Raw genomic sequence first — 144179 nt, 5'->3', positions numbered from 1 at the left:
TTGGGTAGTATGGCCATTTTAACAATATCAATTCTTCTAACCCAAGAACATGGGATATCTTTCCATTTCTTTATATCATTTTCAAATTCCTTCATTAATCTTCTATAGTTTTCAGAATATAGGTCATTCACCTCTTTGGGTAAGTTTATTCCTAGGTATTTTATTCTTTTTGATGTGATTTTAGTGTTGTTTTATTTTATTTTATTTTATTTTTTTGCAGTACATGGGCCTCTCACTGTTGTGGTCTCTCCCATTGTGGAGTACAGGCTCCGGACATGCAGGCTCAGCGGCCATGGCTCACGGGCCTAGCCACTCTGTGGCATGTGGGATCTTCCCGGACCGGGGCACGAACCCGCGTCCCCTGCATTCGCAGGCGGACTCTCAACCACTGCGCCACCAGGGAAGCCCCAGTGTTGTTTTATTTTAAGAAATAGCCACAGCCACCCCAAACTTTACCAGCCACCACCCTTATCAGTCAGCAGCCATCAACATCCAGGCAAGACCCTCCATCAGCAAAAAGATTTTGACTCACTGAAGTCTCAGATGATGGTTACTATTTCTTATCAGTAAAGTATTTTTAATTAAGTTATGCATATTTTTTAGACATAATGCTATTATGTACTTAATAAACTGCAGTATAGTGTAAACATAGCTTTTATATGCACTGGGAAACCAAAAAATTTGTGTGGTTCACTTTATTGCAATATTTGCTTTGTTGTGGTAGTCTGGAACCAAACCCATAATATCTCCAAGATATGCCTGTATTCATGGGGTCCAATTCATATAAGTAACCCCTTCTCTGAAGAGGGAGAAGAAAAAAGTCACTTCTCAAATTATATGAGGTTATGTTTGTTTCTAGGCTAGTATTTGTGTTGTTTAATCCTTATAAGTAAATGCTAATCTGAGAGAGGAGGGGATCAAATTCTAATACCAAAATTAATTCTGGTGATATAGGATCCTGGGCAAGTTAGTTATAGGGCTTGATCAATTGTAAGTAAGTGCTGATTTGAAGGAAGAGAAGAAAAAGTGTCATCCCAAATGAATTGCAGTGGCATTTGTTTCTAGACTAGTTATTAATGTTGTCTGATCCATATGAGTAAATGCTTATCTGAAGAAAGGGGGGGAATACATGGCCAGCTAAGCTGTATTATATACAACTAGCTTATCAAGAAAAACTTTGTGGATGTGACTGGCATTGGTTTTTGTCCCCAAGTGCAAATTTGGTGAAGAAAAATAATTAAGGGCATGAGAGATTCTCCTAGTATGAGGAAAATACCGGAGTGTGGTAGAAGCAAGCTATAATAGAAGTAGTGGTAGTCTTGCCTCAGAGTCAGCAGGAAACTCTAGAATCCTGACAATAGGTTATCCTGTGTCATGGTGGAAAAGAAAATGGACAGCTATAGTGGGCCAGAAACTCCAGCTACAATGGTAGTAGACAAAAAATCTGTCAGTGGATAGGAAATTCCAACTATAATAGCAATCAAATCTGGTTTCTTAGTGGAAAGGAAAGTGTGCAACTGCATACCCATGGCATCTTGATTATGGATGAGCAGCCAGAAATCTTACTGTGGAAAGGAATGTGGGCAACTAGTAGAGGGCAAAGAATTCCAGGTAGTCCGGAATCATTGATCTTCAAATGAGTAGGTCTTCAAGTGAGTAGAAATGTGTGCAGAGAGTGGCCAGCCAACCACAATCCACAAGGTCAACAACATAGAGGCAGAGATCTTGACGACTGGACCACTGGAATTTTGAGAGAAGTGCCAGTGAGCGGCAGAACCCTCCACCTCCGTTCCCAGTTAAGAGCAGCAACAGAAGGATCAGAACCTGAATTGCAATCTGAAGGCTTTCTTCAGATGGGTAAGACATTGAAAAGGAAGTTGAATTTATTATACTAATTTTAGTGAGCATTTGGAGGGAATTAGGAATTGTGTTTTGTTTTGAGTGATATACTCCCATGATATGGCAGTTGCCATTAACTAAAGGAGGGTATTCAGAGTGTGGCCCATCATGCCACGCTCTGGACTTCTCTCATGGTGGTAGGTGGATGGGTTTGGAACGCTATTAATGCCAATTAGTGGTTAATAAGCATTTTCAATCCAGAGATTTTTCTTATTAGGAGCAGTTTTACATCCCATACTTTTCTAGAAATGACAATGCTAAGCGTAATTTGAACGTAAACAATTATTACCGGAGGTTAAGAAGAGGGTAAAAATCTGGCCCTGAAATTTATCTGAAACAGAATTCTGGTTTAACATGTTTTTCCCTCCCCACTCCTACTTCTTAGGTGAGTATTTCAGTATATAGCAAATCAACGCTTTTCCAGCTCTTTAGAGAACAATCTATCTCCAAAACTGTGCTAGAAAAACAATCTTAGAAATAGCAGCTCCTTGGAACACCTGTAATTGTATATTTAGCTAAAACTTGTATTGAAAGTATTTCTTAAAGTGCTAATATATTATTTCTTATTTCTCTTGAAGCATTTTTCAACTACAGTTAACTCGTTGTGAAGAGATTTTAAGCTTTGTCGTCTAACTCCATAGAGAGATAATACTACTCAAAATCAATTTATTAAAAACTTAGAGATATAGAGCTTCAAGAAAATTTTGGTATCACTCATCTTCTGAAGAGACAGGCTCAAAGTTTTAAGTGATGCAATTTAATGTGTAGCTGGGGCTACCCCAAATCTTGCTTCCAGGTAAATACTCCTCCCTTTATCCATATGGTTGAACTTTAAAGTACAGCTATAACACTGCAAACCTAAAATTTCGTAAGATATTATAAAACTTCCAGACACAGTTGTTGATTTTGTTAGCTTTGGTCTTCTGCAAGCAATTGTGTTAATTGGCAGTATTTGGCTGAGTCCTTGTGCACACTGTTTTCTTAAACAGTTCTCTGTTGCTCGTTTGTTGCAAACATGGGGAAACCCCACTTACAACAGAAATAATGGAAGTGATGAGACTTCTCATAGACAAGAGCAGGAGAATGTGTTTTATGGTGTTCTCCTTTTCCCTATCCCTCCCGCTCTCCTTTCCTTTTCCCTTCTTCCCTCCTTTCCTCCCTCCCGTTCCCTCCTCCTTCTCCTCCTCTTCCTCTTCCTCTTTCTCCTATTTTTTGCTGCAAGAGTCTGCATAAACCCTAAGTTTTTCTTTATCTCCTAAGCAACTAGACCATTCTAGACCTGCCCTGCTGTTGAAAATTCTCTGTATTTGGACTGGCTATTAATGCTTTAATGCTGTAACATAAAATCTATATGAAGCAATATATAGTATATTTTTAAAAATAGTTTTTTAGTATAAAATCTAACAGATATAATAAACTCCATAAAATAAATGTATAGGTCAACCAGTTTTTATGAGGCAAACAACATTATAACCACCACCACTAGGTTAAAAAATAGAATTTTGCCATCTACCTACCCTACCCACAACCCCTTTCCTCTTCTCAAAGGTAATCACGGTCCTGACCTTTATACTAATCATTTCTTTATTTTCTTTATAAGTTTATCAGACAAATGTTCATTCCTAAGCACTAGTTTAGTTATGTTTCCCACTCTCCCATAAGTCTCCTTTAATCTAGAGACTGTCCTCCTTTTTCTTTGTAATTTGTTTGTTGAAGAAATGGTGTTCTTTTTCTCCAGAGTTTCCCACAGTCTTGATTTCACTTGATGACATTCTCTGTTGCAGTTTAATATGTTTCTCAGTCCTGAATTTCCTGTAGATTAGTGGTTGGTTCTACAGGATGGATCAGATTTGGGTTTATTTATTTTTTTCTTTTGACTTCTTAGGTGGTGGTGTGTTCTGTTTGGAGGTACATAATGTTGGTTTCCTCTCTTTCCTGTCATTTTAGCTGCCACTAATGATCAATGCCATCAGGCTTTAGGTTGATCATATTTCTAGATGTTTTGGTTGTCAGAAGCTCATTCTCTAAAATAAGGAGAGAATTGTGGGGACAATATTCCCTGAATTCTCACATGTGGAAACATTTGTTTGTAGCCTTTCTTTTTTTTTTTTCTTTTTGCTGTACGCAGGCCTCTCACTGTTGTGGCCTCTCCCGTTGCGGAGCATGGGCTCCGGACACGCAGGCTCAGCGGCCATGGCTCACGGGCCCAGCCGTTCCACAGCATGTGGGATCTTCCTGGACTGGGGCACGAACCCGTGTCCCCTGCATCGGCAGGTGGACTCTCAACCACTGTGCCACCAGGGAAGCCCCTATAGCCTTTCTATTTGAAACTCAGACTGGGTATAAAATCTTTGGCTCATCTTTTCTTTTCTTGAGTATATTAACTATGCTATTCTCTTTCCTGCTGGCATAATGATTTGTTGTCAAAGTCTGACAACAATCTGGCTTTCTCTCCTTTATGAGCAATTTTGTTCTTTTACTGACTTTTTTCTCCTTAGAGTCTAGTAATTTTACTTGAATATGTCTCATTGCTTTGACTGGGTCAATTTCCTTTTTTACTATGAAGTTTCAAATCCTATTTCAGATACATTTTCATGAATTATACTTTTTTGAAATTGTTCTGTTTCCTTCCTTTGATTTTCTTCTTTGAGGATTGAGAGCCTGTGAAAAGTGAAACAATTTTGAACAGCTGCTTGAGGGGCATCAACACAGGGATGAGCAGAATAAGAAATGCCAATCAGTATTTAGGGCTGAACTGAGATTAAATGGCATTCATTTGTAGTGGAGCCAACTTTGTATTGCAGAACTCAGCAGATACAAACAAAACAGATGTTTGGGTATGGTGACAAGGCAGTTAGCATGGAAAGGTAAGGGACTGAGGGATTCTAGGATGCTACTTAAAGTATAGCTGAAATAGTTATCAACAAATTCATTGCACAAATAAGTAAAAAAAGTGCAAGTATTTCTGGAAGAGTTTCAATTTGTTACTATTTTATTTTAAATAAAGGGAAAGTAAATGTATAGCTAAGTGTGGGTTAATTCTTACTTACTTGTAAGAATGTTCATAATACATTAGCAAGTCAGAAAAAGAAATCTTGATAAACCATCTGTCATGATTTCTGGTTTGAAAAAAAATAGTCCATATCTGTATGTTATCAGCCAGGCCACAAAAATAGTCACACATGGATTTTTGTATCACAGTAATAATGTCAATGAAAACAGTGCCTGGAAGTGAGGACTTTTTAGTTGGAAATTCCTTCTTCTCAGTCACATTGGCAGATGTCTTAAAAACATTATTTCTATTAAATTTTAGGTCTGTGGCACTGAAAGTATCACTTACTTAGAAAATGAGCAAAGTTGATCTTTGTTCATAGGCTACATTTCTGAAGTGGGGATCCTTCAGTTTCTGGGTATTTTCTACTCTTACACTCAGCTTGAGGTAATACTAGACAAAGTTGTAATGTTAGAAAAGTGTATTGGATTTTGGCCTCTCTTTTCCTCACAGAGTGGTAAAAGGGCCCCTTGGTCAAATACCTTTTTACTCTCCTTTAAGATTCCCAGTGTTCCTCTTGTCACATCTGACACCACTGATGCCTATTGATTGATTGGCTTTCTTCGTCACTTTCCACTAGGTGCCTGTTAAATAAGAGCAATGTAAGGAGTTAAGATGCTGATGTCATCTCAGATAAAAATGTTTATGTCCACATGGTCTTGCTCTGAATGTCAGAGGAGGGAGGAGGAAGCTAGATATACATCAAATCTCATCCATATATCCAAAGGAATTCTGCAGTCAACTTCAGAATCTCACATGAAGTTTTATTACTTCCAGCCACCCACTCTTGTTCTTTCTGTTACTACAAAGTCCATTTTTTCTTGAGCCTCTCCCTTGCAATTGTCCAGGCAGTAGTTATTTCTTGCTTACCTTGATGAGGATGGTGAAATGGATTTGGGATGCTCTGCGGTGAGCCAAGTAGGATCGTAAAGTGAGCTTCTTTTTTTTTTTTTTTTTTTACATCTTTATTGGAGTATAATTGCCTTACAATGGTGTGCTAGTTTCTGTTTTATAACAAAGTGAATCAGCTATATGTATACATATATCCCCATATATCCTCACTCTTGCATCTCCCTCCCCCCAACTCTCCCTATCCCACCCCTCTAGGTGGTCACAAAGCCCCGAGCTGATCTCCTTGTGCTATGCGGCTGCTTCCCACTAGCTATCTATTTTACGTTTGGTAGTGTATATATGTCCATGCTGCTCTTTCACTTTGTCCGAGTTTACCCTTCCCCCTCCCTGCGTCCTCAAGTCCATTCTCTAGTAGGTCTGTGTCTATTCCTGTCTTACCCCTAGGGTCTTCATGACATTTTTTTTCTTAAATTCCATATATATGTATTAGCATACGGTATTTGTCTTTCTCTTTCTGACTTACTTCACTCTGTATGACAGACTCTAGGTCCATCCACCTCATTACAAATAGCTCAATTTCGTTTCTTTTTATGGCTGAGTAATATTCCATTGTATATATGTGCCACATCTTCTTTATCCATTCATCTAATGATGGACACTTAGGTTGCTTCCATCTCCTGGCTATTGTAAATAGAGCTGCAATGAACATTTTGGTACATGACTCTTTTTGAATTATGGTTTTCTCAGGGTATATGCCCAGTAGTGGGATTGCTGGGTCATATGGTAGTTCTATTTGTAGTTTTTTAAGGAACCTCCATACTGTTCTCCATAGCGGCTGTATCAATTTACATTCCCACCAACAGTGCAAGAGGGTTCCCTTTTCTCCACACCCTCTCCAGCATTTATGGTTTCTAGATTCTTGACTAATTTGCCCAGCTTGCAACAATCTCCTTCTAAAGGTTATCAACCCATTTCTTTCCCTATCTATTTTTAAGATGTATTTTGCTGCTACTCTCCACAGATGGCTCCAGGATAATGATGCTTTCACCAGGAACACCAATGTCCATACTCTTTGTTGGACCAAGGTAACATTGCAGATGCTGAATCCCTCATTGTGACAATGCTGCAGATGCCTGCACTTAGACTACTGACACTGTATCAGAGGTCATGCCTCATATTGCTGCCAAAGCTGTTGGCACCCATGCTGCTGATTCTTTGGTTTTCAATATCCTATGGAGATTTACTCTGTTTACTGCAGCCTCCTTGCTAAAGGATTTGGACTTAAGTCTCTGAGGCCTGACCTAAAATACAATCTGATATACACCATGCTATAATTAAAGTCTACCTCCCCTCATCCTCAGATACTAATTTATTTCCATTGAATCACATTTGCTCATTTGCCCATATAACTCTTTCCCAGAAGTAATCTTAGGTCCTAGAGTAATATCCTTTCCAGCCTCACCAATTATCCTGACAATGCCCAAATTGTACCTGGAGCCCCTGCTACATTCTTCACTTTCCCATTAACCCCAGTAAAAAGTGTGCTGTCTTTATTAAGAGTCTAACCCCACTCAACAATCAGCCTGAGTAATTGACACTTCTTTCAGTGAGAGCTTACACAATACTAAGGCACTGAGAAGAGAGAAAAGTGGAGCCATCTGGTCTTGTCTATTAGTTCACACAAGTTGCCACGGTCCTGTTGCTACTCTCCCTGTCTGATGACTCATGGGGCCTAGCAGGAAGCTGCTGTTCAATGCCTGCTTGGGACATGGCAATCTTTCTGTTGGGACATTGGTATATTTTATGAGATTTCTTATGGTCCTATCTTAGACACACATCCCATAGCCATTTCCTTTCTGGAGTCATGAGACCTCGCTATTCACACTGCCAAGAATCAGGACACAGGCCTTTGTTTTTGATATCCACATACTTCTTGCTTTCCATTTCCCCTGTCTCTTAGCTCAGGGAACTATCCAAACTGTGGGGGGAAAGCCCCATCACCCCATCATTCACAACACTTATGAATTAACTTAATTCAACATACTTCTCCCATCTAGCTCAGCCGGGGTGGGGGTAGGGTAAGGTTTACAGGAACATTTAAAATAGCTGTTAGAAAGCCTTGGAGTGGGTTTCTAGCAGCTGTTTGTTGCTTTTTTTGGAATTTGTATATGTGGAGAGGTAGTTCACTTACTATCTTCAGCTTTGGGATTTTTAACTGAAATTGTGACCAAAAAATCCCACTTGTAAGTCTGTAAATCTTCACCAGTAAATGTCAATCTTCCCCTTAGGTATAGCAAAAGTGCACGTACTTCCCTAACTCTTACCTGTTCTCTTAGGAACAGTCCTCTTCCAAGGCTGGAGAGGTCCCTCTCTAGCATCCTGAAATACAGGCAATGCATAATGTGATCTGGAATGGATGGCACTGTGGGACTACCCCAAGGAGAGTGCTGGTCAGAGATAATGAGAAAAATAAAATAAGGAAGCATTTTAGTCATTGTATAGTAGGACAAACCAAGGCTATGTGATTAAATTGCTCTCATTGATGTAGTCACTAATTAGTGTAAATAAGTCAGTTGTTAACACAGAATTCCAGGGGAGATAGCAAGCTCCTATGGCCCAGGGATAAGAACAGCTTGATGTCTCGCTAGGGATAGGTAAAGAAGGGCAGGAGATTGGCACTGTGGAGAATACAGGCAATAGAGTGCTTTGCAAATAGCAGGTTACTGCAGTAGGCTAACTTGCTCCTTAGGATACTATGTTACTAGATAGAGACCATGCTCAGTTCAACTTTGGGATGCTATGAAGCACAAAGTTCATAGAAAACATGGGAATTAAAAGATTTGAAATGTGTGCAACAGACCTTATGAGTAAGCTCCAATGACTGGGGTGTACATGTGTATATGGCAATACTGCAAATTTTTGAAATTTTGCAAGAAGACAGGGATGTCTGAAAAACCATTCAGAGAGAAGATAGTGTCAAATGTAACGTGACCATCTTATCGATCACTTTATTGATTGATCGATTGGTAGACTTTCCTTTTCTCTAGCATTGCCTGGCGTTGTGTGGTAACCCACGGTGGCGACTCCCTGACCAATGTCTACCTGTGCTGCAATCTTTTAATGACAGTGCCCTGCAGCCCTTGGGCTCAGTTGACTGACTCTCCTTTGGACAGTCTCCACAGTTTTTGGAGTGATGCCAGAGGAAGCAAACCCCAGGGTTTCAAGGGAACTCTTTGGGTACCTTTCAACTGGGAAAGCCCCGCATCAGGACAGCCTCCAGGTGTCACATTTGTGATAATGGTCACAGCACTCAGCACAAGGCTAAGCACACATTTAACCAGAAGAACAAGCGGGGCAAGGGTTCAGTGAAAGGAGTAAGCCAAGACACCGGAATAAGGATGCAGAGTACGCATCCATCAGTGAGGAAACATTTAAACCTTCTTCTTCTTCTTCTTCTTCTTTTTAACTCTATTTTATATTGGAGTATAGCCGATTAGCAATATTGTGATAGTTTCAGGTGCACAGCAAAGCGATTCAGCCATACATATACATGTATCTAAACCTTCTAATGATGCATGATGGTTGTTTGGTCTAATTAACTAAAAGACATTATCCTCTGTTAAACAATAGGAATTCTTTCCACTTATCACAAAAAAAAGAGGAAAATAAAAAGAAGCTTCCACATGGATCACTCCCAGCTGCATATGGTGCCTTGTCAGTGACTAGTTAAGATAGTTCCCTGAAGATCCATGGGTTTTTTTTTTCCATTTAAGATGAGATCTTCTTAATTAGGCAGCCCAAGAGTGTGAAGGCTGCCAGGAGAAGAGTCAGTTGTCTTGACCAAGGGCATTATAGGACAGATAATGGAAAAGAAGTTTCTGACTTTTCAGGATCCACAGGGGATAGATCACCTTGGCTGATACCATGACATGTGCTGATGTCCGAATTGAAGAAACAAACAAGCAAAAAATAACTGTGAAAGCTAAATAACAGGCTAATGTTGGCAAAAATGGCAAAGGACATTTCAAAATTCTCTCCTCCACAAAAGCAATGAGAAAACAGTTAAAATGTATCAGAATCAATGTTTTCAGAGCTCTGGAAATTAACAAAAAGCTTATGACAAGTTTGGAAATGTTTATTCAAGAAAAACAGCTGTATCTTGATTAGAATAGTGAGCTGTGGTGTTTTATTTATTTATTTATTTATTTATTTATTTATTTTTTGGCTGGCCATCCGGATTTAATAATCACAATATTTTGCCCTATTTGCTTCCATTTTCTGAAAGAAATGAAAGCATTGTGATTACAGCTGAAGCCTCCTGTCCCCGGACCTCTTTATTTCCACCCGTCCTGAGATGCAGCTGCGATGCTGTAGTTTGTTTTATCCTCAGTCATGTTTTTATATCTTGCCTAGATGTTGATGCTCTGTCAGCAGTCATTACGTACATGGTCTGTGGTACCCTGCAACTTCATCTTTTTGTCCAAATATGTTTTTTTTTTTTTTCAGTGGGGGATTTTAACCATACTATCTTATTATTTTTTTCTTTTTTTTTTGGGTTTTTTTTTTTAATTTTTTGCCTTATAACAAATTTAATCAGTTATACATATACATATGTTTCCATATCCCCTCCCTTTTGCGTCTCCCTCCCACCCTCCCTATCCCACCCCTCCAGGCGGTCACAAGGCACCAAACTGATCTCCCTGTGCTATGCGGCTGCTTCCCACTAGCTATCTACCTTACGTTTGGTAGTGTATATATGTCCATGCCGCTCTTTCACTTTGTCACAGCTTACCCTTCCCCCTCCCCATATCCTCAAGTCCATTCTCTAGTAGGTCTGTGTCTTTATTCCTGTCTTACCCCTATGTTCTTCATGACATTTTTTTTTCTTAAATTCCATAGATATGTGTTAGCATACAGTATTTGTCTTTCTCTTTCTGACTTACTTCACTCTGTATGACAGACTCTAGGTCTATCCACCTCATTACAAATAGCTCAATTTCATTTCCTTTTATGGCTGAGTAATATTCCATTGTATATATGTGCCACATCTTCTTTATCCATTCATCCAATGATGGACACTTAGGTTGTTTCCATCTCCGGGCTATTGTAAATAGGGCTGCTATGAATATTTTGGTACATGTCTCTTTTTGAATTATGGTTTTCTCAGGGTATATGCCCAGTAGTGGGATTGCTGGGTCATATGGTAGTTCTATTTGTAGTTTTTTAAGGAACCTCCATACCGTTCTCCATAGCGGCTGTACCAATTCACATTCCCACCAGCAGTGCAAGAGTGTTCCCTTTTTTCCACACCCTCTCCAGCATTTATTGTTTCTAGATTTTTTGATGATGGCCATTCTGACTGGTGTGAGATGATATCTCATTGTAGTTTTGATTTGCATTTCTCTAATGAGTAAAGATGTTGAGCATCCTTTCATGTGTTTGTTGGCAGTCTGTATATCTTCTTTGGAGAAATGTCTATTTAGGTCTTCTGCCCATTTTTGGATTGGGTTGTTTGTTTTTTTGTTATTGAGCTGCATGAGCTGCTTATAAATTTTGGAGATTAACCCTTTGTCAGTTGCTTCATTTGCAAATATTCTCTCCCATTCTGAGGGTTGTCTTTTGGTCTTGTTTATGGTTTCCTTTGCTGTGCAAAAGCTTTTAAGTTTCATTAGGTCCCATGTGTTTATTTTTGTCTTTATTTCCATTTCTCTAGGAGGTGGGTCAAAAAGGATCTTGCTGTGATTTATGTCATAGAGTGTTCTGCCTATGTTTTCCTCTAAGAGTTTGATAGTTTCTGGCCTTACATTTAGGTCTTTAATCCATTTTGAGCTTATTTTTGTGTATGGTGTTAGGGAGTGATCTAATCTCATACTTTTACATGTCCCTATCCAGTTTTCCCAGCACCACTTATTGAAGAGACTGTCCTTTCTCCACTGTACATTCCTGCCTCCTTTATCAAAGATAAGGTGACCATATGTCCGTGGGTTTAACTCTGGGCTTTCTATCCTGTTCCATTGATCTATCTTTCTGTTTTTGTGCCAGTACCATACTGTCTTGATTACTGTAGCTTTGTAGTATAGTCTGAAGTCAGGGAGCCTGATTCCTCCAGCTCCATTTTTCGTTCTCAAGATTGCTTTGGCTATTCGGGGTCTTTTGTGTTTCCATACAAATTGTGAAATTTTTTGTTCTAGTTCTGTGAAAAATGCCAGTGGTAGTTTGATAGGGATTGCATTGAATCTGTAGATTGCTTTGGGTAGTAGAGTCATTTTCACAATGTTGATTCTTCCAATCCAAGAACATGGTACATCTCTCCATCTATTTGTATCATCTTTAATTTCTTTCATCAGTGTCTTATAATTTTCTGCATACAGGTCTTTTGTCTCCTTAGGTAGGTTTATTCCTAGATATTTTATTCTTTTTGTTGCAATGGTAAATGGGAGTGTTTCCTTGATTTCACTTTCAGATTTTTCATCATTAGTATATAGGAATGCCAGAGATTTCTGTGCATTAATTTTGTATCCTGCAACTTGACCAAATTCATTGATTAACTCTAGTAGTTTTCTGGTAGCATCTTTAGGATTCTCTATGTATAGTATCATGTCATCTGCAAACAGTGACAGCTTTACTTCTTCTTTTCCGATTTGGATTCCTTTTATTTCCTTTTCTTCTCTGATTGCTGTGGCTAAAACTTCCAAAACTAGGTTGAATAAGAGTGGTGAGAGTGGGCAGCCTTGTCTTGTTCCTGATCTTAGTGGAAATGGTTTCAGTTTTTCACCATTGAGGACGATGCTGGCTGTGGGTTTGTCATATATGGCCTTTATTATGTTGAGGAAAGTTCCCTCTATGCCTACTTTCTGCAGGGTTTTTATCATAAATGGGTGTTGAATTTTGTCAAAAGCTTTCTCTGCATCTATTGAGATGATCATATGGTTTTTCTCCTTCAATTTGTTAATATGGTGTATCACATTGATTGATTTGCGTATATTGAAGAATCCTTGCATTCCTGGAATAAACCCCACTTGATCATGGTGTATGATCCTTTTAATGTGCTGTTGGATTCTGTTTGCTAGTATTTTGTTGAGGATTTTTGCATCTATGTTCATCAGTGATATTGGCCTGTAGTTTTCTTTCTTTGTGACATCCTTGTCTGGTTTTGGTATCAAGGTGATGGTGGCCTCGTAGAATGAGTTTGGGAGTGTTCCTCCCTCTGCTATATTTTGGAAGAGTTTCAGAAGGATAGGTGTTAGCTCTTCTCTAAATGCTTGATAGAATTCGCCTGTGAAGCCATCTGGTCCTGGGCTTTTGTTTGTTGGAAGATTTTTTATCACAGTCTCAATTTCAGTGCTTGTGATTGGTCTGTTCATATTTTCTATTTCTTCCTGATTCAGTCTCGGCAGGTTGTGCATTTCTAAGAATTTGTCCATTTCTTCCAGGTTGTCCATTTTATTGGCATAGAGTTGTTTATAGTAATCTCTCATGATCTTTTGTATTTCTGCAGTGTCAGTTGTTACTTCTCCTTTTTCATTTCTAATTCTATTGATTTGAGTCTTCTCCCTTTTTTTCTTGATGAGTCTGGCTAATGGTTTATCAATTTTGTTTATCTCCTCAAAGAACCAGCTTTTAGTTTTATTGATCTTTGCTATCGTTTCCTTCATTTCTTTTTCATTTATTTCTGATCTGATCTTTATGATTTCTTTCCTTCTGCTAACTTTGGGATGTTTTTGTTCTTCTTTCTCTAATTGCTTTAGGTGCAAGGTTAGGTTGTTTATTCGAGATGTTTCCTGTTTCTTAAGGTGGGATTGTATTGCTATAAACTTCCCTCTTAGAACTGCTTTTGCTGCATCCCATAGGTTGTGGGTCGTCGTGTCTCCATTGTCATTTGTTTCTAGGTATTTTTTAATTTCCTCTTTGATTTCTTCAGTGATCACTTCGTTATTAAGTAGTGTATTGTTTAGCCTCCATGTGTTTGTATTTTTTACAGATCTTTTCCTGTAATTGATATCTAGTCTCATAGCATTGTGGTCGGAAAAGATACTTGATACAATTTCAATTTTCTTAAATTTACCAAGGCTTGATTTGTGACCCAAGATATGATCTATCCTGGAGAATGTTCCATGAGCACTTGAGAAAAATGTGTATTCTGTTGTTTTTGGATGGAATGTCCTATAAATATCAATTAAGTCCATCTTGTTTAATGTATCATTTAAAGCTTGTGTTTCCTTATTTATTTTCATTTTGGATGATCTGTCCATTGGTGAAAGTGGGGTGTTAAAGTCCCCTACTATGAGTGTGTTACTGTCGATTTCTCCTTTTATGGCTGTTAGTATTTGCCTTATGTATTGAGGTGCTCCTATGTTGGGTGCATAAATATTTACAATTGTTATATCTTCTTCTTGGATCGATCCCTTGATCATTAGGTAGTGTCCTTCTTTGTCTCTTCTAGTAGTCTTTACTTTAAAGTCTATTTTGTCTGATATGAGAATTGCTACTCCAGCTTTCTTTTGGTTTCCATTTGCATGGAATATCTTTTTCCATCCCCTTACTTTCAGTCTGTATGTTTCTCTAGGTCTGAAGTGGGTCTCTTGTAGACAGCATATAGATGGGTCTTGTTTTTGTATCCATTCAGCCAATCTGTGTCTTTTGGTGGGAGCATTTAGTCCATTTACATTTAAGGTAATTATTGATATGTATGTTCCTGTTCCCATTTTCTTAATTGTTTTAGGTTCGTTATTGTAGGTATATTCCTTCTGTTGTGTTTCTTGCCTAGAGAAGTTCCTTTATCATTTGTTGTAAAGCTGGTTTGGTGGTGCTGAACTCTCTCAGCCTTTGCTTGTCTGTAAACGTTTTAATTTCTCCATCAAATCTGAATGAGATCCTTGCTGGGTAGAGTAATCTTGGTTGCAGGTTTTTCTCCTTCATCACTTTAATTATGTCCTGCCACTCCCTTCTGGCTTGTAGAGTTTCTGCTGAGAGATCAGCTGTTATCCTGATGGGGATTCCCTTGTGTGTTATTTGTTGTTTTTGCCTTGCTGCTTTTAATATGATTTCTTTGTGTTTAATTTTTGACAGTTTGATTAATATGTGTCTTGGCGTATTTCTCCTTGGATTTATTCTGTATGGGACTCTCTGTGCCTCCTGGACTTGATTAACTATCTCCTTTCCCATATTAGGGATGTTTTCAACTATAATCTCTTCAAATATTTTCTCAGTCCCTTTCTTTTTCTCTTCTTCTTCTGGAACCCCTATAATTCGAATGTTGGTGCGTTTAATGTTGTCCCAGAGGTCTCTGAGACTGTCCTCTGTTCTTTTCATTCTTTTTTCTTTATTTTGCTCTGCAGCAGTTATTTCCACTATTTTATCTTCCACCTCACTTATCCGTTCTTCTGCCTCAGTTATTCTGCTATTGATCCCATCTAGAGTATTTTTTATTTCATGTATTGTGTTTTTAATCGATGCTTGATTCATCTTTAGTTCTTCTAGGTCCTTGTTAACTGTTTCTTGCATTTTGTCTATTCTATTTCCAAGATTTTGGATCTGGGAAATAGAATCTTGGATCATCTTTACCATCATTATTCTGAATTCTTTTTCAGGTAGACTGCCTATTACCTCTTCATTTGTTAGATCTGGTGGGTTTTTATCTTGCTCCTTCTCCTGCTGTGTGTTTTTCTGTCTTCTCATTTTGCTTATGTTACTGTGTTTGGGGTCTCCTTTTTGCAGGCTGCCGGTTAGTAGTTCCCGTTGTTTTTGGTGTCTGTCCCCAGTGGCTAAGGTTGGTTTAGTGGGTTGTGTAGGCTTCCTGGTGGAGGGGACTAGTGCCTGTGTTCTGGTGGATGAGGCTGGATCTTGTCTTTCTGGTGGGCAGGTCCACGTCTGGTGGTGTGTTTTGGGGTGTCTGCAGACTTTTTATGAGTTTAGGCCACCTCTCTGCTAATGGGTGGCGTTGTGTTCCTGTCTTGCTAGTTGTTTGGCTTAGGGTGTCCAGCACTGTAGCTTGCTGGTCGTTGAGTGAAGCTGGGTGCTGGTGTTGAGATGGAGATCTCTGGAAGATTTTTGCCGTTTGATATTATGTGGAGCTGGGAGGTCTCTTGTGGACCAGTGTCCTGAAGTTGGCTCTCCCACCTCAGAGGCACAGCACTGACTCCGGGCTCCTCAATTTGGGATGATGTGTTGTCTATTCATGTATTCCACAGATGCAGGGTACATCAAGTTGATTGTGGAGCTTTAATCCGCTGCTTCTGAGGCTGCTGGGAGAGGTTTCCCTTTCTCTTCTTTGTTCTCACAGCTCCTGGGTCTCAGCTTTGGATTTGGCCCCGCCTCTGCGTGTAGGTCGCCGGAGGGCGTCTGTTCTTCGCTCAGGCAGGACAGGGTTAAAGGAGCAGCCTCTTCGGGGACTCTGGCTCACTCAGGCTGGGCGGGAGGGAGGGGCACGGAGTGCGGGGCGAGCCTTTTGGGAGGTCTGGGGTCTTCTGCCAGCGTTCAGTAGGTGTTCTGTAGGAGTTGTTCCACGTGTAGCTGTATTTCTGGTGTATCCGTGGGGAGGAAGGTGATCTCCGCGTCTTCGAGCTGTGGTGTTTTAACATCTCTTATTTACACTGCATTCTTTCCAGCTCTGTGGTAGTCATAATCACAATAAAAACCAACATAATGGGAGCACTGGAGGGAGTAGGACAGTTCTGGAGTTCCTTCAAAGCCTCACTCCCAGAGAACTGCTATTATTTGACTGATCCTGGAATGTCCCTACTTGCAAGAATGTACTCAGAACTCACATAGTCCTAAAAACCCTTTTCTTGGGGGTATTTGTCAAAAATATTTACAAGCATTGTTTAACCTCAGGATTGCCTTAAATAGTGGATAATAGTTGGGGCAAAAAAAAAAAAAAAAAAAAAACAGAAAAACAGGCTAACCAAAAACTTAAAATGAAAAGCTGGAGAATGAGATGTCCAAATGGACTTTTAAAAGCTCTTATGTATTCCTGGGAGTCTAGATGGCCACACAAATGCCCAGGCTGTGTGCAGCTCATCAAAAATTTGAGAAAGGGCTTCCCTGGTGGCGCAGTGGTTGAGAGTCCGCCTGCCGATGCAGGGGACATGGGTTCGTGCCCCGGTCCGGGAAGATCCCACATGCCGTGGAGCGGCTGGGCCCGTGAGCCATGGCCGCTGAGCCTGTGTGTCTGGAGCCTGTGCTCCGCAAGGGGAGAGGCCACAACAGTGAGAGGCCCGCGTACCACAAAAAACAAAAAACAAAACAAACAAACAAACAAACAAAAAATTGAGAAAGCCCTAAGTACTGAGTAAGGTAACTGTATAGATAAATATAACATATAATTAAATGTATTTTTGTTTATAATTTTTTTCTATTTAAAAGACAAGTGTTTTCTATTTAAGAAACCAAAATAAAGAATTTGGACCCCTGCCTCACCTCACACCATATACAAAAATTAACTAGAAAAATTAACTCAAAATGGATCAAAGACCTAAGTGTAATAGGTAAAACTACAAAAACAGACTCACAGACATAGAAAACAAACCTATGGTTACCCTAGGGAAGGGAGGAGGGACATTAGGGGTATTGGCTTAACAGATACAAACTACTATACACAAAATAGATAAGCAAAAAGGACTTACTATATAGCATGGAGAATTATACCCAATATCTTATAATAACCTATAATGTAATATAATCTACAAAAATACTGAATCACTATGCTGTATCTATCCTTGAAACTAACAAAATATTTTAAATCAACTATACTTCGATTTTTAAAAATGAAAAAAAAATCTTACAAGAAAATTAGATGTCAATCATCATGACCTTGAATTAGACAATGGTTTCTTGGATATGACACCAAAAGTACAAGTGGCAAAAGAAAAAAAAAACAGATGAGTGGCTCTTCATCAAAATTGAAAACAGTTTGTTTCAAAAGATATCATCAAGAAAATGAAAAGACAATGTATAGGATAGGGGAAAATATTTGCAAATCATGTATTTAAGGGTGTAGTATCCAGAATATAAAGAACACACAACTCATTAACAAAAAGGCAAATAACCCAACTAAAAAACAGACAAAATACACGAATATATATTTATCTGCAAAAGATCTAGAAATGGCCAATAAGTATATAAAAAATACTCACCATCACTAGCTATTAGGGAAATACAAAGCAAAACCACCATGTTATACCACTTTACACCCACGAGGATAGCTATGATAAAAAAATATGGAAAGTTACAAGTATTAGTAAGGATGTAGAGGAACTAGAATATACATTGCTATTGGAATGTAAAATGGATTAGCTGCTGTGGAAAGTATTTTGGCGGTTCCTCAAAATATTAAACATAGAGTTACCATATGACACAGTGATTTCACTCCTAGGTATATACCCAAGACAAGTGAAAACATATGTCCATACAAAAACTTGTGCATGAATGTTCATGGCAGCATTATTCATAACAGCGAAAGAGTGGAACCAACCCAAATATCTATCAACCAGTATATGGATACAACCAAATGTGGTATATCCATACAATGGAATATTATTCAGCCAGAAAAAGGAATGAGTTTCTGAGGCAAGCTACAATATGGATAAACCTAGAAAACATTATGCTAAATGATGGAAGCCAGACACAAAGTCCACATATTACATTTCATTTACATGAAATGTCCAGAATACCAATCCACAGAGAGCGAAAGTAGATTAGTGGTAGCCAGGGCTTGGACAGGACAGGGAGGAATGCATGCTAATGGTAAAAGGTTTCTTTTTGCATAGATGAAAATGCTCTGAAGTTAAATAGTGGTCATTTTTGTACAGCCTTGTGACTATACCAAAACGTGTTGAATTATACATTTTAAAAGGATGAACTTGACAGTATGTAAATTATATCTCAAAAGAATTTAGACAGCAACAAAACGTATCACATAGAGCTGAGGTATCCAATACAGAAGCCACTAGTGACATGTAACTAATTACCACTTGAAATATGGCTGGCCTGAATTGTGATATGCTGTAAGTGCAGAATACATACCAAATTTTAAATTAGGTAAACTATCTCATTAATAAATTTTAATATTTGATTACGTATTGAAATAATATTTGTATTATGGCTGTAAATAAAATACATTGTTAAAAATAAGGTTTTTTTAAAAAATGTGGGGTGCTGGAAATTTTAAACTTACATCTGTGGCTTCTCTTTTTATTCACATTGTATTTTTATAGGAGAGTGCTTCATTAGAAGGATAGTACATGAAACCCACCACAGTTTTCTTTGGTACCTGGATAGTTAACACTGGACCTTATGTTTCAAGTGGTTCCTGGAAGGAGGCTTGTGGGGTGAGTAGGGAATATTGATTCCTGTGGTGGTGGGTGGGTGCAAGAAAAGGAGAGACTGCAAACAATGCTGATTTCTAATGGTAAAAAATGAAAAAAGCCTGGGAATGCAAGATTGTTATTCGTTGGTTTATTGGTTAGAATCAAATTTGGGGAGTCAAGATTACTAGGACTAAAACATTTATGGCTGAATAATATGTAGCAATCAGTGAGGAAATCTTGAAGACTCATGTATGCATGCTGTGCTTGCACTACCTAACTATGACATACTATGCTTTGTTAAAAGAAAGCAATTCCCTCCTCTCACTGAAATAAACGGGAAAATAAATGGAAACACAGGCTACCACATTGAATCCTTTCAGCCATTTATACCTCCATGCAAATGACTTCTTTGAAAGTTTGCTGAGGAAATGTTTTTATTTCCACTATGGTCAGTGCCTCATAAATAGGAAGCCTAGGGGTGTAAAGGCTACCCAGAGGAGGGTCATGTGGCCGGACCCAACACTAAGGTGCAGTGTTATTTAAAGAGGACAAAAGAGGCAGACGTTGGTCAGTGCACCCTCAAGCTTTCAGAACCCACAGCACATCAGTTGACAGACTGCGTGATTTAATGGGCTATTGATGAAATAGAAGAAGAAAACAAAAATACATTGAAAATCTAAATTTAAAGAAAGCAGTTATTTGGACACTACATAACAGGTAGATATCAGTGATGGCATCTCTAACTTTCAAGACTCACATGGGTTAACCTTGGTTGATTACAAAACCTAGGGGCTATTGTTTACATAAAAGAAGGAAACAAAAGTAAATTCCAAAGACTTAAGAAAATGGGAAATATGTTTAAAAAGGTGAAAAAAAAGAACAAGGAAAAGTGTCTCTTAGATGGATAATAAATAACTCAGGAAAGCTATTAGTCATATGTGTGGTTCTAGGTTATACAACAAAAGATTTACAGTTCAAGTGGCTTCACAAAGCTACTGGTGGGTTGGGGTGGCAAAAAGGGGGTAAGGCAGAAAATTCACTTTTAGTGAATAGAAAGCTGACATACCAACAGCTTTTTGAAAAGGCAAGCTTTCAGTTTAGAGGCTCCTTTGGTTTGAGTCATGGTTTGGTAAGCAGTGTTCTCAGATTAAAACATTTAAGGCTGCAAAATTTGAAGCCATTGGAAAAATGGATGCTTCATTTTCTCTAGTTAACAGTAAAGCTATTTTGTTTTACAAGATAGGATTTTTTTCTTTTACCATTAAAGGAAGAAAATAAGAAAAAAAAAGGCAAGGGGCTGCCATAGGGCACCATCCCAGTCACTTATATCTCCTAAGGGAAGGTCACCTCTGCTTGACCCAGAGGGCTAACATAACTTTCTGTTGGAGAGAATCTCTAAAGAGACATGCTAGGGAAGAAAAAAAAAATCTTTTATTTAAAAAGAAAACAAAAAAACATAAAAATGGGGGGATGGTGGGGAATTATGACATTCAAACTTTCCAGTCATTTATACCTGCATCTTAATGAATTTGTGTTTTGTGGAGTCAAGTTTTTATTTTTTAAATGTTTTGGGGAAGGACTTGAAATAAAAGCCTGGTATTGAGAAGAGAAAGAATAAGATGGTCTCAATGCAGAGGAAGGTCAGCTTTGTCAGACCAAAGAGGACAGCATGTGCTGCTGTTTTAAGATGACAGAAAATGGAGACACCCATGGGGACATTTCTGAAGAGGCATAAGGAAAAAAATGAACTTACAATGAAAAAAGCAATGAACTCTCCCCCACACAACACACACATATCCTACACACAGGAAAAAACCACCCCAAAGAACTCTCATATACACCACTTTCAGTCTTGTATACCTACATGCCTGTGAGAGACTTACAAATTTCTTAAGTGTGTGTGTGTGTGTTTCTACGTGTGTGCGCACGTGTGCATGTGTTTCTTTTGGGACAGGGCTGGGAGTAGGATCCAAGCCGACAGCAAGAGAAAGAGGCAGGAAGAATGACAAAATGTTGTTGGCTAGAGGGTCACTCTGGGGACACTCTGGGAATAGCAAATCATTGTTAATCAATTATAGAACTTTGAGACATTGGACAGGGAGTCTCCAAGCTTACGTGATGACCTACCAAGATTTTACCTTGGCTAACTAAAGACTTAGGGGATCTTTTCTAAATAGGAAAAAAAACACACAAATTTCCCAAAGTGAAGACAACTAAGAAGTATCCCTTTCATGGATAATTATTGAGAACCACCACACTTTTGAGGAGTCATCAGGGACCACTGATTTCTGAGGCAGTGGTGGAGTGCAAGAACGAACAAACTAGTGGTTACCAGTGGGGAGAGGCAAGATAGGGGTAGGGGATTAAGAGGCACAAACTACCATGCATAAAATAAATAAGCTACAAGGATATATTGTACAGCACAGGGAATATAGCCACTATTTTATAACTATAAATGGAGTATAACTTTTAAAAATTGTGAATCACTGTGTTGTACTCTCTAACTTACATAATATTGTACATCAACTATATCTCAATTTAAAAAATTAAAAAAAACTAAAGATAAGAGAATAGGTAGACATTGACAAGGGAGAGCATTTTAGGACAAATGATTTCACCTTGAGAAACCACATGACTGAGGTTCTGATGTTGAAACAGAAATTTAAAAAAGTATAACATTCGAAAAATGTAGTAACTATTAGTATCCCTTTATGGGCTAACAACCTGAAGGTCATCATTCCTTTGTGAGGTGCCAGGACACTTAGAATAAGACTTTATGGCTTAAGTGGATAATGGAATGAGGATACTGAATTTTGTGGGGGTACAAGGAAGAGGTTTACCAAAATTCTGGCTTCCAGTCAATAAAAAACTAAAATGAAAAGAGCCTCCTGGAAAGGCAAACTCCTTGTTTACAGGCACCATTGGCTAGACCTGAAGTTAGAGTCCAAGAGGGAGCATAATGCTCAGATTAAAACATTTGGGACTACAGAGTGTATAATCATATGAGGAAATCTCTAGGTCTTCATGAGAAAATCTCTCCAAAACATACTACACACTTGCTGTAGCCAACTACATGGTACTATTCTCTGTTTTAAAGATAAGAAAATCCATCCCTTTGCCAAAAAGAGAAAGAATGAAGACAGGGAGTCTACCACATTGAGCCCCCCAGTTGTTCATAAATTAAATTTGCAAAGCCCAAGTGCCAAGTCTTCTCTAAGGGGAGCACCTTGGCCTGACCCAGGGGGTACAGTGTGCTATTACTTAAAGATTAAAGAATAGGTAGATACTGGTGAGAAAGTCTTTTAAGTTTTTAGGTCCCACAGGGGTTCACCTTGGCTGATGAAACAAAGGAGATATTTTTTAAATAAAAGAAAATAAACATTTTCAAAACTAAAAAGTAGCAACAAAAAGTATTGATTTCAGGGAACAAACAAGAAGGTCACCACTCCTTTGTGTAATGCCAGTATCTCTAAGAGAAAACTTTATGGCTTGAATGTCTTACATGATGAGGCCTGAGGAGTATTGATTCCTGTGCGTATATGGGAAGGAAGGGGGTTGATGAAATAAAAATTAGCCTAGAAGCCGGCAAACTTCAAGACACAGAAGGCCTCCTGGGAAGGCCAACTCCCCATTAGAGGGTCCATTGGCTAGACCCAAGGACAAGGTGAGCAGAGGACCCAGGGACTTAACCTTTCTGATCTGTCCTGAATGTTTGCTTTAGCAAAGCTGAAGTGGTCACCTTTTATTAAAAGATAATAAGAGCTTCCTCTCACTTAAAAAGGAAAATGAAAAAAATGATTGAGAAAAAACAACACACACATACGCACACACACAAACATTGCACACTAGGAAAAACTTACTAAACTGGGGGCTTCCACATTGAAACCTGCCAAAGATGTTTTTATTTCCTGATGATGTGGTTTGTTTATTTGTTTGTTTTTCTCTTGTGGCAAGACTACCAAAAGTTTGTTTTCAGTAATACAATGTTTTTATTGAGGGCTTCCTTTATTCCCAAAGGGAAACATTGGAAAGCATTCCCTTCCCCTGCCTAAAGGAAGAAAACAAAATAAATGACAGTAAGAAAAGCTAGGGGGGGAACCAGTGGTTCAATAAACTCTATAATTTGTATATACTCTACACTTTTTATACTTTGATGTATATATCGAAAGCTCAATTTTTATAGAAATTACATAGAGTAAGAAGAGGAGCACCTGGAGACTGGATATGTGGGAATTTCACAAAGGGAAGATCAGGTTACATGCATCATGTATAAGTTGATTTCTTAGGAATCATGAAGAAAAGCTGATGCAAGCTTCAGTTAAAGGTACAGTCCATCTGTGAGTCAAAAATTTGATTGTCATCTCTTATTCTGGGCTAAAATGGAAGCTCTGAAGAGGCAGCTGTTGCTTTGTGTAACAACCCACATTTTAATGATTTCTAGCCAAGCTCGGACCAGATGACCTTCAGGACAATTGGCCCATTAATCAGCAGGATGCCTCATGATTATTTGATGTCATTCAACTCTTTATTTTCACACAAAACTCTATTATTAGCCTTGTTTCTATCAAAGAGCCACAGGCACAAAGCCAGCTATGGTCAACCTGAATATTTGCATTTATAGGAAGATGTTGTTCTGCAAAGGATGGAAGTCAGTGAGAACTAAAGCTGGCTATGGTATGGGGGATAAAATTGGAAGTGCATGTCATTGGTAGACTGATAGCTGCAGCAGCTAGTTTTCCTGCCACTGCCCTGGCTTGTAAGTGGTCTTCCCTATAGGCAGTGCTCTCAGAGATTACCTTGAAGGGTCCCACTCGATAGAAGGGCTCAGGAAGCAGCCTTGGAAGCTAAGTACTCAGATGTGGGTAACGAGGTTCACTCTGAAAACAGAGTGTTATGTCAGTTCAGAGGACTTGAGTTTCAGAAGAGTTGATTACAGATCTAGCAAGAATTCTCATTTTATACTTTTCATTTTTCCTCACAGGGAAAACTTAAAAGACCTCCACAAGCCTTGACCACAGCCGACTCTGGATTTTAAGGTCACAGAGCACTCTTGGCAAAAGATGAGATAAAGGAGGCTCAAAGGGTTGAGAGTCCTTTATGCTCCATTCTGTTTCAGTGGTAAGAAATATCAGAGACCCTTACAAAAGGACTTGAGTTGTTGAAGCACCATCTCATTGGTCAGAGCAGAGGAGCAGTGAGAGGTTTTAGAGAAATGGCCTTATGAATGTACAGACAAGACACTCTGATAATCTACCGACCTCCTTCTCTGATGGGGGCTAACCAGACCCCTGGACAACTATATAGAACTTGCTCTTTAGTTCACTAATTTATGGGAAAAAAATTTTTTAAAGTCTTAGTAGCACACACCGAACTTCTAGAAGGAACTCAAGTCACCCATTCTCACTCCATAGGAGGATGCCTGAAGGGAGATAGTGCAATGTGGGTGGCTAAAAGTAAGGGCTATGATGCAAATGGTAGGCAAAAGAGAGCAAGGATGACCATAATAATATCAGACAAAATAGACTTTAAGTCAAGAGCTGTACCAAGAGACAAAGAAGGACATTGTATAATGATAAATGGGTCAATTCAGCAAGAAAATATAGTAATTATAAATATTTATGTACCAACTTCAGAGCTTCTAAATATATGAAGTAAATTTTGACAGAATTGAAGATAGAAATAGATAACAGTACAATATTAGTAGATTTGAATACCCACTTTCAATAATGTATAAAAAAATCAGAAGATGAATAAAGAAACAGAGGACTTGAACAACACCATAGACCAGTTAGATCTAATAAACATATACAGAACATTTCATCCAACAATAGCAGAATATACATTCGCCTCAGGTACACGTGGAACATACTCCAGGATAGACATATGTTAGGCCACAAAACAAGTCTTAATCAAAAAGATTGAAATCGTACAAAGTATCTTTTCTGATGACAATGGAATGAAACTAGAAATCAAGAGTAGAAGGAAAACTGGAAAATCCACAAATATGTGGAAATTAAACAATACATTCTTAAACAAAAAATAGGTCAAAGAAGAAGTCACAGGAGATATTAGAAAATACCTGGAGACAACTGAAATGAAAACACAACATACCAAAATTTATATGATGCAACAAAAGCAATGATTAGAGGGAAGTTTATAGCTGTAAATGTGTACATAAAAAAATATCTCAAATCAACAATCTAACTTTGCATATCAAGAAATTGGGATAGATTGGGAGTTTGGGATTGACATATACACACTGCGATGTTTAAAATAGATAACCAACAAGGAACTACTGTAAAAATAAATAAATAAATGAAAACATGTTGACCCTAAAGGGATATAAAAAATAAATAAATTGAGAAAAAACAAACAAACAAAAAAAGAAATTATAAGAAGGATAACAAAATAAATCCAAAGCTAGCAGAAGGAAGAAAATAATAAAGATTAGCACAGAGACAAATAAAATAGAGAACAGAAAAATAATAGAACAAGTCAATTAAATGAAGAGTTTGCTTTTTCAAAAGATCAACAAAATTGACTAACCTTTAGCTAGCTTAACTTAGAAACAAAGAAGATTTAACTAACTAAAATCAGAAATAAGAGAGGAGATATTACAAGTGATGGTAGAGATAAAAGCTTATAAAATAATACTCTGAACAATTATGTACCAAAAAAATTGGATAACCTAGAAAAAAAGATAAATTCCTAGAAACACACAACCTACCAAGACTGAATCATGAAGAAATAACAAATCTGAACTTACTGATAACAAGTTAGAAAATACAATCAGTAATTAAAAACTTCCTAACCAACAAAGCCGAAGACCAGATGGCTTCACTGCAAATTTCTACCAAATATTTAAAGAAGAATTAATACCAATCTTCCTGAAACTCTTCTGAAAAACAGAAATAGAAAGAACACTTCTAAGGTCATTCTATGAGGTCAGTATTACCTTGATATCAAAGCCAGACAAAGACATTACAAGAAAAAAAATAGACCAACATCTCTGATGAATATTGATGCAAGAATTCTCAACAAAATAGTAGCAAACCAAATTCTACAGCACATTAAAAGGATTATACATCATGATCAAGTGGAATTTATTCCTTGAATGCAAAGATGGTTCAACATACACAAATCAATAAATGTCATACAACACATTAGCATTATGAGTGACAACACATATATGATTATCTCAATGCAGAAAAAGCATTTGACAAGAACCAATATCCTCTTATGATAAAAGCACTCAATAAACCAGGAATAGAAGTAAACTACCTCAACATAATAAAGACTATATATGAAAAGCTCACAGCTAACATCATACTTAATCGTGAAAACTGAAAGCTTTTCCTCTAAGATCAGCAATAAGGCATGGATGCCCACTCTCACCACTTCTATCCAACATAGTACTGGAAGTTCTAGTCAAAACAATTAAGCAATAAGTGTAAGTGAAAGGCATCCAAATCAGAAGGGTGAAGTAAAATAATCCCTGTTTGTAGATGACATGATTTTAAATGTAGAAAACCCTAAAGATTCCACACACAAAAAACTGTTAGAAATAATAAACTATTTCAGCAAAGTTGTTGGATACAAAATCAACATGCAAAAATATGTTGCATTTTTATACACTAACAAACAATCCATAAATGCAACTAAGAAAACAATTCCATTTACAATAGCATCAAAAATAATAAAATACTTAAGAATAAACCTAACCATGGAGTTGAAAGACTTACACACTGAAAACTACAAAACAGTGTGAAAGAAATTTTAAAAGGCAAAAGTAAATGGAAAGACAGCCATGTTCATGGATTGTAAGACTTAATATTGTTAAGATGTCCACATTACCCACAGCAATCTACAGATTCAATGCAATTTTTATCAAAATCGCCATAGCAATTTTGCAGAAAAGGAGTCAAAGAAGTTCATTATATATTGTAGTTATTAACCTTTTATCAGATGTATGATGTGCAAATATTTTTCCCCTTCCATAGGTAGCATTTTCACCCTGTTGTTTGTGTCCTTTGATGTACAAAAGTTGCTAAGTTTGATGTAGTCCCATTTGTCTATTTTTGCAGAAAAAATTATCCTAAAATTCATACAGAATTTCAAGGGATCCCAAATAGCAAAACAATTTTGAAAAAGTATGAAGTTGGAGGCCTCACACTTCCTGATTTTAAAACATAATACAAAGCCACAGCAACCAAAACAGTGTGTTATTGACATAAAGACAGGCATATAGACAGATGGAATAGAATATAGAGCCTAGAAATAAACCCTCATGTGTATGGTGAAATGATCTTTGACAAGGGTCCCAACACCACTCAATGGGGACAGGATAGTCTCTTCAACAACTGATTTGGAAAACTGAGTAACCACATGAAAAAGAATGAAGTTATACACTTATCTTACACTATATACAAAAATTAATTAAAAATGGATTAAAGACCTAAGCATAAGACCCCAAACTATAAAAGTGCTAGAATAAAACATAGGGGAAATCTTCATGACATTGGATTTGGTGATGATTTATTATATATGACACTAAGGGCAAAACAGTCAAATGGGACTACACCAAACTTAACAACTTTTGTACATTGAAGGACACAATCAAAACAGAGTGAAAAATCAAATTTTAGAATGGGAGAAAATATTTTCAAATCATATGTCTGCTAAGGGGTTAATATCAATAATATATAATTAACTCCTAAAACTCAAAAATATCAAATAACCCAATTTTAAAAATGAGCAAAGTACCTGAATAGACACTCTTCCAATGATGACATACAAGTGGCCAACAAGCATATAAAAAGTCGGTAAACATTTCTAATTATCAGAGAATTGCAAATCAAAACCATAATGAGATATTACCTCACACTCATTAGGATGGCTACTATTAAAAAACACAAACAGAAAGTAACAAGTGTTGGTAAGGAAGTGAAGAAATCCAGACCATTGTGCACCATTGGTGGGACTGTAAAATGTTACAACCACTATAAAAAACATTATGGAGCTTCCTCAAAAAATTAAAAATAGAATTACTATATGATTTAACAATCTTCTAGGAATATATCCAAAAGAATTGAAAGCAGGGTCTTGAAGAGATACTTTCATACCTGTGTTCATAGCACTATTCACAATAGCCAGGAGGTGCAAGCAGCCCAAATGTCCTTCAACAGAAAAATGGATAAACAAAATGTGGTATATACATTGCTATAGACTGAATGTTTGTGTCCCCACCCACCAAATTCTTATGCTAAATCCTAACTCCCAATGTGATGGTATTTGGAGGTGGAGGCTTTGGGGAGTGATTAGGTCATAGGTGGAACTCTTATGAATGGGATTAGTGCCTTTATATAAGACACCCTAAATACCTTCATTGCCCTTTCTTTCAAGTGAAGACACAGCAAGAAGATGGCCATCTATGAACCAAGAAGTAGACCCTCACCAGAGACTAAATCTGCTAGCACCTTAATCTTGGACTTCTTAGCCTCCAGAACTGTGAGAAATAAAAATCTTTTGTTTAAGCCACCCAGTTTATGGTACTGTATTTCGTTATAGCAGCTTTAACAGACTAAGACATACATATAGTGGAATATTATTCAGCCTTAAAAAGGAAGGAAATCTTGTCACATGATACAACATGAATGAACCTTGAAAGCAGCATGCTCAGTGAAATAAGCCAGTAACAAAAACAGACATATTGTAGAAATACACTTACATAAGCTATCTAAGCTAATCAAATTTATAGAAATAGAAAGTAGAGCAATGATTAATAGGGGCTTTGGAGAGGAGAAAGGGAAGTTTTTGTTTAACTGGTATAGAGCTTCAGTTTTGCAAAATGAAAAAGTTCTGGAGATCTTTTGCACAGCAATGTGAAAATACTTAACACTGTTAAACTGTACACTTGAAAATGGTTAAGATGGAAATTGTTACTTATGTGTTTTTACCATAATTTTTTTAAAAAGCCTTTAAAAAGTCAAGGGCCCTGGGCTTCCTTGGTGGCGCAGTGGTTGAGAGTCCGCCTGCCGATGCAGGGGACATGGGTTCGTGCCCCGGTCCGGGAAGATCCCACATGCCATGGAGCGGCTGGGCCCGTGAGCCATGGCCACTGAGCCTGTGTGTCTGGAGCCTGTGCTCTGCAACGGGAGAGGCCACAACAGTGAGAGGTCCGCGTACCGCAAAAAAAAAAAAAAAAAAAGTCAAGGGCCCTGAGATCTGACTGACTGAAAGTGGATATTGGCTTCAGTATTTTCACGAGCTGAGAGATCTAGGACAAGTTTGTTCTAGCTATGTTTCAGTACTTCCAATTATAAAAAAGAGGATAACACAGTATATCCTACACAAGGTTGCTGCCAGGATCTAATGAGATAAACTATGTAAAAGCACTTACCACAGTGCTTACTAGATAGTAAGTGCTTAGTATTTTTTGCAATGATTGCTATCTAAGGACACCTTTAAGCTACAGTTCTAGAGTAAAGTTCTTTATGTGATGAGGGAAACAAAGCCTGAACTCTGATGACCAACATACTCTTCTCTTTTCTCACAGACCTTAAAGGGTCACAGAAGCAGCACCATGAATGTGTACAGACAGGTCGTTTCTAATAACTCTGCCTATCTCCTTTAAAGCAGCCAGCTACACCTCTGGTTGACCAAAATGTTGTCTATTTAGCCCACTAAAATTACCAGAGAAAGAATAAAAGGTGTTAGGAGCATACCCCTAACTTCTAGAAGGATCTCAATGCCCCCTCTTCTAACACCACAAAGAGGAGCACTCCTGGGGGTCAGAGGAGGCAGGGTAGTATGATGTGGAGCTTAAGAGCAAGTTTAGATTGACAGAGCTTTGGTACTCTTTCTTACTTATGAAAACTTAGGCAAGGATTTCACCCAGCTATGCCTCAGTTTCCTCAGTTGTCAAATCGGGGATACAAATGTGTAAAATCCTCACTGGATTGTTGTGTTGATCAAATGAGATAACTATATGAATTTATCTAACATAATGCTGGCACAGAGTAAACATTTAATAAAATGTAGCTGTTAATGTTAGCAAGGGGATCCTTGAGCCACAGTTCCGGACAGTAGAGCTTTTGATGTTATGCAGTTGGAACCATTAAACTTCCATGTCCTTGGAACAAGCATACTGTATCCTCTCTCCACTACTTTCAAGTGGGGAAAGTATTCTCTTTCCCCGACTTAGAGGGTTCTCTGATCTTTGATTTTAGAGACCTTGGGTCTAACACAGAGAGGCCAAAGAAGCTGCTCAGCATACATTTATCATTATAAGCCTTAGATCTTCATGAAACCGTAGGAGGATAGTATCCTCAGGTAATTTACATCTCTGCCCCTTCTATCACTTTCCCTCACTATTGTCCTATAGCAGCCTGCTTTTTTGTGATTACAGCATTTTGGTATATAATTCACATACCATTCAATTCACTCATTTAAAATGGTTTTCAGTATAAACACAGAGCTGTGACACTGACACCTTCACCATTACCTAGTTTTGGAATATTTCATCATTCCTAAAAGAAACAATGCATATTGAGTAATCAGTCCTCCATCCCCTCCCCCCAGCCCCTAGCAAACAATAATCTTCTTTCTGTCTCTATAAATTTGCCTATTCTGGACATCTCATATAAATGAAATCATATTATATATGATCTTTTGTGTCTGGCTTATGTCATTTAGCATAATGTTTTCAGGGTTCATCCACGTGTCAGAATTTCATTCCTTTTATAGGTGATTAATATTCCATTGACGGCTATACCACAATTTGCTTATCTATTCATCAATTGATGGATAGTTGGGTTGTTTAAACCTTTTGGCAACTATGAAAATTGCTCCTGTGAATATTCAGGCACAATTTTTTTTTTTTTTTTTTTGCAGTACGCGGGCCTCTCACTGTTGTGGCCTCTCCTATTGCAGAGCACAGGCTCCCGACGCACAGGCTCAGTGGCCATGGCTCATGGGCCCAGCCGCTCCGCGGCATGTGGGATCTTCCCGGACCGGGGCATGAACCTGTGTCCCCTGCATCGGCAGGCAGACTCTCAACTACTGCGCCACGAGGGAAGTCCCTCATGCACAGTTTTTTAATACTTGTTTTAATTTTTTGGGGGGGCATATAGGTAGGAGTAGAATTGCTGGATTATATGGTGACTATGTGTTTAACTTTTTTGAGGAATTGCCAGCTGTTTTCCATGGCAGCTGCATGATTTTACATTCACACCAGCTTATTGACCATTTACATATTTTCTTTGGAGAAATATTTACTCAAGTTCTTTGCCCATTTTAAAATTAGGTTGTTTGTCTTTTTGTTGTTGAGTTGTAAGTGTTCTTTATATATTCTGGATACTAGGCCCTTACTAGATATATGATTTGTAAACATTTCCCTCCATTCCGTGGGTTGTCTTCTCACTTTCTTTTTCTTTCTTTCTTCTTCATTTTTTTTTTTTTTGGCAGCACTGAATGGCTGGCGGAATCTTAGTTCCCTGATCAGATATCGAACCCAGGCCCTCTGCAGTGGAAGCACAGAGTCCTAACCACTGGAGAGCCAGGGAATTCCCTCTTCTCACTAACTTGAGAGTATCCTTTGATGTACAAAAGTTTTTAATTCTGATGAAGTCCAGTTTATTTTTTCCTTTGTTGCTTGTGTTTTTGGTGTCATATCTAAGATACAGTGCATAATCCAAGGTCAAGAAGGTTTATGTTTAAGTATTCTTCTATGAATTTTATGTTCTTTGCTCTTATATTTAGATATTTAATCCATTTTGGGTTCATTTTTGTTTATGGTGTGAAGTGAAGTAGGGGTTCAACTTCTCTCTTCTGCATATGGACATCCAGTTGTCCTTAACCTGCTTTCAATTCCTTAAACACTCCGAGCATTTTTATGACTTAAAGCCTCTTAATTTTCTGTGTCCTCTGCCTCTACTTTCCCTCTGGGGAAGATTTTTACCTTGGCTCTTTGCATGCCTGGCTCCTTCTGATCTTTCATGTCTTGTCAAATACCAGCTCAGAGCCTCTCCCAACTACTTCATCTAAACTAAAGTTGCCCTTATTCCCACCCCAACACCCTATCTTATGATCAAATTTAATTTTGCTTTAGACCTTATCATTCTACTTCATTAGTTGTTCACTTTTATAAAAATTTCTTCCTCGCTAGAATGTGAGCTTGGTGAGAGCAAGGGCCTTCTCTGTCTGATACAATTTATCACCGTATTTCCAGTGCCTGATACATAACAAATGGTCAACAGTTCATTGTAGAATGAACAGAATGGTTCCATCTGTAGTATAATACTGACAACAGTGTCCATCAGTAGTATAATACTGACGACAATGTCCTCCAAGTCATTTTGGAACTTAATAAATGATCTGTTCCCACTGTGGATGAGGCTGGTTTTTAATTTTCTAAAATCTTTCCCTAGATAGGAAAACTAAGTTCTGGGAAGGATATAAATGACTCCTCAAGATCAAACAGAGAGTCTTTGATTTGTGGAGTGATTCCCACAGCATTAATTTAGCTTGTGGTATCCCACAAGAGTAAAGGAGAAAGGCACAGGAGACTGTTCAAGGTCAAATCCAAGGTGCTTGAACCTGCTTTCAGCCTCCCTGCCATTCCTCGAAATTTCTCTAAACTCAAGAAAGAAAACCAGGTGGTACCAGAGTTGATGGCTCTTTGCCAAGCACAGCAAGCATCAGCTACTGAGTGGCCCCTTAAAACTCATTAAAAATGAAAGAGACTTGTTAAACAAGCTGGAAATACTGTCGCATTTGAGTGAGATTGGCTTCTCACAGCTCATCCCTGGTTACCTCCAGACAATGGTTGGTCGATAAAGCACTTAACACTGAAGGATTTTTAACCACTGCCGGCCTCAACCTCCATATCCCCACATCCTTCCTGAGCCAGTTCTTCCTGAGCCAGCTCTTGTTCTTGAGAGGTTGTGGTGTGTGGGGAACAGGATGGTAAGGGGAGGACTGAGCAATTTGTGTTTCCTTCATAGGTCCTTGTCTCTTTACCCATCCTTTAAATGTGGGGATAACCTTTATCAGGGTTATTCATGTCCTTGGCCATAATGTTTGAAAAACACCTTGGTCTTGTAATCTACTCTTAGGGCTTGTGTCTTCCACACTTGAACTCTCAGTCCAGAACTTCCCTCTGAGCTCCAGACTCATATAACTATTTACTATGTACTAAGATGTTCCAGAGATGCTTCTAACCTAATAGCCAAACTGAACTCAATTATTCCCTGCTCTTCACTGTCCATCACCAAAGAGAAGGGGTGTAGGGAGGTCACACTGCAATTTGCCTTTATTCTTATTTTAATAAAGGCTATCTGCATGTACCCAGTTTCTCAAAGTAGAAATGTAGGGTTCATGCCATATTTCTTCTTTTCCCTCATACCCCTTTTGGCCCCTCCCCTCTTTTCCCATGCAACCTGTCTTCTGTCTCCAAGTGTTTTCCTGAATATGTCATCTAAGAGCTCTGTGGCTTTGGGAAAATCATTTAACATTTCTAAGCCCCAGTTTTATGCCCTTAAAATGGAGGTAATGTCTACTTCATAAGGCTGTTGTGAGGATCAACTTCACTATTCAAATTTAAGGGTCAGTTACTAAGTAAAAGGCAAGTCCTGCTTGCAAAGATTAGGCAATGTTTGCTCCAAATGTCCAGCAAGTATTCATGACGACAGCCTCTTCTAGATAGAAGTCATTTTAGAATCACAGATGTGCCTATGATGTCTCCAGAAAGCAGAATTACATCCCAGGAAGAGAATGAACAAAGTTTATTTGGCTGCCAATTGTATTTTACCCACAGCTGCCAAGAAAGCACGGTATATACTGAAGGTCACTAGGCAAATGCTCAGATATGTCCTGGGGTGGTTTTACCCCAGTACCCAAATACTTACCCAGAGAACAAAGCCGAGGTTCATAGAGAAGGGCCTTTCTTATTGTGTGGTCCTTCCTTCCTGCAGCTGTTGCTTCATGGGATTTTGTGGGCAAGTAGTCTGGCTCGTAGCACTGTCTCCACTGGCCAGCCACTAGCCCTATCAGATTACCCCTGTGGAAAAGGCTGTTGTGTATTTCCTGAGCTCTACATCTCATTTCCTGAGCATTTTTTGGTTATACTGTAACCCTCAGTTTTCCTTCAGCCTCTAAGCCAGCACTGAACTGGCAGGAGGTACACTCATCCTTTCAGCTCTTTTAATGTCCTTCTGTAGTGTGATTGCTCAGGTGTTTTGGGGCAGCCTGGCTGGCTACACAATTCAGCAAAGCCAGGAAAGGGTAGTAATGCTGTGATAACCAATTGAATGCCCAGAAACAAATCTTTGTGAGTGAGGTCCCCAAACTGACAAAACTCTGTGACTTGCTTCAGGAATCAGAGGCAAGGATAACAAGGATTTCTTGGTTCTAGAATGCTGCTTCTTGTTTCACTGAAACTCATAACCCAGTTAGATTATCCTTTGGGAAATGAATCAGGGTGGTTTAGAAAATCAGTTATGCTACCAGAGGCCACTCTCCCACATGGTTTGGCCAACTGTGAAGATAGGTGTCCTAGTGCTAGGAAGGCTTCAAAAGACACTGATGGCTTTGTGGTAAGAGAGGTGAGGTGGAGAAGGACAGAGGAAATACTGTTGAGAGACTTGGGAGGAGACCGTTTGTTCTTTCAGCTGTGTGGACCATCATTTAGGACACTGCCCTAGGAATAGAATTCTAGTCAAACTTTGATTAACTGGAGCATGAGAGAGTGGACCTTCTGTTCCTAGGCAAATCAATCTCATAATTAGTCAGCACTGGGGTACCTTGAATGCAGGAGCCAAAAGGGAAATGAAAAGTGAAGTTTGGCTGTTGTAAATGCAAGATGATCTCCGAAAGAAGATGAAAGCTTTGAGGAAGATCTGGGGCCTGGAAACGCTAATATTACAAATTTTTATACTTTAAAAGGAGACAGTTTTCAAATATGAATCAGATAATCCTTTAAACCACACAGTGTCTTCCCATTGCTGTGAGCTGGGCAGATCAGAAAGGCGGGTCAAGGGTCAAAGACTGGTGAGGATAATGACTTAGACTAGGTCAAGGCAGCTTAAATGATAAAGTAGTAAATCTCAGGCCTAAGTAATAAACCTCAGTTTACTACTAACAAATCTGTGAACAATAGTACGTCAGAAACCCTGAGATAAAAATAGAAGATGATGGTTACTGTTTCCTTGTAGCTGCTCCTGTTTTCATAGAAGTACATATGAAGTTGTGTGGTCTTAGCCATGGTACTTAAAAAGAAATCCTATAAATCCCTGCATGATCTGCCCTCTGCTTACCTCTCCAGCCTTACCTGGTACCACTCCTGCTTGGTTCACCATGTTCCAGCCCCATTGGACTTTCTGTTCCTTAACATGCCAAGATCCTCCCCTCCTCAGAGCCTTTGAATTTACAATCTTCACCCAACTTCTTCCAGCTCTTCTCTTGCTTCTCATCCTTCAGCTTTTAAGCTCCAAGCCTCACCAGAGAAGCTTTCCCTAATTCCTCTATTTAAGGTAGGTCTCCCTCAACCTCATTACTCTATCAATATCACTATTTTTAAATTACTCAATATTCATCACTGTCCATTATTATCATGTTTGTTTGTTTGTTTAATCTTTTGCATCTCTTTGAGTAGAATGTAAAAATCATAAGGGATCCTGTCTATCTTCTTAACTCTTGTGTTGCCAGCATCTAACACAGAGCCTGGCACATGTTAGCAATTAATAAGTAATTGTTGGCAGGTTGCCCTTCTCCAAGAGGGAAACAATCAGCATGGGTGATGGATCCTCCCCACCTAATATATAGGACTTTTGAAAATAAAAGTAAGACTCAAAAGAATTTCATTTAATATGTTGACAAATTTTCTCCATATTTTTTCTTTTTGAAAGTTAATTTCAATATAAATATGCTTACAGAAAGATGCTCATAGTGGTTAATATAATGTAATTTAGTTTAATTTACACTGCACAATTTGGACTAAAAATATGGTACATTTTAAAGTTTTTTTTAAAAAAGGGATTGTGACTTGTTTTTTTAATCTATTATAAATATAATAAAGATACTATCTCAAAAGTTGTTAAAGCAGGGGGCTTCCCTGGTGGCACAGTGGTTGAGAGTCCACCTGCCGATGCAGGGGACACGGGTTCGTGCCCCAGTCCGGGAAGATCCCACATGCCGCGGAGTGGCTGGGCCCATGAGCCATGGCCACTGAGCCTGCGTGTCTGGAGCCTGTGCTCCGCAACGGGAGAGGACACAACAGTGAGAGGCCCGTGTACTGCAAAAAAAAAAAAAAAAGTTGTTAAAGCAGGCAACAAGATCTATGAACAATTTATCTTTGGTTTACTTCTTAATAATACACACATTGCACTCTAAAGGCTTTAAGTTGGGGCAGCAAAATATTTTTGAAATGTTTCAGTGCCAGCTAACATAGTGTATAGAGAGTGGGGAGAAGTCTGTGTGCAACACATAAACAACTATGATAGTATTTTGGTTAGTATTGTTTATAGCTTATAAATCTACACAAACCAAGACTGAAGTAATTCCTTGAATCTGAGTTCCAGTAGTGTGCTGGAATTGGATTGTACCAGCTCACGAGAGTAGACTGTGTGTATGTCTTCCCAACTCCACTTTCACTGACTTCAAGTTGGTAGCTTGAAATTGGCCATGGTGGGAGTATTTACAACACAGTGATCAGCAAATGCCACCAATCAGGGCTCACTTGCTCCCCTGCCATGTGAAGCCAGTTATTAAATATTTACCTACACACCACATCACAACACTAATAAGGTCATCCTCTGAGCTGAATAAGGACATTCACCAAAAGAGTTGTCAGTTCTAAGTTTTATACAAAAAAGAAATATATAAGTTTCATCTCTAGGTTTTCAGTCTAGAACTGAAACTATAGTATAAGAAAGGTGTACCTTCCATATTCAACCTGCATGGGTGACAGGTCATGGAGTCTATGTGGTTTTAAATTTGTAAGCACATAGTGCAAATTCTCCAAAGTTCAAGGGCAATGGGACTCTGGAAATAAATGGTCCCTTCCTGTAAGACTAGAACAAACATAGAGCCATATTAATAAGAAAGTTTAAAAACAAACAAACAAACAAGTAGCCCCCAAAGGAGAAGCAGCTCTGACAAAAGAGGAATAAATAAATTAAGTTATATGCTAATAAGTATGAGGTTTGTTTTGGGGGTGATGAGAATGTTCTGGAATTAGATAGTGGTGATGGAGTGTACAACTTTGTGAATATACTAAGAAAACCATATTCTATACTTTAAAAGGGTGAACCTCATGATATGTGACTTATATCTCAATAAAATGGTCAGTTAAAAAACTTAAGGCATGTTGGAGAACCACATAAACACAGGTTCAAAGGATAGTTAACAGAGAAATACATTTTCACAAGCTTACCGAATATTTGGCTTATACTGATCTCTAGTGCGTTGTTAACTTCACAGATTCTAAAGGACTGGCAAGGGTTGACTGGCACCTTAACAAAGCTGAAAGCAAGCAGCACTTCTCTTTATTTCACTTTCCCTTCCTCCTTTTTCAATGCCTTTCTCATAACAATTAACTTAATGTCTCTACTATAATCTATCGGTGTGGGTCTAAACCAGTGGTCAGCATTTTTTTTTGTAAATAGCTAAAGAGTAAATATTTTAGGCTTTGTGGAGCATAAGATCTTTGTCACAACTATTCAACTTTGCAGTTGTAGCATGAAAACAGCCATAGATGATACATAAATGAATAAGTTGTGGCTCTATGCCAATAAAACTATAAAAACAGGCAGCCTATTGGATTTGGTGCATAGCACAGGCTCTGGCTTGCTGACCCCTTGTCTAGACTGCAAAATGTCGTGGGAGTGTTGATTTTGCTTGGGAAATTCTATTGTATAGAGCAGTGTTTTGTGAACTAGGAATGGGGGTTGGGGATATGTATCAGAATCACCTATCACCATATCTTGTCTTTGCAGGATCTCTTATTCCATACTGATCAAAGGCAGAATGTAGGTATTCCCTGGGTCCCTGACCAATGCCCATTTTAGCATTATTAAAATATTACATATCATCCTATCCCCTAAATAAATAACAAGAAGTGTTCCCTTCTCAATCCTTCCCATATGATCTTCTGGAAGCAGGGCTGAAAAGCATTTTTAGATGAAAATATATCAAGAGCCACAAGATACCAGCAATTTTTTTTCTGAGACCACTATCAACTGTTAAATTAACAACAGAAAGCAAAACTTTACCCAATAAATTTGATCATTATTTAGCATACATTTAAGTTTCCATAGTATTTACTTAAGGAAACTGGAGGCACAGGGAAAAGAGGATAAAAAGACGTAAGTAAAAATGAGCTCTTAGAGTTGCAAATAGGGATCAGTTACCCAAATGTCAGGTGTAGCCACTAAGCAAAAGGCAATGTTTATCAGTGCATAGAGTGGAATCACTATCTTTCTGATGACAAAATTATCATCCATGTCTCACACACAGTTATTATGTGTCTGTTAATACTGACTTTTATTTATTTATTTATTTATTTTTTGCAGCACGTGGGCCTCCCACTGTTGTGGCCTCTCCCACTGCGGAGCCCAGGCTCCGGACGTGCAGGCCCAGCGGCCTATGGCTCACAGGCCCAGCCACTCCGCTGGCTGGGATCCTCCAGGGACCAGGACACGAACCCGCGTCCCCTGCATCGGCAGGTGGACTCTCAACAACTGTGCCACCAGGGAAGCCCAATACTGACTATTTTCAATGAGAGAGGGTCTAGCATTTCTTTTTATATAGCCCTATATCTGAAGCCGTCGTTCTTAAGGGGACACGATCAGGGAGATTATAAAACTTATCTCGGGAGCTTATATTGCTGAAAGTCTGACATTCCACCTATGGGGTCATCTCTTGCTCCCCCAGAAACTGACATAGTAAGCCATTATTACAGATGGGAATGTGGTTTATCAGTGTGTTGGGGCAGAAAAAATGGTTAGGAACTACTGATGGAAAGTAGCAAGATAGACAAAAGCAGGCATAGAAGAATGTAAGCCTTTATCACTGATAAAAGAGAGGATGCCTGCAGGAAAACCTTCAGCAACTACATAAAATTATCAGCGCACAATGAATGTGCTAAACTGCTGGTTCATTTACTCTCATATTTTGAATTGTTACAACAAAATGCTAGATAACAAACTTGATAACTTCATTGCATTCTGAGAAGGCAAGTGGACCATTATGGAAGCGAAGATGTTTTGGATCAGTCTAGTATGCTCTGTTAAGTTAAGCTAGCTACCATTCCTTCTTCTAACTCATTTTGTTCAGCAAAGTTCCCTGTTCACAAGGCAACTCAGAGGTGAAATGAGACATATATGCAAAAAAACTAATACAAGGTAGAAGGTAATAAGTTTACCAAAATAAATATGGAGTGCCAGGGACATTATAGGTGGGAGAGATGACATCAGGTTGGAGCAGAGTGTTAGGCAAAGCTCCATTAATCTCCAGTCTTCTCAGCTCTTTTCTCAATCACAAAAACGGTTATTGGTGCTTTGGGATAAGTTAGACACTGACTTTTGGCAGTACTGTTATTTTTTTAAAAGGTATTGTTAAGCTCTTTCAATGTGTGATTTTAAGTTTCTGAAATGTAATCTTGTCATATCTTTGAGCCATAGGTTGCTCTGTGGGAGCGCCTTCCCTATCACATAGTGGAAATCAGTTTGGGAAAAAGAGGTTATTCTGTCTTACTCCCTTCAGGCATGTGTCTTCTGAGTTGTTTCCAGCCACATTAGGTGCTACCTAATATACATGGTGAGATTATTTAGGGCTTTGGAAGTTAGGGAGAACCTCTATTCCTCAGCAGGCATTTGGGTAACAGGTGAGGAAGTGAGATAGATATGCAGTTCAAGTGTGGGCACACACACACACACACTCACACACTCACACACAGCTAACTTGGCAGCTGTGAGGATGGAGGTGGGGGACTCAGTGCCCGCTAAGCTACTTCAAGTACCTGCATGTCTGAGGCTGACTTTGAAGCCTCCAGCGTGTTTGGAGTTAATTCCCATTAGGTTGGACTCCGCCCCTCTCTCCCAAAGGTAAAGCAAGATTTTCAGGCATCACTGCAAAGAGCAGCTGGGATTCCCATCCCCTTCTGACAAGCTGTAAGAAGTTGTTTCTCAGATCTGAGTCCGAAGAGAGGAAACAAGTCAATCAGCCTTCGTGGTCAGAAGGTAAATTTGCAACTTGGGCCAAATGCAATTGAAACAGCTGGATAAGAAACTGTTTGCTCTCCCTTTGCTCAACCCCCCCTTCTCCCCTTCCTTTCTCAGGCTTCCTGTCCTTTCATCTCACAGCTCAGAGAATCTGTTTTCTTCCCAAAGGCAGCCTGGTGCATTTTTACTTCCTCAAGTCTGTTGTTTGCACAGAGGCTAAGAGGAATCAGGGCTGAATTCCTATTTCATATTGACATGGTGTGAAGACCTAAGGGTTAAATGCTAGTTGGTTTCCCCAGGAGAGATGGTAATTTGAGGAGAGGAAGTCCATGTCTCTGGGAGTGGAGGGAAGGATTTTGTTCTGACCTGTCTATTGAAATAAAAGTGGATTGGGTTTGCTGATATGCTGGGTTGATCTCTTAGACTTGCCTAAATTGGGGTTATGGTACTGAAATGGGGTGCTGGGGTTAAACTGAAATGCAGATGTTAAAGTGAGTTGGGCTGGAAATAAAAGATTGCATTAGCTCAGTAAATATTTGAGTTCCTACTGTGTGCCAAAGTATGATGATTTCCAGAAAAACCTGAAATAGTTTAACTATAAATCCATTCTTGAAAGGAACACTGGGCCAAATGATTCTGTTTTGTGGTGGGAAACAGAAAACAGAAAGAAGTCGAGGGGTGAGGAGAAATCACTGAAATACTGGTTAGCAGAGAAAGGGGAGAGGAATGATATTCTACTTCTTGGGTGACTTTGAGTCTTCTCTTTTACTTATGGGAGAATGGAGTCTTCTCTGATAGGTGGGGGAATGAACACCTATCCTGGTGTTAGGTATACATAGCACAGATGTTACTTCACTTGAACTTTATGTTCCATCATCTCCATTTTATAGATGAAACTAAAACTCAGAGGTTTTAATTGATCCTTTCAAGTTCATATAACCTGTAAGGGGCAGACCTTAAGACCCTATCCCAGATCTGGATTCTAAAATCTGGACTCTTGTCCATTAAAAGAGTATTTCTCAATTATTAATTTCCATTAGAATCAATTGAGGATTTTTGAAAAATGAAAATCCCATAAAATTTAATTCAGTGAATCCTAAAAGGGTGTGACAGTCTGCATTTTGGAAAAGCATTGAAGGTGATTCTGATGCAGAGGCGTTAGGGACCCCATTTTGAAAAACACCCTCATATGCCAGGCTGCCTCTCATGTCTGCTGAAGTGAGAGGAGAAGCCTTCAGCCCACCTTCTGCCTACACTGGCCAGATTCACTGAATGGGGGAGGTTGACTATGGTGGCATTTTATTCACTATTGAGGCCATGGGTAGAGGGACTCCTGGGCAACAATAGCAGGCCTGGGGCTATGAACCTAAGGGTGTGAGGAAATGCTTTACCAGTTAGTCCATTGTTGATAGGACTTAACAGTGTCTTGCCAGAGCAGGCTGGTTGGAGTAGTGAGATAGGACTCCTAGCCAATCAATTGATCACTAAAGGTGGTGGCATCGTTCCAGCCAGAATAAGAACTGGGGTGAAGATCTCTAATTGATATGCCACTTTCCAAAGCAGAAGACAAGACAGAGAGCTCAGTGAGCAGTATTTTTTTTTTTTTTACAAAGAAGGGAGAAGCTCATATGAAATTTAGGGAAATCATTCCAATTCCCACCTTTCTAACCTCAGACCCGGGAGAAGGGGAATAGCCCAGGACTTGACATGGAGGTTCTTTTTATGGGCTCTCTCTGTCTCTGCCTGGCCAACTTGATTATTTAGAATTGGCCTTCTAGGTTGTTGATGACTTGGTTGGTCCTGTCTCTGCACTCACTCCCTGGCTTCCTGCCTCCTCGTGCCTTACCTGCTTGTGGACATCTTCACCTCAGGATGGAGCAATGCAAATAAATAAATAAACAAACCCAACACAGCTAGTTTTGCTAGTCTTTCTACCCCAGACTAAAAGAGGATGGAAGGAGGGAGAAGGCTTAGAAAGACAATCAGCAAGCAAGAAAGCTGAGGATTTGACAGACAAGACTTAGACTGAAAGCAAGGTCTTCTTAAGCATAGAGTAGAATGGTGGGTGCCGGGGCTGGAGGGAGGGGGAACAAGGAGTTGTTTACATTTCAATTACACTAGATGAATAACTTCTAGAGATCTTCTGTACAACTTTGTACCTATAGTTAACAATATGCGCTTCAAAATTCATTATGAGGATAGATCTCATGTTAAGTGTTCTTAGCACACACACAAACCCACAAAACAATACAAGGAACTTTTTGAAGTTTATGAATATATTTAGTACCTTGACTGTGGTGATGGTGTTACAGATGTAGGCATATGTCCAAGCTCAGAGAGATGTATACATTGAATATGTACACGTTTTCATATATCAATTATACCTCAATAAAGCGTATAAAAAGTGAGGTCTTCTTCAAGTCACTGGTATGCAAATGGGAAACAAAGTTCTGGGAGTAGATAAATCATGAGATGATTTCAGACACAGGAGAACCTGGAGACACCCCCATTGTGGAGATGTACAGAGGAGGAGAAACTTCTGGGGAACTCAGGTGGCAGAAAATAAAGAGAGAAATGTTTGGGAAGTGGTCGTAGATTCTTTTTGAGGCTGCGTCTGAAGCAGAAAGATCTAGAATGGTCAGGTTGCTTATATATCCAATTTGATACAATGGCAAGACATTTCTCTGGAGTAGGACTCTATTTACCCACTGGAACCATGTGCCTGTGCATATTGCTTATTTCCTAAAGTCTCAACACTGAGCATGATGTATCTGTAAAAGGGTTGGCAGGTAGGCTATGTGCACAGTCTAGGGGCGTGAGGAGAAAGTCCGTTCATATTCCTTTGCCAACAAAGCTGCTCTTCACAAAGCAGTCCAAAACCGGTAGTGTTGTAGTCACGTTTTCCTCAGCAGATGCAAGTCAGAGACCCCCTTTCTGACCACTTCATATTCTGGTCATTAACTGGTTGGCTTCTTTGCCTGGACCCTGTTAGCCAAGATAGCACTGTCCTTAACCCAGAAGTTGTATGACAAGCTTGAGTGGGAACAAAAGGATTTGAGTCTTTTTCTGTGGGGGCTGGGGAGGAGGTATGGTATTGGAAGAATTTGGTTTGCTTTTCTCCACCAAGAAAAATATAAGAGCAATGTTTCCAGTTTCACTGATACTAACTAAGTAAGTGCCCACATATGAGTAGGTACACATGGGAGTGAAAAGGTGAGAACAAATGATTACAGTCTTGGCAATGAGACACCACAGGGTGAGGTGGAGTGCTCATTTGGGGAGAAAAAGTCTAAAGGTAAGCTACCAGCAATCTGAATTAATCTGTGTTGATGAAGGGCTCTCGTCTGGAGGACAGTGGCCAAGCTGTTCTCCATTCCCTCTGAGGCCCGGACCAAAGGAATTGGCCTTAAGTTGCACCAGAAAACGGTTTAAAATGAGACATAACAAATGATTTATTGACAGTGAGAGTTATCAAGCTACTGAGAAAAATTGTAGAGTTCTCTTCTCTAGTGTTCCTTGAAAGCAATATAGATAACTGTTTGGCATGTATGGCTTAGGTGGGTTTCCTGCATCTTACAGGTTGAAATGACCTCTATCCATGAGTCTGTGTTAGAATGACCACTGTATCTTTACCACTAGTCTTTAGTAAGAACAACAAATTTAGAACAGACCTCATACTTCTACCCTGGTCGTTATAACTTTCTAGCCACACTCACTGCATCTCATACAACTGACCCATTTAGGAGATAGAGCAACTAAGGGTGAGGGACCATGTAACCAAAGAAAGGGGGTCAATAGCAATCCTATCAATACCTGGTTACTGGACCACTTAGCAGGAGTACCAGGGTGAGTTCTTGGTTTCTGAAATCCAGTGTGGCTCTGTGGCTAGGCATTCCAGGACAGGGGAAAAAAGCGATTGCTACATGAAATACACAAGAGGGATAAAGATAGAGTGAAGTATAGCGTTGTGTGTGACTTTTATTAATGTGAATGTAAAGAGACTTGGATAGCCCCTGGGAATGAACTTGGATTGCTTTGGAGGGCTGTCATGAAGGGAGGTTACTCCATTGCAGGTGGTGCAGTAACTCAAAGCATTTGCTTGAATGCACTTCCCTGTCTGTACATGTGAACATGTAGCAATGTACATGCAGACTCCACGTGGCCCATTGCCTCCTTATCTGGCCATAGGAGAAGCTGGGCTGGGGCTTATTTTGTGAACAGAAAATATTGAGCAACTGGATTCCTGACCTCTCTTTCTTGACTACATGAAGTCAAGCTTATGATTCAGAAAGGTTTACCTTCAAAATATAAAGATTTCATCTCTCCATTATTTAATTCCATGGTCACTTTTGACTTCATATCGTTTAGGTCCTGGAGAGAGAACATGAGAAAATTATCTGTGGCAGTGATTCTCAACTTGCTGTCCGTGGATAGTGCTGACTCACCACACTTCTAGTCCTAAAGAGAATGACTAACCCATCCAAGTTTGGGACTTTCCTAGTTTCATCCTTGACAATCCCACATCCTTCAGTCCCAAGTGAACTAGCATGGTTGGACATCCTCATTCTAAATGAAGTAAGGACAATGAGTTTTTCCTGAAGTTGAAAGTATTTAAATTCTGAAGGCCAATGATTTTTTCTAAAGCTAAACCTATTTTATTTAAAAGGAATTTTGTAATTCTGCCTTCCTACCTCTTGGCTTCGAAATGCCATTTTTTAAAAATGAAATTATGGTAACAGTGGTTGGCAGTCTTGTAGTTTTTTAAACATCCTGCTTTGCCACGGATGGTGATAACCTTATGTCAGAAGCCCTCCTCCTATTTTAGTATAGTTGTAGGTACCACTCACTGATATGGTCCCTTTCTCTGCCTTAAGCTCTCTGCCCTTCTACTGGCTGTCATACCGGTACTTCTGATCTCAAGGTGATGACATTTGTGGGGGACATATGGGGTTAGTTTTGACTACAAACTTGAAACAGTGAATACCCGGGTCCTAACGGTTCCATGCTGCTTAGAGAAAGTGGCCTTCCCCCTACCTTCCCTGTCCTTCCCCTCTAATTCTTTTGCCATCCTTAAACAGTTTTGGCATCATGGGTGGGAAACCATGGAGGCTTTTCATTGAAACAGTTTTGGGGTGATGAGGAAGAATATGGGGGAAAATTGCAGGTGAAGGAGAAGTGGGAAATTATGGCTCTGCCATTGTATCACTGTGTAACCTTGGGCAAGTCACTTAGCTTTCTGACCCTCAATTTGCTCATTTGTAAACTGGGGGTACTATTCATACCTTTCTTACCAACCTAAGAAGATTGTTGGGCAGAGCACATGAAATAATGGACTTGGAAGGGAATACGATGCTACAGCCAGCAGCTGTTTATCAGCTTGTTTCCTCTCATCCTCTGGCCTGGGCTTCTTCACCAAGAAGTAAGTTCATAAAAGAGGGCTGCTTGCATTTTCCATAATCTTACATGCTCTAATATAGCAAGCAGAGGCATTACCTCATTGCGTCCAAGCGTACCTGCTTTCTAACAGCAATTACTCAAAACTAGTTCCACTTCTCCTCCTGTTGGCTTTCAATCCCTCATCACATCTTTCTCTCATTCCCTCCACTCCCAGGCACAAAGCCTTATTCCCTGGGGCCCAGCTCAGGGCACTCTCTTCCCGAAGCCCTAACATTCCAAAGTAAGCACCTGCAATTTATGATCTCTGCTCCCTTCCTGCGCAAAACACATAGCACACAATACGTATGTATCAGGAGGGGAATTGTGGTGGAGTGAAAAAAGAGCATTATACTAAGAATCAAATAACTGGGCTCTAGTCCGGCCAGTGTACTTCACTAGTTCTTTACCCTTGGGTAAATCATTTCCTCTCCATATTTCCATCTGTAAAGTGATAGGGCAGGGGGGTGATTAGCACTGTGTAGTACAAAAGTACTGACCTAGGAATCTGCAGATTGGGTTTCTTATTCCAGTGTGGCTGCTTGCTAACTTACTCTGTGACTTGGGGAAAATTATTTCCCCCTTTACAAGGCTGTACTCCCCCATATGTAAAACAAGAAGGTTGAATTAGGTGATTCATTAAGATCCCTGCCAGCCTGGAAATTGGATGTTTCTATAAAATGGGTTTCATTAAACAAATATGGATTGCAGTGCCAGCTCTGTGCCAGGTACTGTTTGATGATGGTTATGACAGAGCTCATGGCTGGGCAAGGTCCTTGAGACCCTGAGTACAACTGCTGCTTGCTCCTGACAATGTCCCAAACTGGCAATATAGCCAGTTCCCGTAATTCCCGTGCATTCAGTCCCCCACCGATGAACCCCTCTCCCACCACCTGTAACTTTAAGCAGTGGTGATGAATCATGGAGAAGTTTCTGAAACAAACTCCACCGTCTGCTTGCTGGAGATGTTCACAGTGCTGTCAGCAAGCTTCAGTGTGGTCTCTGGCTGCCCTCATTGAGAAACAGGCCAGAAAGCAATGGCAGATTAATGGAGTTGGGAGGGAAGTGGTTGATTTTTGACAGAGGGGTCTGTGAAAACCATCTGTGAGCTGGGCTGAGGAGATTAGATCTAAAAAGACTCTCACTGTCTTGAATCTGAGATGACTTGTTCCAAAAGGCACCTTGAAAGGCTCTTACAGCTATAGATCTATGTTCCTGCTGCCAGGCAGGGGGTACCTGATCCAATTCAGAGAGATGAGATGCTTTCTTAACTTTATTCAGCAAAGGACCAGACAGGTTTTCTTGGTAGACAGCCTAGTGTTAGACAACTGTCACTGGTTGGGAAGGTGCCTCCCATTTTGATTTTGGGAAAAAGTGACTGAACAGTGCTCACTCAGTGATAAGCAAAGGGTATGAGACTAGGCACCCCTTATTTTATTTACCCATTTTAACCTAGCTGATGTAGTACTGTGAAAGCCCACATTAATGCTCTCCTGGACATCCTACCAAGGTCAAATGGGCACATCCTCTAACTCCATGGTGAGCTCTCCTTCCCTCTTCTCCCTTGGAGCAGAGGCAGGCCCTGTGAGTTATCTTCCTTCTTTCTTAACTCTCTGAAAACAACTTGGTTCCTGGCCCTCCTGAGACACTGCCTCCTTCCAGGCCTTCAGGTCAACAAGGCCATCCCACCAGAAGTTGGGGTCTCTCCAGAGAGCCTTGGTTTGATTCAGACTTCCGTCCTGTCACTTGTTCCAAGCTGTATGTCAAGAGCTAAAAGCTGTCTGCTCAGGCTGCCTTGGAGTGGGCAAAACAGTCACTAATTCAGTTCTACACTTCTTCCATGGCAGCCTAGAGACCATAGAACTCTGAATCAGGCGGAAGGAAGGGAAGATGGGAAAAGTGCTGCAGAGCAGAATCCCATAGGGACCCAAATGGTCCTTGAGACAAGAATCTTATCCAGAAGTAAGGGCCAAGAAGCACATGACTGAGCCCCAGGACTGGCCAGGCAGATGAAAACTAGGCCAATGAAGCCTACATGATAACTTTCTACATTTGGTGCTGTGACCCAACTCATCTCCCCATCCCCGCAGAGAAACCTGGGACCATGCGGAGCAGCCTGACCCTGGCGGGGACCCTCTGGGCCTTCCTGTCCCTTGTTACCGCTGTGGCCAGTTCTACCAGTTACTTCCTGCCTTACTGGCTCTTTGGATCCCAGCTGGGGAAGCCAGTGTCATTCAGCACATTCCGGAGGTGCAACTACCCTGTGAGGGGAGAGGGGCAGAGTCTGATCATGGTGGAAGAGTGTGGGCGCTATGCCAGCTTCAGTGCCATCCCAAGCCTGGCCTGGCAGATGTGCACAGTGGTGACAGGTGCTGGCTGTGCTCTGCTGCTCCTGGTGGCAATGGCTGCTGTCCTAGGCTGCTGCATGGAGGAACTCATCTCCAGAATGATGGGACGTTGCATGGGAGCCGCACAGTTCGTGGGAGGTAAGACGGTGTTGCTGGGATTGGGTAGGTTGGGGAGCTTTGCAGGGGTGTGGGTAGTGGGGATGTTGTCTCATGGGGAAATCCACTCAGCTTCTCCCCTTTGTCCATCTCTAGGGCTATGAATGGGGACTCGTTTGAAACACCTAGCCTGGGACTCCCCAAAGTGCAATCTACATCAGGGTTTTATTCTCAGCAAGATTGGCTAGTAGACAGAGTTGATATCTGGTTTTTTTAGCCCTGATTTTCATCACCTTCTTCTCCCTGCAGAGTACCCATTGAAGAATATTATCCAGGTCTGCTTTCCAGGGGCAGCAACTTATACTCTAGTATTACTGCTCCAAAATAAACTTGACCTCTAAGATCCCTGCTCTCTGAGAGTTATCTCAGAGGACAGTGATCTGATAAACACATACACACAGGTGTTAATTACTAATAAGAATTTAATGTACAGTCCTCACCAAAAAATACATCTCTAATAATGAAATGCTAGGTACCAGGCAGACTTCAGGTGACTGCTTATTTGACAACATCTAAGGCTAGCCCTGTCTAGTAGCCATTAGCAGACTATCCAGGTTTCCTATGGCCCTGATGCACCCTACTTAGCTTTTCCCTCATTCAGCCTCCCTCTAAATTTAGTGCAGGAGACCTGGATGCTGGCAGTGTGTGGATGGGCTAGGAAAGAGCAAAATGCAAAAATGGCAGACTGTGGGAAAGCAATGGGAGCAGTTTAATCTGAACGGAGAAGAAAAAGCAAGTTTAAGACAGACAGGCAAATGTGTGCGTGAATACGCATCTATTTTACACCTAGTTGGGGCAGTGGAAAAATGTGCTGGTAGAACCTATTGCTGAAGTTTGTTGCTGCTGTTCCTAAAGTTTTAGAATCATTATTCATTATCACTGTCATCTCCATTAGCAGCGCAATGTGGGTGCCTGGAGCCAGGAAACTTGGATCCCACTTCTGGCTTTCACTAAGTTGCCCTGTGGCTGTAAGCAAATGACAGTGACCTCTCTCTTGTTCACTTCCTTTCTTTCCTTAAATTTGTTCATTGGCAAGATAACCCAGATCCTAATTTTCTTTCTTCTCTCCAATGACTGCATTCATGCGGCCTTGGGGTGAGATGTTAGTGATGAGCTAAGACAGTGCCTCTCAACAGGGGCTGATTCCTTACATACATCATCCCCCACCAGGGGACATTTGGTAATGTCTTTGAGATGTTTTTGGTTATCACAAATTGGGGAGGGTGCTACTGACAATCAGTGGATAAAGGTGAGGGATGCTGTTAAATATCCCACAATGCACAAGAACAAGACAGCTGCCCACTCCCCAACACAAAGAAGTATCTGGTCCCAAATGTCAGTAGTGCCAAGGTTGAGAAACACTGAGCTAAGGTATCATAATTTCCTGGTCTTCTTAGGAAAAGCACCAGATTCTCTTTGTTGTGCCAGTTAAGGTGATGTTTTCTGTTTCCCTCTTTCCTTAGACTCATTGTGCAAAGTATTTTTTTTGTTGTTTCTTTGTTTTTTACATCTTTATTGGAGTAAAATTGCTTTACAATGGTGTGTTAGTTTCTGCTTTATAACAAAGTGAATCAGTTATACATATACATATGTTCCCATATCTCTTCCCTCTTGCATCTTCCTCCCTCCCACCCTCCCTATCCCACCCCTCTAGGTGGTCACAAAGCACGGAGCTACTAATAAAATTGTATTTATTTAAAAAAAAATAAAAGCACTGAGCTGATCTCCCTGTGCTATGTGGCTGCTTCCCACTAGCTAGCTATTTTACGTTTGGTAGTGTATATATGTCCATGTCTCTCTCTCACTTTGTCACAGCTTACCCTTCCACCTCCCCATATCCACAAGTCCATTCTCTAGTAGGTCTTTGTCTTTATTCCTGTCTTACCCTTAGGTTCTTCATGACATTTTTTTTCTTAAATTCCATATATATGTGTTAGCATACGGTATTTGTCTTTCTCTTTCTGACTTACTTCACTCTGTATCACAGATGCTAGGTCTATCCACCTCATTACAAATAGCTTTATTTCATTTCTTTTTATGGCTGAGTAATATTCCATTGTATATATGTGCCACATCTTCTTTATCCATTCATCCGATGATGGACACTTAGGTTGTTTCCATCTCTGGGCTATTGTAAATAGAGCTGCAATGAACATTTTGGTACATGACTCTTTTTGAATTATGGTTTTCTCAGGGTATATGCCCAGTAGTCGGATTGCTGGGTCATATGGTAGTTCTATTTGTAGTTTTCTAAGGAACCTCCATACTGTTCTCCATAGTGGCTGTACCAATTCACATTCCCACCAGCAGTTCAAGAGTGTTCCCTTTTCTCCACACCCTCTCCAGCATTTATTGTTTCTAGATTTTTTGATGATGGCCATTCTGACTGGTGTGAGATGATATCTCACTGTAGTTTTGATTTGCATTTCTCTAATGATTAAAGATGTTGAGCATTCTTTCATGTGTTTGTTGGCAATCTGTATACCTTCTTTGGAGAAATGTCTATTTGGGTCTTCTGCCCATTTTTGGATTGGGTTGTTTGGTTTTTTGTTATTGAGCTGCATGAGCTGCTTGTATATTTTGGAGATTAATCCTTTGTCAGTTGCTTCATTTGCAAATATATTCTCCCATTCTGAGGGTTGCCTTTTGGTCTTGTTTATGGTTTCCTTTGCTATGCAAAAGCTTTGAAGTTTCATTAGGTCCCATTTGTTTATTTTTGGTTTTATTTCCATTTCTCTAGGAGGTGGGTCAAAAAGGATCTTGCTGTGATTTATGTCATAGAGTGTTCTGCCTATGTTTTCCTCTAAGAGTTTGATAGTTTATGGCCTTACATTTAGGTCTTTAATCCATTTTGAGCTTATTTTTGTGTATGGTGTTAGGGAGTGTTCTAATCTCATACTTTTACATGTACCTGTCCAGTTTTCCCAGCACCACTTATTGAAGAGTCTGTCCTTACTCCACTGTACATTCCTGCCTCCTTTATCAAAGATAAGGTGACCATATGTGTGTGGGTTTATCTCTGGGCTTTCTATCCTGTTCCATTGCTCTACATTTCTGTTTTTGTGCCAGTACCATACTGTCTTGATTACTGTAGCTTTGTAGTATAGTCTGAATTCAGGGAGCCTGATTCCTCCAGCTCCGTTTTTTGTTCTCAAGATTGTTTTGGCTATTCAGGGTCTTTTGTGTTTCAATACAAATTGTGAAATTTTTTGTTCTAGTTCTGTGAAAAATGCCAGTGGTAGTTTGATAGGGATTACATTGAATCTGTAGATTGCTTTGGGTAGGAGAGTCATTTTCACAATGTTGATTGTTCCAATCCAAGAACATGATATATCTCTCCATCTATTTGTATCATCTTTAATTTCTTTCATCAGTGTCTTATAATTTTCTGCATACAGATCTTTTGTCTCCTTAGGTAGGTTTATTCCTAGATATTTTATTCTTTTTGTTGCAATGGTAAATGGGAGTGTTTTCTTGATTTCACTTTCAGATTTTTCATCATTAGTGTACAGGAATGCCAGAGATTTCTGTGCATTAATTTTGTATCCTGCTACTTTACCAAATTCATTGATTAGCTCTAGTAGTTTTCTGGTAGCATCCTTAGGATTCTCTATGTATATTATCATGTCATCTGCAAACAGTGACAGCCTTACTTCTTCTTTTTCGATTTGGATTCCTTTTATTTCCTTTTCTTCTCTGATTGTTGCAACTAAAACTTCCAAATCTATGTTGAATAAGAGTGGTGAGAGTGGGCAAACTTGTCTTGTTCCTGATCTTGGTGGAAATGGTTTGAGTTTTTCACCATTGAGGACGATGTTGGCTGTGGGTTTGTCATATATGGCCTTTATTATGTTGAGGAAAGTTCCCTCTATGCCTACTTTCTACAGGGTTTTTATCATAAATGGGTGTTGAATTTTGTCGAAAGCTTTCTCTGCATCTATTGAGATGATCATATGGTTTTTCTCCTATTTGAATTCACATTCTAACCTCCCTTATCTCTGAATTTTCCCACTCTTTAGCTACTAATGATTTTCTGGCTACATTGGAAAGTCGTTGGGTTAATTTCTCTCTTCTGCTTCAAAACCATGGTACAGAACCAGTTATTAAGGCTGGTTTAAGCCTATGACTTTATCCCCCTTTGGGGGCTCCACAGATATTACAAATGAACCTTAAGTAGGCTCACCTTTCACCTGTATTCTTTGGGCTTACTATGGCTAGCTCGGTAGTTCTATGGGCACATTCTTTCAGGCAGGAAGTGACACTTAGCTGGCAAGTGAAAGGGGTGCTCCTTACAACTCATATTTATAGCCCCAGAGCCCAGTTCAGTTCCTGGCACAGAGCAGGTATTCAGTAATGGTAGAAAGAATGAACGTATAGTTAAGGCAATGTTAGTGTATTTTGGGATAAGTTGGTCATGTGAAAGCTGGGTTCATTCACATCCTTTGCTTTTTTTCCAGGCTTCCATTCAAAGGTATTAGCACCCTGAGTTCTCTTCTCTTCTGACTTGAGAGTGACAACTTAGCTTCACTTGCTTTTCTAAGAATTTCCAGCAGAGGGTGAGGAGGGACTAACTGTTAGGAATTAGAACGTCAGTAGCAACAGCCTCCATCTGACTCCAAGCATTAACACCGGCTCCTACACCCACCTTGCCTCCTATCTTAGGCTTGAGTGAGACTTTCACAAAACGTTTATGGTTCTCCATATAACACATTTTGGTTGATCTCACCTTCTAGGTCCAGAAACTCAAAGGAAATTGTTGAAGGGAGATGTGGGTAGGTAATGGAGATTTAGACACTCGTGGACTGAGTGGGGAGAGTTTTAATTGAGCAGCAGATATAATACAGGGGCAATAGAAACATCAGTATCATGTTAATCTCATATGATTCTGCTATTTTATATTCCCCATCGACCATTGCTCATAGGAACATAGTCACAGTGTTTACACTTAGATGGGGGTCTTTAAAGTTCAAGAATAAAATTCCATTTGACAGTACTCATGGAAAGAATCAAGATCCAAGGTGTGCTACAAGGGTTATCCCTGGGGATATTGGACAGATTGCTAAATTTCTACAGCTTCCTCATCCATAATACCAGCCAACTAAGTGTCATTCTCATTTTCTTTTTAGAAACTGGTGCCTGTCAAAGTTGCATCAGATGTGAAGGAATGGTGAAGGCTGCTTGAATGTATCATATTTTCTAGGCACCCCTTGGCATACAATCATTATTCAAAGTTCTTCAGAGATCTTGGTGTCTCACTCCTCAGAGATGGGCTTTGCTTATGGCAGAAAGCCAAGCCTGAACAGCATTTTGAGCTCCATGGATAAAAGACATAAGAGAAAGAGCTGTGAGGGTTAAGTTTAAGCTTGTTGTTCAGCGGAGGGAAATTGATTTTGTTGCTCCAGGCCTGGCTGCTTCTCGGCAGCTAGTGCATTAACCAAAATACATCAGGGGGAGGAGCCATTTTTTTCAGGTCTGGTTTATCTCTGCCAGACCCCAAACCACTGAAGAGATGGAGGATCCATTAAGAACTACTCCCTCCCCCTGCCTGACTTTTGTTCCCCCGTTTGGCGGCTGCCCACAGAGATGAGCGGTGGGAAGTGGGAGAGACAGGAAGAAATAAAGAGCTGCTGGCCTGAGTCATACTTAGCAAGGTGACCTGATGGGACCCTTGGGTCCCATTTGCTCCACCTGCAGCTGATCCAGCTGGACAAGTGTAGGGTCCAGAGAGCCTTCCACTGGGACCTTCATGCCCTCCTCTAACCGGTGAAGGAAACATCTGGCCAGGAGATTATTTCAACCCTGGGGATGCTGAGGTTTCTAACCAGCTGGTCCCCAGTCCCTGAGAACAAGGTCATTATTTACATTCCCCTGTGTATACATATGCAAGATGCTTGTGAATTATCCTCTACCTTCAGTGAGAGCTAACCAAAGAAGAAATACGTGAGAAGTAAATATAAGGAACTCTTGGCAAGAAAAAGTGTAAGATCTTGGATCAGGTTCCTTGAGGGAGGCCAAGAATCTTTCTAGATCAGGGAATGTATCAGAATCACATGGAGTGCTTAAAAAATGTGGACCCAACTCTCCAGTCCTCTTTCCCATACTGATACACACAGCAACAGGTGGAAGGCTGCATGTTTTGGAAAATCTCTCCAGTGACTCTGATGTGTTCCCTTTCCCCAACCCAAGTGAGAACTACCACTCTGGATTTTTTTTTTTTTTTTTGGTTAAGCAGATAGAATTCAACACACCCAGACAGGCACTAATGTTTTTCTCTATGGAAAGTCCTAATGCTACATGCTTCAAGCTGAATGAAAGTTGCCACTGGAGACGGATCACTGAGAACTTGATTCAAGGAAAGAGTGCTGTTTTCTAAAAACCATTATCTTCTCTGGAAACCAAGCATTTCCTGGAAAGTCTTCCAAAGTTTCATCAGGCATAATTTAACTTATTCTTACCATGCTGAACAAGGATTATAAAAGTGGCTTTCTGTTTGGGAAATGGTATTTAAAGAAGTTAACCTACTAACAAAAACATGTAGCAAATTTGAAGCAGAGCAGAGACTGTGGTCCAGGGTTTCTGACTCTCAGCCCTGGGCTTTATGCACTGATGTCATTGATTTTTTCTTTTTCCGTTTGGAGAAGAAATTCTATCACAATGTTTTTCAGAGTGGTCCATGAAGCACTTGTATAAGAAATTTCCTGGGGTGCTTGTTAAATGCAGATACCTTAGTGCCTTTCTAAGCCTACCCAATCAGAACTGATGCCTGGCACTCTGCATTTTACACGGACTCTCATGCTGATTTATTTTTGAAAGTATAGTATGAAATATTTCAGATATGTGCACCATACAGCTTAAGAAATAGAATATTACCAATGTTGTTGAAATCTCCTTCATACCCTGATAGTATTCCCTTGTTCTCACAGCAAAGTTAACTACTGTCTTGGATTTGTTATTTATCATTTTCCAACATGATTCCAGTACACACTAACATTTGAAAACCTCTGCTCAGTTTTGTTCATAGTGTTGTTTTTTTCTGAAATTCTGTTTTCTTCCATCTCTGCCTGTAAATATCTCTCTGTCAAAGGCCAGGTCAAATGCAGCCTCTCTGTGAAGCCTCTCCTGATGTACTTTAGAAATCTCTGGCAGAGGTGAACTGTCTTATAACTCTGAGAGAGAATATTCAGTGAAATGAATAGGAGAGTTGAGTGGGAGTGTTGCCTGGGAAGGGAAAGCTGAGCTATAGCTGGACGGCAGACATAAATTTTCCACTATGTTTGAGTTGAAGTTGCTACAAGAGCAATAAATTGAACAAATTAATAACAAATTAACTCATACTAGACTTCTGCTCAGGGTAGTAAATTCAAACTACCAAATAGCCATACTTGGACAGATATTTGGTAGTGGGGTGTGAAGTGTAACAAGATGGCTGCCCACCCAACAGTTGCACTTGTGAATGGGAGGTTATGGTGGACAAAGGGGTTTGATAACACTCAGCTGAGGAGGCTTTCCCCGCCCGGAGACAAAACCTAGGCATCTACCTAATTGAGAATGTGCAGCTGGGAGGGGATTATACAGCTGTTGCGATATGGGGAAGTAGTAATTCTGGCAGCAGGGGAGGATTGAGGGCAGCTGGGATGTAGCAGCAGGGAGGGTTCTGAGGTCTGTCCGAGATTGTGCGCCCAAAGGTTTGTATTGGCGTTGAGGTTGCCACAAGGGCTGAAGACGAGCAAAGTGTCTAACTCTAGGCCTCTGTTTGGTCAGAGCAATGAATGAAAACTATAGCAACCGTGTTTTGGGAGGACACTTGGTATGTTTTGTGATAGGGGATTCTTGTGGAAGGAGCAGTTGAGGAAGGGATGGAAGATGGCAGCCCACTGGTCACCTGCACATGTTCAGTGGGGGAGTAAGGGTGGTAACACACTCTAAAGGGCTTTCCCTTTCTAGAGCCAGGCGCAGTTGGGACAGACTTCTCCAAGGGGCATGTGTGTCTGGAGGGGCAGTAAAACCTGTAGTTACGAATGGCATGTAGAAAAATAGGAGCCAGGGCTACAGCTCATACATGGCAGGGCTGGGATTTAAACTAATTTTCTCTGCCACCGGAGCTCCTGCTTTTAATATTTTTAGTGGTGTTTTTCTTAAGTGTTGGTACCAGAACCTGATGCGTCAGCATCACTAGGGTGCTTTTGAAAGGCATATTCCTGGGCTACAATTACTGAATCAAATATCTGTGGGTGAAGTTCAAGAATCTACATTTTAAATAAGCCCCCGGTCTTCCAGAAGGTGGCAGAGCCTGTCACTGGAAAATGACTTCTATGTTGCTATTTGAAACACATCTTCATATCCCAAATTCATTAGAACTGTTGGGGACAAATATAATTGAGTATAAATTATCCTATGACTTCATTTTAAAATAACACGTCTTCTAGGATATCTTTCTCCGTCTATGATCAAATGTAATGAATCTTCTGTCAGTTACCGGTCCAATGTCTCCATGAAGTATGTTTACAACCTACTGTGCTCACCTGTCTAAAAGGCAGGAGGGAGGATAGGGGATGGGAGGTGTGGTAGGGCAGGCTGGGCAGAGCATGGAGCCACATGCGCTGGGGCAAAACACATACCTGGGCAGAGATTCCTGGTCTCTGGCCTGGTGCCTGTGAAAAATTACAAGATAACAACTCCAAGCAGGCAGCTTTTAAATCAAGCCCTGTCTTCGTGGGGGGGCTGAAAAAGGTGAAAGGTTCCTCCTGCAGTGTCAGGAAAGGCACTTAGCCAGCACAAGCTCCTGCTTGAGAAGTCAGAGCTCATGCCAGTCCCAGGGATCTGAATGTGGAGGTTGGAATACAGAACTGCTGTTCTTTTATAAACTTGTGTTCTTTTCTTCCTAGTCTGTGTGGGAAAGCTCACTTTTTATTAACTCTTCTCTCAAAGGGTACACACTGAAAGCAGGAAAAGGCTGAGGTTTTGTTTCCAATTTTGTCCTTAACCCATTGTACATACTCTGGGCTTACATACTCTGGCTCATACATCCTCATATCCTATGATTTCAGTTTATCTGTGGTGAGAGAAAATAGGAGTGTTGTTCCATTGCCACTGGAAAAATTCCAGAGCCTAGAAAAGTCTTTTGAGGGACCAGTTTCATTTCCTTTAAGACTATCAGACAGATAAGAGTGTCTTCTAATTTTAAGCATTCCACTGAAGGGAATTTCGAACCTTAATTGGTCATTCTTTTCGTTTCTAAACCCTCTCTCACCGTCAGAAAGTTCTCTCTGTTTTCCTATTTAAACTTTTCTTGATTTTTCTTTAGGACCTTGTCTTTTCCTCTGGCCTCACTGACTATTGAGAACAGCTGGTTGTCATGTTGCTGACAAGCTTAGCGAGTACTTTGAGCTCTTCCAAAAGGCTGCAACTGAAGGCAAAGTGGGCTTATTAGCTTCTCAGAGTGTATATGGAGTCTTCCTCGGTGAGGAAAGAGAAACGAAGGTGAGGCTGGCAGTCCCTGGAGCAGCTTGTTTTTCACTGTCTGGAACCTTTCTGGAACCTCTAAATATGCCACCCAGTCATCATTAATCAAATACCTGCTTTGTGGAGGCTCTGTGTTATGTGTTAGGTTCTGCATCCACACTCAGGGTAGGTGACCTTCCTATGAACTTTGGTGTAGTACTCAAGTATAGCGTTCTTGTAGTTAGGCTCTCTTGGCTGTAAGCAGCAGAGACTTGCTTGAGTTCTCCAATGAAAAGGGGACTTATTATAACATAAGAAAAATGGAACTGGAAAGCCATTGGGAAGGACTAGATTCTCTAGCTCTTTCAGGAGCAGTATGGAGGTTTCCCTCATGATATATCTGCTTCCTGCCACTGTATTCTCTTCTTTTACCAATCAGTTTCCTCAGCTTACCCAGAATTGATGTCTATTCATAACTTTGGACTGAACTTGGCTTTAGCTTGACACACACTTGATTTTACTTCCTGGTGTTTTTTCCTAACTTTTGCTCCATCTGCTAACTAGCTCAGCTTCTCTATGTTTCTTTTCTTTTTAAAAAATATTTATTATTTATTTGGTTGCACTGGGTCTTAGTTGCAGCAGGCTGACTCCTTAGTTGCAGCAGGCAGGCTCCTTAGTTGTGGCATGCTGATTCTTAGTTGCGGCATGCATGTGGGATATAGTTCCCTGATCAGGGATCGAACCTGAGCCCCCTGCATTGGGAGTATGGAGTCTTAACCACTGCGCCACCAGGGAAGTCCAGTATCTGTGTTTCTTGATTAAAATTTCCAGAAACAAAAATCTGGCCCGGCTCTTCTCTTCAGAGCACGATATGGTGTCATCCATTACTGGCCAGCCAATGAATTTGATTGCTTTTGTGGCGGATGCCAATGCTTAGTTCAATCTATGGTTGCAAAGGCAAGGGAGAGGTGGCCATAGGTTATGAAATGTAAACCTAGGCAGTAAACAAGAGCTGTGGATGAGGCAGTTGTCCTTAAAAGACAGTGTCAGCAAGCAGACCCCGATTTGTATCTCTGGTCAGAAGAGTAAGGTTATCACTAAGATCACACAGATTTTCCCTGTAGTAACCAAATGACCTAAACAAAATGGAGGTGAAGGCAAGGGGCACAGTGGAAGGTTTTGGAAGCCAAAGAAAGCAGGAATGCTTAGCATGACGCTGGAATGGTTTCTCAGAAGAAGGAAGTGTTTCTGGAAGAGGGAGTCTGGTGCCCTGCTCACTGGGAGAAGCCTAGATAACGTGGATGCTTTCTGTAGATCCCAGTCTGGCAGCTGAATTCAAGCTACAGAAATCATGACCTACCTTCGACTAGTAAGGACTGACTTGACTCTTAGAAAACGATGAATTGTAGGAAAGAGTAGCAGCTCCTACCTTTTTATTCTTTGTAAATCAGACCAAGATAGAAGAGGAGTCTGGTTGGAGAGGCCAATTCAGCTTTGTAAGTCATTGGCAAAAACATTTTGGCTGTGAAAAGCATACTGGCCTGTCTCAATCCCCAATACTGTCCTTTCTTTGTGAGTTGTCCCCTCTACTGTCTACTGCAACTCACCACCTATGGCATAGCAAAGAAATCTTGTTGAGTTGGTAGTGTCATAGACATTTAGGGTAAAAGGGGAATGGTAAGCTCTGAGTGGAGGAGGGAGAATTAGAGCTGAGCTAATCCAGAGGGAATGTTGGGCTGATAGAAGACCAGTTATATTTTTTCTACCTGTGTATATGCTTTTTTTTTTTTTCCAGGATTGCTGATAAGCTCAGGCTGTGCATTATACCCCTTAGGATGGAATAGCCCGGAGATAATGCAAACATGTGGGAATGTCTCCAATCAATTTCAGTTAGGTAAGGTGGCCTGTGCAGGATGGCGGTGATGGCTCAGTGGGAATCTGTTTTTCAAAGCGCTCTTGGAGGGGCCTGTGCTTGCTCGTGGTGCTTGCCTGAGTCTCTCACTATGTGAGCTTGTGGGAAGTGGTGGCTTGGTCAGACTTATGTGGCCTTGCTAATTTACAAGGGTTGAACATAAATTCTACTTCTTTAACCATGTCTCTCCACACCCTTTATGGAATTTTACCCAGAGTCCTGCGACCGATTTGGGACAACCCTATCTATAGAGGGATTCCAAATGCTTGGAGACTGCTAATCCGTCATCCTCTGAATAAATCCTAGTCCCTGTTGTATATCCTTCTAGGCACTATTTTCCAAATACAAATCAATAGTATCTCTTCTTGCTCCCCACTGAGGTTATAACAAGAGGTAATTTGTTTTACATCATGCATTAGGAACCTGGGTTAAACACTGGGAACTGTTACTGGCATTTTTACATTGTTACTGGCATGCTAATGACAAGAGGTGTTAAATATTAAAATGGGTGACAGAAGTAGCTCTGGGCTCTTCTATGGTGACCAACTTCACTGAGAATGGCTTAAGTTCATTATTGTGAATTGGGAATAGATTGGACTCTCCCTGGAAGATTTCAAAATATTTGTCCAACCTACCATGGTGGAAGAGAATAGGAGGAGAAATGTCCAGGTCTCCTTGAGTATTCTCAGTTGTAGGAGAGGATTTTGAAACAATGAGGCCACCCATTCCCCATAGCTTATGCTCCAATACTTCCCTTTTTTCTCTGTGGCCTTAGATTGTTTTTTGAGTCTCACCTGACTCATTTTTGGAGGAAGGAGCTGTTTACTATACACACATAACATAACGGAAGGGCTATATAGAAGACATGACAAATGTAGACCCCAGCATGTTCAGTGTTCCTGGCTCAGGGCAGGGCTGACTGGTAAATATAATAATTCTGCCATAGATGAAGGAATGAATAAATACTTGGGGGCAGGTACTGGGTTGTTAGTCCTATAATTCTACTTTTCTAAAATAACAGCTTTATTGATATATAATTCACATGCCATAAAATTTGCCATTTTAAAGTGTACAATTAGTGGGTTTTAGTATATTCACAAGGTTGTGCAATCATCACCACTATCCAATTCCAGAATATTTTCATCACCCCAAAATGAAACCCCTTACCCATTAGCAGCCACTCCCCATTCCTCCTTGTACCCAGCCCCCAGAAACCACCATCAACTTAGATTTGCCTGTTCTGGACATTTCAGATAAATGCAGTCATATTATAATATGTGGCTTTTTGTGTCTGCCTCCTTTTACTTAGCATGATGTTTTCAAAGTTCATCCAGGTTGTAGCTTGTATCAGTACTTCTGCCTTTCATGGCTGAATAATTTTCCATTGTATAGATATAACATATTTTATCCACTCATCAGTTGATGGGTACTTGGGTTTTTCTACTTCGGGGATATTATGAATAATACTGCTATAAAAATTTGTGTATACATTTTTGTATGAAAATATATTTTTATTTCTCTTGGGTATGTATCTAAGTAGGTGTGGAATTGCTGGGACAAATGGTGACTCTATATTTAAGACTTCTGAGGACCCTTCAGGCTGTTTTCCAAAGTGAAAACATCACTTTGGAAACTGCATCATTTTACATTTCCATCAGCAATGTATAAGGGTTCCAATTTTCCAATATCTTCACCAATACTTATTTTACATTTATTAAATTATAGCCATCCCAATGTGTGTGAAATGATATCTCACTGTGATTTTAATTTATCTTTCCCTGATGATCAATTTTGTTGAGCATCTTTTCATTTACTTATTGGCCATTTCTATATATTCTTTGAAGAAATATCTATTCATATCTTTTGCTGATTTTTAACTGGATTATTTGCCCTTTTTGTTGAGTTGTAAGAGTTCTTAATGTATTCTGGACACTAGACCCCTTTCAGTTATATGATTTGCAAGTACTTTTTCTCATTCTGTGGGTTGTATTTTCACTTTCTTGATGACATCCTTTGAAATGCAAAATTATTTAATTTTGATGAAATCCACTTTTATCTAATTTTTCTCTTGTTGCTTGTGCTTTTGGTATCAGATCTAGGAATACAGTATTGTCAAATCTAAAGTCATGAAGACTGTTTTGGCTACTCTGGGTCCCTTGCATTTACATGTGGATTTTAGGTTCAGCTTGTCAATTTCTGCAAAAAAATCAGTTGGGATTTTGATAGAGGTTGGATCAGTTTGGAGTGTATTGCCTCTTTAGCAATATTAAGTTTTCCAGCCCATGAACACAAGATGATGTTCCAGTGAGTTAGGTTATCTTTAACCTCGTTTGATGATATTTTGTAGTTTTCATTATATAAGCCTTGCGATTTGTTGGGTGACATATATCCCTAAGTATTTTATTGTTTTGATTATATTGTAAGTGGAATTGCTTTCTTAATTTTATTTTTGGATCACTCATTGTTAGCGTATAGAAATACAAATAATTTTTCTGTATTGACCTTATATCCTGCAAACTTGCTGAACTCCTTTACTAATTCTAATGAACTTTTAGTAGATTACTTAGGATTTATTATATACAGGATCACATGATCTGAGAAGAGAGATAGTTTTACGTCTTCCTTTCCAATCTTTTCCTTGTGTAATTGCCCCGGCTAGAACCTCTAGGACAATGTTGAATAGAACTTGTCAGAGTTCTATTCAACATCCTTGTCTTATCCCTGATCTTAGGGGTAAAGCATCCAGTTCTTCACCACTAAGTAAGAAGTTGGCTAGGCTATTTTCATAGATGGCTTTTATTAGGTTTGAGAAAGTTCCTTTCTATCTATTCCTAGTGTAAGAGTATTCATCATGAAAAGGTGCTGGATTTTGTCAAATGCTTTTTCTACACCTACTGAGATGATCATATGTATTTTATTGATTTTCATATGTTAAACCAACCTTGAATTTTTTGGATAAATCACAGTTGGTCATGGTGTATAATCCATTTTATATGTTGCTGGATTCAGTTTGCCATATTTTGTTGAAAATTTTTGCATCTATATTTATTAGGAATATTAGTCTGTAGATTTCTTTCTTGTGATGTGTTGGTTGGATTTTGGTATGAGGATAATATTTTTCTAATAAAATGAGTTGCTACTTTGATTAATGTAAAATACCAGAGTGAAAAACTGCAGATGTCATTTGCATGTAGTCGTTTGGCAGTTTTCTGCACCAATCACCACCTCTAAGGACCTAGTTCCCAAATGGGCAATTTTGTATTTGGCTGCCTCTGTCCCAAGTTGATGGGCTTCAATTGTGTTTACCACAGGATCATTACTTTTCTCTTCCTTCATTTACTCAGGTTTTTTTTTCCCTTTGGTTACTGTTTCCCTCTCCACTGCATTCTTCTCCTTTATTTACCCTTCTCTCCTACACCATATATTTGCCTAAGGGCTCTAGCTCCCCTCTCTTTAGTGCACTGGACACTGTGTTGTTCTGTGAATCTGTAGAGGTGAAGGAATTGAAGAATCCTGCTTGAGTAAAGCCCTCCTAGTTCCTTTTTTGAATCACTGTCACATCCTTCCAACTCCCTGTGTCTCTTATTCCTCTGAAGGAATTTGCTGCCCACATTTGCTGCCCATATTCTCCAATTGCATGCCTGTATATTAGCACCTTTCTGGTTAGTACTGAAAAAATGAGATAACCTGTGCCATTCCTGACCCATTTCTAGTCAGCTGCCCAAACATACATGACAATGACAACTCTATTAACAGTTGTTCCCTTTCAATATAGAGGTGCTAGGAGCAGCAGTAAAACTTGTAGTAGAATTAAAAAGAAATCTTTTATGATGTGATGGGAATGCCAAGCTTGTGAATACCAAGATTTGGGAATGCCAATGCTAGAAGTACAGCCTTTCCCCTTAGACTTTTCTTTAATACCCTGGAGGTTCTGGAAGTGTGGAAGCATCCTCACACACCTTAGATATTAATAGGATATATGAATGAAATAGGAGAAAAGTACTGAGTGTCCAGTGTATAGGCCTTTGTTCCCTTTTCCTTGATAGGCAGCATGGTATACTGAAAGATCATAGTTTGGAGTAAAAGATCTCGGTTGGTATCCAGGCTCTGCCATCTTTGTAGTTGTATGGGGTAAAGTCACTTGATATCTATGTCTCAGTTTCCTTCTCTGTAAAATGGGGGATACTAATAATACCCATATCAGTGCTGTTGTTACGGTGAAATAAGAAAAAGTATATTGAAGTAGCTAACACAGGGTTTGACTTAAAATAGATGATGGGCTTCCTTAATAGACAGCAGAGTAGAATGTGCTGGGGGGTAGACTGTCAAATGATGGCATTACTTTGATTCTGCTGTAGGCTCTGTACCCTACTATATGCTCTGTATTTTGGGAAGGGAGAGACACAGAGCCAAGAAAGACATGGACCCTACCTGAGCTTCTTACCTTGAGTGGCTTGAGAGGGGTGAAGGGGATAGGGAGGACAATAGAAGAAGGCATTGCCAGTCAGGGAAGTTGATTCTTAGAGTAAGTAGATTTCTCACTCTGATACTTTGAATGGCCTCCTGCAGCCTCCAGTATGAAAGGGTTACAATCGTGTCTTCAACTCCTCTTTCCTTAGGTTTCCCAGTCAAGTTATCCTAAACTATCCACAGTTATGATTTTTAGTCCTAGCCTGAATTATCAAAGATATGACTTGTATTAAGACAGCAATCTTGATATCTGTGTTGCATTAGAGATAGCCACAAATGCTTTGATACTCTTCCCATATAGAAGCCAAGTCAATCTCTACCCTCTATCCTCCGAATCTGGGCTGGCCTACCTACAACTGCTTTAAACAATACAGTATGGCAGAAGTAACATCAAGTTTATTCTAGGCCTAACATCTAAAGAACCTGTAGTTTCCATGTTGGTTTCTTGGAGCTCTGAGCCGTCATATAAAAAAATCTGACTACTCTGCTGGACACCACATGGAAAGTCCTAGAGATAATTGGAGACAGAGAGACCCAGTTGAGTCCAAACTTCCAGCCAAGGCACCAGACATATGAGTGAAGCAGTCCTGGACCCTCCACACTAGCCATATGAATACCACTGAATGACCCTTTTTGATGCCAATTGCACTAGAAGTATTGCTCAGCTGAGCCCTGACCAAATTGTGACTGACAGATTTATGAAATATAATAAAATGATTGTTGTTTTCAGCTGCTATGTTCTGGGAGTGGTTTGTTATACAATAATAGACAACCAGAAAAATGCCAATTCATATACATACAAATTTAAGATTTTTTTTTTTTTTTTTGCGGTAGGCAGGCCTCTCACTGTTGCGGCCTCTCTCGTTGCGGAGCAAGGCTCCGGACGCGCAGGCTCAGCGGCCATGGCTCATGGGCCCAGCTGCTCCGTGGCACGTGGGATCCTCCCAGACGGGGGCATGAACTCGTGTCCCCTGCATCGGCAGGCAGACTCTCAACCACTGCGCCACCAAGGAAGCCCTCTGCCCATTATTATTATTATTATTATTTATTTATTTATTTATTTTTGCCGTACGCAGGCCTCTCACTGCTGTGGCCTCTCCCGTTGTGCAGCTCAGGCTCTGGACGCGCAGGCTCAGCGGCCATGGCTCACGGGCCCAGCCACTCTGCAACAAGTGGAATCCTCCCAGACCGGGGCACGAACCCGTGTCCCCTGCATCAGCAGGCAGACTCTCAACCACTGCGCCACCAGGGAAGCTCTAAGATTATTATTTTTAATCAAAAGTAATTTATGTATGTGATAAAATAAAACAGTACACAAAGGTTGAACATGCAAAGTCAGTCTTTTTCCTGACACCAATACCATTCCCCAAAGAGACCATTACATTCCTTTTGTATCTCTCCAGAATTTTTCATAAATGTAAAAATATGTGTTTCTATGCATATCTTTATTTTGTCCAACCAAAATCATATTATGTATCTATCTAACTATCTAGCTATCCATACTGTTCTGCACTTTGCATTTTCCACTAACCAATATCTCTTGAAGAGCTATTAACATTTATAGATCTCCACCCTGTGTTTTAGACACACCCTAATTTTTCCATTGTAGGAATAGCATAAATTCCACGAGGGCAGGGATATTTGTCTGTGAGATTAAGTAACTTGCCTAAGGTCACTCAGCTGGTAGAGTGGCAGAGCTGAGATTCAAATTCTAGAAACCTGGTCTAGGTAACACCATCCAGTAGAAGTTTCTGCAATGATGGAAATATTCTGTGTCTTGCTGTCCAACGTGTTAGCCACAAGCCACTTGTTGGTGAGTGTTTGAAATGTTAGGTTTGTGGGACTGATTTTTAATTTTATTTTATTAATCTAAATTTTAATAAATATTAATGTATTTAATTTTATGAATGTAATTTATTTTATTTTATTAATTTAAATGTCATAGTCACAATGTGACCAGTGGCTACCATTTTGGACAGCAGGGCTTGAAAGTCTGTGCTCTTAGCCACTATGCTCCTCTGTAGAGAAGAGCCTATTGAGGAGACTCAAAAGGAGTAGCCAGAGGGATGTAAAGAAAATGAAGAGTGTGGTGTCACAAAAGCCAAGAGAAAGAGAGTATGTCAAAAAAAGAAAGAGGCATGGTCATTTGTGTTTAATGCTGCTGCAAGTTGCTGGATGAGGATAGAGAAGTGGCCACTGGAGTCAGCCAGACGAAGGGACCCAGAGGAGCAGTTTGGGATTTATAGATATTAGAGGTATTGTGAGATGAGGAAATGAATTCAGTACGTGACGACAATTCTTTCAAAAAGTTTTGCTATGAAGGAGAGCAGAGAAACTGTGTAGTAACTGAAGGAGAATGTGGGATGAAGAGAGGCTTTTACTAAGTTGACCAAATAGTTGAATGATGATGGTAATGATCCTATAGTGGAGAGAGATTGATGTAGAATAGCAAGGTCCTTGACAAAGTGAAGGTGCAATGAGCAGGACCCATGAACAGAGATTTCAGTTGATTTCAACTGATTTCCTACACACATATTTCAGCTTTGCTGTGATTTTCAAAATTCTCTTAGATCTATAAAACTATTAGGGCATTCCTTCATATCCAAAGGCCTATAAGCATCGGACACACAAATGAGCTCCATTGAGAATTTAGAGAAGCTAAATACTTCTAATGGCACATAGCTGTTTTCAAGCAAGCTTATAAAACCATTGTGTTATCAGGAGCACATAATTCTAAGGTAAGGTCTCTACCTTATCAATGGATCACATTAGCAACCTGTTCTCATGAATATGATCTAATCTGATCCTTGAAAGTACATGCATAGCAGATGGTGGTGTGCCCATTTTATAATGAGGAAACCCTGAAATATGGAGAGGTACAGTGATTTGTGTAAGGTCACACAGCAAGTTAAAGGCAGAACTGTGAGTAGAGCCTTATCTCCTAATTCACTGCCGTGTGTGTGCTACAATGACTTTTTTCCTCTCTATTGGTGATGGTGTATCTTGAGTCATTTGAGAATTTTTTCCTTAAGATATGCTTTAGCTCTATTGTTTTCAGAAACAAATGTCTGAAACATCATGGAAAGTACCCAGTATTGCATCCTGTCTCCCCCCTCCCTCACCACCTGTGCTCAGCCTGAGTTCCCTGTCAATCTTTTAGTATTATCAGAATACAAATAAATAAGGCAGTGGCTGGACGTGATGGGATTCTCAAAGAGTTCCTCAGTGGAATGAATATGTGTGGGAAATTTTAAAGTGCCTCTAGATTTGACTTGCACTAATAAAGGCACCTAAATTGACCAGCAAAATTTGATCATAGAAGAAAAATATAAAGATGTGTAGAAAAGTTTTTGTGTTCCACGTTCTAAGATCATATGCAGTCTACCTAGGACCTCTCTCTGGTCTTCTGGGATATCTACTCCTTATGTGTGTCTTATCTCAGTCTCTCTTCCTGAGAGAAGGAGACTGTGTGTGTTTTTTGGGGGGAGTGTCAGATAAACAATCTGAAGGGGATGGGGAAGATACAGATCTCAAAACAAAAGCTTACAGTTATGAAAGGAATCTCAAACCCCTTGCCCTCCAAAAGTTTGAACTCTTTCTTTCCAATGCCTCTCCTGTTTCTAGGATCTCGTCTCCTGTCTCTCAGTCCATCTTCCAGGTTCCCTGCCATCCCAATCCTCCCCCAGTGCCTGCTCTACATCCGCCCACCCCAGAAATTCACTTACCTGGCTCTTACCCACAAGAGCCATCAGTTAAGTTTAGGTAATTGACTCTCTTTCTTCTTTTTCTTCAGTTAAAGAAGAAGTTAACTTGTATGGAACCACAAAATGCCCCAAATAACTAAAGTAATCTTGGGAATGAAGAACAAAGCCAGAGGCATCACACTTCCTGATTTCAAACCATATTACAAAGTTATAGTAGTCAAAACAGTATAGTATTGGGCTTAAAAACAGACACATAGATCAGTGGAAGAGAATACAGAGCTCAGAAATAAACCCACACAAATATGGTCAATTAATCTATGACAAAGGAAACAAGAATATACAATGGGAAAATGATAGTCTCTTCAATAAATGGTATTGGGGAAACTTGACGGCCACATGCAAAAAAATGAAACTGGACCACTATCTTACACCATACACAAAAATTAAAATGGGTTAAAGACTTTAACATAAAACCTGAAACCATAAAACTCCTAGCAGAAAACATAGGCAGTAAGCTCCCTGACATGAATCTTGGCAATGATTTTTTTGGATTTTAAACCAAAAACCAAGGCAACATATGCAAAAATAAACAAGTGGAGCTACATCAAACTAAACAGCTTTTGCATAGCAAAGGAAACCATCAACAAAATGAAAAGGCAACCTACCAAATGGAAAAAAAGATATGCAAATCATATATCTGATAAGGTGCTAATATCCAAAATATATACAGAAGTCATATAAATCCATAGCAAAAAATCAAACAATCTGATTTAAAAATGGTGACAGGATCCAAATAGACATTTTTTCCAAAAAAAGGCATACAGATGACAGATGTCCAACAGGTACATGAAAAGGTGCTCAACATCACTAAGTATCAAAGAAATGCAAATGAAAACCATAGTGAGATATCACCTCACACCTGTCAGAATGGCCATCATCAAAAAGACTACAAACGATAAATGCTGGAGAGGGTGTGGAGAAAAGGGAACCCTCTTGCACTGTTGGTGGGAATGTAAATTGATACAGCCACTATGGAGAACAGTATGGAGGTTCCTTAAAAAACTAAAAATAGAACTACCATACGACCCAGCAATCCCACTACTGGGCATATACCCTGAGAAAACCATAATTCAAAAAGAGTCATGTACCAAAATGTTCATTGCAGCTCTATTTACAAGAGCCAGGACATGGAAGCAACCTAAGTGTCCATCAACAGATGAATGGATAAAGAAGACGTGGCACATATATACAATGGAATATTACTCAGCCATAAAAAGAAACGAAATTGAGTTATTTGTAGTGAGGTGGATGGACCTAGAGTCGGTCATACAGAGTGAAGTAAGTCAGAAAGAGAAAAACAAATACTGTATGCTAACACATATATATGGAATATATATATTAAAAAAAGCTCATGAAGAACCTAGGGGCAAGACGGGAATAAAGACACAGACCTACTAGAGAATGGACTTGAGGATACAGGGAGGGGGAAGGGTAAGCTGGGACAAAGTGAGAGAGTGGCATGGACATATATACATTACCAAACGTAAAATAGATAGCTAGTGGGAAGCAGCCGCATAGCACAGGGAGATCAGCTCAGTGCTTTGTGACCACATAGAGGGGTTGGATAGGGAGGGTGGGAGGGAGGGAGATGCAAGAGGGGAGAGATATGGGGACATATGTATATGTATAAGTGATTCACTTTGTTATAAAGCAGAAACTAAAACACCATTGTAAAGCAATTATACTCCAATAAAGATGTTTAATATATATATATATATATATATATATATATATATATGTGTGTGTGTAAGGAATAAGAAGTGTTGGCAAGGATGTGGAGAAAAGCGAACACCTGTGCACTGCTCGTGGGAATGTAAATTGGTGCAGCCACTATGGAAAACAGTATGGAGGTTCCTCAAAAAATTAAAAATAGAACTACCAGATGATCTAGCAATTCCACTTCTGGGTATTTATCCAAGGAAAACAAAAGCATTAACTCGAAAAGATATATGCACCCCTATATTCATTGCAGAATTATTTGCAGTAGCCAAGACATAGAAACAACCTACATGTCCATTGATGAATGAATGGATAAAGAAACTGTGGATATATAGACAATGGAACATTATTCTTCCACAGAAAACAAGGAGATATTGCCATTTGCAGCAACATGGATGGACCTTGAGGGCATTATGCTAAGTGAAATAAGTCAGACAGACAAAGACAAATACTGTATGATCTGAAAAAAACAACCAACAACAAAAGAAAAAAACAAACTCACAGATACAGAGAATAGGTTGGTGGTTGCCAGAGGCAGAGAGTGGGGATTAAGTGGAATGGGTAAAAGGAGTCAAAAGGCACAAACTTCTGGTTATAAAATATATAAGTACTGGGGATGTAATGTACAGCATGGTGACTATAGTTAATAATACTGTATTGTATATTTGAAAGTTGCTAAAAGAGTAGATCTTAAAAGTTCTCATCGTAAGAAAAAAAATGTATAACTATGTGTGGTGATGGATATTAACTAGATTTATTTTCATGATCATTTCACAATATATGCATATAGTGAATCATTACATATTGTACACCTGAAATTAATATATGTCATATGTCAATTATATCTCAATAAAAATAAGAAATTAACAATCAAATATTTTAAAGAGAAAAATAAACAATAATCATGAACTTGAACTGAAACCTACCATGGGAGGGACATTGTAGTTCAATCAGTGGTCTCATTTATAGCTACTGAGACCCAATAAGCACAGTGACTATCTCAATTCCCCACTAGGGACTTGGGCCTAGCTCACTGACTCTCACGCACACTGAGATGTTGCTCAATGGCAATCCAATATCTGTTTGTTGAATGAATCACCTATTCAGTAACAAGGGGAAAGTCAGACAAAGGCTCCCAGCAATAGCCAAGTGCCAACTTTCCCACACTTTAATTTGATTGAGTAAATGAAAGATTTAAGCTGAGAAAGTTGTTTTGATGGTTGTTATTTGAACTCTAGACATCAAATGAAGATTTCATGGACTTGATCCCACACAAATGAATCTATCTCGGTTCAACATTAAATTGATGCATTTAACTCCACGTTCTAGTTACTTCACCAAGCCTTTAATTGGCCTCACCAAGAATGGGAGCCAGGGAAGAACCCATGGGAGGATTGCCTAGTGGTAAGAGTGGGCTTTATCATAGCTACACCCTTAGTTCTGTGACCTTGGGCAAGTTTTTCAGCATTTGGAGCTTATTGCTACTTCCTGGGGTGGTTGTGTGGATCAAATGACATCACACATGCAAAACCCTCAGTACAGTGTTTGGTATATAGTAACCAGTCAACATTTGTTGTCTGGTATCATCATCATTATAATGATACCGATTGTTGAAATGAAAAGGTCCCCAGTACTTTAGTTTTCAGAAAAAAGCAAGGAGCCACTTGTACATAGCATGATGAATAACAACACAGGCTAATAGTAGAAAGACCTGGGTTCAAATGTGAGCCCAGCCACTTACTATTTGTGCATCTTTGGGCACACTACTCAACCTCTCTGCATTTCCATTAATGGGGTGGATAAAAATATTTTTCTCCCTAAGGTTATTGAGAAGATTAAGTAAAGTAAAACACACCTAAAAATATTTAGCACACTAGGTTGCACTAAATGTAACCTGTTGTTAGTAGGTAATGAGCCCAGTTCTCAAGAGCCTCTTTGGAGAGGATGCCCCAGGCTTGACTTCTGGGAGGGAGGGAGGGAGGGACCCACTCAACTTGACAAAGGCCCACAACAGAGGCTACCTAAAGGCCTTGTGTATGTGCCCTGTGTTTCCTCTCTCAGAGGCCCATTTCCTTTTTTCTCCCATCATTTCCTGTCATTCTTGCCAGTTCAAAGCCTTTTATGGTGACTCGGGGTTTGGCCTTTATGAGTTCAGTTTACAGGCGTTTCCTGTTACCTTTCCTCTCTGTCAGTTTCCTTCTTTATGGACAACGTTTTCTTGTGCTCACCAGAGCATAATAAAACAGCTTAATACATTCTCATGTCCACAGAGGGGCAGCAGAGTGTGGTAGAAACAGCCCTCGCCTGGGTATCAGAACAGCTGGGTTTTAATTTTCCTAAGCTTGCTTGGGCATGTCACTTTCCCACTCTGAACCTTGGTTTCCCTGTTTTTACATAGAGAGCATTGGACTAGACTGATGAACAACTAGAGGCCACAGATACCTACCTAACTCCCTGTCGTGAGCTACCTACCTTTGTGGTGAGGCCCTGGATCTAATTTCATATTTATTTTGTTCTTAAAAACCAGAAGGATAGTGAAGAAATAAACCAGTCTTCTTAAGGCAACCCTCCTGGAGGAGAGGAGCCTTTTAGTATCACTCACCCATGGGGTGGGGCTAGGGATTGGCCAAAGGGCTTGCCAGAAGCAACTCATTCATTGGGCAACATCAGCTAGAAAGCCCTGAGCAGCCAATCCTTCTGGAAAACTTATGGCTCAGGTGTTGCTTAAGGTTTTCAGTTGCCCTCCTAGCCTAAACAGAGAGAAGTCTCCACCCAGAGGAGAAGCTGGGCTAAGCTGGAGGAGGGAATCAGTGAGTGAGAGAGTAACTTAATTCAACTGCAGATCCCTGGTGCCGGGCACACTTTTGGCACTCTCTAAATGTTGCATTGAGTGGAATGAACAAATTGTAGGGTGGCTCTATTGCCATCTTACTGTGTGACCATGGACAAGTCATTTCAGTTCTTTATTTTTTGTGTGTTTTAATTGAAATACATTTGGTATATAACACTGTATAAATATAAGCTCTACAACATGTTAGTTTGATACATTTATATATTGTAATATGATTGCCATTGTAGTGATCATTAGCACCTATATTACATTACGTAATTATAATTTCTTTGTAGTGGTTGGAATAATTATGTTCTAGTCTCTTAGCAAGTTTGGTGATTATCATACAATATTGTTTTCTATATTTACTGTACTGTGCATTAGATCTCTAGGGCTTATCTAGTACTTGTTGCAATGTTTGTATCCTTAAACATCTATTCTCTCACCCCCAGCCCCTGATAACCACCATTTTATTCTCTGTTTTTTACAAGTTTGGCTTTTGTAGATTCTACATACAGATTTCAGCTCTTTAGACATATTTCCCCATGACTAAAGTGAGGATGATTTTATCTACCTTCAGAGATTGTTTTGGCCATGAAATGACAAAGTTTACATGAATGTGCTTGATGAAAAAAATGCCCAATAGGTGTAAGGGGTAAAAAATGAGAAAGCTGATCTACCATTAACTTCCTCCTCCCTGTCATTTCAGTAGCTAAAATTCAGTGCTAGTTTTCTCACTGACCATCTCCTGTTAAAAAGAGAGAAGAACTTAGGGTTTCCCTGGTGGCGCAGTGGTTGCGAGTCTGCCTGCCCATGCAGGGGACGTGGGTTCGTGCCCCGGTCCGTGATAGATCCCACATGCCGTGGAGCGTCTGGGCCCGTGAGCCATGGCCGCTGAGCCTGCGCATCCGGAGCCTGTGCTCCACAGCGGGAGAGGCCGCGACAGTGAGAGGCCCACGTACCGCAAAAAAAAAAAAAAAAAAAGAGAGAGAACTTAAAGTAATGAGACTCTATACATCACATGGAATGCTAAACTATTTTTATTTTGAATAGAAAAAATAATGGTGCTTATAAACATTTCAGTCTTTCCTGAAATTCCCCATATGAGAGGAGGGTGCATACCCCTGGAGTAGTGGATCCCTAAGGTGACTTCCAGCTTGGTGACTCCAGAGGGAGGCAAGGCTCTAAAAAGGCCTCAAGGGCAGGTCCTCAGCTTTACTTGGCCTTATTTTCCCACCCAGTGTCCCACAGAGGGTCTAGTGGGCTCACTGACTGAAACAGTGAAGGCAGAATTGTGAACCAGTTGTTTATACATCAGACCACCACGCGATGGCAGTAAAGTCAGGCGGATTCATTCTGTTCTGTTTCTTTCTCGACCCTGCCTGGTCCTCAGGTCAAAGAACATGATTCACGCTTAATTTCCTTGCTTCCATTTCCTCCACACAATTTCCTTCTATAAACTTCATCACCAGCTTTCTTTGTTCCCCTCACCTTTAGTGAGTGAGTGTCTTTCCCTGTCTATTCTGGGATGATACTATCTCCTAAGCCTCTGTTTTAAAATCAGAAATCATTTTTTATTAATTTATTTTTTTAAAATTTTTGCTGTGTTGGGTCTTCGTTTCTGTGCGAGGGCTTTCTCTAGTTGTGGCAAGCGGGGGCCACTCTTCATCATGGTGCACGGGCCTCTCACTATCGCGGCCTCTCTTGTCGCGGAGCACAGGCTCCAGATGCACAGGCTCAGTAGTTGTGGCTCACGGGCCCAGTTGCTCCGCGGCATGTGGGATCCTCCCAGACCAGGGCTCGAACCCATGTCCCCTGCATTAGCAGGCAGATTCTCAACCACTGTGCCACCAGGGAAGCCCAGAAATCATTTTTTAATTGGAGGTGTTAATACTGCAGCAACCATTTCACAGGGCTCTTGTGAGGATAAAATGAAATTATATATACCTAAAACATTTAGTACAGGGTCTATACTCAATAAATGTTAAAAATAACTGCTATTATAATTACTGTTATTATTTTTATAGTTTAGACTGACCCAGAAGTTTCTTTTTTTAAGTAAAACGAAATGGGTTTCAAAGTCAGGAGCCAGAAAGAAAACCAGGGACAACTCCTTCACATCCTAGGAGCAATTCTCTGGCTAAATTAATGTTACAGGGGTGAAAATATATGTCTCTGTGTTGTTTCATATGACTTTTTCAAACCATCTTCACCAAGCCCCATCCAGGTGAATTGAGAAAAATTGCATCAGACATACCTTTCAAGCACTGCATCGAGCTAGGTAGGTCCCAATAAATGTTGATTCCCTTCTACTTTTCATCTAAAAGCTAGACCAGTTTGGGCTCATGATACGGTCTGATTCAGGTGGTTCCCCACTGTGCTCTGCATCAAAATCATTTGGGCCCCCTCCTCAGAGATAGTGATTATGTAGATATGGAGTAGGGCCTAGGAATCCGAACTGTAAAGTTCTCCCCAGACATTTTTGGGAACTTGTGGACTAGTTGAAAAGTGTTTAGCTGAGAGAAAAAGGAGCTGAGAAGTACTGATCATTCTAGGTGCCATGCTAAGTGCTTTATATGTGTCATCTCATTTGATCTTCACAGCTACCCTGAGAGGTAGGTGGTGTCACTTCTATTTTACCCATGGGGGACCTGAAACTCAGAAAGGTTAAATGACTTGCCTAGAGCTTTAGTCTATAAATGACAGAGCATGGTTTCAAACGCAGTTCCTTATAACCCTCATCCCAGGCCCTTCTCCCTGCACCACATGACTTACCGAGCACACATGTGCCTGGTCCTGTCTCTACCCTCTGACTAAGTGGGAACCTTGGTCAAACACTTCATCTGGCTGCTCATTTGCTTCCTAATAACAATATTTCTGTCTCTGGCTGGGAGGTGATAAATGAATAAAATAACTGAAAAAGGACTAAATGAAATAATGGATGGAAAAATTACCTTGTAAAATAGTAAAGTGCTACACACATATTGTATTATTTGTGGCATTAGTTATTGCTCAGGGAACTTGGGTCCCAGGAAAGTCTCTATGATCTAAACACGTGTTGACCAATGGAGCATGGATAGAAACAGCTGATGTTCAAGGCTGGCATTGCTGATACGGGGTAAAGTCAATGGCTGGAATGAGGGGTCAGGTCTGGCCTTTTAACACTCGTAAGTTTTTGAATAGTATGTCAAAAAGAGATAACAGTCACTCAATAAGCATATTCTGGACACTTACTATATACAAGATGCTAAATGGACAACTGTACATAATTCATAGAATTCAAGAATACAGTCTTCAAGGAGCTTGTAGTTTATTTGAGGAGACATGATATATATATACATATACATACATATATATATGTATATATATATAAAACAATGGACATCTAACAAATACAACCATAATGTCAGTCATCAGAAGGAATAAATACTGCCAGCAAAGGCATACAATGAGAACTGTATAATCTGTCTTCTTTCCCTTAGTATCAGTTATCTGGATAACAGAAAACAGTTCCTGACTCTCTCTCTCTCTCTCTCTGTTCCTCAAGTTACTGCACACTGCTGCCTTGCTCTGTGGCCTAAGTGGCTTTTCAAAAGGGCAAATCTGATGTCACTCTCATTTTTTAGCAATGGTTCCCCATGGCCTTCAGGATAAACTCCAGACTCCTTAGCATGGTCTATGGGGACCCTGGCCATCATTTCCATCACCACTCAAGCTTCTCTTGCCCAGTCACCCTGAAAATACCATGTTCCTTCAAACTTTGCAACCTTGCATGTGTTCTTCCCTTATTAGAAATACCCTTCTCCCCTTCCTCACCTACCTAACTTTTTACTTTTTCTTGAAAACTCCCTGCTCCCTTGAAACTGGGTTCGATGTCCCTCATCTGTATCCTTATATCACTCTATGCTATAACACTTGTCACACTAATACTCTGTTTAGTTGTTCCACGTCTGTCTCTGGTGCCCTTTCACTCATCTGGTTTGTTGATCTTACATATCTGAGAACAACATGTTTAAAGTACTTAACACAGTGCCTGGCACATAGATGCATTTGACCAATATTGGCTATTTCTATTCCAGTTACAGACTTAATTAGCTGAGAAAGTTCAAGTGGATGCAAGAAGAGGTCTATTGAGCAGATGTTAGAGAAGAGGGGCCAGTTTTTTGGTTTTTTCCTTTTTTTTTTGCGGTACGTGGGCCTCTCACCGTTGTGACCTCTCCCGTTGCGGAGCACAGGCTCCGGACGCACAGGCTCAGCGGCCATGGCTCACGGGCCCAGACACTCCGCGGCATGTGGGATCTTCCCGGACCGGGGCACGAACCCGTGTCCTCTGCATCGGCAGGCGGGCTCTCAACCACTGCGCCACCAGGGAAGCCCTATAGGCCAGTTTTTTAGAGGTCTAGTATCCTAGAGAGCTCATGCTGAGTCAGAGAGGTCCAATACTTGATTAGATTTTTTTTTAAACCTGTCTCTTTGGGGAGAGTATGTGACAGTCTGTTTGGGCTCCTATAGAGACACCAAAGACTGGGTAGCTTATAAACAACAGAATGTTTATCTCACAGTTCTGGATGCTGGGCAGTCCGAGATCAATGTGTCAGCAGATTCAGTGTCTGGTGAGGAAATGCTTCCTGATTTCATACAGGGCCATCTTCTCTCTGTGTCTTCACACAGCAGAAGGGGGCAAGGGAGCTCTCTGAGGTCTCTTTTATAAGGGAACTAATCCCATTCATTAAGGCTCTGCCCTCATGACCTAATCACCTCCCAAAGCCTCCACCTCCAAATACTGTCACACTGGGCATTAGCATTTCACATATGAATTGGGGGGGAACACGGACTTTTAGTCTATGGCAGTTCCCAAAGCTCTTCTGAAAAGCTGCTCCAAGTGTAGTTGATGGGCAGTATGAAGGACAAAACAGAGTGACATGGAGGTTTTTTTCAGGGGCAAGTAGGAGTCAATCTTGGGAAAGACCCAGTAGCATAATTTCAATTGGCCGGAGACATAATTCCTCCCCCTCACCCCCAGTGGAATAAAAAGATGAGCAGAGTAGCTAAACCTCAGGCTAGTTATGCAAGAAATGATATAAGTAGGAAAGGCAGGCTGGCAAAGTATGAAGTTAAGTCAGAAACAAATGCTCATTAGTGGTGAGGAAGAGTTCAGTCAAAGGATTCAATTTGTTTAGCAGAAGTTTGTGTAAGAGAGAGAACAAAATTGACCAAATTAGGGCATCTCTGTCACCATGAGGATTTGACACTTTACTGAGTGCTACCCTGACTTTCTAGCAAGTGCCCTGGTCTGCCCTTACCCTTTAGAACATTGGGTTTGACCAAGACAGAGTTGGCAACTCACAATGTCCTACCTCCCTAGCAGACCTGACTAAACCAGTGGTTACCTGAACCACTGAAGTTTTCAGAGGATTTTGTTTGTTTGTTTGTTTGGTTTGTGGTTTGTTTGTTTGTTACCTTCTTCTCTGGCAAGGGAGCCTGATAGGCTCCTGGAATCTTCAGTAGGCTCTGCGCCTCCAATCTGGGCTCTTCCTGACACTCATATCCAGCCTAGAGAGTGAGAAGAGACCCCATTCTCATGGTTTTGGCTATCTTTTTACTGGGGTCTGTGGTGGGTGTGGAGGGAAGGGTATTTGGCAATTACCTTTGAATTCATTGGCTTTGCTTTATCATTAACAATTATTCATCCGTATTGAATATAGCAGAGAAAGTTCTCTGCTCATTTAGCTTGGCCTTGGCTGCATTGAAAATGTTTTTGTGCTGCTACCTATGTAGACCTTAAAGTCAGCAGGATTTCTCAGAACAGATGGGACCACCAGCCTCTTCCAAAACCCTGCTGTCTGCTTAGCACTAAATTCAGGTCCCTGTGGCAAAAAAAATGTTGAATAACCAAATAGCAACCTGCCCTCTTCCTCACCACACCCCCCCCCACACCAACCATGCACACTAAACAGCAAGGGGTGGTGGGTTGGAGCTCTGGTTTCATAAGCTTAGATGGTGCCACAGTAATGGGAGCAGCACCTGGTTTTTCTGAGCTGGGTCTGCTTTGGAAAAAATAGGACTCTCATTAGGAAGAGGTCTGTTGAAGATCTCAGTCTCTTCAATCTCTTCACTCCTCAGTGTTCTCGAGTGTTCTAATCTTCTAATATTATCTCCACAAGCTCCCCCTGCCTTTATTCTCATCCTCTTCCACCTACTGCATTGACCCTCCTTTAGTCTCTTTCTCTCCTTTGATCTCTCTCTAGTCCTTCCCCTCTTGATCTACTCTGTAGAATTCCAGAGGAACCTTGCGTGTCTTTCTGTAGCTGAGTATCTTGCCCTCAGGGCCAGTGTGGGCAGCCTGATTTGATATGATGAAGGCCGTGAAGGCCCCCCAGGTGGCTCCCAGACAGACATCCGGCATATCTCGTATCTATCCTGTCCCTCTGCTCTGGGTGCTGAGGTTGAGGGCAATATGCTGGTTCCCACTGCAAGTCCTCCTCTGTTCATGTAGTCACTCCTTCCCTTATCTTGCCTCTAAGGCTACAGTAGTGTCTCTCAAATTCCCTGATTATTGGAGTATCTTAGATGAAAAAAACAGATGTTAATATGGTACTCTCTGCATTCTACTTCAACCACCTCCCAACATCCTGACTCCATGAGTTCCTAGAATTTGTATCTCATCTTTATATAGGAATTCAGTCTTCTCTCTACACTCCTTAAAACAGCTTTATTCCTTCTTGACCTACCCTAAGGCTTGCCTCTATCAGCCTCTCCCCTACCACACTAATATCTGTGGCTTTTACCACTGATTGAAAGTCACAAATAAGCCTTTTTCTGGAGTATTAGCTCTCAGAACTTGACTTTTGGCAACTCTTGCATCAAATCAAAACTTCATGTATCTGAAAATTCCATTACATTTCATCTAGCCATAGTCAGTTTTCAAGGTGTTAGTGGTTATTATTCTTTCTATATCCCTGCTTCTCTGTCTCCTCCTCCAACCTTTCAGGAGCCTAGAATTCCATCAGATGATTCTCTAAAATGGAAGACTTGAGAAACCCCAAAGACAGACTTACCTCATTCTTGTTTTTAATTAAGACTTTAATAAAACAGTTTAAGGTTCACAGCAAAATTGAGGGGAAAGTACAGAGATTTCCCATATGCCCCCTGCTCCCACATATGTACAATCTCCCGCATTACTGACATCCCCCACCAGAATGGTACAACTGATGAAGCTACACTGACACATAATAGTCACTCAAAGTCGATAGTCTACATTATGGCTCATTCTTGGTGTTGTACATTCTATAGGTTTGGGAAAATGTACAATGACATGCATCCATCATTACAGTATTTATCATACAGAGTATTTTCAGTGCTCTAGCAATCCTCTGTGCTCTGCCTATTCATTCCTCCCTACATACCTCCAACCACTGATCTTTTCACTCTCTACATAGTTTTTCCTTTTCCAGAATGTCATATAGTTGGAGTTGTACAGTATGTAGTCTTTTGGGAATGGCTTCTTTCCCTTAGTAATATGCATTTAAGGTTCCCCCATGTCTTTTCATGGCTTGAGAGCTCATTTCAGCACTGAATAATATTCCATTGTCTGGATGTACCACTGTTTATGTATCCATTTACCTAATGAAGGACATCTTGGTTGCTTCCAAGTCTTGGCAATGATGGATAAAGTTGCTGTAAACATCTGTGTGCAGGTTTTTGTGTGGGCATAAGTTTTCAACTCATTTGGGTAAATACCAAGTAGCATGATTGCTGGATCATATGGTATGAATATGTTTAGTTTTGTAAGAGACAGTCAAACTGTCTTCCAAAATGGGCGCACTCTCTTTTTATGCCTTTCCCCTCTTCCTCCAAGGAGGACTCTTTTCTTTGGATTACTTCTCTGGCATATATGGCTTCTGAGCTAGAACTATGACCATGCCTCCTGCAGAGAAATATTCTCTGTTGGACTCATTCTTACTCTAATTCCCAACTCTGACACCCACACCAATGTTGGACCCCACAAAAAGCATTGGCTAGTGGCTAACCCTTCACACTAATGAACCATTGACAGTTGGCCAGACACCAAGTCCCTGAAGAGCATAGGACTGGGGCTCTAGGGGGAGGGTCAGTTTAAGTAGCAGACAGTGATAATTTGTTCTCTAAACAGCAGAGCTATAATAACATAACTTAATGCTAAAGCAAAGGAAATAGAGTCAAACTCCAAGCCAATTTGATTTGCAACTTGGAATAAAAGCAACGTGTCTTGATTTAAATGTCAGGCCCACTGCTGAGTGATGATTTAATAACTTTTATGAGGGATCTTGTCACAGCAAATTCAACACTGGAATAGAATGACTCACAGATAGGGTGTTAGAAATGATACAGAAGAGCACAAAAAGGAACAGACTTATTTCAGTGCTTATCCAAAAGCTTTGCGTAAAGCTAATCTGCAGTTAGGACCTTTACTCTCTCCCTATCCCGCCACCCAATCTTTCTCTTCACAGATACCTATGCATGTATGTAGACACAATCCCCAGGTGTGATGTCAGCTCACTGAAGTATTTTCTGGGGACACAGGTTCTTGAACAATTCTAGCATGGGATTACATTCAGTGCATTCTATCTAAAAGGCAAGGCAGCAGTGAGCCTGGCTATTTCTGAAGAGGATATCAAAACCTCATCTGGTCCTATTGCTCTATCTTTACACAGGTACTTAATTATTTTCTCTCATTTTAAGGGCAAGAGAGCTGAGATCCAGTAGGGTTAAGAGATCTCTTCAAAGAAAGAAATGTCATATATCTCTTGACTCCCAGGGAATTTGTAGTTCCTTCTCAATATCTTATGAGATCTCTCTCCTTGACCTTCTCCAGCTTCCCTGGGCTAGAACACTAGAATGCTCAAGGCTGACCAGGCCCCACTTTCAGCCAGCTTCCCAGGTCAGTAAGGAAACATGCACAGCTGTTCTTAAGGGAGAAAGATCCATTCTGCTCTGGTAATCTTTCAGTCACTAAGATTCGTTTTGGAGGTAATTCAAAGTATAAACATGTGGTGTTTGCCTAAATGATGGTTGATAAACCTTGAAAATATTAACATTTTTGGCCAGATCATTTTTTGTTGTGGGAGGCTGCTTTGTATATTGTTGGATGTGTCAACAGCATCCCTGGCCTCTGGTTAACTGGTCCCTGCCTGTAGCATAAAACTACCTCCAATCCCTTTTACACAGAGCTTTTAGGTTAATCTTCCCAAACTGTACCTCCAACTCAGTGGTTCTTAATGAAAAGCAACCCACCCCCTACCCTGACCCGGCACCTCCACCCCCAGGGACATCTGTTTGGTAATGTCTGTCAATATTTTTGGTTTCCACAGTTCAGTGGTGGAGGGGTAATTTGCAGACATCTAGTAGGTGGAGGTCAGGGTGTTACAATGCACAAAACAACACTCCCCACACCACCCCATTACAACAAAGATTTTTTTGGCCTAAAATGTCAATAGTGCCAAGGTTGAGAAGCCTTGCTGTATCATATCATTCTCTGATCAGAAACTTTCCATTGTTCTCCACTCCTTGTGGGAAAGATAACAGATTTCATGGTCCTTCCTGGTCTAGATTCAGCTTATTATTTGCCATCTACAGCTTCTTTTCTGAAACATGTGATCTGCTTTCTTGCTTATATAACTTTGCTCACACCAACCTCTCCCCCTGCACAGAATGCCCACGTCCCACTATTAAAGTCTGGTTGAAATGCTGTCTCCTCTATAAAGCCCTATCTGAGCCTGAATCCTCCCAGCTACAAATAATTCTTTCCTTGGATGTTACTGGACTATTTTACTCATATGTCTCTTAAAGCATTTATCACATTCATAGTACAATGGAAAATTTGAATTAAAAGGTGCTTTTAGAAATCTCTCCAGTAAAATTCCCTTCACTTTAAGAAAAGGAAATTGAGACCAAGAAAGGTGAAGTGATTAGTTGAAGGCATCATACTGTCTCATAAAACTTGGACCATAGTAATTTGTATCCTTGACTCCACTCTCCCGGCATGGTTGAAACGGATGACCATGGACTTAATCTTGGCATTCAAATCTCAACTCTGACATTTGTAAGTTGGTAAAGTAATTTACCTTTCTGAGATTCGGTTTCCTCAGCTCTGAATGGAAATAATCATGGCTGTTGTGAGAATCAAATGAGATGTTGTATTCAAAATGTATGGCACATAGTAGGTACCTGATACATATTTGTCTGATGAATAGAAGGATCAACTATACTTCAAAGAATAGAATTTAGGGATTGGTGATTGTCCATGGGACTTCACTAAAAGGTGATTGGAGGTAAAGTGTGGTAGTTCATTGCCACTACTGCCTACATTTGCATCCTTCCATAGAAAACCTGAGTTCCTCTGTAGGCCATTAGACCAGTGTCCAAGCTTTCTGTGGAGTAGGTGAGTAATGACAGCAGCTCTCAACTTGGAAATGTAGTTCTTAAAAGGTTTGCTTTTTTTTTCCCTTTTGCAATGCTAGTCATGTAACGTCTCTGTTCCCTCAAGCAGATAACAGGTAGGGTTGTAAGGAGAGGACTGGATAGAAGATGTATTTCCTCTGTTTCTCTTTGGTTTCCTGTTTGGCAGCAGCCTTGGGCTTAGATGCTGTTCAGTGGCCTAATAGACATCTCTGTGAGAGGAAACTCTGCACTTGGGGTGGCAAAGGGGGCACTTTGGTGTTGGTTCCTAGCCCAGTGATACCTGGTTCTGACTTGACTTCAATAAGGTTTATTAAGGCCTTTCTAGCTAGCTCTTCACTCTGGAGCTGCCCACTGTGTCAGCTTTCTTCCTGCTTAGGGCTTTGGAGCAATGGCATGCTAAGCATTTATTCCTTTCATTTACAGAAACAACTCTTTCTCTGGTCCCAGGGTGCATGTACCTAATAGAAAAAACCCTGCTACTCCAGTGGGGGGATGAACTGACAGGCAACTGAGGAAACAGAATGAGACTACTGATGCCTCTCTAGACTAGACTGGGAGCATGCCAGAGAGGAGGAAGCTTCCCAACAGTGGGCCCACCCCAAGAGCTAGCTCCTGTCTACTCTGCTATGTGAGCACAGGAGAATTTTGTTGGAGGAGGCTAGGAGAGAAGCTCAGGTGAGTCTATTGCAAATTGATTTAGGAGCTCCCTCTTTAGAGCTTACAGGTTAAGTGTCCTGTAAGAGGAAAATGGCTTTTGGGAGTATGAGGAAAACAGTAGAGGGCAGAGAACCAGATTGAAAGCAAAGATACTTGGTCTGGATCCCTGCCTCTAACCTCTGCTTCTGAGAGGGTTCCTAGGGCTTTTGACTGAGCCTCACATTCTTGTCTGTGAAGTGGGTGCAATACAGCCTGTAGCCTTCCTTCCAAGGATGGTAAAAGTTGAAGGTTTGCCCATCTCTAGAATTTTCACTCTGTGATACACAAAGCATTATATAAAACCTCCTACTTTTACTGAGTGAGTGAGTCAGTGTCTAAAAGGAGGTATGACAAGGTTGGAGGGGGGGAGATCCAGATCTATTGGCTGCTTGCTTCAACATCTTATTTTTCAGTTCACTCTTCCCAGAGTTCCAATATTATTATTCACGTTGAGGTTACTTTTTAGATAGTTGGATTCCTTTCTTTAAGAGGGCTTCTCTTTCAGATTTACCCCCTCTCTCTGAAGATTGCATTGTTTCAATAGCTACTGTTGTTGCTTTCACCATGAGTTTGGGTGGGGCTATGGGACTTCAGGAAATCATATGACTGCCTAAGTCTATTGGTAAAGTACCATCTCCTCTGAAGAACTAAGATTTGACACTTGCCATGGGAGAGTATAAGGAATTCATTAATTCATTCAGGTACAGAAGGAAAGGTACACTGTACTAATGAAGACTTTTGATGGAATTTGACTTAGGGATGTCAGGCAAGGCTTCACTAAGGAATTAATGATTGAGTTGAGCTCTGAAGAATGGTTGAACTTTCACTAGGCAAAGAGAGTGGTGGGAAGTGTATGTGTACATGTGTACATGCACTAAGCATTTTAGGCAAAGGGAACAGAATGCGCATAGGCCTTATAGCACATTCCAGAAACAAATAGAATAGCTGATTTTGTAATTTTAATTCAAAATTTAAGTCATAAGTTTGGGTGCTAAGGGTTAAAAATGCAAGTGTATCCATCTTTGAAGTATTGTTAGGCTAAATCATACTGAGCACCCAGTGTTGACAGAGCATGGGAGCATTATCAAGAAAGAAACAAATGCATTCACTCTGTTGAGTCAACAATCTGGAAGGGGGTAAAGAGTAGGTGAAAAATACATGATATAAAAATCTTCCTTCCAACATTTTGCCTAACAAGTACACCTACATAAGGGGTATATAGATGAATTCCTGGAGGGCTACTTGGTTGAGGTGACTGGAGCCCACTGGGGTTAGTCAGGGAAGACTTCCTGGAGGTGCTGAGTCCTGAAGAGTATTCTGAGGAAGATATGAATTGGTGAAAAAGGGGAAAGAAGCTGTTTATGGCAGGAGAGACAGCATGAGTGGTGACTTGGTGGTAGAAATATTATTTCTGAGGTAGGAAATTTGGGATAAATTAGCCTGGCCCTAATGAAAAATCAAAGCAGCCTGACTTGGGGGCATCTTAGACTCTTTATATAACATGGCAACCAGACAATTAAAAGAAGGAAAATTAAGGTTCCCTGGGAACCCTGTGAAGAGAAATAATTGGTTATTGAAAAGTAAATTGTCATGAGGGGAAATCAATCAAGATGGTGGAGTGAGAGGACATGAGGCTCACCTCCCCCCATACAAACATCAAAAATGCATCCATATGTGGAAAAATTCTCACTGAAAATCATCTGGAAACTGGCAGAAGGACTCCTGCACAACCAAGTCTGTACGAAAGATACACATGTAATTGGGTAGGAAGGGAAGAAAAGTGATCGGGTCAGGACCTACATCCCTGGGAAGGGACTCAGAGGAAAAGGGAGAATGCAAAGATGGAGACCCAACTTGAAGATTGACCAGTGAGAGCCACAGATTGTGTGCCCCAGTCCCAGGATCCTATGCATAGGAGACAAGCCACCTTGGCTGGTTGGAAAACCAAAGGGACTAACAGGAGGGCTAGTGGGAAGCGTGGACTCTGCTTTTGAGGAGCATGTGCTTGTGTATGCACACTTGCTTGCCCCCTAAGCAGGGCAGAGAGAGGTCTGCTCTGGTGGCTGCCGAGTTTCCCACAACTGCCCCTCTGCTTCCCAGCCCAAGCTAAGCAAACACTCCAGCCCCACCCACTCCACATCATAGTGCAGCACTGGATCTGGGGCAGCCACAACCGAGGAGAAGACTTGACCATGGGATACAGAGGTGATCAGGTCTCAGGGCAGAACCTCGGTGGAACAGCAGTGGCTGGAACAGAAGTGGCTACCATTGGCGCTTACTCAAGCAGTGCATCAGAAGCAGCCTAGACCTCTGATGGTGGCCATTCCACTATAGCTCACCCCCCAGTATATGCTGAGAGTTCACATGGGCCCTGCCTGTCTTGTGGTGTGGCTCCACAACAGGGTATGGGTGGCAGCTATGAGAGACAAAGGGGACTTGCACCTGAGGCTGTGTCTGAGGAGAGAGAGGAAACAATTGCAGGTGCCTGTACAGGCAGCACATCGGAGACAGCTTGGATCTCTGTCTGTGGCTGACTTGAGCAGGGAGCCTGCACAGGGCCCCTTTGCTTCAGCACTCCCCATCTCTGGGGCGAGGGTCCTAGTTTGGGGAGAGGGGAAAACACACACATAAAGGCAACAGAGCCAGCTTGGGCTCAAACTTCAGGGCTTCTGCTCCAGCAACATGGGATCAGATCTCACCCTTGATAGGGTGGTGACAGCCACTGAGCAGAGGGGAAGTCCCACCTCACACTGGCTCCAGCTCTAGCCCCTCCATCTCCAGCCCAAACACATGGAGATGAAGCAACATGCTACTAAAAAACAATGGGTTGGGACTTCCCTGGTGGTCCAGTAGTTAAGACTCTGAACTCCCAATGGAGGGGGCACAGGTTCGATCCATGGTCAGGGAACTAAGATCCCACATGCCACACAGCTCAGCAAAAAAAAAAAAAAAAAAAAAAAAAAAAAAAAAAAAGGTCAACGAAGAAATCAAAGAGTAAATCAGAAAATACCTTGAGACAAATGAAAATGGAAACACAACACTCCAAAATCTATGAGATGCAGCAAAAGCAGTTCTAAGAGGGAAGTTTATAGCAACAAAGGCCTTCCTCAAGAAAAAAGAGAAATCTCAATTAAACAACCCAACCTACCACCTAAAGGAATTAGAAAAAGAACAAACAAACAAACAAAGCCCAAAGTCAGCAGAGGAAGGAAATAATAAAGATCAGAGAGGAAATAATTAAATAAAGATTAAAAAATAGAAAAGATCAATGAAACCAAGATCTATTTTTTGAAAAGATAAACAAAACTGATAAAATTTGTTTACCAAGAATAAAAGAGAGAAGGCCCAGGTAAACAAAATAAGAAATGAAAGAGGAGAAATAAAAACTGATACCACAGAGATACAAAAAGTAATGAGAATATTATGAATAGTTATATGCCAACAAATTAGACAGCCTAGAAGAAAGAAAATTTCTAGAAACATACAACCTGCCAAGATTGAATCAAGAAAAAACAGATAATTTGAACAGACTGATCACTAGTAGTCAAATTGAATTTGTAATTTAAAAACTCCCTGCAAACAGAAGTCCAGGACTTGATGGCTTCACATGGGAACTCTATTGTATCAAACATATAAAGAAAAGATGATACCTATCCTTCTCAAACTATTCAAAAAATTGAAGAGGAGGGAACACTCCCTGATTCATTCTATGAGGCCACCATTACCCTGATACCAAAAGCAAACAAAGATACTAAAAAAAAAAGAAAATTACAGGCCAATATCTTTATGAACATAGATGCAAAAATCCTCAACAAAATATCAGCAAACCAAATTCAACAATATATAAAAAGTATCATACACCATGATCAAGTGGGATTTATTCTAGGGATGCAAGAACGCTTCAATATTCACAAATCAATCAATGTGATACATGAATTAATAAAAGAAAGGATATATCACATGATCTTCTCAAAAGATGCAGAAAAAACGTTTGACAAAATTCAATATCCATTCATGATAAAAATTCTCATCAAAGTGGGTATAGAGTGAACGTATCTCAGTATAATAAAGATCATTTATAGCAATCCCACAATTAACGTCATACTCAACAGTAAAAAGCTGAAATCCTTCCCTTTAAATTCAGGAACAAGCCAAGGATGCCCACTCTTGTCAGTTCTATTTAACATAGTATTGGAAGTCCTAGCCACAGCAATCAGACAAGAAAAAGAAATTAAAAGCATCCAAATTGGAATGAAGAAGTAAAACTGTCACTACTTACAGATGACATGATACAACGTAGAGATAACCCTAAAGTCTCCACCAGAAAACGATTAGAACTAATAAGTGAATTCTATAAAGTTGCAGGATATGAGATTAATATACAGAAATATGTTGCTTTTCTATACATTGTTAATGAACTATCATAAAAAGAATGTAAAGAAAATCAGTTTTAAAATTGCATCAAAAAGAGTAAAATACTTAGGAATAGACTTAACCAAAGAGGTTAAAGACCTATACTCTGAAAGCTATAAAACATTGATGAAGGAAATTGAAGATGAAACAAAGAAATGGAAACCTATTTCATGCTCTTGAATTAGAAGAATTAATATTGCTAAAATGGCCATACCACAGAAAGAAAGAAATCTACAGATTTAATGCAATCCCTATTAAAATACCCATGATATTTTTCACCGAGCTAGAAAACATAATCCTAAAATTCATATGGAACTACAAAAGACTCCAAATTGCCAAAGCAATCTTGAGAAAAAAGAACAAACCTGGAGGTATAACCCTCCCAGATTTCAGACTATACTATAAAGCTACAATAATCAAAACAGCATGGTACTGGCACAAAAACAGACACATAGATCAATGGAAGAGAATAGAGTGCCCAGAAATAAACCCACACACTTATGGTCAATTAATTCATGACAAAGGAGGCAAGAATATACAACAGTTTCTTTAATAAGTGGTGCTGGGCTCTATTTACAATAGCCAGGACATGGAAGCAACCTAAGTGTCCATCAACAGATGAGTGGATAAAGAAGATGTGGCACATGTATACAATGGAATATTACTCAGCCATAAAAAGAAACGAAATTGAGTCATTTGTAGTGAGGTGGATGGACCTAGAGTCTGTCATACAGAGTGAAGTAAGTCAGAAAGAGAAAAACAAATACCATATGCTAACACATATATATGGAATCTAAGGGGAAAAAAAGGGTCATGAAGAACCTAGGGGCAAGATGGGAATAAAGACGCAGACCTACCAGAGAATGGACTTGAGGATACAGGGAGGGGGAAGGGTAAGCTGGGACAAAGTGAGAGAGTGGCATGGACATATATACACTACCAAATGTAAAATAGATAGCTAGTGGGAAGCAGCCACATAGCACAGGGAGATCAGCTCGGTGCTTTGTGACCACCTAGAAGGGTGGGATAGGGAGGGTGGGAGGGAGGGAGATGCAAGAGGGAAGAGATATGGGGATATATGTATATGTATAACTGATTCACTTTGTTATAAAGCAGAAACTAACACACCATTGTAAAGCAATTATACTCCAATAAAGATGTTTTAAAAAACTAATCTACTCAGTAACTTATAACAAATGTCTTCTGATCTTGTTTTGAGAATAAAGAGATGTAAACTGTTAAAAAAAAAAACTGGTGCTGGGAAAACTGGACCACTACATGTAAAACAATAAGATTTCCTCATACCATATACAAAAGTAAACTCAAAATGGGTTAAAGAGCTAAATGTAAGACCTGAAACCATAAAATTCATAGGAGAGAACATAGGCAGAACACTCTTTGACATAAATTGTAGCGATGTCTTTTTTGTATCTGTCTTCCAAGGCGAAAGAAATAAAAGCAAAATTAAGCAAATGGGACCTAATTAAATTTAAAAGCTTTTGCCCAACAAAGGAAACTATCAACAAAATAAAAAGACAACCTATGAAATGGAGGAAAATATTTGTAAATGATATGGCCTACATGTGGTTAATATCCAAGATATACAAATAGCTCATATAACATAATATCATAAAAAGAAACAACCCAGTCAAAATTGTACAGAAGATCTGAATAGACGTTTTCCCAAAGAAGACATACAGATGGCCAACAGGCACATGAAAAGATACTCAATATTGCTAATTATCAGAGAAATTAAAGTCAAACAAACAATGAGACATCACCTCACACCTGTCAGAATAGCTATCATCAAAAAGTCTACAATTAACAAATGTTTGTGAGGATATAGAGGAAAAGGAACACTTGTACTCTGTTGGTGGGAATATAAATTGCTGTAGACACTATGGAAAACAGTTTGGAGAGTCCTCAAAAAACTACTATATGACCCAGCAATTCCACTCCTGGGTATATATCAGGGAAAAACAAAAACACTAGTTCAAAAAGATACGTGCACCCCAATGTTCATAGCAGCACTATTTAAAATAGACAACATATGGAAGAAACCCAAATGTCCATCGACAGATAAATGGATAAAGAAGATGTGGTATATATATATATATATATATATATTATATATATATATATATATATAATATATATATATATATAATATATATATATATATACACACACGCACACACACACACACATACAGTGGAATATTACTCCATCATAAAAAAGAATGAAATTCTGCCATTTGCAGATACATGGATGGACCTAGAGAATATTATGCTTAGTGGTTTGTCAGACAGAGAAAGACAAATACTGTATGGGTATCACTTATATGTGGAATCTAAAAAAAATAATACAAATGAATATACATGCAAAACAGACTCACAGATGTGGAATACCAACTCCGTTACCAGTGGGGAGAGGAAAGGGGGGAGAGACAAGACAGGGGTATGGGATTAAGAGATACACGCTACTGTGTATAAAATAGAGAAGCAACAAGGATATATTCTATAGCACAGGGGATTATAGCCATTATCTTATAATAACTTTTAATGGAGTATAATCTGTAAAAATACTGAGTCACTACGCTGTACACCTGAAACTAATATAATCTTGTAAATCCACTATACTTCAATTAAAAAAAGTAAATTGTCATGAAGATCAGTCTTGACATCCCCACCTGACTGATTATAGTCAGGACTCACTTTCTGCAAGACTGTGAGGTAGGTGAAAGTCACTGCCCACCTTATATTTTCTCAGAATTCCTCTGCAATTTTGTATCACTGGACATCTACTCCAATTTCTGGAGTCCTATTTGCTTAAGCACTTGATTTTAACAGTTATTTATTACTCTGATCCCTTGTAATATAATAGCTCTCTTTCTTTGGGCATTGACCTTTTCTGACCGATCTCTGAAAAAACTCAAACACTTCAAAGGAAAGAATCTACCTCTGGTAGAATGAATGATAAGTTGTACGGTGGATATTTTTGAGCAGGTGACCTTTACCATTATCCTTCAAACTGAAACTACCCCTTAGAAGCTTGGCCTTGATCCCAATGCATATTTCCTCCGCGGATGTTGAAACATTAGGTTAGGATAGAGACACATGGTATGGAGCAACAGATTTGATTTTGCCTGCAAATTTCCTGATGATACAGGATATAGTTCTTTGAAAACAGTCCATGAACTGTAATATATCAGTGTGGTTAAAACTGTGTAGCTTCAGAGTCAAGATGAGCCAGGGTTTATATCCCGACCCTACCACTTTCTGTGTGATTTTTCACAATTAATTTAACCTGTGCCTTGGTTGCCTCATCTTGTATAAAACAGGAATAATAAGAGTAGCTAACTCATATAGTTACTATAATGATCAATGAAATATCTGTCTGAAGAGCTTAGCCTAGTACTTGACACTTGATCAAGTTGTTCTCGTCATCACTGTCATTAGCACCACCACCACCGCCAGGTTCCTACTGTAACAGAATAAAATTTTATAACCTCTATTTTTTTTTTTTGCGGTACCCGGGCCTCTCACTGTTGTGGCCTCTCCCACCGCAGAGCACAGGCTCCAGACGCGCAGGCCCAGTGGCCATGGCTCACGGGCCCAGCCGCTCCGCGGCATGTGGGATCCTCCCGGACCAGGGCACGAACCCGTGTCCCCTGCATCGGCAGGCGGACTCTCAACCACTGCGCCACCAGGGAGGCCCTATAACCTCTTGCTAAAGCTAATACCAGCCATCAGCAAGGGAGGAAAGAGTAAGCCCACTCGCATTCACTGTTTCCTACTCTCACTTTAACCCTAACGTCTCAAAGAGAATGTATGAGAAGACACTCTAACCCTCATGTCTCTGTCCCTGTTTCCACAGGTACCTGTCGGCTTGGCTGGGCATATTACTGTGCTGGAGGTGGAGCAGCTGCAGCTATGTTGGTCTGCACCTGGCTCTCTTGCTTTGCTGGAAGACACCCCAAGCCTGTCATGTTGGTGGAGAGCATCATAAGGAACACCAATTCTTATGCCATGGAGCTTGACCACTGCCTCAAACCTTGAGCTTTAGCAGAAGATTGGAGAGGGTGGGAAAGAGGAGGAAAGGGAGCCTTGAAAAGAGGTACTAAGACTAGGCCAGTTCCTACCCACTTGCCAGTAGTGTAACCCAGTGTTTGCATGCTTTTTAACTCCCCAGTCATTCATTTTCAGTTTCCCTTAAACCAGTGGGTCAGTGGCTATTTACAAAATTCATCAAGAACAATAATTCTCAGACTTCCCTGGCGGTCCAGTGGTTACGACTTCGTGCTTCCAAGGCAGGGGGCGCAGATTCGATGCCTGGTTGGGGAACTAAGATCCTACGGTGTGGCCAAAAAAAAGAACAATAATTCTCTCTAATGTTTACCTAGCTGGTGAGTGCCCACTAGCCCCCAACTCCCAAAGTGCTCCTTCATACAAAATAATAAGAAAGATCCTCAGTTGAAAGGTAACTGCACAGTCAAACAGCTCTTCAGAGTTCTACAGCTCCTATCATTTACCCCAAAGCTTAAAGTTTGGGTAAAAACACTTGTGCATGAAGGGGCCATGAGATAGACAGGGATGGTTCCTACCACTCCATTCCTTTGGTCATCCCCTGATACTTATTGCCATCTCCAAACATCTATGGAGTGCCACTGCCCAAATTTTTGTGACTTTCTCAGGACTATACCTTGACTCATCCTCTTTTTTCCTGTTTTTCTTCCTTGCCGGCTGTGAGCAAGCTTATGGGGAGGGTGACTCCCAATGGGGAAAACACTAATCAAGGATGCTTGCATATAGTCTAAGACCCCTTCCTCATTATGCTTTAGAATATTCATAAAAGTTCATTTTGTGTTCTGGCTGGGCGACTGGCATCAAAATAGTGGCAAGTATTCCCTAGTCCCTTACAGATACAGCAATGGTGTTCATCAAATGTTCTGAGCAGAGACTAGCATTTGTTGTGTGCTCAATAAACACAAATTCATAATGATGATGACAAGGATGTTTCTGCTGGTTCCTTATTGAAATTCCTATTAGAGTTCATTTTTATTGACAAGGAAATCCACAGTGGCCTTTTGCCCCTATAGTCATTCCTAGCATGATACACATTTCTCCACTTGTTTCAAAGACTATTCATCAAGTGCTTTCCCTTCCATCTGGGGTGAATTAGACATAAAAGAACAGAGTCCTGATGTCACCTAAGGCTGATGTATTTTTAGGTTTGGCCTCCATCCCATCTGTGCTCAAGGCTGATGGATGGTGTAGAAGAACTTGGTGTCTCTCAGGGACAGAATTTGTCTCCCCCACTACTCCCTAATTAATTCAGGCTAGCTCTATTGCTCCATAACTATAGCTTTAGGGACTAGGGAGGGCCTGTGACACAAAAGGCCAGCTCATCTCTTTCTATTCTTAGTCACTCCAGAGTGGTTTCGGTACAGCCCGGTACAGCCCTACCTGGAAGGAGAGAAATGGCAAAAAATGTTCTCATTAGTTATATGCCATCCCAAGAAGGGTCAGGGTCCATATATCGGCCTTATGCAGGTAAGTGAATTCAAGCATACTCTCCATTCATGAGCTCATTCATTCATTTAATCACTCATTCAGGACACACTTTTTGAATATCCTACTGTATGCCACATTCTATGCTAAGTACTGGGCAAAAAAAGGATACTGTTTCTCACCCTAAAAGTGACAGGGTATTGACAGACATGTAGATAAATAATTGCCAAACAGTGTGTTACATGCTACCAAGTGAAGGGCTGGGGGCTAAAGGATCACATAGAGGGGCTATTAAAACCAACTTGGGGTGAAGGGGTTCATGGGAAAGATTTCTGGAAAAGATGATGCCTAAGATGAGTCTGAGAGATGAATAGGGGGAGTTAGTCAGCAAAGGCTAAGTGTGTACCATACAAGGGAACGTGGAAAGCAGGGCATGGAGACATGAGAAAACATGGCCCCATCACAAGAATGATAAACAGAGGTGTGAAAAGGGAGGAGGCAGAAGCTGAAGCTGAAAAGGGAAATACCAATGGGATCTTCTACACTAGGGTAAGGAGTTTGGATTTTACCCTAAAGGAGGGCCATTGAAAGGGAAGTGATGTGAACATATTTGTATTTTTCAAAGATCAGTTTGACTAATGTGAGGAGAATGGATGAAAAAAGGGAGAGACTATAGATATTTCAAAAATCTAGGTATAAGAAAATCAAGTCTTGAACTAAGATGGTGACTGTGGAGCTGGAGCAAATGGATGAATTTGAAAGAAGATATTTAGAATATTTTGTTACATACCAGAATTAAAATATCTTATTAATAATTTTATACTGAGTAAATGTTGAAATGGTAATATTTTGGGTATATTGGGTTAAATAGAGCATATTAAAATTTCAAAAAGATATCTAGGAAGTAGATCCCATGGCACTTGATGTCTAATGGGTATGGTAGGTGAGGACAAGTAAAAATTTTGGTATGATCGCTCTGAGACGTGGGCTATCACCGAGATGGGGAATACCATAGGAATAACAGATAGTAAGGAACTGATGATCAGATTCATGTCAAGTATTATCTTCCCCATGGAACTGGATTAAGTGTTTAAGGTAAAGCAAGTTGAACATATCTCACTGGGAGGAAAGCAATGTAATTAGGTTTGCAGCATCCCCCCTCCCCAAGACAGATGACTAAGAACAGGTAAAACAAAAATGGAACTGGCTCAAACTTCATTTTTATTGTGTAGGCACAATAATGCAACCGTAATTTAGGAGAGCTCGATGTATGGAGAATATGTCAAGTGTTTGAGGAAATGCAGATCAGTCTCTTTCGAAAAGGCAGTTGGATCAGGTGATCTTTCTTCTCAGGCTAGGGAATCTTCTGGAATTCTGCGGGATAGGATTTTTGAAAGTGATATAAGCGTTTAAGTCAGGGTATTGGCAGGAAAGAGATGGTATACTCAAGGAGTTTACCTAACTGAGCTTAATGAAGGGGCTATTTATGGTGGTGTGGGTAAAATTCAGGGAATCTACAGTGATGGTGAGGCATACAGAGGCGATGCATGGCAGGGAGCTGTTATCACCCCAAAGACTGAAGGGACAAAGGGAAGTAACTGTGTTATTGGAATCCAGCAAGAACTGTAGCCATGCAAGAAGGGCTGCCTGATAGGAGCTGTGTCTTTAGGTAGCACAGTGTGAACTCTGCCCAAATGTAACACAGCTAGGAGGCAGACAGGGGCACAAAATCTTTATCTCCCTCTCTTCCCGCTCTCTGGTCTCCTCCCAATGCCCACCATTAGCCAGACCCAGCCAGATGCCAGCTGGCAAAAAAGGCTGTTGCTACAGTCCCTTGAGGTCAGCCTCCTTTGTCACAGAGCATGAAGTAGAAGGGCAGAGAATGGACCTTGCGGGTGTGAGCGGCAAATGGAAAATAACAGCTCAGTGAGTTCTCTCAGCTCCCGTTGCTACCATTCCCTTACACATCGCTTCCCGGGAAGTCAATGCTTTGCTGCCCTCCGTGGCCCAGATACCTGAACACACTGTAAAGTAGTTATACCCTAGAGAGGAGACTGAGCAGGAAGGGGTTAATTCAAAAGAACCATTTTAAATGACTGTCACCTTGTATAAGGTATTAGTTGGCAGGTTTCCTCTCCTCTTCCAGGGAAAGGGGAGAGGATTTAAAAGGGATTTTTTTTTCCTGTGAAGAAACCAGGCCTGCAGGGGCTTATATTCAAAGATGGGATCCAGCCCCTTGTTCAACTTGAATTTAAATTCCTCCCTGCCTGTGTCTGGTTTCTTTCCTGCCAAGCATTGTTTTTGCATAGATGTCTGACTAGCCTATTTTTTTTCCCCTGTGGCCTAGAGCAGACTCTTGGAAGCTAAGCCAGCCTCCTCTGGCTGCTGTTAAGCAGAGAGGAAGGAGAGCCCATGGGTCGGGGAGGGCTGAAGGAGCAAAGTGAGGATCTCAGAGATGGTGGTCTGTCCCATGCCTGGCTGGCTGGCCTGCTCCCCGCCTGTGCACACAGATCGGGTGCTTAACCATGGGTCCTTTCTGACTCTTGGAACCACTTAGATCTTGTGTGTAGAGGGGTGAGAGGTGGGAGGCTACTCACCCAGGCTAGCTCAAAACCAACTGATTATTTCTTAAGAGTCTATTTAGCAGGATATTCCTTCAGGAAAGAATGTCAGATGGACAGTACTCGCCCATTTGGCATGTCTCTGTGTCTGTAGGGTTACAATTTCTCCACCTTCAGTGGCCCTTGGTATACTGCAAGTGTCAAGTCACTCAGGTCTGTCTTGAGTGATGCCTTTTCCCTAATGTCACCTCTCATTATCCCTGTTCCCAAGGCAGTAGCTGCCTCCATTGATTTTCACATGCTGATGACTTCCAGGCAGTGGGTTCCCGCTTTGCAGGGACATGTGCCCTGAACCAATATGGACAGGCTCTGGCCTCTGAGCTTCTGCAAGAGTAGGTGGTAATATGATGTTTGGGTTGGATGAGGGGAAACCCTAGGAGGATGAGGGGATGAAGAAGCTGCTGGCAAGGAGAAACTTTATAAATTGTCCAAAAAGTTGGACTAAGAGGGAGGTCTGGCCCCTTCATAATGTGCTAAGGACACTGTCTTCAATCTGGCATTCACTCTTGGTAGAAATACTAATGTGGAGAAGCTTCAGGATTGTATTTAGTCCCAAGGCAGTCTGTCGGTGAGAAAAAAAATGGAAGTCTCAAGAAAACTAATAGTGAATGCATTTTGCAAAAGATGGCAGGCAACAAACTTTGTGGCTTGAGGGGAAAGCTGTGCTATTTCTAGAACTCACCATCAATCTCTAACGAGACCTAGTAAAGCTTTCTTAGCAGACAGAAGGCAGCACCCTTACAAGGAGTCATCTCTGCTCTGTGTCCCTGGTTTAAAAGCATTTTCTGATCTGGAGGGGGGCTGCAGTTGAAGGATATTTATTACTGGCCTCTCTTTCAGATATAGAGAGATGTATTTTCAGCTTCAATTTTCATTTCGTCTACTTACGAGATTAGACTCTCCCAGTGCTGATCTCTTCTCTAAAGGCATCGAACCCCCACTGAGTCTTCAAAGCTAACAGCAAATAAACAGTTGCTATGTGTGCACACAAGTGATTTAGATTTTCATTATACAGGGCTGCTGATTTGTCAGGAGGCAGAAGTATGGGGAGACAAAATGCTTGGTTTTGACTGCAGCACTGTATCCTGGTTCTTCCTCCCTCTCCAGAAAGGAGGCTCCAGAGAACAGTACTTGGGAGAGGAGGGCATCAAGGCCACCTGGCATCCATGAGGGCAGCCCATGATGTTGGCTCCTTTTCATGTAGTGCCTCTACTTCCTGAAGAGGTGGTGGCAACTACAGAAAGGAAACAAAGCTGGTAGAAAGATCAAGGGGAATAAAGAGGGGTAGATGAAGAGGTAAACATGGGAATCATTCCAGAGACACATTGCCTCCCTCCACTGTGGCCTATTAGAATCCCATTTGGGGAAACTTTGCAATTTTTTTTCCGAGATATCTCTTTGTATATTGAGCTGCCCCCCTTCCCCACCCCAGACAACATGGTAAAGTGAAAACAGTTCAGGTTTGGTTTTGGAGTCAGACAGATCAAGGTCTGAATCCCAGCCCAGACATTTCCAAGCTATGTGTCCTTGGGCAAGTTACTTCTCTGAGTTTACAAGACTTTCTAAGACAGCATCTCCTATCTGCTGTTGGCCTTTGCACACGCCAGGATCTACAGAAGGCATGTACCATCCAGTGGCCCAATACATTTCAGTTCTCACTGATTATTCTAACACAGTAATTTTGAATCTTGGTTCACATTAGATTGCTCCGAGAAGACTTTTTTTTTTTAAGTTTGATGCTTATGTCCCACCCCAGTCCAACTGAGTCAGACTCTGGGGGCTGCTAGACCATAGTATCCCATCTTCATTGTTGACATCATCTGCTGACCCCCTTATCATCTCTCATTCATTGAAGACTTCAGCACCTGGCTTATTTTCTTTCTTTTTTTTCATTCCTATTTCTGTCATCCTTTTGGAAACTTTAACATCCACATGAACCACTCTGCCAACTTCTTGTCTTTCATTTCTTTGATTTCCTTACCTCCGATGATATTTTTCTTCCATTCAAGCTCTGCTGCTCCCAATTTTGACATTGGCAATAAGTGCACCATCACCAAAATCCAGATTTCCAGCCTCCCATTCCTGATCACACTTCTTATTCTTTCAGCTCATGTTTTTTAATATCCCCACTCTATCAACTCTTTGATCCCATCCTACTTACCCAATCCAAAGGCCATAGTTCATCAATGTAATCACCTCTTGAATAAATGTGCCACTCTTTTGCCCCCTGCTCACCCTGTAATATATTTGTCTGACAAAATCTTAATTAATCCTTGTTAAATTTAATAATCTGCCTGGTCCCAACTGTTGACAAAGAAAAACAATAACTGTTCTTGCATTTTCTCTGTCTATACCCACTCCCTTGACGAGTTCATCCAATTTCATGGCTTTAAATATTATCTATACCCTTGCTACTCAAAGTGTGAGCTATAGTCTAAAAACATGGGAGTGCATTAGAGATTTAGAATCTTGGGCCCTACCCCAGGTGTACTGAATCATAATCTGCCTTTTAGCAAAATCCCCAGGTGATTCATATTCATTAAAGTTTGGGAAGCACTGATCTATGCCAGTGGCTCTCAACGGTGATTGCAAATTGGAATTAGCTGGAGAGTTAAAACTGCTAATGCCTAGGCCCACTTTCAGAGGTTCTAATTTAATTGGTTTAGGGTAAGGCCTGGACATATATAAATTTTATAGGTCACTATGTGATTTTGATGTGCAGCTGTGATTGAGAACCACTGACTTAAATATTGATGACTCCCAAAGTAATAACTCTAGGCTAGTGCTGGCTTACTAGTGGGCAGAGTCAGTGTCCAGAAGACTCTGGGGCTGTTGCCCACCCACTGGTGGGTGAAGCCAGGTCCTTGGGTTAGTGCTGGACTACTGGCAGGCAGAATTGTGTCCTAAAGTCTGGTTGCAGGGCCTGGGGTAACCAGAGTAGGTGTCAAATCACTGGTGGTGGGGAGGGGGAACTTCTTGACACAGTTGGGTATGGGGTCTGGAGTGTCCTGAAGCTTGTACTGGCCTGCTAGTTGGCCTGCTAGTTGGCCAAAATGAATGGTAACCGGGCCCAGCTGGTCTGGCCTACTGATAAGCAGGATGGGTCCATAGGCTGTAGGACTGTGGTTTTCTTGTGTCTGGTGTCTGCCCCCTAGTGGGTGAGGCTGGTCCAGAGGCTAGAACAAGCTTCCTGGAGGGCGGGGCCAGGGCCCAGGGGATTCTGGCCTGGTGGGTGGATCTGGGTCCTGGGCCCTCTGGTGGGCAGGGCCATGGCCAGAGTTGGCAGCTGTGGGCTCAGGGGGTCTAGGTAGCTTGTCTGCTGCTGGCTGGGGATGTGTCCCTGCCCAGCTAGTTAGTTGGCCTGAGGCATCACAGCACTGGTGCCTGCAGGCTGTTGGGCCAGGGTAGGGATTGGTCCTGGGGCTAACAAGCTAGAGGGAGGAGCACCAGTATTCCCGTGGTAGAAGGAGCTCCCGAAAATGGTTGCTGCCAGTGTCTATGTTCCCAGGGTGAGCTGCAGTTGCCTTCTACCTCTCCGGGAGACCCTCAAAGACCAGCAGGTAGGTCTGACCCAGGTTCCTATCCAATTACTGCTTTTGCCCTGGGTCCTGGAGCATGTGAAATTTTGTGTGCGCCCTTTAAGAGTAAAGTCTCTATTTCCCCCAGTCTAATGCCACATTTCTGTCTCAGCTTCCTTGCTCCCTGTGCCCAAATGCAAAGCTCTTTTTGGCTGAACTTTATACACTTCATCTCTCTTTTCTAGGTCAGACAGGCTCTCATTATTTATACAAAATTCTGACTCAGTAGCATTCCAGGATTCTGAACCAAACTCTAAACTCTTTGGAATACAACCTAGGAAAAAGGACCTATCTCATTGTTATGCAAGCTTTCCTTTCTCTGACAGTATACTTCCCCACAGATCTCTAAGCTCTTTCACAGTTTTGCTCTCTCAGCCAGGACGAGCACATCTCCACAGCATACTTTTAGGTCTGAGTCAGCGGTAGTGTAGAACATTAACTCATTAACAACAAAATTGTCTTTCCTAACTCTAAACTCTTGCCAGACTAAGGTTGTTTTCAATTAGCACATTTAGAAAGAGGTTTTTTTTTCCTTTTTTTGCATAGCCATTCCTTTTACAGGGTAGTTGGGAAGCTCAAAAGAATCCATGTAAATATCCATGGTATATATGCATAAGTATAAAGAATAACTCAGATATAGGCTGAAGGTATATATGAGGGCCATCCTCAGTAATTGATCTTTCCCTGGTTGCTTTTAGGCTAGAATCCTCTCACACCTTAAGTTTCGAGGACTATTATCATTTGCAAGGCTGGCATACTACCATTCAAACATAATCATATTTCTATTGGGTTGGGTTCTGAAGAATGATGCACGTCCTTTTCTTCTGGAAATCACAGCAATGCATGGGCAGTAGCCCTCTGTTCAACCTGATTCCCAGCTGCACAATAACTGTAACATATCCTGCTTTCACGTCTTCACTTGTGCACAATTTTCTCTTTGAATTTGTATTTTAGGCTATCAAATGTGACAATATCCAGAAACCTATTTTATTTCTAAATAATAGAAAAATCATGAACATTTGGATAAATGGAAGTACTTTCAAAATCATCAGCTCAAAGAAATTTGGGGTTTCAGGGAACTTGTGAAATGTAAACGGTTACCACCCACAGCTACACACCATTGAGCACTTCTGTAAAACCACCACCAACAAAAGTTTCCATTCTTCTGACCAACCATGAGGGAGAATTTGCTCTCAAGGCAGTGTTCTACCATAACTGTAAATTCACCCATTTGTGGTCTAAAGTCAAGGACTGCACTAGTATCTGAAGTGATGGGAACAGTAGGATCTATTTCCAAAATCATACCAAAAAAAAAGGAGAGGTTGGGGAAAACTCTGACTATTGCTAGATCCTGGAAGTGTATTGATTTATGGACTTACAGGTCTGCAAAACTGTGAATGGTGAAGAGGGAGGGGAAAAGAGTGTATGTGGGTGCACACACATATACAAGTGTCCTTTTATTACTTGTGGTAGGAAGAATTCTAAAAACACATCCAGTTTGAGCTTCTAGTATAATGAGATATCACTCCTGTGATTATATTATTATATGGCACAGCTGACCTTCAGTTAGGGCGATCAGCCAAGTGAGCCTCATCTACTCACATGAGCCCATAAAAGCAGAAAACTCTTTTCAGCTGGTGGCAGAAAGGAAAGGCAGAAGGGGAAGTTAAGAGATATTCGAAGTATGAGAAGGATGTGAAATGCTGTTGCCGGTTTGAATATGGAAGGGGTCTCTGGGAGCAGAGAGTGGCCCCCTGGCTGACAGTCAGCACAGAGCCAGGGACCTCAGTCCTGTAACTGCAAGGAACTCAACTCTGGAAGAGAGCCCGGGGCTTCCAGATGAGAATGCAGCTCAGCTGTCAGCATGTGAGACCCTGAGCAGAGGTTCCTGTCACACCATGCTGCACTAATGACCTGCCGAATTGTGAACTAATAAATGGGTATTATTTTAAGCCACAAAGTTGATGGTAATTTGTTAGGCAGCAATAAAAACTAATATATTAATGAATTAATTTTGTCCCAGGATCATGGAGCTCCTGAAGGCATAGATCATGTCATCTCCATGGAAAAGACCCACTGTCTCTAATGCAAAGTCTCGTGTCCAGTAAGTACTCCAGACCTGTTAACTGGTGACAGATCAGCTCACTGGGTGAGGCGCATTTACTCAATGTGCTCACCGGACTTGGAGTGTCACTGAGCCTCTTCTCTGGTTCAGTGCTACTATTAAACTACTGGCTGGAAGACAAGGGCCAGACAGCCAAGGTTCAGCTTTGGTTCTCTCTTCCCCTACAGCAGATAGGAAGGGTCCCTCAGGCACACAGGAGTTTAATAGCAACATTGTGTGATCTTAAATAAGCCAGGCTGGGCTCCCTCTGGGATCTGGGCTGTGATATCAGAGATAAAAATAAACCACTAGGCACTTGCTGCCCTCATTCTTGGGTTGATGAGGAGCCAGATGATGAAGTTACACTTTTAACATGATCATGAGAATGGAAAAGGGCTCACTCCTCTTTCAGGTCTCATTAGGGTCTTTGTCCAGACAAAGGCTCTATTTACAGGTGCTTTGTAAAAGGTAGCTCCCTTCCTGTTCTCAGCAGGCAGGGCAGCATGGCGTTGTAATGTTGGCTTGGCTTTCCCTTCTACCTCCATTCCTTCCCTTTCTTCCTCCTTCCTTACCTTCCCCCTATTCCTAATTTCATTTGTTTTGTTATTTAGCTGTTTGGTTTGGGAGGGTAAGAGCCCCAGAGCTGCAGTAGCAGCAGCAAAAAAAAAAAAAAAAACCCTCAGCCTCTCAGAGTGAGATAAATGCCCTTTATTCTTATTTGAGTTTCTCACTGCCTAGAGTGTAAGGGCAGAAAATAGAACTGTCTAACAGAAGCAGAGAGCAAGACCTTTTCCATGGTGTTTGGAAAAGACTAAAAAAGGGAGCAGAAAGGAGGATGAGGTGACCCTGTTCCTGTCCCTTGGCAGTCACTTAGTCAACATTTCTGGAGTGCTGTGACATTTACTGTCATTTCATGTAATGTCATTAAACAGGGCATAACGTGGTTTTAGTATATGTGCCCTCTGTGTGCCCAGATATTTGCTACCTGTTCTTGGGCTCCAAAAGAAACAGGACATTTGGGCTATGCCCTTAAGGAGCTAATAGGGTTTCTGGGGAGCACAGGACCCATATATGAAAAATACATGCAGAAGACATAGCCCCAGGACCAGACAGAAGAACTGGGGACAGGGTGATTTGGGGCTGGAGAAGAGTGGAAGGAATGTGACATGTGGAAGCAGCAGTGATGGTTATAGAGGTGTGGAGGAAGGTTCTTTGTGGCATGGGGTTGGGAAGGAGGATTGAAATGCAGTTGCATAGATGCAGGGTGAGTGGTAATATTCTTTGTACCCGGTTGTCACAGAGTTTTCATGCTGTTTTGGACTGACCTTGTGTCTCCCCAAAATTCATATGTTTAAGCCCTAACTCCCAATTTGACTCTATCTGGAGATAGGGCCTTTAGAGAGGTAATTAAGGATAAATAAGATCATGGGGTAGGGCCCTAGTCCAATAGGACTAGTGTCCTTACAAAAAAAGGAAGAGACACCAGGAGGCACGTGCATAAAAGAATAGGCCACGTAAGCAGAGCAAGAAGGTGGTCATCTGCAAGCTAAGGAAAGGGGCCTCAGGAGAAATCAATCCTGCTGACACCTTAATCTTGGACTTCTAGCCTCCATAACTGTGAGAAAATAAATTTCTATTGTTTAAGCCACCCAGTCTGTGGTATTTTGTTATGGTAGCCTGAGCTGATTAATACTCATGTCAAGGAAGATTGCTTGCAAGCCCTGGTTCTCAGGGCTGGATGATGGTTGCTCTAAGTCACTTATTCTCATGGTCAAAGGTTTAAGTGGGTCAGTAGTGATGGGTACGTAAGAACTTGAGAATACAGGCAGGTTCTGGCACGGCTCTCAGCTAGGTGACCTTTTGTGGGTCATGTTACTTATCTGGGCCATTTTTGTCTCTTCAGTGAATTAGGAAATTAATAAGAGTAACTTGCTAATGCATGGATATAAAGTTAAAGGTGAGGATCATAATAACCTTGGCATATTTTTCATAATATTCATGCTCTACTGCTTTGCTCCCTGTTCTTATTGAGAATCCCTGGTTTTGATATCACAGGTCATTTAAGGTCAGTAAGGTCTGCTGTCTTACCCATACATCCCTAGCCATACATCCCTACTTCTTGTTATTGATAAGTCTTCTAATCCAAGAAGAACCAGTAACAACTTCCTTTTAGTTGGATAGAGTCAAGTACTTAATCCATCCTATGGTACCACCATTAGGTGCTACGAGAGAGGAAAATACCTCTTCTGAAGTGAAAGTTGAGAGGAACCATGAGAGTGGTGAGTCAGGGCCCTGGGAGCTCTCAGCTGTCAGATTGTTCAATAGGTGGGACTCAGATTAGGAAACACCAAAGCCTTCACCGCCTGCTTTATGTTCACTCTTAGAAAAGGTACCCTCAGATCTGAAGGAGGTGGTATAGAGTAGTGTGACTTCTCATGGGCAGAGAGGTGCCCCCATCCTTAGCAACCTTTGCTTCCCACTAACCAGGCACGTCTTATCTGTAGTTGTCATTCAGACAGCCTGAATATAGGTATATTCACAGAGACCAGGGGCCTGAGTACAAGAATGCAGCTCTGAGCTCGTGGGCACAGACCTCCTGGTTCTCCCCTGCCACTAAGCCTATTACCTCTCCCACCCTGTTCGAACCTCCACTACACACATCCACACACCACCCATCTGAACTGGGGAGGTCCAAAATCTGAAGCCCATACTAGAAATCCTGACTGCAGCTGAGAAAGTGCCAGAGTGATTGAACATCTTTTCCTTCAGCTTTGATGAGCCTCTAACCCAGGCAGGAGATTTATCTCTGTTGTCAATGTTATTTCAGGGCTCAGGAACTAGTTGTCTACCTGGCTCTTCAGCCAATCGTAGGCAGTGATAAAGAGGAGGCTGGCAGGCAACAAGGTCCGCTGGGGATAGTGCAGGTTATTTTGAGCTTATCTTATTCTTAGCCAGCAGCCTGGGGCGTTGGTGTCTGCACATGATTCAGTTTTGCCTGGTGGTGGTGGCAGCAGGACACTTTGCTTCAGGTGCCTGGCGTGCAGTATTACAGAAATGAATTATGGGTAAAGCAGTTTGCTGATGCCAACTCAGTCTCCCAGTAGACCTGGAGGGTCAAGAGGCAGCCTGCTATGTGAGCAGACACAAAAATGCCAGTGCCCACAGGGGAGCCTGGTGCTTAAAACAGAAAACAACCAACTTGGCACCACAATATGTCTGGCTTGATTCGGAGATGCAAGAAAGTAAAGCCCCCATCATTCTGATGTGGCAAAACTGGCAAGGGACTGGGCAATGGGAGAGGGGCTGGTAAAATGCACTAGGGAAGGGATGCCCTACTTTTTATGCTCCTCCCTCTGAGAGAACAGGGATGGACAGCCAACACCTGCACCTTCTCAGTACATCAAACACTAGGTAATGAGTTACTCTGGTTCCCAGAAAGCCCTTCCCCATTGCCTCTACATTTCCAAATCCTTGGTGTGTAGAATTCATTAATAACTCCAACCCTTTCCTAGCTGCACATAAGAATGCTTAGCACAGTGTTGGCCACATTTGCATTCATTCAACACATTCAATGAATGGTCTATATTGGTGGTTTTCATACTTAAAGAATTGACAAAACCCTTTTTTTCAAATAAAATCTTACTCTGAAACTCAATATACAGAATGGATAAAAGGAGAACCACGCTAATTATACTGGCACTGGGGGAGGGGGGCAGAGCTATGCCCCTGTCTTCCCTTCACTATTTCCTATGGGAAAGAGTCAAGAATGCTAAGATTCCCACAGTGAGGATTCATTAAGTATCTGTGGCTTGCCCAGCCTCATATGCATTCTGGAAGAGTTAAAAGGAGTAGAAAGCTTTATTATGGGTAGATCAGAGTTTAAGATGGGCAATAAAATGTATACATGAAAGATATATGAGAGAACCAGGGAACTATGAGGAAGGAAAATGGGCTGGATTCCACAGAAGAGGTTGGCTTTAATGTAGGTCTTAAAAGAAATGCAAGATTTCAGTTGACACAAAGAGGAGAAAGTGCTCCAGATTGAGGCTACAGGGTAAGCAAAGTCACAGAAGTGGGAATGAGCATAGCATTGGCACCAGGATGGAGGAAAGCGACTGATAGTGGAGCAGCCTGACTATGTAAACAGAAGAGGTATATGAGTGTGTGTGTGTGTGTGTGTGTGTGTGTGTGTGTGTGTGTGTGTGTGATGGTGGTGTTGGGAGGGATAGGATTTTACTAGGCAGCAAGGTGGAGTCAGATGATGCTTGTCTTGAAAGGCTGTCAGAGGAATTCAGGAGCTGATAGGCTGTGGGGAAGCCACTAGAGGTTTTTATGCATGTGAATAGCCCAGTAAGAAATTTATCTGACAGTGACCTAGAGAATACACACATGGAAGACATGAGAGTCCACAAGTCCATATAAGAAGTTATTGCATTAACCCAGGTCAGAGGCATGTCTCTCTTTCTTTTTCTATTTAATGTGACTTAATCCCTGTTGAGTTGGATCGGACCAACCAATCTAGAAAATGACTATTTGCACTCCACTGCAGGCTGTATGGCCTCTTAAACTGCTATCCATTTTTAAAGCAAATAACGTTCTTAGTCCACAGTAAAACCAGCCATCTGACTGTTTTAGGTTGTTCAGTGAGTTTCTTATAAAGAGAAATAGCCCAGGGAAGGCAACTTCTAACAGCACTGTCACTGAGTACTGTCTTGAACCAACATAAGTCTGCTTTGAAGCATTCTTAATGTCACATCATGCTTGGTGGCACTCAGATTGGACATGCAATGAGGATTCGTTTTTAAAGTATCTGAAGAAAATTATACAGTGCAATTGGATTTCAAGGATCCTGGGAATATTTACTGGAGTTACAAGTTCTAGATAATAAATTTAAGCAGCCCAGTCTATGCACAAGCAGCAAGCTAGATTTGCCTAGAGGAGTGTGATAAAATCAAGCATTAGTGCATTTATCCTATTTTGCTTCTCCAGGCAGACTTTGCCAATTCTCAACCTGACCTCGATTCAGATAGCCCCGTGAGGAGTTCAATTTTACAAGTTCCCTCTACGTTTGGGTAATAGGGCAAAGAATTGGGAGTGGTGGCAAATAAAAAAGTCACAAGGCCTAGGCAAAGGAAACTCACAGAGAAGAACACATCACGAGAGGCAGATGTGAGCAGGCAATAACTTTCCCTGAAACTTGGAGATGTGATGGCTGTTATTATCATGACTGAATATGACTCCTTATGAGAGAAACAAGAAAGAATAAAGAAACATACTGTATGGGAGAAGATATTTGCAAATCATATACTTGATAAGGAGTTAATATCCAAAATATATAAAGAACTCATACAACTCAACAACAAAGAAATCAAACTACCTGATTAAAAAATGGGCAGAGGACCTGAATAGACATTTTCCCAAAGAAGACATGCAGATGGCCAACAGGTACATGAAAAGATGCTCAACATTGTTAATTATCAGGGAAATGCAAATCAAAACCACAAAGAGATATCACCTCACCCCTGTCAGAATGGCTATTATCAAAAAGACAAGAAATAACAAATGTTGGAAACGATGTGGAGAAAAGGGAACCCTGTGCACTTTTTGTAGGAATGTAAATTGCTGTGGCCACTATGGAAAACAGTATGGAGATTCCTTAAAAAAGTAAGACTAGAACTATCATATGACCCCGCTATTCTACTTCTGGGTATTTACCCAAAGAACACAAAAACACTAATTCGAAAATATATGTACCCCTATGTTCATTGCAGCATTATTCACAATAGCCAAGATATGGAAACAATCTAAGTGTCCATCAATGGATGAATGGATAAAGAAGATGCAGTATAAATACACAGTGAAGTACTACTTGGTCATAAAAAAGAATCAATTCCTGCCATTTCTGACAACATGGATGGGCCTTGAAGGTATTATGCTAAGTGAAATAAGTCAAATGAAGAAACACAAATACTGTATGATTTCACGCATATGTGGAATCTAAAACAAAACAAAACAAATAAAATAAAACAAAAACAAACTCAAAACAGATTAGTGTATGCAGATGTCAAATTATAGTGTTGTTATCTGAAATTTATATAGTTAAAAAAAATAAGAAACAAAAGATAGGAGGCTAGGGTGGGCCCAAGTGCCATCTATTGAGAGGTATTTAATGAGAAACTTAAAATCATTCAATGAACTTTTAATAAGTGAACAAATATGGGCACTAAAGAATTGCCAGTAAATAGAAATACCTGCCCTCATGGAGTTTACATTCCAGTGTGGGGCTGGAGCAGGCAAAAGACAAAATTAACAGACTCTTTTCCTAAATGATCTCATCCAGCTCCATGGTTTTATTTACCATCTATATTCTGACTCCTAAATGTACATATCCAATCCTGATGTCTCCCTGGGACTCCAGATTCATTTACCTGATTGCCAATTCAATGTCTCCACTTAGGTCTTATGGGACCCTCAAGTAGAACATGACCAAAACAGAACTCTTGATATTTTTCCCCCAAATCTGTTCCTCCCACAACATACCCCATCTTGATAAATGGTGCCACCATTCCTCCAGTTGTTCAGATCAAGACCCAAGAGTCATTCTTGATTTGCTCTCTTTTCTTCAGCTTCCATTCTGTCAGCAAATCTTGTAAATTCCACCATCAAGATACATGTTGGATCTGTCCATTTCTCACCACCTCCATGATTATCACCCCAATCAAAGCTGTCATCAACTCTCACCTGAAAAACTGCAAGCAACTACTAATTGGTCACCCTGCCTCCACTTTTTCCTTCATACAATTCATTTTCCACACAATAGTCAAAATGATCTTACATACTAAGAATTACATCATATCACTCTGGCACTTAGAAACTAATGACTTCTCATGAATATAAGAAGTAAACAAAAATACTTTTTCAAGGCCTCCAACAGAGTCTGGTCAAGATCTGGCCCCAGTGTCTTTCTATAGCCTGATGTAACAGTCTCTCTTGCTCTCTTGATTAATAAGCTCAAAGTAGACTGGTAGCCTTTCTTTTTTTTAATTGAGGTATAGTTGATTTACAATATTGTGTTAGTTTCAGGTATACAGAAAAATGATTCCATTCATGCATACACAAACACATATATACATATATATATATGTATATTTCAGATTATTTTCCATTATAGGTTATTACAAGATATTGGGTATAATTCGCTGTGCTGTACAGTAATTCCTTGATGCTTATCTATTTTATGTGTAGTAGTTTGTATCTGTTACTCTCATACCCCTAATTTATCCCTTCCCCCTGGTTCCTTTACCCTTCTATGTCCAGAGTCTGTTTCTGCTTTGTATGTAGATTCATTTGTATTATTTTTTATATTCCACACATAACTGATATCATATAATATTTGTCTTTTTCTGTCTGACTTCACTGAGTATGATCATCTCTAGGTTCATCCATGTTGCTGAAAATGGCAATATTTCATTTTTTATGGCTGAGTAATATTCCATTGTATATATATACCATATTTTCATAAGCCAATCATCTGTTGTTGGGCACTGGGGTTGTTTCCATGTCTTGGCTATTGTAAATAGTGCTGCTATGAGAATTGGGGTGTGTGTATCTTACCAAATCAGATTTTTCATCTTTTCTGGATATATGCTCAGGAGTGAGATTGCTGGATCTTATGATAACTCAATTTTTAGTTTTTTTTAAGGAACGTCTAGATTTTTTTTCCCTAGTGGCTCTACCAATTTACATTCCTACCAACAGTGTAGGAGGTTTCACTTTTTCCACAACCTCTCCAGCATTTATTATCTGTAGACATTTTGATGATGGCCATTCTGACCAGTGTGAAGTGATATCTCATTGTGATTTTGATTTGCATTTCTCTGATAATTAGCAATGTTGAGCATCTTTTCATGTGCCTTTTGGCCACCTGTATGTCTTCTTTGGAGAAATGTCTATTTCAGTCTTCTGCACATATTTTGATTGGGTTGTTTGTTTTTTTGATATTTAGTTGTATGAGCTGTTTGTATATTTTGGATATTAAACCCTTGTCAGTTACATTGTTTGCAAATATTTTCTTCCATTCTGTAGGTTGTCTTTTTGTTTTGCTGATGGTTTCCTTTGCTGTGCAAAAGCTTATAAGTTTGATTAGGTCCCATTTTTTAATTTTTGCTTTAATTTCTTTTGCCTTGGGAGACTGATGTAAGAAAATACTGCTATGATTTACATACAGGAATGTTTTGCCTATGTTCTCTTCTAGGGGTTTTATTTTTTATTTTATTTTATTTATTTATTATTTCTTCTAGGGGTTTTATAGTGTTATGTCTTATATTTAGGTCTCTTTTTTCTTTTTATTTATTTATTTGGCTGTGTTGGGTCTTCATTGCTGTGCAAGGGCTTTTCTCTAGTTGTGGCGAGTGGGGGGTATGCTTCGTTGTGGTTCACGGGCTTCTCATTGCAGTGGCTTCTCTTGTTGCAGAGCACAGGCTCTAGGGCCATGGGCTTCAGTAGTTGTGGCACACGGGCTCAGTAGTTGTGGCTCACGGGCTCTAGAGAGCAGCCTCAGTAGTTGTGGCACGCAGGCTTAGTTGCTCTGCGGCATGCGGGATCCTCCCGGACCAGAGCTTGAACCCACGTCCCCGGACCAGAGCTTGAACCCACGTCCCCTGGATTGGCAGGAGGACTCTTAACAACTGTGCCACCAGGGAAGCCCATATTTAGGTCTTAAAACCATTTTGAGTTTATTTTTGTATTTGGTGTGAGGGAGTGTTCTAATTTCATTGATTTACATGTAGCTGTGCAGCTTTCCCTACACTACTTGTTGAAGAGACTGTCTTTTCTCCATTGTATATCCTTGCCTCCTTTGTCATAGATTATTTGACCTTAGGTATGTGAGTTTATTTCTGGGCTCTCTATTCTGTTCCATTGATCTATATGTCTATTTTTGTGCCAATACCATGCTGTTCTGATTACTGTAGCTTTGTAGTATAGTCTGAAGTCTGGAAGAGTTATGCCTCCAACTTTGTTCTTCTTCCTCAGGATTGCCTTGAAAATTCTGTTTTTTTTATGTTTCCATATACATTTTAGGATTATTTGGTCTAGTTCTGATTAAAATGTCATGGATATTTTGATAGGGATGACATTAACTCTGTAGATTCCTTTGGGTAGCATGGCCATTTTAACAGTATTAATTCTTCCAGTCCAAGAGCATGAGATGTCTTTCCATTTCTTTGAATCATCTTCAGTTTTATCAACGTTTTATAGGTTTCAGCATATAGGTCTTTCACTTCCTTGGTTAAGTTTATTCCTAGGTTTTTTTGTTTTGTTTTGTTTTTGACTCAATTTAAAATGGCACTTTTTCTTTTTATTTTCTGATATTGTATTGTTAGTGTAAAGAAATGCAACAGATTTCTATATATTAACCTTGTATCCTGCTACATTGCTAAATTAATTTATTAGTTCTAATAATTTTGTGTGGAGACTTTAGGGTTCTCTAGAGTCATCTGCAAATAGTGACAGTTTAACATCTCCCTTTCCAATTTGGATACCTTTCTTTTTCTTCTCTGATTGCTGTGGCTAGGACTTCCAATACTATGTTGAATAGAAATGGTGAGAGTGGGCATCCTTGTCTTGTTCCTGAATTTAGCGAGAAGGCGTTCAGCTTTTCACTGTCAAGTATTATGTGGGCTATGGGTTTGTTGTAAATGTCTTTTATTATGTTGAGATATGTTCCCTCTATACCCACTTTGGTGAGAGTCTTTATCATGAATGAATATTGAATTTTGTCAAATGCTTCTTCTGCATCTTTTGAGATGACCATGTTTCTTTTTTTTTGTCTTTCCCTTTGTTCATGTGATGTATCACGTTAATTGATTTCTGTATGTTGAACTATCCTTGTGACCCTGGAATTGATTCAACTTGACCATGGTGCATGATCCTTTTTATATATTGTTGGATTTGGTTTGCTAATATTTGGTTAAGGGTTTTTGCATCTATATTCATCAAAGATAATTGTCCTGTAATTTGCTTTTTTTGAGTGTATTTGGTTTAGGTATCAAGGTGATGGTGGCTTTATAGAATGAATTTGGCAGTGTTTCCTCATCTTCAATCTTTTGGAATATTTTGAGAAGGATAGGTATAAGTTCTTCTTTGTATGTTGGGTAGAATTCCCCAGTACATCTCTCTGGTCCTGGACTTTTGTTTGAAGGGAGTCTTTTTTTTTTTTTTTTTTTTAAAAAAAAACAGATTCTATTTCACTTTTGGTGATCTGTCTGTTCAAATTATCTGTTTCTTTTCGACTCAATTTTGAAAGGCTGTGTGTTTCTAGAAACTTGTCCATTTCTTCTGGGTTGTCCAATTTGTTGGCATATAACTGTACACAGTATTCTTTTATGAATTTTTGTATTTCCGAGTAACAGTTGTTATTTCTCCTCTTTCATTTCTTTTTTTTTTTTTTTTATTTTGGTCCTCTCTCTTTTCTTCTTCGTGAACCTGGCTAGAGGTTTGTCAATTTTGTTTATCTTTTCAAAAAAAACAGATCTTGGTTTCATTGATCTTTTCTATTGTTTTTTATTTTTTAATTTCCATTTTATTTGTTTCCTCTCTGATCTTTATTATTTCCTTCCTTCTGCTGAGTTTGGGTTTTTTTTTTTTTTTTCAGACTCCTTTAGGTGGTAGGTTAGATTGTTTATTTCAGGTCTCTTTTGTTTGTTTGTTTTTTTGCTTTTTGCTTTTTTTTGTGGAAGGCCTGTATTTCTGTGAACTTCCCTCTTAGAACTACTTTTGATGCATCCAATAGATTTTGTAAGGTTGCGTTTTCATTGTCATTTGGCTTGAGGTATTTTCTGACTTCTTCTTCATTTTCATCACTTTCCTATTGGTTTTTTAAATAGGATGTTTTTCAGTCTCCATTTGTTCTTTTCCCATTTTTATTTCTGTGTTTGATTTCTAGTTTCACACCATTGTGGTCAGAATAGGTGCTTGAAATAACTTCTATCCTCTTAAATTTGTTGAGGCTTGTTTTGTGACCTAGTGTGTACTTTTTAAAATTTTTTTTGGATGCAGTGTCCTGTAGATGTCAGTTAAATCCCACTGATCTATTGTGTCATTTAGGACCTCCATTGCCTTATTGATTTTCTGTTTGGAAGATTTGTCCATTGATGTCAGTGGGGTGTTAAAGCCTCCTACTATTTTTGTATTTCTGTAAGTTTCTCCCTTTATGTCCCTTAGTATTTGTTTTTTTATGTTTAGGTGCTCCTATGTTGGGTGCATATATGTTAACAAGTGTAGTATCCTCTTCTTGTATTGATCCCTTTATCATTATATAATGCCCTTATTTGTCTGTCTTTACAGGCTTTGTTTTAAAGTCTATTTTGTCTGATATGACTGTTTCTACCCCTGCTTTCTTGCCATTTCACTTGCATAAAATATCTTCTTCCAAACCCTAACTTTCAGTCTGTGTGGGTCTTTGATCCTGAAGTGAATCTCTTGTAGGCAGCATACTGCAGGTTCGTGTTTTTTTTTTTTTAATCCAGTCTGCCTATGTATTTTCATCAGAGCATTTAGTCTTTTGTAGTAAATTGAGTTCCTTTATTTTTGGTGTTTGTGAATCTATTGTGTTTTTGATTTTTGGTTACCATGGGGTTCAAGTATGTTGACCCATGACTATATCTAGTTCCTTTAAATTGATAGTCATTTAAAGTCAAACACATTAAAAAGATTTTTATACTCCCCTCTCCCATATTTCGTGATTTTGATATCCTATTTTACATCTTCATGCTTATCTTTTTACTGTTTATTGTATTTATAATAGCTTTTACAATTTTTTTTTACTCTATGTACTGGCTTATTTAAGTGATTTTCGGTCCTTTTATACATTTGCCTTTCCTATTGTGATTTTCTCTTTTCTATAGGTTGTCACTTCTTTTCTATTTATAGAAGACCCTTTAATATTTCTTTTAGGGTAGGTTTAGTATTGAATTATTTTAGTTTTTGCTTGTCTGAGAAATTCTTTATTTCTCCTTGTATTCTAAATGATGATCTTGCTGGGTAGAATATCCTAGGTTGCATGTTTTTCCCTTTCAGAACTTTGAATATATTTTGCCACTCCCTTTTGGCCTGTAAAGTTTCTGTAGAGGAATCAGCTGATAGCCTTAGGGGATTTCCCTTGTAACTGACTCTGCTTTTCTCTTTCTGTCTTTAGAATCCTCTGTTTAACTTTTGCCATTTTAATTATGATATGTCTTGGTGTGGGTCTGTTTGGGTTCATCTTGTTTGGGACCCTCTGTGCTTCCTGTATCTGGATATTTGTTTCCTTCCTTAGTTTTGTGAAATATTCAGCCATAATTTTTTCTAATACATTTTCAATACCCTTTTCTCTCTTTTCTTTCTGGAACCCCTATTATGTGTAGGTTGGCACACTTTATATTATCCCATAAATTTTGTATGTTGCTTTCTTTTTTTTCCATTTGTTTTTCTGTCTGCTGTTTTGATTGGGTGATTTCCATTATTCTATCTTCCAGGACACTTATTTGTTCTTTTGTGTTATCTAGTCTGCTATTCATTGCTTCTAGATTAGTTTTTATTTCAGCTATTGAGTTGTCTAGTTTTGATTTGTTCTTCTTTATAGTTTCTAGTTCCTTGTTACAGGGATCTGCATTTCTATTGAGAATCCTTCTTTTTTTTTTTTATGGTACATGGGCCTCTCACTGTTGTGGCCTCTCCCGCTGCAGAGCACAGGCTCCGGATGCGCAGGCTCAGCGGCCATGGCTCACAGGCCCAGCCGCTCCACGGCATGTGGGATCTTCCCAGACCAGGGCACGAACCCGTGTCCCCTGCATCGGCAGGCAGACTCCCATCCACTGCGCCACCAGGGAAGCCCGAGAATCCTTCTTAATTCCTTTCACATTTTTATTACCTCCTTTTTGAACTTGGGGTCTAGTAGACTGGTGAGGTCTGTTTCATTATTTGTTCTTTCATGAGATTTCTCATGTTTTTTAAAATTAGGAGTAGTTCCTCTGCTTTTTCATATTACTTAACCCTATCTCTATGACTTTAGGAGAAACAGTTATATACTGTGGTCTTGAAGGGGTATTTTGACCTGGGAATGTCGCTGTGTAGAGTGTGTGAGTCCAATATTTTTGGTGCAAGGGCTGGTTTTTGTATGGATGCCAGCCATGTCTTTCCTCAGAGTGTGCTGGCTGTTATCCCCTTGATAGGGAGTGTGATTGGTGTTGTGGTGTCCAGAGCCTGCACTGGATGTTGGCCAGGGCCTTCTCTTTGCTCCATGGCTGTCATAGCCCTGTCAGGGACAGGGTCTCCTCCCCAGTTATTGGAGGAGAAGCCCTGAGGGTTGCTTTTGATCAGTCTCCATTGCCCTTTTGTGCATGCCCTGCCCCAATGGAGGTGACGGCTGAAGCAAATGAGTCCCGTGTGGGCACAGCCAACCTATTCACTGCCTGTACAGGTGTCCACAGTTCTGCCCAGAAGGAGCCCAAAGTTGTATCCCTTTCTCCATTATGTTCATCCCAGACCTAGTGCTAGGCTATGGTGTGGAATGGGCTGGTGTTGGGTGCCAGGGTGCTGGCTGCAGGAGCTGAGGTGCTTATGCTGCTTCCTGGGATCTGGGCTGTCTCTGGGGCAGACCTCTCACAGAATCTGTCCACCCCAGATCCAGCTCCAAGCTGCCATGTGGTGTGAACAGAGCCAGAGTGCTCCTGCCAGGAAATGAACCACTGCATATTCTTTCCCAAGGGCTGTCTACCTAAAACGTGTGTTTCTGTGATCCCACTGTGTGCACACCAAAGGCCACTGCCGCTGGACCTGTCTCTGCTGTGAGCTGGTTGATAGTGGACTCCACAGCCGGACCCACCCCCACCATGCATACACTAACAAAGGGCTCCGTGGTTCTGGCTGGCCCAAACCCCAGGTCCTCCATGCTGTCTCCATGTAGCTAGATGAGTCCTCTCCCAGGGCCTGTCTGTCCAATATTCAGTGCTTAGCAGCTCTGCATATTTGTAACCCCACCCAGTGTGCACTTCGGACTGGGAAGTGTGGGGAGGTGGTAGCCAGTGCTGGTCTCTCTCTGCCCTGATTGTTGGCAAGCCAGGATGTGCACACTCCTCTCAAGTAGAGTCTAGGCTTCTCCAGCCCCTCTGTCTGTCCCAGTGGATTTCCTAGGAGGCAAGGGAGCTCCCCAGGGTGAGGGTATGCCTGTGTGGACTTTCTGCTCTTTACAGATACTTTCCAGGGGCACTGGTCCCATCCTGATGAGTTTTTTTCCTGTCCTACCTGGTTATGTGGAGATCTTTCTTGTAGATTGGTTGTATAGGAGATCTTCTGCCAGTTTCCAGCTGGTTTTCTGTGAGAATTCTTCCACATGTAGATGTATTTTTGATGTGTTTGTGGGAGGAGATGAGCTCCACCTCCTTCTACTCCTCCATCTCAATCCCCCTCCCACTTCACTCCACACTGGTCTCCTCTCTATTGGTTGAACTAGCCAAACCCTTTCCTCTTTCCCTTTGCCATTTCTCTTCTCTGTGTCTGCTGTGCTCTTTCTCTGTCTCTTAACATGGCTTGCTCCTTTCTATCTTTCCAGCTGACCACCTCAGAGTGACCTTCCCTGACAATCTAAAATAGACCCACCTCCATTTTTCTCTGGCATAGCCCTCTATTTGTTTCCTTCATCATACTTATCACATGTGTGAGTGTACGTGCATGTGTGTGTTGTATGTGTATCTGTCTCTCCCATTAGGCTGCAAGCTTCATTAATGTAGTGGTAATGGCCATCTAGTGCCTAGCTCAGTAAAAAATGTTTTGAATAAATGAATGGGTAGAGAAGGGTTTTGGGATATAAGCATCATGAAGGTCTGAAGAGACTAAAACTTTGAATATTCTGAGCTCTAGATCTTCATGCCAAGGACTATTGGGGTTAGGCACAATCTTTCAGGATAGGGTCAGAGCCAGAAATTATCATGGCCAGGGTGCATGATGTGGAGGTCAGAACAGTAATTGTATCTATACTAGGTCAATAAGAAAATACTGAAATAACAAATTCAAGTATAGTGTAAAGCTGCCCTGATAACTTTTGTCCAGAGGACACAGAACTTTCTTTCAACATAGACAGAATGTTACTTAGAAGAAATAAATGCTTTGGCATCAGACAGATCTTGGTTTAAATACCCTCTCAGCCACTGACAAGCTGGGTGACTTTGGGCAATTTATTTAACCTATATAAGCATAAGTTTTCTCATCTGTAAAATGGATATGATAACACAACTATTGCATAAGTTATTGTAAGGACTAATGAGTTAAAAATGTAGAACAGAACCTAGCACATAATACAAACCAGCAATGAACAAGAAGAAGAGAAAGAAGAAGGAGAATAAGAAAAAGAAGAAGAACTGAGCTCTCACAAGATTATACAGTCCTAGGATTCTCTCTGTCTATATCATTGCCTTGGCCTGGGATCGCAGGAAGGTGACTGTGATTACCTGGGCATGATTGCATGGGTTACAATCTGAGGGCTATGGTCATAGGTCCATGACCATACCAAAACCCAGTCAGTTAATCAGGAAAAAAATACAATCATTCAAGCTAATTATATGTCCCAGGGCCCAGACCATGGACCATCAGTTGTTTACTAACCTGACAATTCCATGCCACCTGTATCCATGTGGATCACTATAGACTAACTCCTCCTTGTACTTTGAGGTGGAGATGTATTGATGTAGCATGGAGACACAGATGGCCAGGGAACCAGGAAAGGCTTCAATATGGATTCCTTCAAATAATACAATACAATAAAAAAGGAGTCACTTAGCTCCTGAATGAGGGCATAAATTCTGAGAAGTAATCATACCACTAGTTGTTCTTGATGCACAAAATAGAAGCAGCAGTGAATTATCAATCCTAAAATTAGAAAGGAATATTTTCTATGAATATTTGTAGTTCATTATTGACTTTTGAGGCTCATTATACAAGAACTAAAATGTGGAATTTTATGATTACTTTGTATAATTATATATAGACAGAGGGAGCCAAACTCCCTTTAAAGTCAGTGGGAGATATGCATAAAGAATGAGAGCTAAAATTGGCCCCTCTGTATTTTTCAATTTTGCTGGATGTAGAATTCAATATTTTAAAATGACAAAAGACTCATCTTGTTTTCAAATTGACTATAAAGCACAATAACAATAATTTATTTACATAGCTGTGTTCTGGGAGCTCATAGCATTTTGCAACTGTTCCCAGTTATTTTCATAATGGAAGGGGTAAGAGGTTTTAATCCCTGCATTTTTCCAGCTATGGAAACTGAGTCACAGAGTGTCCAATTCATTTACTAGTAATAGCACAGTAGGTTGTTGATACTTTTAAAGTGAGATTAATAATGCCTGCCCTATCTTATAGTGTTACTATAAGGACATGTATAGGACATTTCTCATGTAGTTTCAAACCATCTTGACCTTACCTCCTACCCCAGCCACTCCTGCATTGTTTATTTCCTCAAAGACTTCCAATCTGACACTGCTTCACATTAGACCCACTGCTCCTGTCTATTGCTCCCTACTCTGTGGAAATGAATGTTCTTGGGACCACCCTTTACCAATGGGAGCCAGAGTTTATGGATAAATGCTTTCCTCATTTTCCCCTGGGCTGGTAGTTCTAAGACACACTCTTTTAGTTTGCTCAGCTTCCCAACTATCCATGGAGATACCAAACTCAAGAACGTATTGTCTTTCTCTCCTTTCCTGTTTCACTTCCCCATCTCTCTCCTTCGAATTGCTTCTCTAATATATTACCTGCACCCAAGCCTTTCCCTCAGTCTCTGCTTACAGGTTAACTAAGGCCAAAGAGAATGACATGAAATGGTATTATATATGAGAGAACTTGAAAATCCCAAAATGCTATGTAATATAAGCTATTACTATGACTTATATAATAGTAGTAATATTTGTACCAATTATAACCATTATAATTAATTTTCAATTTGAAGCTATTGAAGCATTGAAGTAAAAATTGTCAAGTCTTTCTGAAATGCTGGAATCACCATAAATCCGAAGTATTCCTTTCTCTGGAGGAACATGATGACTTCCCAAGGGATAAGCAGGCAAAAACAGTATTAAGAGAATCAATTTTCAGCATCATTTCAACTTCTATATGTATAATTCCTAAAACTGATCTGCCTGAGAATGTGCCTGTAGTTAAGGTGTCATACCAAGGTTTTCTTTCCCACCTGTCCTTTCAGAGTTTTCCTCCTGCTACACAAAAGAAAGGCAGAACACATATATACAATGGTATATTACTCAGCCATAAAAAGGAACGAAATTGAGTTATTTGTAATGAGGTAGGTGAACCTAGAATCTGTCATACAGAGTGAAATAATTCAGAAAGAGAAAAACAAATACCATATGCTAACACATATATATGGAATCTAAGAAAAAGCAGTACTGATGAACCTAGTGACAGGGCAGGAATAAAGATGCAGACATAGAGAACGGACTTGAGGACATGGCAGGCGGGAATGGGAAGCTGAGAGTAAGTGAGAGAGTAGCAATGACATATATACACTACCAAATGTAAAAGGGATGGCTAGTGGGAAGCTGCTGAATAGTACAGGGAGATTAGCTCAATGCTTTGTGACAACCTAGAGGGGTGGGATAGGGAGGGTGGGAGGGAGACACAAGAGGGAGGGGATAAGGGGATATATGTATATGTATAGCTGATTCACTTTGTTATACAGCAGAAACTAACACACCATTGTAAAGCAATTATACTCCAATAAATATGAAAAAAAAAAGAAAGGCAGAACATATATCCTGAGACTTACTATGATATAACTCATCTTCTGACTATTGCTTAAAAACAACAGCAACATTCCTAAGAGTCCTATGAGAGAAAAGCAAGGAGAACACTGGTAAGAAATAACTTTTGTCAACCTCTCATTTCTTTTTTTTTTAAATTTATTTTACTGAAGTATAGTTGACTTTCAATGTTGTGTTAATTTCTGCTACACAGCAAAGTGATTCAGTTATACATACATACACATATATATATACATTATTTTTCATATTCTTTTCCATTATGGTTTATTACAGGATATTGAATATAATTCTCTGTGCTATACAGTAAGACTTTGTTGTTTATCCATTCTATATATAATAGTTTGTACCTGCTAATCCCAAACCCCCAATCCATCCCTCCCCCTCCTCCCCCTCCCCCTCGGCAATCACAAGCCTGTTTTCTGTCTGTGAGTCTGTTTCATGGGTAAGTTCATTTGTGTCATATTTTAGATTCCACATATAAGTGATATCATATGGTATTTGTCTTTCTCTTTCTGAATTACTTCACTTAGTAAGAAAAGCTCTAGGTCTATCCATTTTGCTGCAAATGACATTATTTCATTCTTTTTTATGGCTGAGTAGTATTACAGTGTATATATGTACCACATCTTCATCCATTCATCTGTCGATGGGCATTTAGATTGTTTCCATATCTTGGCTATTGTAAATAGTGCTGCTATGAACATAGGGGTGCATGTATCTTTTTGAATTATAGTTTTGTCCAGATATATATCCAGGAATGGGATTGCTGGATCATATGGCAACTCTATTTTTAGTTTTTTGGGGAACCTCCATACTGTTTTCCATAGTGCCTACACCAATTTACATTCCCACCAACAACGTAGGAGGGTTCCCTTTCTCCATACCTTCTCCAGCATTTATTGTTTGTAGATTTTTTAATGATGGCCATTCTGACTGGTGTGAGATGGTACCTCATTGTAGTCATGTGCTTGTTGGCCATCTGTATGTCTTCTTTGGAGAAATGTCTGTTTAGATCTTCTGCCCATTTTTCTATTGGGTTGTTTGGTTTTTTGTTGTTGAGTTGTATGAGCTGTTTGTAAATTTTGGAAATTAAGCCCTTGTCAGTCACATCATTTGCAAATATGTCCTCCCAGTCCACAGATTTTCTCTTCATTTTGCTTATGGTTTTGTTTGCTGTACAAAAGCTTGTAAGTTTGATTAGGTTGTGGACCTCTCACTTCTTTATGGTCCTATAGCTTCTCTTCCATGTGCTGTTAATTTCTACATATAGATTAAAATTGCCCTTATAAAAGTAGAATGTCTACCTCTGTACAAGTGTAGGATGAATTGTTTCTAAAATGCTTTCTAGAATGTGATGCCCAAGACTTTAGGAAACAAGTTTCATTTAATTAGGGAAAAAAATCTTTCTCCTCAGCTTATATGTTTTTCTAATTCTATCAAGTGAATAATTATAAGCAATAATTTTCAACAATAAAATTAAATTTATATATATATAAAATTATCAAGTATCTTTCTCTCTGTCTACCATTAATTTTAAAGGCACTTCTAGGAGATTTAGATTAGAAAACTGAAATACAGCATACAAAATATGTGTGTATGTGTTTATATGTCTGTAGCCCACAAGACAAATCTTAAAATGCACAATTTCCAATTTTTAAATTTATTTTTAACTTCTTTGAAATAATTTTAGATGTTCCCTTTGTAATTAATGTATATCTTGGGAGTGATATTTTGAGACTATGCAAATGTCCAGGTCCTCCTTAAACTTTTACCTACTATTTTTAGCATCCATTGGTGGATGTTATCTGCTACAGTTATTAGTTTGGTGTTCTAATGGTGATTTTGTATTTCCCATATTCCTTCTACATTTATTACCTGGAATTCTTTTGTAAGGAATAGCTATGCCTTCTTCACCTTATTTATTTATTTATTCAATTCTGTATTATATCAATATGGACTCATGGATATTTCTTGTAGTCGATGGGCTATAATACTGTACTGTTGTTTATTTTGTTCCTCAAATTGTTCTAGCTTTAACCATTTGGATTTACAATAATTGGGAAAGAAATTCCTTTGCAAGTCAGATAGTTTAAATTATGTAATTTCAACAAAATTGAAGGACTAGTCAGTTTATCAGCTGATTGATCATTAAAAGGAATGTCGATGGTAGAACACTGTGAAACGTTTTTTCTAGTTTTTTTTAAACTTTTAAAAATTTTTACACAATTTTAAAGGTTACTTTCCATTTATAGTTATTACAAATTATTGGCCATATTCCCTGTGTTGTACAATACATCCTTGAGGCTATCTTACACCTAGTCATTTGTTCCTCCCACTCCCCCACCCCTATATTGCCCCTCCCCCGTTCCCCCCAGTAACCACTAGTTGAACACTGTGAAAATTTTTACATGTAATACAGAAGACCTTCAAACAATTAAGTGACATTGTAATAAGAAAACTTTCATTCCCATGTGTCTATCCTGTGGCCCAGTGTTTCCAGTCTTCAGTATTTATCCAAGAGAAATGAGCACATATGTTTACCCAAAGACTTGTAGCAAATGTTCATAGCCATTTTATTCATAAGAGCCCCAAACTGGAAACAACCCAAATATCCATGAACAATAGAATAGATAATGAAATTGTAGTCTATTCATAAGATGGAATACAAGACAGTCCTTTTTTTAAAGAACAAACTGCCGATATACCCCAAAACATTGATGAATGTCAGATACATTATATTAAGTGAAAGAAGTCACACAGAAGAGTATACACTGATTCCATTTCTATGAAACTCAAGAACATGTTAAATTCAGTTTAGGGTGATAAACGTGAGAGCCATCTTGGGGGCAGTATTGTTTGGGAAAGGGCACAAAGGAAACTTCTGGTGTGCTGTAAATGTCCTCTATCTTGATCAGAGTGGTGGTCACATGACTGCACACATTTGTCAAAACTCTTCTTAGGATTTGTTCACTTTTTTGGTATATAAATAAATACCTCAACAAAAATAATAATGTGCGCAAAATATCAACTGAGAAAAAATGTTTGATACGTATAGGATACAAAGGGATTATATGCAGGACATATAAAGAGCTCCTGTGAAAAAAAGTGTCCACTGAAAAAGCAGGTAAATGATAGAAATAGGCCAGTCACCCAAAAGGAGTTGTATATCATCAAAACGCCTATGAAAAAAATCCACTAGTAATCAGAGATATGCTAAATAAAACACAAAACTATACAACCCTATTTTTAACCCCAAACTGGTAACTTTGTTGGGAGGATAGTGGAGGACTCTAAACAAACACACACTCTCTCTCTTTCTCTCTCAGAGAATTATTCCAATGTTATAAGTAATACTTAATAAGTACTTATTTGTACTTACAATGAGCACGATAATAAGTAACAAAATTGTTTTGCCCTAAGCATCAGTCATTAAGAGCTAGAATTGGGCCACAATTCTTGAATCCATAATAGGACACAAAATAATCTGGGTTTTCTAAATCCAAACCTCTTATTGGGCCGTTGACAGTGGGGTGGTTTTCACATGTAGATTACATAACTTACCTGAAGACCCCTGCACTGGCTTGGAGAGCAGGAAGACAGCACGTAGACACCCAAGCCTTCTTGGTAAAGGTTGGGTGGTGCAAGGTAAAGCAGAAATCCAAACTGGTTAGTCCCTGAGCTGATATAATTTGTTTGGCTTTCATCATGTGCTGGTTGTAATTGAGGCCAACATTTAAAAATTCAAGAATGTCACACAAAAATTGTCCACATCTATCTAAATCAGCTACAGATGTATAGCAGCTGATCCCCCCACCCAGTGTGTTCTCTAGTTTGCCACAGTCCCCAGAGCTTCCTTTTGTGCTCCGACACAGAGGCTGGGTGGCAGGTTTTCTGATGTCAGACCCATATTACTCATTTATGTTACCCATCTTGTCCATATAAGTAACTGAACTTGTGACCTGGTGTAAAATACCATGGAGAAAAGACAACAGACTCTAAGTTTTAAAGACTACCATTTACTAATAATGTATATGAATGAGAGAGAGAGAGAGAGAGAGAGAGAATGAATAAAGTCCTCAGATGGACTGCTTTACTTGGCTCTTAACACCTTGAAGTTACAAATGTCCTTCTATACAACTTTACATAGAACAAATATGCAAAACTCTCTTTAGAAAATTTATCAAGCTGAAAAAGTTCCTTGTCCCTTTCCAATTAATTGTTATTCTTTGATATTAGGGGACAGGAATGTATTGTGACATGGAGTTTTGGAGAAGATTTTCATGTAACATGGAGAACTGCAGATGTTCCTGGCAGGGGAGGCATGAGTACAGTCTTTATAAAAAGCCCATGGATTTTATTCCTGGGACTTGCTGTCAAAGGTTTTTGCCCCTTACTTGGCTCACCTCCTCTGGCAGTAGCATGGCTGAGCTGATTCCCTTCTTAAATGTAGAGCAGAGGTTCAGTAGTTCAGTGCCCCCGAGGTACACAGATGGCATGTTAAAACCAAAATAGCTGGTCCCACCCCCAGAGGTTATATTCACTAGTTCTGGGATGGAGCCCAAGAATTTGTATGTCTAACAAGTTCCCAGGTCATGCTTATGCAACTGGTCAGGGAACCACACTTTGAAGATCCCTGATGAAGTCCTCAACCTCTGGTGAAGAGAGATAACTTCTAGGAGTCTATATTAATGATTTATGCTCAGAAAGATTAGACATAAATGATAACCCAATAGATTTAATTGCATGTTCTTTATACATGCTTCCTGTTACTAATTGCCCTGATTTTTTCCTGCAAACAGTTCAGAATTGGAAGTATTTAAATGTGGGGGGGTGGTTGGTTTTTTTTTTTTTTTTTTTTTTGAGGCATGAAAGCAATCAGTGGAGAATTGACTCAACTGAACCTGAGATCTGAGTCCTTCATTTTTCCCTGGGGAGTCACTCTAGTAGGCAGCCATAAACACTCTCTGCCCTGTGGTTTTGTTGCTGAAGCTTGGAAGTTCTCATGATAGATCAGGAAGTGCTGGGCTTGCGTGGCATTGAAAGAGAAGACTTAAACAGTGAGACCAACAAACTTGAAAACTAGAATGGGCACACTGGGAAAGTGACTAAAGGGATTCTTTCTCTCCTTGATGTGTTTAAAAGTAGAATCTTGACATTCTGATAACTGTTCAAAAGCCTGTCCCCTAAAGCATACTCTCTCTCTCTCTCAATCTCCCTCTCTCTGTCTCCTATCTTTACTGCAGCCAACCAATCCAAGTGAACCAATGCATATTTTTTGTTTGTATGTGTTTATGCAGAATCTGTGCGGATTTGTAATTTACATAAGTGTTGTTCAAAATCTCACTGCTGCTTTTCCCACTCAACTCTAATATTTTATGATTCACCTATGTTGCCAGGTGCACCTCTAACTTCAGCAGGCATCAAAATCACCAAGGGAAGTTGTTAAAATACAGATAGCTGGGTTCCACTCCAAGAGATTCTTGTTCAGAAGGTCTTAGGTGATGCCCAGGAAACTGCATTTAAATAAATGTATTGGGGTATAATTTATATACCATAAAACTCACCTGTTTAATACATTCAATTTAAGGATTTTTAGTAAATGTGTAGAGTTGTATAACCACTCCACACAATCCAGTTAGAAATGTGCATTTTAATAGACTTCCTCTGGGCTTCCGAAATGGCAGGGCCTCAGACTGCACTTTCAGCATGGCAGAGATTAAGAATAGGTTTTCTGGGACTCCAACAGCTCTGTTACTTTTTGCTAGACCTTTTCATGGCCCCCACCTCTCTCGTGCTCTAACCCCTCTCACTCCTGATGGCCCTTCAGGCTTTCCTTTTATATGATGTGAGCTGTACTCATGGCTCCCACTCCTGTCTTTTATCCTTGCCCCTCTCACACAAACCGATATTTTCCTGTTAGATGATCCCATCTGAAATGCATATGCTAAATCAGGTAATTGCCTATTCTCTCATTCACATGGTTTTTAGACCTCACTTTAAAAAATATTCTTTAAAACTATGCAGAGAAAGATTCTATGAAGATTATAGGAGCTTCATGTCACAACAAATCAGATCAATCAACCAGGAAAAAAAGATGTTGCTTGGCTGGGGAAGAAGGTGTTTCTTCATGTGAGGTAAATAAGGCTGATCCAAAGAAAGCATTGACCAGAATCGTTTCTGAGCAAGAGGCCTGCTATGAGTCTCAGTCAGTCCCTCACCATCCTCAGGGATAAGAGAGCAGTAGGATCAATAGTTAGGATCTTTTTGCTTCATATGTAAAATGCTACTTGTCAAGACAGAAGCAATAGCACCTCAAGTTGTCTGGAGCCTAAATAGGAAACAAAAATGAAACATCACTGCTTCTGGCATTGAAAAAATCCTGGAGATGAACATCACTCGTAGGTACATCAGACTTTGGGTCTACATGAAGAACTCAAAGTTCTGCATGACTATAAAATGCAACCTAATAAACCACTGAAATTTATCTAGAGTTTTCCATTCAAGATATATTTATTGAGCAAATATAGTACCCTAGGCACATTAGTTTCTGGGTTATTGGTGCACATAATTAAATTCACCAAGTGAAGATGTCAAAAATATAATACAGATATTCTGACCTTGGTCCTGAAGCTCTGATTCAGTAGGTTTGAGGTGAGACTGTAGGCATTGCTGAGGAGGGACCATGTTGAAAATACGACTGTAGAGAAGGGGCTCCTAAACTTTTTTCTCGATATCAAAACCACAGTGCAGGGACTTCCCTGGTGGCGCAGTGGTTAAGAATCCGTCTGCCAATGCAGGGGACACGGGTTCGAGCCCTGGTCCGGGAAGATCCCACATGCCACGGAGCAACTAAGCCCGTGCACCACAACTACTGAGCCTGCGCTCTAGAGCCCATGAGCCACAACTGCTGAAACCCATGTGCCTAGAGCCCGTGCTCCACAACAAAAGAAGCCACCGCAATGAGAAGCCCATGCACAGCAACGAAGAGTGGCCCCTGCTTGCCGCAACTAGAGAAAGCCCGTGCACAGCAATGAAGACCTAACGCAGCCATAAATAAATAAATAGTCCTTTAAAAAAAAAAAAGGAAACCACAGTGCAGAAGTGCTGGTTGTTATTCACAGCTAATACTAAGCTCACCCTTGCTTAATAACCTAGGATATCATTTTTTACTCCTTTTTCTCCAAGCCCCCTGTTATGGCATGACCACTGATCTTACTCCCTGGAAGTAGTTGTTGTATGATTGGAATTCAGTATTCTGACAAATATGAGGCCCCAGAGACCCCCCTGTAGGTTATGTTGTTTTTGGCTGGGTTTTTTTGGTTATGTTGTTTTGGCTACTCTCAATGCAAAACTGAGAGTACCTGTGTTTTTCAAAAAGGTGATGCAGATGCCTTGTATGGTGGACACAATTCTGAGATAGCTCCTGTTATGGGCTAAATTGTGTTCCCCCCAAATTCATATGTTGAAGTTCCAATGTCTACTACCTCAGAATGTAACAGTATTTGGGGATAAGTTCTTTATAGTGGTAATTAAGTTAAAATCAGGACATTAGGGTGGGGCCCTAATCCAATATGACTGGGTGTCCTTGTAAAAAGAGAAAGAGACACCAGGGATGGGTGCACACAGGTTAAATTCTATATGAAGAGCAACCAAGAGGTCAGCCATCTGAAAGCCAGAGACAGGTCTCAGAGGAAACCAAACTTATTGACACCTTGATCTTGGACTTACAGCCTCCAGAACTGTGAGAAAATAAATTTATGTTGTTTAAGACACCCAATCTATGGTATTTTGTTATGGCAGCCCTAGCAAACTAATACAGCTCTCAAGATTTTTATCCTCTGGTATAAAACACCTCCCAATTATTCATCAAACACAAACCTAGGTACTGCTGTGATTTTGCTGATGCAATTAAAATCCCAAATCAGTTATCTTTAAGAAAGAGAGATTATTCTCAGTGAGCCTGACCTAATCAGGTGACCCCTTAAAAGGGACTGGGCTCTTCCTAGCAAAAGTGATTTCAAGTGTAAGAGGAATTCAACTTGATGGAGATTCTCTACCGCTGGAGCAGATTATGTGGCCAGGAATGTGGGTGGCCTGTAGTAGTTAAGAGCAGACTCCAGCTGACAGCCAGCAAGGAAATGGGGACCTCAGTCCTACAACCATAAGGAACCAAGTTCTGGTACAATCACACAAACTTGGAAGAGGAATCTGAGCTCCACATGAGAAAGCAGCCTAGCTAACACCTTGATTTTGGCCTTGGGATACCTTGAGCAGAGAACCCAATCACATTGTGCCTGGACTTCTGATCTACAGAAATGTGAGCTAATAAATGGATATTATTTTAAGCTGCTCAGTTTGTAGTAATTTGTTATACAGCAATAGAAAATGAATTCACATTTTTCTGGACAAATCTTCTTAGGTAGTGTTTCTCAAACTCAAGTATTCATCAGAATCCACCTGGAAGGTGATATTCTTGGGCTCCACCCCAAAGAGTTTGATACAGTATGTCTGGGATGAATCTCAGGAATCAGTGTATTTAACAAATTATTCAGGTAATATTGATACTGTTGGGTTGTGAACTATGACGTGAGAAACAGATGGATCCTTTGCTGTCCTCATACTACTAAGATGTCTCATGAACTCCTTAGAAGTAGGAGAGATTGCGGGGGGTGGGTGAATAGAATACTAGAGCAGAGTTACTGGGTTCACATTCTAAGTTCAATCAGAAAATTCCTTTCCCTTACTTTATTTTTTAGAAATTAGTGTCTAGGGTCTTCCCTGGTGGCGCAGTGGTTGAGAGTCCGCCTGCCGATGCAGGGGACATGGGCTCGTGCCCCGGTCCGGGAAGATCCCACATGCCACGGAGCGGCTGGGCCCGTGAGCCATGACTGCTGAGCCTGCGCATCCAGAGCCTGTGCTCCGCAATGGGAGAGCCCACAACAGTGAGAGGCCCGCGTACCACAAAAAAAAAAAAAAGAAAGAAAGAAAGAAAAAGAAATTAGTGTTTACTTTTTTTCCCTGCCCCCTTCCATTTATTTGATATATTAGGCGTTCATGCAAGATTTTCTTTGAAGAAAAGGTTTCACTATTTAGGAAAAAAATTGGGAAAAATTTCTAAGTAAATTATTTCATTTATTTGCCAAGAGCTATCTTTGTGTGAGGCACTGTGTTGGGTGTAAAGTGCTGAGGGGACACACAGATATGGAAGATGCCTCTTATCTTTCTAGCTTACCATTATATCCCCAGTACCTAGCACAGAGTTTGGCTCAATAAATGTTTGTTGAACAAATGAGTGAACAAATGAATGAATAACACTAATTATACTGTATTGTAATTATTTATTTACCTGTTTGATTTCCCCATTAGACTGTGCTCACCTACAGCAGAAACCATGTTTTATTCATTGCTGCATCAATGACACCTCCCACATGACCTGATGCATTGTAGGCGCTTAGTATTTGTTGAATGAATGAATACATAGCAGATGTAAATCCTTGGCCAGGGCAACAGAAGTTAGTGGATCCTGAAACAGAACTGACAGTTACTGTTTTCTGATCTCATACATACTGTACCAAGTCATAAGGCCCCTGTAAGAAGAATAAGACATTTTGGGTATTTTGGGACTGGCCAGAGTGGTGAGTGGCAGAAACTACCTTCAGACAATACTACTGTGATCTCATCTTTGCCTCTTTGGCAAGTTTGATTGCCAGGGCTCCAGAAGAATGTGCTAGGCTACTGTTCCCTACTTGGCAAGCACTCAGATGAGCTGACTTATAGCTGGAATCTGAAAGGGACACTGGAAGGCCCTATGCCTTCTCTCCAGATGCAAGTATCACTGGAAGGGTGAAGTCTCAAATCGCCATTTCTCCACTCACAGTGAGTAACCTAACTTAGATAGTCAGGTACCTTTCACCTGCTACTTGGTTTTCACTTCCTCTCATTGGAGATCTGAGCTTGATTGAGAGGACATTGTGAATTGCCACCTGCTGCAGAGATAGTTGGGCAAACAGGGGACAATGGGCAACATGAGCAGAGAGGGGGTCCAGAGGCAGTGGCTTTAGGAGGGGTTAATATGAAAGGTGCTGGTTCTGAATCCAAGCGTCTCTTAGTTCACATTTTACCAAGAGTCTACTTGGACTCAGTCAGTATGCCAGCATGCCAACTTTGTCATCCAAGCTTTTACTGCCGATGTTTGGAGCTACTATGATATAAAGCATGATTCTACTAACCCTACACTTTCTCATCATTTTAACCTACAGAAGATTCTCCCACTCTTCCGAGGTTTGTATGAACCTTTGTATAGCTCAGGAATCAAAGGGCTAAGGATTGTACATAGCTGGCCCTGCTAACTTTATGCTGATTATTTGACACATTAGAGTTGAACACTTGCCTTAAGTATAATGGGGACAGGAAAGCAGTACAATTGGGAAAAAGCACAAGATTGGAAAACAGAAATCTCAGCTCTGCCATTTATTAGCCTCAGGAAAAATAACCCCTTTTGGCTTCAGTTTTGTCATCTGTTTAAAGGGCATAAACACCCATTGTACCCACCTTATAAAATTGTTTTAAATGTTAATAGAAATAATGGATAACAAAGTGTACTGAAAATTATTATGAGCTATAAAAATGCAAGGTATTTCTCTTTAAGGTAATGGACTTGATAGAATGACCATAGAATTTACTCTGTAAATCAAATAAATTTGGAAGTGAAATAATTAGCTGTTATTAGTCTACAATGGGCATGAAGTGGGACTCTCCTAGGCATGTCCAGAATATGGTCACCCTTACACTTTTATTTCATTCTGTCCATCGTTCCCACCTCTTCACTTGGCTCCTCTCCCACCTCTTCATTCTAAAATGCTGTTTTATCTTCTAGTGCAGGCATCCTGTTCAAGGAGAGCAAGAAAATGTATATGTATGATTGTGTGTGTGTTCTTTGAAATATCTGACCTAGAAAAAAGTTGGGCCATGAATAAACATGTTGCTATTACAACCTAAAGATTCCCATATAAATAGCTGCAGTGCTTAGCTTCAGCTGATGATTGCTTACTCAAATGGGTTCCAGTTTTCCCCTGGACTCTTTTTTGTTTCCTCCTCTCTAATACTACAGACGTTTTGCCTCTGACATGTTGCTAAGTATAGTGCAAAGCAGAACTACCAGGATTGCTATGGACAGCCTCCCCAGCTGAGCAGCCAGAGACAGTGGCCTGGGGCACATCTTGGGTTGGGTACTCAGTGGAGAAGCTAAGTGGCCCACTTTGGTTCTTGCAACAGAATAAGCAGGTGGCCAGCTTTACTCAGGCTCTTGGCTTATGTGGTGGCCTTGTCCTTTCCTGATGGGGTTTACCTCAAAATTTCTATCCAGGACAAAGGAAGGTGCTCACTTCCCTTTCAGGGATTGGAAAAAGCTAGTCTCAAACAGAAATGGGTGAGAAATGATAAAGTCAAAGGCCAAGTGGCTGGCCGAGTTTCTCCACTCTCCCTTTTTCACCATAATGAGCCCCATATCCAGAAGGCTGAGTTGAGCATACATGAACAATATTCATTGGTTAAAGTGAAATAAAATTTATAGCATAATTAATCTGATACATATTTAATGGTAAATTGTTATTATGCTGCTGACACCATTCACAGAAATGAACATAATTGGAATTGCTTTCAGACAGTAATACAAGTATTTCTGAGGTCAGCTATGTACATCTGTCCCTTATTTTCCTTTTTTTTTTTTAAACTCAGAACTTTTTGATTTGGTCCCATACTATGGCAGCCTAGACTAGTATAACAACCACTTAGCTGGTCTCTTTGCCTCAATTGTCCTCATCTTCTATGGTACCTAAATCATAATGCTCTTTTACTCAAAGACTGTGAATAGCTTCGCTGTGCCTTCTTTTTTTTTTTTTTTTTTTTTTTTTTTAATTTTATTTTATTTTATTTTTTTGCTTTATAACAAATTTAATCAGTTATACATATACATATGTTTCCATATCCCCTCCCTTTTGCGTCTCCCTCCCACCCTCCCTATCCCACCCCTCCAGGCGGTCACAAAGTACCAAGCTGATCTCCCTGTGCTATGCGGCTGCTTCCCACTAGCTATTTACCTCACGTTTGGTAGTGTATATATGTCCATGCCGCTCTTTCACTTTGTCACAGCTTACCCTTCCCCCTCCCCATATCCTCAAGTCCATTCTCTAGTAGGTCTGTGTCTTTATTCCTGTCTTACCCCTATGTTCTTCATGACATTTTTTTTTCTTAAATTCCATATATATGTGTTAGCATACAGTATTTGTCTTTCTCTTTCTGACTTACTTCACTCTGTATGACAGACTCTAGGTCTATCCACCTCATTACAAATAGCTCAATTTCATTTCTTTTTATGGCTGAGTAATATTCCATTGTATATATGTGCCACATCTTCTTTATCCATTCATCCGATGATGGACACTTAGGTTGTTTCCATCTCCGGGCTATTGTAAATAGGGCTGCTATGAACATTTTGGTACATGTCTCTTTTTGAATTATGGTTTTCTCAGGGTATATGCCCAGTAGTGGGATTGCTGGGTCATATGGTAGTTCTATTTGTAGTTTTTTAAGGAACCTCCATACCGTTCTCCATAGCGGCTGTACCAATTCACATTCCCACCAGCAGTGCAAGAGTGTTCCCTTTTTTCCACACCCTCTCCAGCATTTATTGTTTCTAGATTTTTTGATGATGGCCATTCTGACTGGTGTGAGATGATATCTCATTGTAGTTTTGATTTGCATTTCTCTAATGAGTAAAGATGTTGAGCATCCTTTCATGTGTTTGTTGGCAGTCTGTATATCTTCTGTGGAGAAATGTCTACTTAGGTCTTCTGCCCATTTTTGGATTGGGTTGTTTGTTTTTTTGTTATTGAGCTGCATGAGCTGCTTATAAATTTTGGAGATTAATCCTTTGTCAGTTGCTTCATTTGCAAATATTTTCTCCCATTCTGAGGGTTGTCTTTTGGTCTTGTTTATGGTTTCCTTTGCTGTGCAAAAGCTTTTAAGTTTCATTAGGTCCCATGTGTTTATTTTTGTCTTTATTTCCATTTCTCTAGGAGGTGGGTCAAAAAGGATCTTGCTGTGATTTATGTCATAGAGTGTTCTGCCTATGTTTTCCTCTAAGAGTTTGATAGTGTCTGGCCTTACATTTAGGTCTTTAATCCATTTTGAGCTTATTTTTGTGTATGGTGTTAGGGAATGATCTAATCTCATACTTTTACATGTCCCTATCCAGTTTTCCCAGCACCACTTATTGAAGAGACTGTCCTTTCTCCACTGTACATTCCTGCCTCCTTTATCAAAGATAAGGTGACCATATGTCCGTGGGTTTAACTCTGGGCTTTCTATCCTGTTCCATTGATCTATCTTTCTGTTTTTGTGCCAGTACCATACTGTCTTGATTACTGTAGCTTTGTAGTATAGTCTGAAGTCAGGGAGCCTGATTCCTCCAGCTCCATTTTTCGTTCTCAAGATTGCTTTGGCTATTCGGGGTCTTTTGTGTTTCCATACAAATTGTGAAATTTTTTGTTCTAGTTCTGTGAAAAATGCCAGTGGTAGTTTGATAGGGATTGCATTGAACCTGTAGATTGCTTTGGGTAGTAGAGTCATTTTCACAATGTTGATTCTTCCAATCCAAGAACATGGTACATCTCTCCATCTATTTGTATCATCTTTAATTTCTTTCATCAGTGTCTTATAATTTTCTGCATACAGGTCTTTTGTCTCCTTAGGTAGGTTTATTCCTAGATATTTTATTCTTTTTGTTGCAATGGTAAATGGGAGTGTTTCCTTGATTTCTCTTTCAGATTTTTCATCATCAGTATATAGGAATGCCAGAGATTTCTGTGCATTAATTTTGTATCCTGCAACTTTACCAAATTCATTGATTAACTCTAGTAGTTTTCTGGTAGCATCTTTAGGATTCTCTATGTATAGTATCATGTCATCTGCAAACAGTGACAGCTTTACTTCTTCTTTTCCAATTTGGATTCCTTTTATTTCCTTTTCTTCTCTGATTGCTGTGGCTAAAACTTCCAAAACTATGTTGAATAAGAGTGGTGAAAGTGGGCAACCTTGTCTAGTTCCTGATCTTAGTGGAAATGGTTTCAGTTTTTCACCATTGAGGACGATGCTGGCTGTGGGTTTGTCATATATGGCCTTTATTATGTTGAGGAAAGTTCCCTCTATGCCTACTTTCTGCAGGGTTTTTATCATAAATGGGTGTTGAATTTTGTCGAAAGCTTTCTCTGCATCTATTGAGATGATCATATGGTTTTTCTCCTTCAGTTTGTTAATATGGTGTATCACGTTGATTGATTTGCGTATATTGAAGAATCCTTGCATTCCTGGAATAAACCCCACTTGATCATGGTGTATGATCCTTTTAATGTGCTGTTGGATTCTGTTTGCTAGGATTTTGTTGAGGATTTTTGCATCTATGTTCATCAGTGATATTGGCCTGTAGTTTTCTTTCTTTGTGACATCCTTGCCTGGTTTTGGTATCAAGGTGATGGTGGCCTCGTAGAATGAGTTTGGGAGTGTTCCTCCCTCTGCTATATTTTGGAAGAGTTTCAGAAGGACAGGTGTTAGCTCTTCTCTAAATGCTTGATAGAATTCGCCTGTGAAGCCATCTGGTCCTGGGCTTTTGTTTGTTGGAAGATTTTTTATCACAGTTTCAATTTCAGTGCTTGTGATTGGTCTGTTCATATTTTCTATTTCTTCCTGATTCAGTCTCGGCAGGTTGTGCATTTCTAAGAATTTGTCCATTTCTTCCAGGTTGTCCATTTTATTGGCATAGAGTTGCTTATAGTAATCTCTCATGATCTTTTTTATTTCTGTAGTGTCAGTTGTTACTTCTCCTTTTTCATTTCTAATTCTATTGATTTGAGTCTTCTCCCTTTTTTTCTTGATGAGTCTGGCTAATGGTTTATCAATTTTGTTTATCTTCTCAAAGAACCAGCTTTTAGTTTTATTGATCTTTGCTATCGTTTCCTTCATTTCTTTTTCATTTATTTCTGATCTGATTTTTATGATTTCTTTCCTTCTGCTAACTTTGGGATGTTTTTGTTCTTCTTTCTCTAATTGCTTTAGGTGCAAGGTTAGGTTGTTTATTCGAGATGTTTCCTGTTTCTTAAGGTGGGATTGTATTGCTATAAACTTCCCTCTTAGAACTGCTTTTGCTGCATCCCATAGGTTGTGGGTCGTCGTGTCTCCATTGTCATTTGTTTCTAGGTATTTTTTAATTTCCTCTTTGATTTCTTCAGTGATCACTTCGTTATTAAGTAGTGTATTGTTTAGCCTCCATGTGTTTGTATTTTTTACAGCTCTTTCCCTGTAATTGATATCTAGTCTCATAGCATTGTGGTCGGAAAAGATACTTGATACAATTTCAATTTTCTTAAATTTACCAAGGCTTGATTTGTGACCCAAGATATGATCTATCCTGGAGAATGTTCCATGAGCACTTGAGAAAAATGTGTATTCTGTTGTTTTTGGATGGAATGTCCTATAAATATCAATTAAGTCCATCTTGTTTAATGTATCATTTAAAGCTTGTGTTTCCTTATTTATTTTCATTTTGGATGATCTGTCCATTGGTGAAAGTGGGGTGTTAAAGTCCCCTACTATGAGTGTGTTACTGTCGATTTCTCCTTTTATGGCTGTTAGTATTTGCCTTATGTATTGAGGTGCTCCTATGTTGGGTGCATAAATATTTACAATTGTTATATCTTCTTCTTGGATCGATCCCTTGATCATTATGTAGTGTCCTTTTTTGTCTCTTCTAGTAGTCCTTATTTTAAAGTCTATTTTGTCTGATATGAGAATTGCTACTCCAGCTTTCTTTTGGTTTCCATTTGCATGGAATATCTTTTTCCATCCCCTTACTTTCGGTCTGTATGTGTCTCTAGGTCTGAAGTGGGTCTCTTGTAGACAGCATATAGATGGGTCTTGTTTTTGTATCCATTCAGCCACTCTGTGTCTTTTGGTGGGAGCATTTAGTCCATTTACATTTAAGGTAATTATCGATATGTATGTTCCTATTCCCATTTTCTTAATTGTTTTGGGTTCATTATTGTAGGTCTTTTACTTCTGTTGTGTTTCTTGCCTAGAGAAGTTCCTTTAGCATTTGTTGTAAAGCTGGTTTGGTGGTGCTGAACTCTCTCAGCTTTTGCTTGTCTGTAAACGTTTTAATTTCTCCATCAAATCTGAATGAGATCCTTGCTGGGTAGAGTAATCTTGGTTGCAGGTTTTTCTCCTTCATCACTTTAAGTATGTCCTGCCACTCCCTTCTGGCTTGTAGAGCTTCTGCTGAGAGATCAGCTGTTATCCTGATGGGGATTCCCTTGTGTGTTATTTGTTGTTTTTGCCTTGCTGCTTTTAATATGATTTCTTTGTGTTTAATTTTTGACAGTTTGATTAATATGTGTCTTGGCGTATTTCTCCTTGGATTTATTCTGTATGGGACTCTCTGTGCCTCCTGGACTTGATTAACTATTTCCTTTCCCATATTAGGGAAGTTTTCAACTATAATCTCTTCAAATATTTTCTCAGTCCCTTTCTTTTTCTCTTCTTCTTCTGGAACCCCTATAATTCGAATGTTGGTGCGTTTAATGTTGTCCCAGAGGTCTCTGAGACTGTCCTCTGTTCTTTTCATTCTTTTTTCTTTATTTTGCTCTGCAGCAGTTATTTCCACTATTTTATCTTCCACCTCACTTATACGTTCTTCTGCCTCAGTTATTCTGCTATTGATCCCATCTAGAGTATTTTTTATTTCATGTATTGTGTTTTTAATCGATGCTTGATTCATCTTTAGTTCTTCTAGGTCCTTGTTAACTGTTTCTTGCATTTTGTCTATTCTATTTCCGAGATTTTGTATCTGGGAAATAGAATCTTGGATCATCTTTACCATCATTATTCTGAATTCTTTTTCAGGTAGAGTGCCTATTACCTCTTCATTTGTTAGGTCTGGTGGGTTTTTATCTTGCTCCTTCTCCTGCTGTGTGTTTTTCTGTCTTCTCATTTTGCTTATGTTACTGTGTTTGGGGTCTCCTTTTTGCAGGCTGCAGGTTCGTAGTTCCTGTTGTTTTTGGTGTCTGTCCCCAGTGGCTAAGGTTGGTTTAGTGGGTTGTGTAGGCTTCCTGGTGGAGGGGACTAGTGCCTGTGTTCTGGTGGATGAGGCTGGATCTTGTCTTTCTGGTGGGCAGGTCCACGTCTGGTGGTGTGTTTTGGGGTGTCTGTGGACTTTTTATGATTTTAGGCCACCTCTCTGCTAATGGGTGGCGTTGTGTTCCTGTCTTGCTAGTTGTTTGGCTTAGGGTGTCCAGCACTGTAGCCTGCTGGTCGTTGAGTGAAGCTGGGTGCTGGTGTTGAGATGGAGATCTCTGGAAGATTTTCGCCGTTTGATATTATGTGGAGCTGGGAGGTCTCTTGTGGACCAGTGTCCTGAAGTTGGCTCTCCCACCTCAGAGGCACAGCACTGACTCCTGGCTCCTCAATTTGGGATGATGTGTTGTCTATTCATGTATTCCACAGATGCAGGGTACATCAAGTTGATTGTGGAGCTTTAATCCGCTGCTTCTGAGGCTGCTGGGAGAGGTTTCCCTTTCTCTTCTTTGTTCTCACAGCTCCTAGGTCTCAGCTTTGGATTTGGCCCCGCCTCTGCGTGTAGGTCGCCGGAGGGCGTCTGTTCTTCGCTCAGATAGGACAGGGTTAAAGGAGCAGCCTCTTCGGGGACTCTGGCTCACTCAGGCCAGGAGGGAGGGAGGGGCACGGAGTGCGGGGCGAGCCTGCAGCGGCAGAGGTCGGCGTGACGTTGCACCAGCCCGAGGCGCGCCGTGCGTTCTCCCAGGGAAGCCGCCCCTGGATCCCGGGACTCCGGCAGTGGCGGGCTGCACAGGCTCCCGGAAGGGCGGTGTGGGCAGTGACCTGCGCTCGCACACAGGCTTCTTGGCGGCGGCAGCAGCAGCCCCAGCGTCCCACGCCTGTCACTGGGCTCCGCGCTTTCAGTCGCGACTCGCGCCCGTCCGTGGAGCCCCTTTAAGCAGCGCTCTTAATCCCCTCTCCTCGCGCACCAGGAAACCAAGAGGGAAGAAAAAGTCTCTTGCCTCTTCGGCAGCTCTAGAGTTTTCCCGGACTCCCTCCCGGCTAGCTGTGGCACATTAGCCCCCTTCAGGCTGAGTTCTCGCCACCAGCCCCAGTCCTCTCCCTGCGCTCTGACCGAAGCCCGAGCCTCAGCTTCCAGCACTGCGTGCCCCGGCGGGCGAGCAGACAAGCCTCTCGGGCTGGTGAGTGCCTCTCGGCACCGATCCTCTGTGCGGGAATCTCTCCGCTTTGCCCTACCCAGGTATGTGGGGAGTTTCTTGCCTTTTGGGAGGTCTGGGGTCTTCTGCCAGCGTTCAGTAGGTGTTCTCCGCTGTGCCTTCTAAAATCTGACCCCACCTGATATTTCCTGCCTGATCTCTTACTGACACCCTTTCCTCTAGCTACATAGACAGATGATTATTTTATGAGCGTATTTTAATTTTATGCCAAATTTTGCATAGTGTATCTGTGCCTCCACCTAGAATGCCAAAGTGAAGATCCAAAATCCTAGCTAAAAAGTGGAAAGAGTTCTGGGCCAGGAGATAGTAGGTCTGCATATTGGTTGTAGCTCTGCCATTAACTTGCCATGTGACTGTAAGCCAATTCACTTCTCTGAGCCTCACCTTTCTAGGTCTCTAAGGTTCTTTCCAATTTGAAAAGTAAAAAAAAAAATCACTGGGTAACAAATATAATCATGCCTGTTTTCAAGGTCTAGTTCAAATACTATCTCAACCCAAAGCTCATGACTTACAATTGGCTCTCCCTGTTCAGGGCTTCCATGATCACAAGACGTCTGTTTAGCTCTAGTCTCACCTGCCCTGGCAAGGGAAGAAAAGAATAATCTTTGTCTCAGCACTCCCAGTAAGTCCTGAGATTTGCTCTGATTTGCCAACCACTGAATCAATAACTGTGGTCAGGGGAATATGAGGCACTGCTTGGCTTCAGCCCGCATCACATGCTCCACCCTCTAAGGCTAAGTGTGAGCTGAAGTTGAGAAGGGGAATATTAGGACTATTGCCAGAAGAAGGGAAAATGGATCCTGTAGAGGCAAATGTCCACAACTCTGTCCCATTATATTTGTTCCATACTGCAATGTATACAGTGGTTACTTGTGTGTGTTCCTTATCATCTCATTCATTAATTCAACACATATTTTTGAGCAACTATTGTATGCCAGGCATAGCACTGTTAGGGATTCTATGGTGAACAAGACTCAGTGCCTACCTTCATGGTATTTGCATTTATAGTGGAGAAAACAAACAATTGTCTGTTGTAATAAGTTTTCTGAAGAAAACAAACATGATGCTGAGAAAAAGAAGGGGAGGATTACTTTAGGTAGGAGGCTCAGGGAGGGTCTTTTTGAACTGATGATAATGAAAAGGAGCCATCTAGGGAAAGATTGGAGTTAACGACATTCCAGGCAAAAGGAAGAGAAAATGCAAAGACACTAACGAAAGAACAAGCTTGGTGTGTTGAATAAATAGAAAGAAGATGGGAGTGCATGGTGCACAGTGACAAGACTGGTCCAAAATGAGCTGGGAGAGGCAGGCCAGGTAATGTAAAGCCTTAGGGACCATGGGAACTCTACTTGTCTGCCAACTTCTTGAGGGCAAGATAATGTCTTATTTATTTCTGTAACTCACAGCCCCCTTTTCAGTGCTTGGTATGTACAAGTGTTTCTTAAATTCTTATTGCAAAATGGAGTGAATGTTGTCTGGGACTTTCTTCTGTGTATGTTTTGAAGTAGGAGTGTTTATTTCTTATTGTAACATCCTCAAGCAAGAAACACTTTGAGTTATTTATCTTGGCTATTGTCTGGAAGGAACTTACTTTTCAGTCTACTTCTCTATCATGGCCTCCATGCTCTTGGCTTTTCCAACGAAATCTCCAGTCAAGATACTCTGTCTCTTGGGGATTCTGTTTTGTTCTTGGGCTGAAGGTGAGGTTTTAATTATAAAAGTCTTTGATAAAGACAAAGTATCATTGGCCTTTTGGTGTTAAGAAGTAGCCAATGATACAGTCAGATAAGAAATAATGTGATAATTTAAAAAATACCAAGGGAAACATTTAAGGCAGAACATAAACTAGTGAGTAGGTTAGGGGGGCTTGGGAAAACAGGCTTGAGCAAATTCCCATTAGCTTGAGTAAGGAGGGTGGCATAAGTTCCTTCATGCCAGTCCCTCAGAAAAGTGCAGTAAGTGCAGGTAAGGTTCCACAAATTATTCAAAAAAGGTACAATTGCTCTCTCCTCAGGGAAGTTCAGCTCTGGTTAGGACACCTGGAAACAGCATGGTAGCATGGTCTTAATTGGTGCCTACATGGAATTAGGAAATTGAATTCCACAGTTTCTCAGGCACAGCCTAACTTATATTGTCTTCTGTATTATTGCAGCTTTAACTCTCTTTTGCATCTCTGGCTAGGGGTGTTTTCTAATCCCTGTTTGGTGGAAAACACTGGATTTTCCCTTAACCTGGAAATCAGATGCTGACCCATTTCTCCACGTTGTCATTTGCACATAGGTAGTTCTAAGAAGAAGCTCTTGTTTTAAAATTCAGGAGTTCCTCCAACTTACAAAGGCCTTCCCTTGAATTGCAATCTGTTAGCTGTGCTCCCAAATTAGGAATTCAAAAATGTGGTATTTGTGGTTTGTGATTTTGGGGGTATGTAGGTGTGTGGGGAAGGAAGAAAGAAAGGTGGTAAGGAGTTCATAGAAGAAGCGGATCCATTCTCTAGCCCCTTCTATCACCTACATGTTCCTGAGAAGAAACTATACAAGAAATGAGGAGGTGGTGGTAGAGGCTCCTTCTGAACATTTCCTCTAATCATCAAAATGTTTGTTGAGTGCCTATGTGGTCTTCATCTGAAAAGACAGAGGGGATTTTTTTTTTTTTTTTTTTATGCATATATTTTTTATTTTCTCCCATTTTTTTTATAACAAATTTAATCAGTTATACATATACATATGTTTCCATAACCCCTCCCTTTTGCGTCTCCCTCCCACCCTCCCTATCCCACCCCTCCAGGCGGTCACAAGGCACCAAGCTGATCTCCCTGTGCTATGCGGCTGCTTCCCACTAGCTATCTACCTCACGTTTGGTAGTGTATATATGTCCATGCCGCTCTTTCACTTTGTCACAGCTTACCCTTCCCCCTCCCCATATCCTCAAGTCCATTCTCTAGTAGGTCTGTGTCTTTATTCCTGTCTTACCCCTATGTTCTTCATGACATTTTTTTTTCTTAAATTCCATATATATGTGTTAGCATACAGTATTTGTCTTTCTCTTTCTGACTTACTTCACTCTGTATGACAGACTCTAGGTCTATCCACCTCATTACAAATAGCTCAATTTCATTTCTTTTTATGGCTGAGTAATATTCCATTGTATATATGTGCCACATCTTCTTTATCCATTCATCCAATGATGGACACTTAGGTTGTTTCCATCTCCGGGCTATTGTAAATAGGGCTGCTATGAACATTTTGGTACATGTCTCTTTTTGAATTATGGTTTTCTCAGGGTATATGCCCAGTAGTGGGATTGCTGGGTCATATGGTAGTTCTATTTGTAGTTTTTTAAGGAACCTCCATACCGTTCTCCATAGCGGCTGTACCAATTCACATTCCCACCAGCAGTGCAAGAGTGTTCCCTTTTTTCCACACCCTCTCCAGCATTTATTGTTTCTAGATTTTTTGATGATGGCCATTCTGACTGGTGTGAGATGATATCTCATTGTAGTTTTGATTTGCATTTCTCTAATGAGTAAAGATGTTGAGCATCCTTTCATGTGTTTGTTGGCAGTCTGTATATCTTCTGTGGAGAAATGTCTATTTAGGTCTGACAGAGGGGATTTTTATCAGTAGAGGAAAACATTTACCTACTGAGAGAAAAATGTTGATGTCAAGCTGTTAATTTAGCTAAATAAAAAAATGACACCCAATTTGATTCTACTTGGAAGGTTCCTGTTTGTGACGTATGCTTGACAAAGCATATTCTCAGCAGGTCAGTCTGGAGCTACTGTTAGCCATATCCCCACATTTATCATTCATCCAGCCAGCTAGATGTGGGGAATATACTGTAATATTTCAGAAGGATTGCCAGTATAAATTAGGCCTCCATACCAAGCTCAACTCTAAGGGATACCACCAGCTGTGCATGTAATCATGGATTGATAGTTACTAAAGGCCCAGATGAAGTCAAAGGAATAAGACTCTACCCAAAGCTCTGGAGATAGAGCTCTCCCAAGGTTTGCAGTGTATCTGTGGAGAAAGGAGTGGTGACTTCCGAGGAAATGGACATGGCCCTACCCAGCCACAGGAAGGTTGCAGCTGAACTACCTTATTTCATTCATTCTTTCCACATTCATTGATCACCTGTTATATGCCAATCACTGGGCTAGGTGCTAGGGATGCAGAGATGAACAAGACATGCTACCCTTGCAGAACTTGCAGATGTACTTTGGATAAATGGTCACTTAAACACATCATTGCAATGTGGTATATCAAAAGTTCAAAGTACAGTGACAACAGGAGTAGGAGAAAAGGCACGAAGATGAGACACGAGGATAATAGACCAAATACAGAGGTTATTTGGCTCTGTGAGGAAAGAATGGAGTCCAGTTCTGTTTTATTCACCATTGAACCTCTATAAATTTTCAGGAATGATGATGGATTCCTCTGTAATTCATTCATTCATTCATCCAACCATCTGGCCTATTCTGTGCCAAACACTACACAAGGTACCAGTGATTTAAAGATAAATATAGTATCTGCCTTTGAAGAGTTCACAATATAATGAGAAAGAAAAACTAGTGAACAAATATTTAGACAGGTCATTGAGGTAGTACTGTGGATAATGGACAAATACTGTATGCTAACACATATATATGGAATCGAAAAAAAGAAATTGTCATGAAGAACCGAGGGGCAAGACAAGAATAAAGACACAGACCTACTAGAGAATGAACTTGAGGACACAGGGAGGGGGAAGTGTAAGCTGAGACGAAGTGAGAGAGTGGCATGGACACATATACACTACAAATGTAAAATAACTAGCTAGTGGGAAGCAGCCGCATAGCACAGGGAGACCAGCTCAGTGCTTTGTGACCACCTAGAGGGGTGTGATAGGGAGGGTGGGAGGGAGACACAAGAGGGAGGCGATATGGGGATGTATGTATATGTATAGCTGATTCACTTTGTTATACAGCAGCAACTAACACAACAATGTAAAGCAATTATACTCCAATAAAGATGTTAAAATAAATATATAAATAAAAACAATTCTGGGATTAAATTTAGTCATAATGAGGCTAGATGTTTTGCAACGTCTTCGGCTCTAATATTCTGGGAGATTGTACTTTTCAACCAGAGCTTTACTTCCAAGTAAAGGAAAGCAGTTGGGGCAATTACTCTTAGGAATCATACCATCTTTTCCAAAAAATGAGAGTAAGAGCAAGTATAAAGCTGGCTGCTTTGGAAAACACTGTATTATTATGTTTGTTTCCAATCTGAGATGACCCAAGAATCCTTGAAAATACACAGAGGCCCTTCAGAACTCTACCAAGACAGCTTATGCTTATGCTGGTCTTTTCAACCTGAGAAAATCAACTGTAAAATTCTAGGGTTTTAAGGCTACATTCCTTGGCCTGACACTGGTCTCTTACTTATGGTTATGTCTTTCAAAACGAATCAAGTCCAGAACCTTAGCTGCGCTCTGAAGCTTCCTGGGCTATTTGGCTGAATAATGAAGCGTAACCTGTAATTGTTTAGGGGTTGCACACAGGGCTTAGAAAGCATGCTGGGATAGATAGGTGCCAGCTCAGTGGAGAGTTTGTTTGGCTCACTTTCCCAAACTTCATTCCACTCCATTGCACCAGTAGTCAGGGGAGAAAGTCTTTTTCTTGTTATTGGAAGACATGCGTTTCCAACACAGCTTCAATGCGCAATTCCTTCCACCAGTACCAGCACACCACAGCCTAGACAAGTTCTACATGTGTTTGGTGCAGTCTTTTTCCTTCGTGGTTTCCAGGACTTAAGACATATGTATTAATATAATAAGTTTACAAAGCACATTTTATATAGTTCATAGTCTAACAGTTCCCAAACTATATTTTGATGTACACTAGTCCCTCAAGATGCTCAGAGAAAAATGGATTCCATCATAAATTTGGTAAGGCTGAATATTTTAAATCTTATCTTATATATTTACTTTGCATATTATCTTACTAAAGGCCCTGAGAAGTCCTACAGTTACAAAACCTGTTTAGCTTTGTTAAACCCATCATACCCTTATCATATAAGCATGGCATCTTTTCTTAGAGGAACATCTTATGATACACTGCAGATCACTATTTGAAAAAATGTTTTCAAAGACTGAGAGATGTCAATGTAGGAACCTCTGGAAGTCATCCAATGCACCACCAAACCTACATTTAGGACTTATTTGTATTGTATACTTGTAACCATTTCTGCTATTCCCTCAGTCAGTAAGGAAAAACAAA

At 40.4% G+C, this 144179-nt stretch overlaps 1 protein-coding gene across 2 annotated transcripts; it reads left to right on the top strand.

Moving 5' to 3' along the window:
• Positions 1 to 40212: 40212 nt before the first annotated feature.
• LHFPL1 (LHFPL tetraspan subfamily member 1) lies at positions 40213 to 92008 on the top strand (the record flags this gene model as incomplete). 2 transcript variants are annotated; one of them, XM_082610400.1, is made up of 4 exons in its annotated part: positions 40213 to 40346; positions 47852 to 48247; positions 59502 to 59600; positions 91827 to 92008. In XM_082610400.1, exons 2-4 carry the CDS (start codon positions 47866 to 47868, stop codon positions 92006 to 92008), a joined length of 663 nt encoding a protein of 220 aa, XP_082466526.1. In that variant the 5' UTR covers positions 40213 to 40346; positions 47852 to 47865. The 2 variants fall into 2 exon arrangements, with proteins under 2 accessions (XP_082466526.1, XP_082466525.1); XM_082610399.1 differs by lacking the exon at positions 40213 to 40346 and having other exon boundaries at positions 47771 to 48247.
• Between the last annotated feature and the right edge of the window lie 52171 nt (positions 92009 to 144179).

This window comes from Mesoplodon mirus, assembly GCF_964341445.2.
Source record: "Mesoplodon mirus genome assembly, chromosome: X".
NCBI lineage: Eukaryota > Metazoa > Chordata > Mammalia > Artiodactyla > Ziphiidae > Mesoplodon > Mesoplodon mirus.
This window is presented reverse-complemented; position numbering and strand designations above follow the sequence as displayed.